This window comes from Dufourea novaeangliae, unplaced genomic scaffold (genome assembly GCF_001272555.1).
Source record: "Dufourea novaeangliae isolate 0120121106 unplaced genomic scaffold, ASM127255v1 scaffold218, whole genome shotgun sequence".
NCBI classification, from domain to species: Eukaryota; Metazoa; Arthropoda; class Insecta; order Hymenoptera; family Halictidae; genus Dufourea; species Dufourea novaeangliae.
The window spans coordinates 225,710-369,888 of record NW_015374101.1 but is presented as its reverse complement, the minus strand read 5'-3'; positions in this window follow the sequence as shown (position 1 = coordinate 369,888).

The window sequence follows — 144,179 nt, the reverse complement described above, 5'->3', positions numbered from 1 at the left end:
CTCAAGGATCGTTGCTAGAATGCGATCGAAGCGAGATTGGTGCGTTACCCATAATGTGAATACGTCTAATCTAAATAACAGAATAATATTTAATAGAACCAAGAGCGGAGCGTGAGCGACCCGAGTCTGAATTGATAGTGTGGATCGGATCTTGCGATCGAACCGAGATTGGAGGGTTACCGATAATGTAAATACGTCCTATCTAAACCATGGAATAATAATTGATCGACCGAGAGCGGAGTGTGAACGAAGCGAGAGCGGATCGATAGTGTGGATCGACCCTAATTTTATGCAATTTTCTTCATTCCTTCCATACTTTTTAACATTTGGCGAGTACTATTTACCCTAGAAGTTATGAACCTCTCCTTTTAATCACCGTGTAAATGTATGTACGTGTGACACATCTTTTGACCTCAAGCGAAACATTGCACGCTTTAGTAATAATTGTTTCCAAGTGAAAGTCACCTAATGCAAAATGGATGTTTCGTCAACTAATATTGTACTGAAGCCATCTTGAATTTACGAGATCAAAGTGCAATCGGTATAAATGTGACTGGCTTATATACCGGCACATGCTTACACGTGCTTTTTATTTATCCGAAGATAATCAGTCGGTGAATACGGCTGGGTAGAGTCGCTGTACGAGGAAACCTTACATAATATACCAGAGTCTTATAACGCTTTCATTGATCGGTCCACGGGACTTACGCCGGGGCTTACAGGGAAATCGCATTAAGTTTAGCCACGACGCGATTCATAATACCATTATTAACACTCACTAAAGCAAGGCGGCCATGGGTCGCTTTGTTCGGCTTTGAGGGAACGGTTTCACGTTCTATCCGCAGCTTCCTAAATTTAAGTCAAGCCGCCCAGAGCAGCAGGAAAAAAATGTGGAGGGCTGATGCTTAAAAGCCAACAGATCGCGAAATCCGCGTTATTTTTCCGTATACTCTTCCGTGCGTTCGCGAACAGAGAATCGTCTCAGCGAATCATAATTGTAGGAGCTTTACAGTAATACGAGAGAACTGAACCGAATACATGGAATTACATAATTTACACACGGAAGGAACCATACCTTAACGTTCTGGAGTCGTATCTCGCATATTTAACATTACTGAATATATACAGGATGGTCCAAAATAACTGGCAATAAGTTCCAAGCTTCTACCTTCACGAATTATGAACATATTTTAACCGATCTTTTTTAAAGTAATTCGTAAGACAAATAGACAACAATTTTTTACAAACCATGTTCAAAATGACCACCTTTACATTTAATAGAAGCGTGAAGGCGCTTTTTAATATTTTCGGTGATGCTCGCACACTCTCCAATGGTAATGTCACGCCAGGTCTTCTCTTTTGAAAAATGTACAATTAAACAAAAAGTGGTGCCAAGAATTGTTAGGTTACGTGCAGAATTATGCAAAGAATCGAATAAAAACATTTTGTCACACAAAACGCGGTAATTTTAAATTACTAGTTATTTTAGACCACGATATAGTATTTGCCCAGATTCACTTCCATTTAAATAATTTTGTAGATTCTTAGGCTACGTTGTCTGGGTTTTTGTAACCGTTCGCCAGTCGTAATAACAGTCAGCTTTTAAATAATTTGTTCTGTGCCACTAAATATTTATTAGGCTTAAGTGCTAAGTATATACAAATATTCTCTCTATCTGCAATACGTTCTCGGATATTGTTACATTGTAAATTATACGTGGCACGCAACCGAAAGGATGTCACAAAAGGACAGGCGGTGATTCTTTATGCGAAGTAAATCCAAAGGGTACAATCAAATTTTTCCATTCAAGGCGCCGTTTCCTATACATATAATTGAATTTGAAAACCTTTTGGATAACATGCACTTAAATAGGACTTGGCTGACGCGTCTATTCATTACATTTCCTTTCTACTTAAAGCCAGCACAAATACACGCAAGAGATCTTATTTTAATCTTTTGATGTATTTTTTGCATGAGCAATCACTTCCTGCCAGCTTGTACCATCTTTCCGGCCGCAGTCTATATTTTGTGATAAATCCATGGTATGAAGATTTCTAGATATTATGACGATAGTATTTTGCATAATAGAATAGAGAGGTAACAATAATGGAAAGGAAACTTAACCTTGAAAGTATTATAATTACTAAAATAAAACGTCCTATATTATTAGCTTCAGGCAAGTGCTGCTCATGTATAATTTAAACAATAAGTTGACTTGAATTGGTACATTTTTAACAATAAGTTATTTCTACACTTTCTCTTCCTGTGTATTTCATGTAATACGTAGGTATACGTTCATATTTTACACTTTATGGATAAACTATTTCCATCAAAGTGTACTACACGTATGTATGCATGTGATTACAACTTCTCAGGAACACTGTATACACATAGGAAATATGATACAACTTATACTAAAATATCACCACATCAATCTATTTTCATTATAACATCATATTTCCTTAATACGAAGAGAAAATTAAATTGTATTTAACGAATGCCGTTTCTCAATATTATATTTTAATTGATTCTTTAAATCAGCATAAGTAATTTACATACACGTCCTTACATTCAGATTATTAATCGGTACGTCATTTCAGTTCATTTGGTTACGCACAAAGTTTTGTTTACATTATACTTTTGCAATAAAGTTTACATGATTTGATGTTACATGAATAAACCATCAAATATTCACCCGAACTTCAACATACGGGAGTAAACATAATATTGTGTTTAATGTTCATAACAGAACCATATTCGCCTACTACCCAACAGTTTAACGTAGCCACTGCTGAGTTTATTAACCTTTCGTTCACTACTTCTACAAATTGAACTGACACGTATCAATTAAATTCGAATAAAAATATTTTCACATATTCTTACGCAAAGTAAGTTTTCAAATTTTATCAAGATTACTACGAATCAAAATGTATTGTGGCTACGTATGGATTACGTACCGAAGGAAGCAATCTTCCTTATTCATAAAAATAACTTAATACAATGTAAACATAAAGAATATTCTACACAACATAAAAGTGGTATCTGTAAATATTTAATTGTTGCTCATTTCTTTTCGTCCGAAACGTATTTCTATTAACGAAATGTTATTTCTTTTTTACAACGTGGCGTATACACTCAGGCGATATTGGGTTGAAATGGATTTTTTCAAATACACGGACGGATGAATTTTTATCTGGTCAAACTCATAGGAACGTTATAAAAGTTTCACCGTTTTCATTTCACGAGTAAGCTTTTTATTCGCTGGGTTGAACTTTTAAGCGACGTATTAGTTTTAAATTTTCGTTGCGCAGGTTCCGCACAAAACACAGAGCCAGAAATTAACAACGTCAGTTGGAACATTTATATCCGCGGGTAATAAAGTAAATACGATGCGCGTGTATTCCACTAGCGTAATTTCGCTTCAACCCTGCTAACTCACAGGAAAAGTGAATTTCAAATGACTCGACGGTGTATAGGTATATAAATATATTATTCGAGGATTTCAGTAGGCCCGTGCACTGTACAGTCAGGACTGAACGCAACTCACATTCGTATTTGTCTAGACATCTCGAAACGGACATCCGTATGCGACCCCCCGTTCATTGAGCCCCACGAGAATTCTGGGCCACGGGAGTCGTTTCGAATACGTGCACCCTAGTCGAAAGTTAGTTCATAGCACATAGTCGTCGTAGTTTCCAAGAGCTCGGAGCGTATACAAAACTGTTTTAAATAGAAGCACAGATAGACTAACGTTCGAATATGTAACCGTTTTTCTCCTTGTTTACCTGTCTTCTCTCATTTTCTCCTCCAATTTTCTCTAGCTTTTGTATCTTTCGTTTCTCTGCCCCCTCCCCTCGGTAAATCCATCAATTTGAAATGCAAACAGGAACCGGGGCTTGACCGACAGAAGGATGGAAGATAGAGAACGCGGGCGGCAACTAGTGTAGTAAAGAAAGGAAAAGAGAGCTAAAGCGTTGGTAGCGGGCACGAAAGAAGGGTACGAGGGCACGGCGGGCATATCCGGGCAACCAGGCAGCCCAAGTCTTCGCTACAGAATGCATTGAATCGCACCGAAATAAAAACAGCCTTTTGAATGTTTTATATACAAGACTGCACCCGACCACAGTACCATCCCTCCATCCCCCGGCCACCACCACCCCTCTTTTTCTGCCGCCCACGTGCGCAATCCCCTTTGCGTTATCAAACTCCCCAACCTTATACCGACGAGGCCTTCCGTTTACCTCCAACTCTCTGCTCGTTACCCTACTCTCTCGCCCTGTCCCTCACCTCCCTCTCGTGCACTCGTCCGCCATCGGCAGCCTTGCCCGCCATCCACACTGTGTGTGCCCTCTTTTCCATTCGTTCCTTTGCCGCACTTTCTTTTTTCCCATCCGCCCCCACCCCGCAACCCCGCCGCCCACACAAGCGCACGCTTTGCAACACTGCATCGTGCCAGATTGAGCACATCTGTGCGTGCTTTTTAGAAACTATAACCAGCAAGACGAAAGAATGCCGACCGCTTGAAATGCTTATAGGTTCTTTCCATTGTGTTTCTTCCCGTTCGCGCTGTATCGAGCAATACACGCGTGCTCGCGATTTCGTTGTCGGTGTAATTTAATTCTCAAGGTTTTGACTGCGTTGTTGCGTGCGCATTAATTTCCGAAGGAAATTGAGTATCTTTGGAAACTTATAAAGTTTTGTGATGTTTTTCAGACAACGGTGTTATCGTGGGTTTAGTTAATTTCGAATGATTCATGGATTCTTTCGGACGTAGATGTTGCGGATGAGCTGTTGCAAGTATTAATTGTGTAGATCAATTTTTAATAAGTATTAGTTAAGCATCAGAGCAAGGTAGCCGTAACTTCGTCCTATCTTTTGCATAAATGGCGTATGCCTAGCTTTACTGATAACTCAACAGTAAATGTTAACTGTATCGTTTCAATATAAATTGATACTGATGTACTGTAAATTGGGGTAACTTTGATTCATTGTCAGTCAGGGGAAACTTTGTACCGAAATCAGAAAATGATCATTTTTAGTTTTGCAGCTCTGCAAATTGTTAAATTAATGGATTATTACGTGGAAACGTAATTCACATAAAAAGTACTTGCAAAAGAGTTGCAAATTCGGAACTGATCATTTTTAGATTTAGGGAAAATAATTACCCCTAACTGGCAATTAGTCAAAGTTACCCCAACTTACGGTGTATTAATATAATTACCTGGACACTCTTAGTATACCCAGTATAGTCATCATACACATTACGATTATACTCATTGTAATTATACATGGTGTCCAAAAATAGCTTCAACTCCCGGAAAAGAAGGGTTCTTGAGATGATTTGGAAAAACTCTTTCCTTAGCGAAAATGTTATTCGAGGCTTTGTTAACGAGATATTAACGAAAAACCCTGACTAATCAGAGCGTGAATCTGCCGGCCGAGTTCTCACGATACCGTTGGCTACCAATCGCAGCGCGTAGTCAACGCTAGCGCGGGAACTCGACCGGTAGACTCGCGCTCTGATTGGTCGTGGTTTCTCGTTAATATCTGATTAACAAAGCCCTGGATAACATTCTTGCTAAGGAAGAAGTTGTTTCAAATCATCTCAAGGACCCCTCATTTCTGGGAGTCGAAGCTATTTTGGGACACCCTGTATAATCAATATCAATTTAGAGGGTTAGGAGGATTTCCCATATCATTTGTATATATTTTACTTAGACGCATTAATACTTTCAAAGACTCGTACAATGAATTAATATTCGTGATTTTAATGATAGAAATTCAATTTGAAATATTTATGCAAGTGACCGTAAACTCTAATATCGCTGTCTTTATCATTATCAGAAGGGTTAGTAGGTACAGAAGTACATAAAAGTTTAGCAACTAGGATCATTTGTCTTCAAACAAAGGGAAGCAAAAATTCTCCATTTGACAAGCGATATATACAGGGTGGCCCACATAACTCTTAACAGCTCAATGTCTCGAAAACTATGCCATCGGTTTTAAAGTTCTTGGTCCTAAATTGCATGAATCTGAAGGGCCTTTCTAACTACATAAACGTGAAGTGGCCCCCCCTTCCCTACCTTTATGTTTTTAAATGGGACCCCCTATAAAACGTTACATACTTAGATTCTACAGGAAAAAACAAGTAAATTTTGTCTGAAACATTTTTTTGTCAGATATTTCCATGATGAGATATAACAGTTTGAAGTTTCGACTTGTAGGTACTTACTTGAAGCGCTCGGAAATTGCGTTATTGAATTATACGCGCTTGAGTCCTTTGCTTATTCGTGAAGAAATAAAATGTTCTTTAAATTAAATGTTCAAAATGTCCACCACGGGCTTGTAAACATTTATTTACTCGAAACATTAAAGTTGTTCTAACATTTGTTAACATTTCGGGAGTCACTGTAGCGCAAGCGTCACGTATTCTTTGTTTCATATTCTCTTTTATCGTCGGCGGTTCGAACATAACTTTGTCCTTTACATATCCCCATAAGAAAAAATCTAATGGTGTTAGATCGGGGAATCGAGGAGGCCATTAATGAGGTCCCCCACGACCTATCCATTTGTTCCCAAATTTTTCATTCAAAAATTGTCTGGTGATGATTGCAAAATGTGGAGGAGCGCTCAAGGATTGTAAATATTATTGTTTTTGTTTCTTCACGAGTAAGCAAAGGATTCAAGCGTGTATAATTCAATAACGCAATTTCCGAGCGCTTCAAGTAAGTACCTACAAGTGGAAACTTCAAACTGTTATATCTCATCATGGAAATATGTGACAAAAAATGTTTCAGACAAAATTTACTTGTTTTTTTCCTGTAGAATCTTAATATGTAACGTTTTATAAGGGGCTCCATTTAAAATTATAAAGGTACCCCAGCTCCCCCTTAAAGGGGAAGGGGGGACCACTTCACGTTTATATATATAATTTAAAATTTGTTCAGTACTTTAAACAAATATTACTTAATAAGTACTGAAGTATTTACTTAAAAGTTTAATACGACTGTTTATTCCCTTACTCCAAGAATTATTTTGACTTCGATAATCGTACGTTTCGAAATATTGAAATGCACTAACTAAATCATGAAAAGTACACATTTTTTTAACCAGGAATTCGTACGAAACGAGTTCATTACCTCGAAAATCTGGAAACATTGACCGCTGACTTTTAACACATCCTGACGAGAAATTTTATTTATTACAGACAAAGTATGAATTATTTCGAGAATATAGTACACTTTGAAGGGCGCGCGAAAAGTTGTACAAATCGAGTCTCTTAATTACTCCGTATACTCGCGGTAGATGAATATGAAAGAATACAACCTTTCTGAACCTCCAAAACGTAACCTCTCCATTGAGACTGAACTAAAGGTGTTGGATGTAGTGAGAAATTGTGGATTACTTTCACAAAGTATCCCACACATATTGGTTCGACTAAAGAACAAGTGATATTCTAATATACGTATGTACAAATAAATCGAAGTAGAATATCTTTGTTTCTCTATAAGGTTTCATTAAAAAACAATTGTCTAATTTGCGTGTACTTGAAAACCATTTTTTTTTGTTTCCATCCAATAGTAATTATGTATTTTCACTTCAATTGGTGTTTATAAACAATAACAGTGGGCTTTCACAGCATTGAAACATAAATTAATTGTTGAGAAATAGTTGTCCGTGTAAAAAATATTGAAGTTTTACTATGTAAAACCCAGTAAAGTTTTGCCACGTGAAATACTGTGAAGAAAGCCAATAAAATTATTTTATTCTATGTAGTTTATTTTAGTTTGATACGTTTATGTTGGCAGCAGATTAAAGGTTGTATCTGACCGAGTGTGTTTTGTTTTTAAATTTTATCCTTTCTATTGTAATTACTAATCAAACGTTTTGAGTTCACACAGTAAGAACTTGAATGTGATATCGTAAAGCTTTTCTTTTGTTTTCAACCATATGAAAAGCTAAACCAAGAGTACATATAATCAATTTGGTTTTTATCATCGATTTCTTGAAAAATAAATACCGACTTCAGTAAAAACTAACATAATTATTCTTCATCATATTTAACCCTTTTGAGAACGGGAACCCTATTTTGAAGTTTAAAACTGTATTTACTTGAAAATATCATGCACAATATTTTTTCGGTTGCCGAATTCAAATTCCATTTGAGAATTAAATTTCGACAGGTCACAGCTGTTAATATTGTTAATATACCTACCTACATACGTAGCTAAAAGAGTATCGCTTCTGTTATGTAGTCTTTAGATATTACTCTCTTACTCTACTTTCGTGTTGGACATATTTGTCCAAAATCAACGTTTATGCGTCGTGAATGTGATACACCACTGTATCTCGTACCTTGCTTCAAATTATATCACACGCAACGACATTACTGAATATGAGCAAGAATACATTAAAAAGAAACATTTTCACGCGAAAATTCCTTCTTATGTATGTATTGGTTATCAGTCTTACGTATGACATTCGATGTATATTCTCATAACATAATTTCTCTTACAAAATGACCATTTTTCTTATAGTAAACTAAAATAAAAGATGAATTCTTTAATATTTATAATTATATGAAGGTCCTGTGCAACTTTTCTGTTTTCGTTACAGTCTTGGACGGGAAGCCTATTTTTAGGCTCCAAAGGGCTTGCTTATTTCTCATAATATAACACTACAAGAAATATATAAATGTCCTAACTTGAAAATATAAGAAGTCGTGAAAAAACCTGCCCGACCTATAAAGGTTAATAATATAACGAAGATGTAAACGCATCTACTTAGTGTTAATTTTCGATTTCTACATAATGGTTTAAACGATCGTAAAGGAGTAGGTACTATTTCTGGAGCGTCGTCTGTGAAACGATGTTTGCACACTTACCGAATAAACCTTCGGAATTTAGTCCGGCGAGTTTCGAATCCTACCCATCTGCGACACAGGAATCTCCCGGGGCCTGTAAGGTTTCACCGTTAATGAGTGAAAGATCTCCCCCCTTTCTGACAGTGTTCGCGGTCATTAGCTGCAAGGACGCCGGAATCAGAGGAGCTTATGTCGTTTTCCACTAATCGCGAGCGAGCCCTGGTCCATACCTAGCCGCTGGCGCACCTGCCAACCTAACCTACTAGGGTTCTGTGACAAACTGCGCGATGTGGAACATTTCACAGGCCGGCTGGTGCGGGATGCACTAACCAAAAGTGGAAGGACAACGCCATGGTTAAGCTGCGTCTACACTATACATATAGGAGAACAGTGTTATGAAACAAATTTTAATATAACTTTGCTGTACAACATGTTTTTATAATTCGTGACAAGATTATACATTTTGGACAAGTCTGTAAGAAGTTTGTATAACTTCTCGCATTTCATTATCAAAAATGGCGTCACACTTGATAGATAACATATAACTTGTTATATAACACAAAAACATGTTATGCAACACCATATTATATGAGATTTTTCGTTCTGTTTTTTTAACAAGTTCTATAACTTTACTATTTAACGTGTTACGCTATACACATACATATTGTAGACGTGGCTTTTCGAGAGAGATGCTCATCAAGGGTGGAACGGGAAAATGAGAACACCGATTCTGAATGAAATTCAAAGTAAATAATGAAAGTTTAAACAGTCTGTGCATTGTTTGTTAGTACTATTTGTAAGGTGTTCCATAATTAGGAGTAGAATCACAAAGAAGGTATTTATTGAATTTCCACGCGCCAAAAAAAAAATGGAAATGGTAGACAAAATTAAATTTTAGGAAGATTCAGTTTCGAGATAATCAAATTTGAAAATTTGAATAGAAATTTTTATATGACTGTGATGTATCTGTATATTACTCGGTATTTTCACTTGTAAGAAACACTTAGGTATAGATTGTGGATCTTTACGCAGGATCAAGTTATTTTTTTTTAGATTAACTTTCATCGACGGTATTTACACACATAGTTATACTGTATGATTGTCGGTGTTTGCAACAAATAAAAATGTTACGTAGGTGAGAAATGAGAAACCAATTACCGTTGCTGTCTTCAATGTTATAGTTCTGTACTTTACTTCTTACTATTAATTGCAGTTATTCACCTTTGATATGTACGTTTAAATAACAAATAATTTTTGTATTTCAGATGTACGTTAAATAAAAAAGAAACCCTGATATATGCAATCCAAAAACAGAAACCCACCTTAAATGTCTTGTATGCTACATATTTGTATGTACACATTATAAATGATTCTTTAAATCACTTATCTTTTTGTGTTAGATTCATGGTTTTAATGATTACTTTGTTTGCATTATCTATCAATACATCGAATGAATAGATAAATTTTCTTCCAAAAAATTACACATAATTATCTAATGAATCTTTCATGTTGTTATAAAATAGGTAAAACTTATTATCAGTAAAAGGCCATAATTCTTCTTTGTAATATGAACTATTATAAAACGCATAACCAATTCAGTCGTGTAGCATATGCAGTATATTAAATTTCCACTCGTTTATGGAAAAACTAATATAAAATATCACTTCAAGTTTAGATATTAATCTGGATATTTAGCTTTATCATCAGAAGTTGAATAATATGTAAACTACCCCGTAATTATTCACTAGAACTGATCTTTAATCATAATATATTGTATTTCACATCAGCGAAACGAAGATTGCTGTTATACGTACGGTGATGCTGTAGGACAGAAATATTATTTAGAATAATATTAACATTACACGTATCGCAGTTCAGAGTAAATTCCGTAGATGCATTTAGACATGAAATACAGATTTTGGTTATCACAGTTATAAGGATTTTCACTGATTCATAGGAATTGAAAGAAAATTGAGAAAATATTCAAATCAATCTCGTCACTGGGAGAGAGATAATAAAATTGGAAAACAAATTTCAGTCGACGACTGTAGGAAATAAACTATTACTGTATGGTTAGAGATTCAAATGTGTACGTCGAACGCCATACACACATTCTCTACGCCAAACTTCATAATACTGTGTATCAGTGGAACAGGGACTCGATAGTGGAGGTATTCAATGGCATACAATGTTGCGGCATGTTACCCAATTATAGACATCCCATGGTTGAATTTCAGGTAGTTACAGAACTAGTTCAATGTAGCTAGACGGTTATGTTATTACGGTGTAACATACAGGGTGTAACAGAAGCAAGAATACGACCGAAAAATTCATAATTTCTTCTGAAAACTAATTCGAGTATATACAATATATAACCTTTATTTAGACTGTGAAATTTACTTTTTTATATTCAGTTATGTTTCATTAGTAATATAATAAAATTTCAACATTCATCGATTGTGAGTGCAACATATTTGGACCTAACCGATGTTATAATTTAAAAACACTGGTAATAAAGGGAATCTTTGATTCTTGCTTTAGTAAAGTTTAACAAAAATTTCATGACTAAAAATTTAATACTATGATTTATTTAAAATGTTTCTTTTAAAGAGATGCTTATTATTCAGAAATTTATTTGAAACTTAGTTTACAACAAAGGGTATTGAAAATAGCTTTTTACCGTCATAATTGATTGAAATTTAAAATCAGCTGTTTTGAGAATGGAACTACGTATGGAACGACTTTATTCTAGAGCATAAAACAATTTTTGAATTCGCATTATTCACGTGAAATTTTTTGCATTGAATGTACGTGTAAACGTGAACTTCATCCTTAATGGCGCTATATCATCTTTTCTTTGGCGAACGATAATATGTTTGTAAGAAAGCTACAAGTTTCCGTGTATACACAATATAATGGTGTGTCTCGATTCACTGTCATTGAAACTTTTCGAATTTCTAGAAACTTTCGAAGCCATTGAACCGTAATTTACACGTCATTGAATATCCACCAAGTTTTCTACGTCTTAAAATATCGATAAGAAATAAAGAATCTTATAATTATACCGAGAATTTTATTTAAAATTCTCTAATTTGGAAGTACAAATCATTAGTAACGTAAATGGCATTTAACATAAAATAAATAGTTCGCATGTTAACGATCAATATATTTCCCAATAACGTGACAATGAAAGCATATAATGCAATACTACTCGGTCGGCAAACTAGAGTACTTTGCTCGAACAAAGGCAAAACTTTTCCCTCTTAACGTGTTCCATCAACGACTCTTCCTCTTTTCCTTCGAACTCGCGCCTCGTTGCCGTCGCCGCTGGTCGGTTTTCGGATATGGGTAATAGTAATTCGTTTCAGTTCCGGTGCGCGCGGCATCTACGTGGGAGCGGGAGGTCTTTAAATCATCAGATAATGCTCCACTAATAAACGAGCCGTCGACGCACCCCCTCACTCTTCTCTCACCGACGTCCAACCCATTTTCCATTATTCTTCCTATTATAAATCACTCATCAACTTTTTTTTAATTTCCCTGTCCAACCCCACCCGACCGTATTCCTCTCGTAGCCACTTTGGGCGCAAGAAACGAGAGGCCGCGCTCGATGTCACTCAAGAAACCGCAGCGTTTCTCAGAAGAAAACGTACACGACCGTTTTCACGCTGGTATCATGATAATGACGCAGTGTAATCAATGGAAGAGGATTTCATAATAGTTCGTTTCTTTTGCTTGTGACGGCATTCTGTGTTATTCCATCGAAATATCTGATGAAATTCTGAACACTTCGTTATGAAATATATCATACGTCTACAGCGATTTATAATTTCTAGTTTCTACTATTGTATTCCATTATGATAATCCTAGTATACTGAAAAATCCTAGTGTGTCGCGATAATGATCGTAGTCTACCTATAGCAGTTGGAAAATTCTATCAGGTATTTTTGAGAAATATATGACAATTTTTTTTTATGGAATAGACACAAATTCAAATTTTCTTGTTGTAAGATGTTCAGGATTAACACAATTTCGTTGCGTATATTAGAGATATATCGCTTTAACCCTCGTGCACTGTTCAATAATAAGTTGTTGCATGATTATTCCTTAAATTAAACTTGGTGTTAGCTAAAGTCGAATTAAGAAACTATAGTTACATGTTGTTTGATCGTTATCATGTAAACTACTGGTGTCAAGTTCGTTTCTAAGTCTCATTGATAAAGAATATAACTAAAAATTAAAGTATGGCTTCGGATCAAACTGACCCAAACAGTGCACGGGGTTCAGACCAACAGAGGTCATATTTAAAAAAATTCGATTACTATTGTGCAATAAAACTATCTATTTACACAACAGACCAAACGAGTCTATGTTATTATAGAAGTTACCGATCTCAACAGTACTAAAACATAACACACACTGTCATGAAGTTTGTATTTCGCTTTGGAAAGTTGCACAATAAATATAAGACTTCATTTGCTTTCTCGTCAAATACTTTGAATAGCTATTTCGGAAGATTCGAACCAGATTATCATACAAGTGTGAAGAACGAAACACTTTGACAATGTGACTTTTTGCACTCAGCCTACCGTACCAGGCAAAGCGCCTTCCCAGGCGTCCACTTTCCATAGACATCCGGAAATCAAGTTTGACGACACAGTAGCCAAAAGTTTTTTGGCAGATCATGAAAACTTAGAGTCATGCGCATGAGGGATGTTTCTAAGATACGACTCAATCCAGGAAGTTGCAGGGATGTCTAGATGCGGAAGCTAGCGTTCCCATAAGTTTCTGGGACGGTCGTCCATTAGTTAATTGTGGTTTCCGGATCAGTATTCTGGCAGGCATCGCGTGTTTCCACGGCGGATTGCTAAGCGAGAACGGCTTAAGAGCGCGCGGCGCAGGAAGTGGGAGTGTAGTGGAGAACGTGGGGGGATGGGCCGAGTGACATCGCACGGGGTCTAAGGGTAAGGGAGTTTGACAAACCCTACGTACTCACCGACTGATCAATGCAAAGCAACGGTCGTGTTTTCGTTCCTGGACACGACGACGCACCCATCTACCCGAATATCGGATTGCTCTTTGTTCTCGGTTTCAACGTCTTCTTATGGATAATCTAACGTTTTCCGTAACGCAAACTTTTCTGATCGTTTCAATTATCGAGCTCGCGGTGAAAAGTGTTCCAGTCCCAACGGGTAAGCTACTCTCTACTGTTCACTGTTATCACCCCAGGTGAGCGGTATGCGACCGCAAATACATTGAGGGACAAAAACAGTCGTACATTTTGTATATTATACGTAACTAATAGCAGTGCAATAGAATTTTCTTCCACGCATTTATTATTATTAATGTATACACGTGTGTAATGCACAGATATAGATATTTAAGTATAATTAACAGGTTGGCTGCCCAAATGTTTACTATTAACAGAATATAGTGTACGTGTTTGCTATTAAAAATACAAATATTTACGAGTTGATACGTACAGTCATCATTTGAAGAATTACTCTACTATTTACAATTAGTATTGTATAGAGTGGGGCAATAACTATGTCCACTTTGAATATTGCCGTTATTTGTAATAATATGAAAAAATGTTATATACAAAACTTACACGGTATAGAGGAGGGCACATTGTGACACAAACATTTTCTGCGTGAGTGAGGCATAGAGGAGATTTCAAAGTCATCTCTATTTTATTTAATCGAATGCTATGGTTTTTTTATCGCGATGTAATAGCCGGTGTTGAGACGACTTCAGCGAGCTATATTGAAGATCATGCAAAGTCAAATGTGGTAGTTAAATAAACTTTCTTACATTACAGGAGATGCTCGAAGTGGTGACCGTATCGACTATCAGTAGAAGCAGCGTGCTACGAATACTAGTACGGCATAAATTTCATCCATACCATATTACTCTTTACGAAGAGTTATACGGTACGGATTTTATGAATCGTGTCGCATTTTGTCAGTGGGCTCTAAACAAAATACAATTCGATGAAACATTTTTTTCTTCAATACTGTTCACCGATGAAGCTACGTTTACTAACCATGGAAATCTCAATTTGCATAATATGCATTATTGGAGTATCGATAATCCACACCGATTACGACAAGTTGAGCATCAACGACAATGGTCAGTTAACGTGTGGTGTGGAATCGTCGGTGATCAACTAATCGGACAGCATTTTATCGATGGAAATCTTACAGGCGAACGATATGCACACTTTACGCGAAGTAGATTGGGGACTTTATTAGAAAATGTACCATTAAACGTTCGCCAAATGATCTGGGTACAGCACGACGGGTGTCCAGCATATTATGCTCGGAGTGTAAGAGATGCACTGAACGAACTTTATCCAAATGAATGGATAGGACGTGGAGAATTAGTTCCTTGGCCACCTGGTCCTCCAGATTTACCCCCATTAGATTTTTTTCTCTGGGGAGCATTGACAAATGCTGTTTATCGAGAAGTACCCACTACACCAGAAAATATGAAATAACGGATAATTGCAGCAGGTGCTAGAATAAGTTGAGAAACGATAAGGCATGCACGTGATGCAGCGATACGAAGATTGCAACTTTGCATTAACGCAAACGGTCACCACTTCGAGCATCTCTTGTAATGACCTTGCATGAACTTCAATGATAGCTCGCTGAAGTCGTCTCAACACCGGCTATCACATCGCGATGATAAAAACATAGCATTCCGTTAAAAAAAATAGAGATGACCTTGAAATCTCCTCTATGCCTTCACTCACGCAGAAAATGTTTCTCATAATATGCCCCCCTCTATACCGTGCAAGTTTTGTACATAACATTTTTTCATATTATTACAAATACAGGCAATATTCAAAGTGGACATAGTTATTGCCCCACCCTGTATAGTGCCCCACCTGAGACCGAACATCTAAATATCTTCTTTACATTTTAATGGCATCCGACATATTTCAAACGCAGTTTGAATGGTTTCAGCGAGGGAGTATTATACATTTTTTACATAAGTACTTTCAAACTTTTTTTGGTCATTGGTAGTTTTTTATCAGACAGAATGCACTTTTTTTAATTATATCATAAAGCTCGTGTTAAGGTGCACTCAGATATGTCTAACTTATGACCTTAAGGTGATCTTGAATATTGAAAAAATAATTAAGTATTTCTAAAATATCTAATGAAAATACGCACAAAAATTCGAAAAAGTGTTCTATGTACGATACCCCCCTTCCGAAGCATATCATGCTATGTTTGAAACACTTCTCATATCATTACAAATAAAGACCATATTTAGTTGCTCATTATCTGGTATAAGTGGACAATAGTGAACGTAATAGACATTTCGAAAATCCATTTTTTAAAGTAAACTCAGGGTCACCTTGTGTTTTTTAAACAAACAATTAATTTTTTTCCTATTAAGACGAAATGAATCAGCACAGAATATGGTACTTGTATTCACACACCACTAAATTTGCGGCAGTCGAAGTAGGAACAGTGCGATGACTCGTGAAACAGCAGAAATTTTTTTATTACATTGTTGGAAACGGCTACAAAGTCATGGATATCGTTAGAGTGAACACCCTCTATACACGCATCAGTCACTGCTGAATTGTGACAGTGACAATGTTAAGGGGTCATTCTACTTTGCCGGCCGAAAAATTAAGCTACCTTTAGGAATTTTTCCTCAGTAAATACAATATGTAATGAAGCAGACCTTTCTAGTAGATATTTATTGAAATACTTACAAATAATATAAAAATCGGCAACAATAAATTTAATATTATTTTAAGTTTGCCTTGGCATGAAAAAGTGATTTCTCAACTCAGACTAATCTGCAACAAAAAATTCAAGAAAATTTTGAAGTAGTATGAGTGTCTTAAATTTTTCGGCCGTCAAAGTAGAATGAGCTTTTAATAACGTAGAGATCGGAGCTATTTTTATTTCCACATTCTTACAGTACAGATACTTTATGCTAGATTGTAAGTACATTTCGGTAATTAGTTAAATGGTAATCTATTTTATTAAAGACTTTTACAATGTCGATACCTTCGATGATCCCTAACAAATTAATCATACATGGTGTAACATAAATGTTGCAGGTCCCTGAAATTGGACACTCACAAGGCGATTTAGAACAAGTTTTTCCTTAGCAACAATGTTATCCGAAACTTTGTTAATGAGATATTAACAAAAAAGCCCCGACTACCAATCGCAGCGAGTAGCCAACGTTATCGCGGGAACTCGACCGGCAGACTCGCGCTCTGATTGGTCGTGGTTTCTCGTTATTATCTGATTAACAAAGCCTCGGATAACATTTTTGCTAAGGAAGAACTTGTTCCAAATCGCCTCACGAATATCTCATTTCAGGAACCTGCAACATATCTATTACACCCTGTATAGTAGTTATTGCGAGTAGATTTTACATCACGTATGAAATGAATATTTTATAGTAAAGACAATACATTGTACACTGTTGAACTCATCCTTCAATTTCCAGACGCGACCGCGTTTGATCCGAAGAAATTTCCAGTTTCTCACGTATCGCGTTTACACAGTATCGAGAAACAATCACGTACATAGGGATATTTCCTTGAAATGCGACGAAATCCGGTGGTTTAAGGTTCGTCTCGGGTGCGAAGTAGTAATGTGCGCCAACAGCAGAATCCATGGCGAAAGGCCATCGCGTCCTGGTATGCCGGGGAACACGTTCTTTCTTTGATATGAGGAATAAACTGGCAATGATTTTCTATTGGTGGGGGGGGGGGGGCTCGTAACCCGACAAAGGCGGGAGAAATTCGAAATCCATTTGAGCGGAGTGGCTAGAGCCCGGATTTCGATACACTGCCACGTGTTAGGGAATTCACGGTGTTGGATATAACGCTCTTTCTAGGGTGATAATGTTGCAAATTTATATTCCGAAGGCGATCGAGCAAAGCTGCTGAATGTGCGCTCTTGGCCGCGACTGGTCTGCCCTTCCCAGAATGCCACTCCCACACCACCGCCGCGTTGAAACCTCCTCCATCCGCGTCTTTTTCTCTGTCTGCTGGCTGCTCCGTCTCGACTTTCGTATCTTTTGTGCACGTCACACGGTTCGACGGTACTCAAGCCTCTTCCGTCAATCATGAATTGACAATCAATTTTTCATACTGCTCTCTCGTCGTTCTGTCTTTACGGGAGGGGAGGGGGGGAGGGTGTCCTCTTTCTTCTCGACCGTTGACGGGACGAAAGAAATGAATCGATGATAAGGGAGACAACTTCATTCTTCTCTTGAATTGAATCTGTTACATCAGCGTCGATTCTTTATTTGTGAGAACTATATTTTGCGAACCCTTCATCTATAACTAATTTTGATTATGTTTGTATATTTTAAATCGATGATGAAGAACTCTCTTCTTGCAAAGAGTTAACAAACAGCGGGCTCTGCAGGCGCAAACTTGCTAAATATAATTTATAAATTAAGTATTTATAAATTTCCTTTATCTTCCGTGTAATTTCTTTCAAATTAACTGATTGAAATTGATCGTGAAAGCGACTTTGGTCAGACGGAAGTAAATTTATCACTGCTTTAAACAGCACATATAAAGATGTAAGTGATGACAATACAAAGTACAATTTAATTCTCACATTTAGAGAAATTATCCCATTACACAGTATGCCCTGTAATTGGTGGTACAGTATGAAAGAGTTATGTAACAAAATCAAGTTTTAAATATCGTTGAGCACGCGCCCATCTGACAGTTATTCACTATTTCTACTTGTACGATAAATTGATACATGTTACGGTATCCTTACTCATTATATTCTAACTATTAATGTACAGTAAGAGTCAAAAGTGAGTATACACCTCGAGAACACGGCGTTTATTTAATAATTATTAGATATATGTTACATTTATGGAAAAGTTATTTGAAAAACATAAAGTGTAGATTGATGGTAATTAAATGTAGAAAATGTAATTTAATCTAATAAATAATATTTGAGATACAACATAAAATAGTTGAGCATCTGTAAAAATATGAATCAAAAGTGAGTATACACAACTAATTACGAATGATTTGTCTTCATTTATTAATAAAATTACGTACATTTAATACTTTGTTGGTCCACCTTTAGCTTTAATTACGGCAGCTAATCGTCTTGGCATGGATTCAACCAACTTACATGTTGTTGAAACAGAAATATCATTCCATACTTTTACTAGTTCGATTTTAAGGTTTTCCTTGTTCGTAATTTTTATTTTGCGTAAGTTCAAATCTAATATTTCCCACAAATTCTCTATTACATTAAGATCTGGGGATTGTGGTGGAGAATTCAGTTGATTTTGAGCATTTTGTTGCAACCATTCCTTAACAATCTTTGCTGTATGTTTAGGATCTCGATCTTGCTGAAAGATCCACGAATCTGGCAACTGAACTCTTCTAACACTTGCAGCTAAATTTGTTCTTAAAATATTTAGGTATTGAAATCTATCCATCGTATTGTTAATTAAAGCTATAAGTGCGAAAACAAAAATCTATACGTGCGAGTACAATTCGTAGATCATTAAATTCTCAAGGTATGCATGGCCGTGTGCCACGCAAGAAACCAGCGATAAGTGCAAAGAATCGCGTTTTGCGATTGCAATTCGCAAAACAATTCATAAACAAACCACTCGAATTTTGGATCACTGTATTATTCACTGATGAAAGTAAATTTGAAATTTTTGGAAGAAAAAGGCAACCAAAAATTTGGAGGAAAAAAAATACGGAATTAGAATCGAAAAATCTTGTTAGTACCGTCAAGCACGGCGGTGGTAATATTATGGTTTCGGGTAGCATGGTAGCCTCTGGAGTCGGGGATTTAGCTTTTATTAACAATACGATGGATAGATTTCAATACCTAAATATTTTAAGGACAAATTTAGCTGCAAGTGTTAGAAGAGTTCAGTTACGAGATTCGTATAATATTTCTGTTTCAACAACATGTAAGTTGGTTGAATCCATGCCAAGACGATTAGCTGCCGTAATTAAAGCTAAAGGTGGACCAACAAAGTATTAAATGTACGTAATTTTATTAAGAAATGAAGACAAATCATTCGTAATTAGTTGTGTATACTCACTTTTGATTCATATTTTTACAGATGCTCAACTATTTTATGTTGTATCTCAAATATTATTTATTAGATTGAATTACATTTTCTATATTTAATTACCATCAATCTACACTTTATGTTTTTCAAATAATTTTTCCATAAATGTAACATATATCTAATAATTGTTAAATAAACACCATGTTCTCGAGGTGTATACTCACTTTTGACTCCCACTGTATATCAAATTGTTGTAGGGAGTAAATGATATCATATCACAGATAATGGTTATAATTATTTCAGTAAAAAAAGTAACCGGTAATAGATAGACTCTTGCGTCATGTGGTATTTAAGTACAGGCTGTACTACTAATTTTCGACATTGATTCAATCGATAACGAAATCCTATATAAAACATGTGTATGTATTTTTGCATACGCAATGATCTCCTTCTCAGTTGTATAATAACATCGCTTACAGGAAAACCTGTGTAAGATAAAAAGTTTGACTTTACAATCTTATTCGTATTATTTATTTATGATTAATTATTAATTACTGTATACATTTTTCAGCGTTTACGCAATGTGGTACAATAGAAGCAATGCAACCTGCTCGTTGTCTTCTTTGAGTATAGCTTATAAAACCAAATTTGACCTGTTCGTTTAAAGTACTTTTGCCTAGTATGACTTTTTGCTGTCATAGTATATAATACAACCTGTTTCCGTCATTTGAAATATTTCCTCTGTATTCAATATTTCAGAAATGTTAATTTTATCAAATTTAGCCAGCCTTGCATGAAACACTAATTAGCAGACCGTGAATGATAATAAAAATGCATGTACTAATTTCTGAAATAAATAATTAAATACAAATTTATTACTACAACAAGTGATTGTATTGGGTAAAGAATAAAATTAAATTTGTAGTAAACTCTATCCAAGTGTCTACTCTAATGTGACTCACTTAGATGCATCTGCTGAAATTGCATAAATGCACAATCTACAAATGAATAAGAACACTTTCACGAATATCTAGAATAAATAAAAGTTACATTGATTCTTCACAGAACTTTAAAATCTCAAGTAATTCTTACAAAATAGTTGAATTACTTTAATTCTATTCAGCATAATGACGCCAATAACAAATTCGTAGAAACATAGCTTCCAAAATATAAAAAATAAATAAGACATTTTAGATGGTAGAATCCCATGAAATATTTTGTACAGGAAACAATGTATGTAAACATTTAAGATTTAATACTATGAAGACCTATAACACCACAGTGGTGTCATGTGAGTGCCAACTGTCGATGACGTGACCCTCGTGTCATGTAAGTATTTACGTGTACTTTCCAGATATTCGAAGTTATTGAACGTTTTCAAATACATAGCAAAACCCATATTTGATCACAAGAACAATCGACCATTGGTAAAAGTTACTCATGAAACTAGCCGTTTGTCATAGTGTTAATATCCCAGAAGAGTTAATACCCCTATAGAATACAATTATTTTCGGCAGCACTGCTTGTGGCTTAATGATTAGCCTAAAGTACCAAGTATACTCACTTTAACATTAGATCATAGTAGTAAGCTGTAGTGTTATGAAATCAGCTTTTCAAATTCTCAATTTAAATATTTTTCTAAATTTTAATCCCCTATGAAGAGTTTTTCATTGAAACATGAAATTTGAATTCCAATGTTAATGTTATGTTTACTGGATATATCTTGTAATCAATTAATGTCATCAATTATTTACTGATTTCTTCTGTTAAATCTTTCGTAGAACTTTATAACATTGTTGATAATATATGAATCAATCATCAGTTTCCTGTTCAAATTCTTATGAAATTCCAATTAATCAAGCAGTCATTTATTATCAAATCTAACATTTACCAGAATGTACAACGAAAGCATTGTTTAAGGACAAGTTAAGTTATTGTAATTGGAATATGCAATTGAAAGAACAAACTGCCCGTAACATGTTTGAATATTTCGAACGCGTTTCATGATAATCATTAATGTCTACCTTTCCAAGCGATTTAAAATATTATTACTCCACTGGACGTGTCTGGCCTGTGTAACTCGTTACCCAACGCTGCCAAAACCTTTTTTTTTAAATTCCATTTCCATTGGGAATGACAGATTTTCAGCGACACATTCAATGAACTACTTTGCCCTGTAACGTGAATACTTTTCGGTATTCGAATTTAAATGAAATATTCAGTCCGGATCTGATCGGAAAATCCACGGTCGACGTAATGTGCCTCCGGAAATGTTGAAACGCTTGTCCCATTACAAAAGTGTGTACCTCATCAATATTGATATTTATAAAAAAATGTTACAACATATTCATAAAAGAAATTGTGTTGACCTTTCAAACCAAATTACTATAATTGCGTATGTTCTTTAATGCCTATATTATCCGGGTCATAGATTATAGGAACGAAACAGAAATACTTTCGAAATTATCGTTTTTACTACATAAAATTATTCTAATTCTCTTTAGTATAGAGTCGGAACAAATGAACAAACATTGAAAATACAATTGAACCTTATTTAGTTACGTTTTTCTTTCGTTTATTTTATATATACGAATAAAATGTAACTTCTGTCCACGAAATAGCGTTCAAATCTTTGCATTTCATGTACTCGTTTAGCAGTTACGATTATTCGAAGTCAACAACTTCTAATATGTTGCTCCATACACCTTCCTCTTCATTTGCTTTTTTTACAACTTCTCCATCACATTGGTCGTAAGTAATTAGGCATTGCTAATTCCTTGAGGCATATACATACATAGAATAAAGTTTCATTAATAGTTTAGGTGTCACATGTAAGTAGTATAAATTTGACCACTTACTACCATCCTCCTTTATTCTTTAATGTTCCAACATTCTGCCATTTTATAGGTGGCATACTGATGATGCACGGAGTACACCCTACTATTGGTTCACTGCTACTTATTAGGAATATATGTGTTAAATTTGTATGTCTAATTCCTGATCTCGTAAGAATTTGTCTTCTGTTGAAAGAAAGCACTGCACACTTTTCAAATAGGTTTGAGCGCATTACGAGGCTATTCGATGAGAATGTATTTTTTAAATGCTCATTTACGGAGTTTCTCAATATTTTTTGAGATAAATTTAAAAACCCCTATAGAAAATCCGAGGTTGTTTGGGTGTATTGTTCAATGGCGTTGAATGGGATGATGTATTGGTGAAAAGAATCTCTTTAGAATTAACGCACTGAACAGAAAACACCGAACAGTACTTTCAATACTACGAATAGGACATACAAGTCTCACTCATGTTCATCTAATTTCAAAAGAAGATCCAAGAAAATGCATACGAAAGTCACAGTGGAACACATACTAGTTGACTACCAAAAATACCAGAATGGAAGAAAATATCACAACCTCCCAAATAATCTGAAAAGAGCCTTAAAAGAAGAAAAAACCCTAAAAAGACTCTTACAGTTCCGAATGGATACAAACCTTCAAATAATCTAACTCTAGTGCAATAATGATTACATAATTACGAACGAAATCAACAGTATAATTAACATATTATAGTACAGTACCTATTACATATGTTATACACATATTTCATAGCATATAACTATAACATAGTACAGTACAATGAAAGTAATGTATTGTAAATAATGTAATGCAGTAGCTGCTAATAACCCAAACAGGTGCATGCGACTTTAAATAAATAAATTTGTAAAAATGGCCACTGTATTTCTACTCGTACTAGTAGGCAATATGAACGAAGAGTCAAAATTCTGTTTTGATTTTTTTCCTAAGTAACAATACGTACAACGCATTTCAAATTTAATTTTTTCCTAAGTAACAATACATATGTATAACGCGAGAATTTAAAGCACCTTGAACAGCTAAATTTTCTGATGAATTTTGTTTTTACGAAATGTTATGTTCCTATCCAATTACATTGATCTCCCTGAATATCTTGATGTTCCACTCTCTTTGCCTCTTATTAATGTAGTCTAGATATTCGTCTTTCACCATGAACATAACTGTATTTTGAAAGTTTTAATTCACATGCAGACAATTATTGTGCAATACGATAATGAAATTCTTGTAGAATGTAACAGATTGATAAACCATACATTTAATATGGAATTATCATGATAGAAAAGAATAAGAACGAAATAAATATGATACAAATACTAACACATACAGGGTGCAACAAAAATGTTGCTCGACCTGGAAGTGGGACACTCGGGGGGTGATTTGGAACAACTTTTTTCGTAACAAAAATGTACTCTGAGGCTTCGTTAACGAGATATTAACGAAAAACCCCGACCAATCAGCGCGCGAGTCTGCCGGCGGAGTACTATGAAGCGCTTGTACTATGAAGCTCCGAACAAGCAAGTCGGCATGCATCGCAGGAAACTGCGTATAATAGCAAACAAAAAAGACGTAACAAATAAAATCATACTTTTACCTTCTGTTATTTGTTATTTAAAGAGATTATGAATGAAGTATAAATGTAAGTAAATTATGAATAACGTAAAAAAACGAATGCACATTTACTTTTTTAAACAGAATGGAAACTAATAATTATTTGAAGGGAGAGACGAAGGAACTTTACGAATTAACGAAAAGATAATGTAACAAAAAATGAAGGAGAAGTGATCGTAGTTCGTTATTGAGATAAAAATCCGTAGCTTAATAATGGGCAACAATGTTACTGATAATGAATAAATTTCTTCAAAAAGTCTGAAGAAAAATTTAGCTACAGGAACTTGCAGAATTATCGCCGGAAATAAGTCATAGCATGCGTTAAATAAAAAAAAAATTGATTAGACCGAACCCTTTTGGAAATTCACCTGGCGTTTGCAAACCTGTGTCACTAGGTCACTGGACCGATCCTGGACATCGACGGACGGAACGGTTTATGGTAGGGTAGCGCCCAATCCGCAGGTGATTGCAGGTGTACGGCACCAGCCGAAGTTGAGGGTTGTAACGTCAAGTGCGTCCTGGTTATTCCACCAAATATGTATTCACTTCAATGCACGACCACCAGAAAGAATCAGCCGACACGATCACTTAATGTATTTTTAATCGAACCTGTTGTTCCTACGTTAGGAAAATTGGTGGCCCGAAAGGGGCCTATTGTTTTCAATTTATCAGATGTTTTACGTAGCCAAACGCTTGCACAGCAGCAGCAGCCGCATATCTGTTATTCTGTGCGTACCACCAGAAGATTGCGTAATATTTTCATTAATGAATATCTCTGTCACCTGATTGCTAACCGACTGACAGAAGTTTTCCAAAAGAGCTTCCTCTACCCCCAAGTAGTTTTCCATCGTTACATTGTGAGTTCACTCCCACCGCGCCCACAAAATTTAGTTAAAAAGAAACCAGCGTTCTAGGAAAACACGTGCTTTGCAGAAGTGCAACGAACGAACCGTCGTGCAGTTCCACCGAAGCGCGAGGTCCGTTAATTTACTGCGAGAATACCCATTGCTTCGAGATAAAAAGCAGAAACTACGTTTTCCTCTAGGAGCAGGAAAGAAGATTTCACTGACACATATTGAGTTGACGCTGCTTCGCCCTGTCCAAGCACCTTAGCAGAGTCCGGAACGGACATTTCGGTTATCTACGGCCTAATTGCTTCGGCCTCGTAGCAGACGTGTACTTACAAAAGAATATCCCGAATTGACAATCGCAGATTTTTATACAACTCAGTGAGATTGTAGTTCTCATAAAAATATATGATACGTATTTCTTTCTAGCTGCTCTCATCCACGTTGAAGGGGTGAAAGCAGCCCTAGACGTACTGCTACCACTCCAGATTATTTCAATGAGGTTAAAAACAATATCAAAGTATCAATGATAATTTATAATTTACACCCATATAAAAAAGTAATAATATAATTACAATTTATAATATAAGTAATAATTAAATAATTAAATATTTTGCATACTTTTTGTTTTTTATATTTATATATTATTTTATGATGATTTACTTTTATGATTTCCCATGGATATTGTTTTTCACCTCGTTGAAATAATTTGCAGTGCCAGCGGTACGGTAGTCGATCGTAATAGTGGAGCGCCAAGTTCTTATAGCTGAACCGGTGCGCACCACTGTCTTTAATAGGTTACTGCGACGTTAAAATGAACCGCATCACCCTACGTTAGGCTTATTTTATGGAAAATACTTAATCGAAAATGGTAGTATTTCTTTCGGATTTTAAAAATCGCAACCTCGAGGTAATTGTGCACAATAAGAATTTGTTTGTAATTTTTAGTATTCCAAAAAATGAATTTTCGACCTCGAAGAAATTTATTCAGGAATATACGATACATAAGTACAATCCATTTTCACGAATATGGCCTGTATTTATAAAACCAATTCGAAACTCAAAAAATGATGACTTAACCCCACACCCTTCACAATTCTACGTGGATTATATCATATCTTTTTGAACAAAATCCCAACACATCGAGGGAAGAAAGTGATAGATTTGGCATGGAATGACCCTATTATGTTTTATGTTTCCTCGTATTTTGTATAAGATGGAGTACTTCAACGCGTATAATTAAACAGATAGTGCACTTTTACGATTTCTTGATATTTCTGTTACGGTATGCGTTGCTTGTTGATCCTCAAACGGTTGAAATTCAGTCCACAGGTATAAAAGTTCCCTGTGTTCTGTAGCGGAATGTCCACTCCGCCTATGCTAAGGTGCTCGGACAAGGCCAAGCAGCGTCGACTTAACATGTGTCCGTGAAATCTTTTTTCCCGCTCCTAGAGGAAAACGTAGTTTCTGCTTTCTATCTCGAAGCAATGGGTATTCTCGCAGTAAATTAACGGACCTCGCGCTTCGGCGAAACTGCACGGCGGTTCGTTCGTTGCACTTCTGCAAAGCACGTATTTTCCTAGAACGCTGGTTTCTTTTTAACTAAATTTTGTGGGCGCGGTGGGAGTGAACTCACAATGTAACGACGGAAAACTACATGGGGGTGGAGGAAGCTCTTTCGGAAAAATTCTGTCAGTCGGTTAGCAATCAGGTGACAGAGATATTCATTAATGGGAGTATTACGCAATCTTCTGGTGGTACGCACAGAATAACGGATATGTAAAACATCTGATAAATTGAAAACAATCAGCCCCTTTCGGGGCCACGAAATTTCCCTAACGTAGGAACAACACGTTTGATTAAAAATACATTAAGTGATTGTGTCGGGTGATCTGTGTTAGTGGTCGTGCAGTGAAGTGAATACGTATTCGGTGGAATAACCCGGACGCACTTGACGTTCCAACCCTTAACTTTGGCTGGTGAGTTACACCTGCGATCACCTGCGGACTGTGCGCTACCGTACCATACACTGTTTCGTCCGTCGATGACCAGGATCAGTCCAGTGACCTAGTGACACAGGTTTGCAAACTTCAGGTGAATTTCTGAAAGGGTGAGTTCTAATCAATTTATTGCTGGTTATTATTTTCTTAATTTAACGCTAACCATGACTTTTCCCCGACAATACTTTTGCAAGTTTCCGTACGTAAATTTTTCTTCGGGCTTCTTCAAGAGAATTACTCATTATTAGTAACATTGTTGCCCCTTATTAAACTACGGATTTTTATGCTAATACCGAACTACGATCATTTCTCGTTCATTCTCTGTTACCATTACCTTTTCGTTCTGTTTAAAAAAGTAACTTTGCATTCGTCTTTTTACGTTACACATAATTTTCCTATATTTATGCTTCATTCATTAATCGTTTTAAACAACAATCGAATGATGATAAAAAGTACGATTTTATTTGTTGCGTCTTTTTTATGTGCTATTATACGCAGTTTCCTGCGATCCATAACGACTTGCTTGTTCGGAGCTTCATAGCACAAGCGCGGCGCGTAGCCAACGCTACCGCGGGAGCTCCGCCGGCAGACTCGCGCGCTGATTGGTCAGGGTTTTTCGTTAATACAGGGACCTCACGATTACTAACTCTTTGTTGATATTCAATTATTGTCCAGGCGTCATCTCTCGGAACTCGGCAACCGCATACTTTGTTGCCGCGGCGCGCCGACATGCCTCTCCCGTTTACCAGCCGACGATTCAACGTTGATAGCCCACAAAAAGGTTACATTCACAGGTGTCGGTGAGACAATACTAATGTAACGATAAAACTTTTTTATTTTTAGTTCTTTATTAATGAAACTTTTATGAACATGTTGGTGAGATAATTCTGATTAAAATGATACCATACACGACACAATTTGGTTCATATTTACTTATGATTTATCAGAAGCGACACTGAACGACTATGAACTATTAACACTTTCTACATGAGTAAATATGATCGAAATTATGAATCAGAAAAATCTGACTAATATACTAATAGAAGATTCAATAACAACGAATCAAAAATAAAAAAGTTTTGTCGTTGCATTAGCGTTGTCTCACCGATACCCGGGAATGTAATCATTTTCGGCTCGTGAATGGGAAGCAGTCTTTGCGCGCCGTGCAACAATATATGCGCTCGATGGACTCGACGGGCGGAGCGGGGGAATGTACGACGATTAGTGGAAGCGTTCAATCGTCAGCGATTGCCCAGAGAGCTGTCGACGAATTAAATGTAGCTGGATCACCTCCAGTCACACCTATTTTTATTATTGGTCGAAACGGTACACACAAAATCGGACTGTGTGGTTAGCTATAATGTAACCATTAGTCGGCGAGAGCGTCGGAGGCGGGCTATGTAGCCGAGTCGAGTGGAAAACGAAACTCTCTCTCTCTGTTCATCACTGGCTTGTCCTTTTCTATGTTCGGAATACTGCAAAGGCGAGTTGCCGAGGCTCGAGCTTCCGGCAAAAAACGTATTCACGAGAGTCAGAAGCGTTTCGCGTAGTCCACGATTATGGTCCCCTCGCGGTCTCGAGTTAGGGACCATAATCGCGAGACCCCTGTATCTCGTTGACAACGCCTCAGATTACATTTTTGCTATGGAAAAAAATGTTCCAAATTACCCCCCAAGTGTCCCATTTCCGGGTCGAGGAACATTTTTGTTGCACATAAGAGAAAGGTGTCTAAAACGATCCCCTTAAGGCGTAATTTATATAAAAAATACAAATGCTCATTTTTTAAATAAAAGTAAAGTAGATTTTGTAATTTAGTCTATCTATCTTATTATTGGCTTATATGAAATTTAGCTACCAAATCAATTATATTTTTTATTCACATTTCTTTGAAGGCATACTTAAGCATCATTTTGTACATGTATGTGTATAAATGATCCCTGGGGATCATTTTATACCTACTGATAGTAAATAAGACGAACATTGAAAAACATTTCATTTATTAAATTTGATTTAAGTAAAAACAGCTTTGACGCGTTGTTTTTGGTTTATACTGACAGGGCATTGTTGTAACTAAAACAAAAAAACAATAATATAGCATATGGGTAAAATGATTCTTGGGATCATTTTATCCTACTAAAGAGGGATCATATGACCCCAAACATCCAACTCACATTCAGTGGTTGAATATAACCTCAACTTACTACATGCGGTAACGAAACATTAATTAACTTATTATTGAATTGTGGTTAAATCCGCGCAAGAAGCAGCTGTCACATTAAACCGTTTATGACAAAAGTTACACAACATTGACAAAGACTTTATCTGAGATAAATTGCAGTAATTTTAAATTGTTCTCGTGGACAACACGCAGAGCACTAATATTGACATGGCAATTCGAGCAACGACTAGTGACGTGCGGAGAGAACGATTGTAGAACGACATTACGATATAGTTACGATCATTTTATCCCGAGGAATCGTTTTAGACGCCTTTCCCCTACACATGTGTATATCTCAGGAAACGTGTGTACATTTTAAACAGAGTTATACGAGACAATTTGTACAGTTAATGCAAATGTCTAGTCTATAAATGTTTATTTGAAGCGTTTAAGCATCGCCTGCCCTCCATGGGAACTATCATCTGTCCAACGAGACGAGTGCGTAAAAATAACTAAAACTTTCGCGTGCTAAGCCCAGCTATTGGCTGGTAACTGTCTCTGTAGTCACCTACCTTTGTTTATAGTTACTGACACGACTGGTTGGATGGGGTATAGAGTACTTGAGCCTTCTTTTGCTGTTTAACCACTTGCGCCACGATGACGTGTAACGCACATCCCGCGTTATCTTTGCCAGGATTGAAAGTTACGTGTGCAGTACATGTAGACGTACACTTATCGATTTACTGTTCGAGGTAATGCAGATTAGCCGTTAACCGGACACGTGGCGTCTAAGGGACTACGCAATGCATACACTACTAGATATTTCTGGTTTGGAACCAGCCACATTTTCTTCAGTTTTGCGTAGTAATAAGAATACTTGCAAATTATTACAATATGACAAACTAATTTTGTAAAAGTTTGTATCCTTTCGTCATTCTTGAAAGAAGTTCTCAAATACCAAGTTAAGGATTAGTAAATAATCCTAATATTACTTTCTAAACATATACTCGATTTAATTCAAGTGTAACTTATATTTTTATGTTTGAGCAGTAATTAAATGTTAGCGTAGTTTGTTGAAGTTAGTAAATTCATAATATGCATCTAGATTTTTTCGAATCATTAGTCTAAGCTTAGCTGTCGTTGTGCTAGAAAGAAACTGTGATATCTGAAATTTGTCTACAGTCACAGTATGTTCCGATGATAAACTTTAATACTAGAACTACAGTATTTACTGTTCTCTAAACCAAACTGCATAATATAATATTATGTGTAATATACATATACTCTGTTTCATAATTATAACTCACCTACAGACCAGCATTCATTTTCGATCAAAACTACTTACGAAAAATTTGTGGAAAAATTCTAGCACATAATATACATATTTGGTTTATTATTCTTGTCAGCTGGAAATAATTCAACATTTCTAGGTGCATTATAAATGAAGAGTCCAAGGGAAAAACGATCATAGTAAAACAAAGTGAAATTTTCAGTATTTGAAAAATACATTTTGTAAACTGCCTCTCATTATACACAATCCAAAATTTACTATTCTTCTTCCTTATAATCTGTTTGTGGATATTTTTAAGAACATTAAACGTTTATAACTTTTGCGGAAATAAAGTTTGTTTTTGTAGTCCAGACTTTAATCTGCCGAGTTAGAGTCCGATCATCCTTCTATTGAAGAAATATGACACTGATCGTTTTTTCTCAAATTTAGCATTCTTGGCCCTAAATTGATGCTAGCCGTTGCTCTTTTTTTCTCAAAGCCCTTCTCGAAGCCCTAACACGTGATGTCAAAAGCTCACTTTCGATTTAGCAAGGACTACCATTATTTTTCCCCTGGACTCTTCAAATATGATACGACGTAGGAATATTGTAGTAATTGTTGTATCAAAAAATCGTATTCTTCCGATGTTATCACGTTGGATTAAATTTATGAGAATACTAAACCACATTTTGCTCTGCCTGGAAATGAATGCTAATTTGTAGGTAGTTTATAAATATGAGACAGAGAGTATAATACAATTTATAATACTATACATAGTACGATATAAAGTGTAGGTATAACAAATTAAAGGTTAACATCAACTCCAACAGAAGCACTTGCATGATTTCAGCAGTTGTGAAGCAAGGGATCTAGAATCTATCATCGACAGGTTTGGTAATTTACGTGTTAACCCTCTAACGCCCAGTGCTGCACCGGTGCAACACTCGTTTTAAAAGTGCGTCACATTTTGTCTTTGGTTATTTATTTAACTTTTGCCAGCAAGGATCCATAATTTGACCGATAATAAAGTAGATCTCAGCATTTTCGGTTGGGAAATTCAAGTATTCCGTCCAAAAATAAATAAAAAATGTACATAATACGAAAATATAGGTCGGTTTAATATCGAGATTTATCGAAATAACAAGACACAACGTACATATCAGTCTCATAATTGTCAAATAACGATTTAAAGGTCTGGCCGTTAAAGAGTTAAACAGTTTTCTGAACTGTGATCAAAGATTCTAGCGTATCGCAACAGGATGAGGGTTATAAGAAGTGAGATCTTAACGCGGGGCGGGACACCGTTTCGCGTATCTGCCAGAGTGTATTTAAAGTCAATTTCTGTCTCATCGTCCTTCCGTTCTATTTGTCCGCTGTTTAAGCCAAGCCTCGACGGTCGCGCGCAAAAAAGCCATTTTTTCGGACGCCCCCCCGTAGACGTCGATGTATCCGTGTGGGCGTCCCGCTAAGCGGCGCCCGCAAAAGCTGTCGTCGGTGGTTTCCAGGAGTTTTTAGATCACCTAGATCGATAGGAACGCCTGGACGAGTGTCGAGGAGGGCGATCGAGAAAACGGTGTGAGGTGGGTGTTGGAAAGTTTGGTTGTGGAGAGGGTGGGGGGGGGGAGGGAGGGTGAATAGGTTGAGAAGTGGTGGACGCCACTTTGTGCTGCATCGACATGAATTTGTATCCCTCCGGAGCTGGTCGGTCACCGTTCTCACTTCTCTTTCTCCCTCTGGTGTGCTGGTCGCCCTCCCTGCTCCATTCCCTCTCTTTTCCCTTCTTTCCGAGCTGCACTCGTTGAAGCTTCACCCTTTTTTCGAGAGAAAAAGGTCCAATCCGTACAGGACTGGTCGCTATGTAAAAATACATCACGTCCGCGCCATCTCGCGAAAGGGCTGACATTTCGAATATCCAGGGAACTCCTTTCGCATCAATCTCCCATTGATTTAACGACCCCCTTGTCTGTTAGGCGAATAACCGATCTTCCAAGTGTCGAAACACGATGTCCTTCGCGTCATTACTATATAGACCGTCCATGAACTGTGGACTGGAACTGAACGGGTCAATCGAACTTATGTGAGGAAAGAAAAATGTCTCAGCGAGTGCAGGTATTTAAATTGTTGTCAAGCCCTTGGATTTTTTATTTGTAGGGGGTGAAACTGAAATTTTTCGGAATCAATCGGGTTTGCGTTAAAAATGTACACAAAGTAGTACTGGATTCCTAAAAAACATAAGGAAGAGCAATTTTCGACAAAATTGAATTTGAATAATCAAAAATGAGATTTGACTAATCGCTCTATTCATTTCCTGTTCCAGTTGTTGTAAGCACAACTACATGTACATCTGCTTCTTTGAAATCGATTTTTCTTTGAAAACGATGCCTTACATATGTGAAGCAATGTGATTTTACATTTACAACTTATTATTACATGAAGAACCACCTCTTTTTCTGTTGCACAATTACGGATACATTCTGTATAAGGGTGAAACAATAACTTTAAGCAATTAGAATATCTCCTTTACATTCGTGGGTATAGGAAAATCTTATTTCCAAAAGTTATTATGATATTCAGGCAGCCATAGCCTGACAATAATCATTTTTTTGTGTGTGAACTGTCTCCTACACTTTTTTGTGCCCAGCAGAATAACAGATCTTTACACAATTTCAACGATGTATGCACAAGGTCATTCGACGTTAAATACGTCATAAGTTATGCTAAAAGTGACGTCTGTCTGTATCGACACAATATTACAATCATCGAATTGTTAAAGCCTTTTACGACGTAAAGCTCGTTGTTTCACTCCATTATTTAACGTCGAATGACCTTGCACTATAAGTCGTTGAAATTGTCTAAATATCCGGTATTGTACTAGGGATCAAGAGAGGTGACCATGAAATTTCCGAAAACGTCATAACCCCAAACAAAATTACTACTGGCGTGTAATGTTCCCCTCGGTTTACATACATCTTTAGTAAATAATGTTTCTCATGTCTCTAAAAATGGCTGAGTTATTCCAACAACGGTCAAACTCATTAATCTATCCAGTGTAATAGTAATTCCAAAGTCATTTCTAATTTGAAAACAGTACAAGGGTGAAAATGGGTTTTCTAAAACGTTAAAAGAAAAGCTGTCCATTCCTAGCATTTTCTGGCAACTACGTTACTTTTCGGACCCCGGAAACTATACGTGAATCTGCGAATTCGATTAGTTTTACAATTGGATCGACCGCGCTTTTGCTTAACGATATTCATATCAGAGAAAACTGCTTGCGGCGCAAAAAATCGACTGCGACGTGACACTCGCTGAACCCTGTAATCGCAATCCTCTTTTCGATCATCGTAAAAAGAGCATCTCCCTTTTCCCGTCTTCTCTATCACTTCCCCCGAATTCCTCGAACTGACAGCTTTCCGCCTACCATTGGCTAAACTCGACCCAAGGGTGGTGGTCAACGCCGTGGTCGATACTTGACATGAGTTTGGTCACTTGCAAACATTTGCCATGTAATCGACCGGACTTCAAGGGGAGTAATGGATCAAGTTTAAGTTAATACATTACAGATATAGCTGTGTTGACTTTGTTAGCTTATTAATTCCGATAGCTCCTTGGACCCCGGCCAAAAACTGGTTTCGATGATAAATAAACGCGTACATTTGATCGTTCCGATGAACGTGCAACGAATGTTTTCCAATTTATATGGATTTTCTAGTTACGTAAAGTAATTGCTACTCAAGTATAAGAACCTAATCTTTATATTAAAACTAGATAATTAAAGCAAAGTATAGCGTGAAAGCACACATTGTTTTTATTAATGTTGACTTTTTGTATTGAAATGTATTGGTTTCGTATAAAACGTTCCAATTAGAAATTGATGCTTTGAAACAAGTAAAATATTATTGATGATATTGTTAATATCTTTGTATAGGGATCTTTACATATTCACACTGTGAATATGTAATTCACAGTAATGCAGATACCGCGAGTATAGTATGGCAATACTCATTGATTTGTCTACATTTACGTTGCTATTGTAATTTACACAAACTATGTGCATAGTTCTAGTGCACTACTTCTATTTGAATGAAATTTATAAGTTTCCAAATTATGGTTCTTCGAGCTAAATAAACGTATGAGCTGCTTAACTTTGATTCTGTCCAATTGTGTGTCGCGGCTTATCCAGGTGTGCTCAGGTCAATATACCATTTCGAAACTTAAGCAATGATTATAACATTTTGTCGTGATATAATTGCGTCAGCTAGAACAGTCTCGTCAGGTTCAAACGTCTCTACTGTTAGCTATCTTTCTAAGTATGCGTATATACATACATAGATACCGCGGTTAATTACGTTTCGTGGAGGTTTCGGTCGGGCAAGGATCGGCCCATTCTATCGGTTTGTCATTCGTCGGCGGTGCCGTTATGCCGCGCTACTTCGCTTCGGATCGCCTCCCCTCTCGGCCCCTGGGGCCGGCCACGGCCTAACGCTTTACAGGGAGTTCTCGCAGCTAGCCCCCACGTCAATGGATGGAACGTATCTATAATGCGGCGAGCTTAGCACGCGCGTGTTAGGATCGTCCCGGTACAACCAGGCAGATTGAGGCTTAGAGCGACGGCAAACAGCATCAATTTGGCATTGCGCCACCACGCATGCTGATGGATACACGATAGGTGTGTATACACTACCGCCCATACGTGTACGGATCCTTACACACACGCACTTCAGACGCAGTCCCGTACAGACCATTTAATTAAGCTGATTCAATGTAAATGGGATTGGGCTATAAGGGCACAGCGAATGGCTAAACGCGTCTAATCGTTGACTTGCTTTCCCCCCGTCACGCTCATCTTTTGATTTTTGAAATCCTACGACGACAGTATCTGGAGTTGATTGTCATCCGTTGGATTTCAGAAACTTCACGCACCATTCCAACTGATAGAAACAACGTGTCTAATCGTTGACTCGCTTTACCCTGTCACACGCATCTTTTAATTTTCAAAAAGCCCCTTCGACGGTGTCTGGGTCCATTATTACCCACGATTTCTGAAACCTCACGCGCCATTGCAACTTACTGGAAGTAACTGAAGAGTACGGTTTTTATATTGGGATTTTATAAGGAATCCAGCATATTCTAAAGAAATTCGTTCCAAAACACATCCAAAGTCAGATGAGTAGGGGTCTACCTGTTCTCAGATACCACCGTCTGTACCACCATAAAAACGTCCGAAATTTTTTTGCTACGATTGGCAGTCAGTACGAATCAAACAGGTTTGCTGACTGACTGCTGGACTGATCACTGAACTGTCAATGTTTATGCATTCTTAGCGTCTTATGATGTGCAAGATGCAGTAAAATAATAAGTTTGAGAAAGTTCGATGTTTTTTGTATGTTTCTATTAACTGACTCAAATCCCTCGATATAAGAAAAATAAACGCTACAGCAGAAACGAAACAGTAATACTTTCCCCAAACAATACAGCAGTCCCAAACTCATATCAAGATCTACTGAACCACATAAAAATCACTACCAAAGTATAATGGAACAAAATATGTATCACAACTAAAAGAATTAAAGGTCCTAACATAGTAAATTATTTTTACTAAACAATACCACACAGTGATATGAATAGGAAAGGGAAAACAATTATGGCCTGATTAAGAACCGTACACTCTAAAATTACACAGGTATACATAATTAAGAAAATAGAACTACTGAAACGATAACATATACATGGACACATGTTCTATTTCACAGAACCTCTCATGGAACACAATCAATTTTGTATACGACACAAACCTTTACTCTAAAATTAAAGTACGTTGAAACATCGTAATATAAACTAAACTTCAGCGCTAAAGAGATATACGGAGTGTTAATAAAAATATGGGACAGTTTCACTGGGTGGATTCCATAATAATATATGCAGAACTTTGTAAGTAGAAAATCAAGAATGACGAAATTAATTTAGGGGCTTTGTCTCTTAGTTATTTTGTTAAAAATATGGGCGAGATGAGAAATGAGAAATTATTGTTAAAATAGAATTTGCAATATTTCATGGAATTCGTCTTGAAATGCTTAATAATAATTCTATTTTAAACAAATGATATTGTTCTGAAAATCTCTGTAAATAACAATTAAACGAAAAATTCGAGTATTCTGTTAGCTTCACTCCTTAGTTAGTTTCACACTTTCATGTGAAACAATTTTTTCACATTTTCAATAGTTAGAGAAATAATAGCGTGTATGCACTTAAACCGGAGACACTGTATTATATTGATCCTAAGTAGGAAAGTAAAGCGATGATCAGACATAGTAGCCTGCCGTAAAACGGGGATACTTCGCACGAAAATGTGATGCGTAATATTTGCGAATAAATTTTCTATATATTAGATTGCTGGAAATAAATGGCTATTCTAATCAATGGCGTTATAATTTTGTGCAATTTTTATAACTGCATTGAAATACTATCAGTGTAATTCAGTTTAATTCTTCAAACTGTACAAACGAATGATGAAATTCTACACGTTTCCCAATTATAAGAGGATTGCAGTAACCTTCACATGTTTAAACAGCCATTTATTCCTCACCGACTTAGTAGAATTACATACTTCCTATGTGTTTAAACCTTTCATTTCGCCCTACCTTATGTTTCAGTAAGATAGTAATGACAATAATGAATATTTCCATCTGTCTATTAAATATAATATAATGTAATGTTTACTAGAATATAACAGTTATTTAAAATTGTATAAATAACGTTACAAAGTATTTTAAAAGATTTTTATTTTTCTAAGCAAAAGAGATTAAAGTTGATATTGTTAAAACCGATTCTAGGCAATTGAACACTTCCATCGATTATCAGTTCTTCTATCTCATTCTACATTTTGTAAATAAACAAAAACATGAGTTTTTCATTGATATCAGTCCATTGGAGAAAATATCTTTCACCCTCGATATACAAACAAAAATTGTTATAAACGTTTAATTTGTGCGAGCAAATCCATGTTCTTAAGAACAGATTGTATTGATCTGACAATTAACATGTTAATATAATTCAGTTTGTTGTTTTATCGTGGATTCAATAGTTTTTTTGATATGTTATCACATTACGTGATATAATAAACAATAATTTATCACGTTGTTTTTCATAATTTATTTTCTTTCAACTATTTATGTTATTAACTTGTATTCTATCATGAAGTACAATATTCACAGCACCAGAGGAAATATTAACTTTTTCCTAGACATGTGACGAATTGTAGAAAGTTAGAGGCAGTGTCAGGGGAAACTTACGTATAATCAAGGGTATTGTGTACAGGTGTCATTCAGTAATCGTGTATGCATCCGAAGTAAGCATTAGCTAACGCGCGGCATTACTGAACTACTTAATTAAGTGGCTTACGCGTATGAATGCACCGTTGCAGAGAATGAAATTTCGCCGTTTACGCAATCGTATCATTCAATGACCAAATGACTCCACTATTTGATGAAGCTTTGTGGTGTGTAACAATACTATTCTATTAACCGTTATTATAATAAACAATATAATTTTAACAAATTCAAATTGAACATCATAGAATGAAGCTAAAAGTTAGAAGAAACGTTTTGATGACCATCAAATTTTTATATAAACCGATTGAAATTGAATAAAAACGTTAACAAACATACGATAATAATATACATATCATATATGCGTATATGTATAAGCACACGTTAATAAGTATAACGATAGTACTATGAATATTTATACAATTTACTAATATCTGTCAAAACAAGTTTCTATTTTTGCTTCATTTATCATATTGTTCCAAACTCTCAAGCGTTATGAGTTTCAAAACAATCACGTTCTTCTGGATACAACTTATTGTCCCTAAACACGAAAGTAGAACAAAATTAAAAGTGTTTAAATAATTACAACTAGACTGCGGATGTTTGCGTAAATTTCTATTTTCATAGAGTGTTACAGGAAAACCTTGAAAACATTGAAGAACAATTTTCTTTGTCTATGAAAAGCTTTATTGAATGGGAAATAAATCATCCATTTTATTGATATTTGTTAGACTATTTATTTGATTGTGCTTTGTATGTTTGTTTATGGTATACGGGCTTAAAATCCGTACTTTAGTTGCAACTAAATGGGACATATAGAACCTGGATAAACCATAATCCCCGAATTACCATCGGAGAATTTCAACAATTATATTTCGTGGTATTTCATTGCACATAGAGAGCAATATGGGAACAGACATTATTTACAGCATTCATTGAAAACAAAACTAACATTATTACTAGCATGTATATATGTATTAGACTTTTATTAATTGAATTTCTGAAGATGTAACAAAGACTTGTTATTTTACAATGTACTACATGTAAGTGAGTAACATTCTTGCAGAAGATTTTCAACGCTTTAGATATCCTTATCTTGCCAAGAATAACTCGATAGGTTTTTTTTTATATCGACAGTTTTGTTTCATTAGAGAAACAGCAAAATCTTATATCATAGCACAGCACATACTTGTGATGTCTACATGCCATTATGAAAACGAAATAAAATTTAAAGAAAAATAAATTTTAATAGATTATTTATACAGTCGACTGGCTGACATGGTTTATACTTTTTCAGTCTTGCTTTGAAGTTATACATATACTATATAAAGTGCAGACTGTATTCCAATTTAATAGACAGCCTCGATAATGGAATGTATAAAGTGATAATATGTATTACTTAATTTATGTAGACTCGAGTGACAAAAATGTTTAACATTTCCAAAATATGTACATGATTCCGTTTTAATGATTTATCACATACCACTCATTGTGAGAACAAATGATGTTGAGTGATACTGTATTCTACATACTAGTTAGCATCTATAGATTTATTTGCAAGGGCTGTTATGTTATAACTAAACGCAGAGAAAAGAAAATAATTTATAATCTGAAAAGAATAACGTAGTGCTAATAAACGTTAAAGATTCATTGAACAACACATAGATATTAATTTGCATTGTACACTTTCTACTCCCATTTGTAATTGTAGTTGTTTATCTGAATTAGAGATCAGTCATATTCGACAGCATATCAAGTTTACGGAAACCTATTCCTAAAATCGAATAGTCGTGCTGGAAATTTGCAGAATACCTGTGCTGTATATGTATGCATAATTCGTGGAAATTGCACAGTGTGAAACTTGCATTAGTCAAACGTAGCTTTGAATGCATTTTGAGCTCTTCCGTTAAACGGATTCTACAGAAACGTTACTAAATAGGAGAAAACTGGATTATGAGAATCGCGGTAATATTTGTTAAGTGAATTTAGGCCAGACTTTCATGCACAACATTTGTCATTTGTTATCTGCCACTGTAAGAGAAATGAAAATTCTAAAAACATTATTTTCCTAAAACAGCACTTACAGCGGGGGACAAAAGCATTCGAACACCCTTTAAAACAGAACAACTTCTTTAAAATTGGTCCAAATGACTTGAGTTGTTTTGTGAAGTTAGGGACATTAATTTACTAAATGATGTGTAACGTAAAAAAAATTGGACAAGTTGCAATTTGTCGGATCGTGAAGAAAATAGTAAAGGTCGCTTTTGACAACTTTTCAATCTGAGGCTATAATGAAAATTTAATAAATACATATCGAAGATTTATGTTAGTTATATACATACTGAAACTTTCATTGAAATCGGTTGATACAGAAACGAGCGACAGGCATCAAAAGATGAAAGAATTGTTAAATTTACCACAGTTGTAGGTTGAATGTCGCGAAAAACTGTGATTTTCAACATTTTTAATCGTTTGTATCTCGTAGCAACGTTAACTGATTTTTATGAAATTTTCAATATGTATATAACTAACATAAATCTTCGATATGTATTTATTAAATTTTCATTACAGTCTCAAATTAAAATGTTGCAGAAAGCAACCTTTACTATTTTCTTTGCGGTTCGGACCAATTGCAATTTTTTTACACATCATTTAGTAAACTAATGTTCCTAACTTCACAAAAGAACTCAAGTCATTTGGACCAATTTTAAAAAAGTCGTTCCGTTTTAAAAGGTATACAAATACTTCTGTCCCCCACTGCAAATATTCCTATTTATGAAACTAAATAGTTTACGAAAGAATAAAATTTCAAATTACTGGAGACTACATTTGCGATAATACTTTCCGTTTTGAAACAATTCATTATAATGAATAGTTAATGTAACCAACAATGATGTCGTATAAAAAAGTGACTACTGTGGTTAATTGCTCATTTTATAATATTATATTTAAATGTTGACATCAGCTTTCGTATTCTGCCATGGAAAATCCATTAGTATCATAATTATCATTTAAAGATACGATCAAAAGAGGCCAAAACAACTAAAAAAACAGGTAATTTACCTTTATTTTAGTATGACGTGTCTAAATATCCTTAAGTAGCTTTTATTTTTGCAGAACTCAATTGTTGGTACATGATTGATAACGATATTTCCGTGAGAATACATTCAACAGCTAACCTTTCAGTGTCTTCTGTTATTATATGATCGCCTGTTTAACGTCCATTGCACGCACCATATAAAGCAGGTGTGGTTTGTTGCTTAAAATGTCCAAACGAGATATTTCAAGTGACGTGTATTAAACGAATATTCGCTAATATCTTTATTACGTTGCAACTCTTCGTGGAAAGTACTGAACACCGTGTATAATTTCAGTGAGATACCGCGTGGTTTTCATTATAAGAAAAAGTTCACTTACTTCTAACAAGTAAGAAAGTACGGATTACATAATGGTTCAGACCTAATTATCATACCATTTTTGCCTACAATAGTTCATGCTATAAAGACACTTCTTCCAAAGGTGTGTGATAAGTTTGTGATAAGGTTCAAATAAATCGATTCGTAACTTTTCGAGTTATCCATAACGACTGGTAAAAGAATGTGGTATACAGAAAAGCAAGTTCAGAGTTGTAACATAAGTTCTAATATAAAAATTCTACACACACCATAAGTCAGGGGAACTTTGTCCCAAGTTGAAAAAATGCTCATTTTCGATTCTGCGGCTCTGCAATTGTTAACTTAAATTGATTGTTACGTGAAAATGCTTCCAACAGAGCTAGAAAATCGAAAATGATCATTTTCTTGGATACCTTTTACGGTACCTACCTTTAATATTTTATTCCAGACCCATACATCGAACCTCTTCTTCTTCACGCAAGACACTTTTGATACCGCAACATGGACAAAAAATTCTTGGATTTCTTTGAACCCGTGAAACCAGTGCGAACCTCTTAACATTCGTCTTCTCGACTAGATTCGGCAGTGCGATACACTATGACTGTATAAACGTAACCAGCAGAGAACCGCCTTCAGAATATCGAGAAAATCCGAGGATGAACGTAGCAACGGCAATTCCGACGCTATCTACGCTCTCGTCTAGGGACAATGCATCATGCATCGCGTTGCCGTTGCTGCCGTCGTAGAAGCCAGACCTGGCAGTATACCATCGAGCATAGCGCAGTTTGAGCTATGCATCGGCCAATATGTCGTTCATCCCCTAAATCACGACGATTTACAGTTGAGCCCCCAGTTGCGATATCAATGCCAGTCCGTGTATACCTAACCTACGCTCTTTCGGTCTGTCACAGAATTGACGAAATAAAAATTGCCACGGGAGAGAACACCACGGGGCACATCTGCGTTCCTGGCCTTTTTACATTGTTGCGTCTACAGCACCGACGAACAGCCTGCTCGTATTTCGTTCGAACAATGACGTATCAATGACGATGCGGCTGACAAAGGAGAGGAACGGAGCTGCGACGTTCGTACACGGCATCTGATGCTTGAACTGTGGAGAAAAGAATGATGGCTGACATTCCCATAGATCGCGATATTTTATTTTTTGAGATTTTTCATTCTAGGCAAGAAGAGATATCAATATGGCAACGCGCAATTCAATGAATTATTATTTAAATTATTCATTTAGATTTATGTAAAAGAGGTATTCTTTTGTGGATTTTCTGCGTGTATCATGAAAATATTCCTGTAACCCTATGTAAGCCTGAAAACATCGATTAGATAAATCAAAAGTGTTGCCTATATCTTTCTTTACCAATTGTATGGTTAATGAAATAATATATTGTAATTAAATAATTATAGTAGGAACGAATTTTACATGCATCTGGATGAATATTGCATGCAATGATATACGTTTAGCAACAGTGATTGTTGGAAACAAAATTATTCTAACTTTGCCTTTTTCAGTCACATATTCTATTAGGGAGAAAATAATGTTTCATCCACATAAGAAGTTTAATAAATGTAGTATATAATTTTTCTTATCTCGAAGTTTAGTAGTCATAAATTGTCTGAAAGAAGAGTACTCTTAAACAGAATTGAGCATAACTTTATTCGAATAACACACAGTGAATAGCAGCAATATCTAAGAGTGTCATCTCGATTCTTAAACAGTTAATGAGATTAAATAATTATTTATTAAGTGTCACACATTATTGTATCATAAACATTGAAATATTTACGTTTAATCAATTAAAAATAGCCAAGTACTTTTCCATCTGTTATTCATTATTCAAAACTCTTTAAATTTACCCATCTCTGTGCTTAAGCTGACGATTGAAATCTTCATCTTAATGTTCAATTCAGAAAGGATTTTCACTTCCGAATACTTATCACTAACGTACTACTAAATAAGACACAGGTATTATAATTTCATAGCAGTTAAACGAAGATACTAACTGTAGAAATACAGTTTCTTTAACGCTATAACTACTACTTCTGTCGTATCGATAATTATGACAACCTTTCAAAAGAAATGATAACTATAAATCAACTAATTTCTTCGTTTTCATACTGCAATACAAGTTGTGGAAAATCTGAGAAAATTAATCTTGTAACATTTTAATCATTGTTATAAGCGTGTTCTAACCAGTCATTTTAACGGCTTTGATAGTTCTAATGTTAACATTTGAAGGAACTAAAAGATTATTCGATGTCAAAGTAGTTACTGATTTTTATGTTTATTTGACAGTGGTTATTACATCGAAGAAATTTATTTACAGGATCAATTAATGTTTTAAAGGAAAACGTATGACCGTTCTTTTACTTTTCGGTAAAAATAGTAGTCAGCAATATTGGCAACGATCGTTCCCGCCAGCCCCGATCGGATGAAATGTACACGTTCAATATTTTAAATTGTTGATTCTTGATAATAGAATTCGAAATATGGCAATTGCCGGCTGACTGCACTGGCGAAGCTCCGCCGCCAATCAATTGGCAGAGACAATTTTTCGACATAGAACAAGCATCGATGGTGTTCATGCGAGGAACGTTCTTGCCAGCAGAACGATCAATTTATCACAAAGTGCTTCTATTATGCGTCCCACAATACACTTTCGATTCCGTGGCATTGTTACGGACGGGCCAGAACGAATCGTGAGACCAGTCACCGGTGACTGAATGCATCATGAAAAGGCGCCCTCCATTTCAAACAAGCAGGTTAATTGAAGTACTGTATCAATCATTAATTCCTTTCGCAGCGTCATTAATTAAGAAGCTGATTGTCGTCGGATATGATTTTTCTCGCGTTATCTATTAACACTCTGATTTCCTGTCTCGAACACGATATCCAATTGTCATTTCAGCCAGGCTTTCCAGCCGACCCTGCTAATCAACTCAATTAAACACCACTTTCTAATTTTAAATAATCGTTACGCGCAGAAATATTTCCGTTTGAAGACAATTTTATTAAAATGAACCATGGAACCGATTTTCCAAGCACCTTTACGCATTATACAGATGCACATGAGTGAAGAAGTTTGTACTAGAGTCAGCAGACCGTTATGACTAACAAGTTGTCAAGTATACTCTGTTCATGATGATACAAAATAAATGACATGGTGGTTCACAGAAAATTGTTCTGACTGAAACAATTCATCGAATAACGGAAATTAATTTATGGACAATAAAAAACGAAAATACAAACGAAGAAGTAAGAATTATGGTAACAAAATACGAAAACTAAACGTGTTACAATGTGGAGCAAATCTAACTTTACTAGCTTTATGACATTATATTTGCGAAAATATATACATATATATATATATATATATATTGAGGTAATATGGTAGGGTGAATTAGATTACAAAATCCGAGAATTCTGCCCAGAATCTGAATTTGACTTGTGGAATCATTTACAGTACAAATGGAACCAAAAATAATAACAGATGCAATACAAAAACTAATAAGACTAATGCAAAAATTGGATAAAACAGTTATCGAGAAACGTGGTGGATATACGAACCAAAGAAAATTTTATATACATAATTCGTGAGATTTTCATTGTAACATAGAATGGATAATAATTGTTAAAATTTTTAATTATTTCCTAATGACTTTTCAGATTTACTTACTCCTCCGTATGTATTCTTATACTTTTGAACGTCTTCGCAGAACATTCTTTTGTCGTCACTTTTCCTTACTTTCAATTAATGCAAAACAATGATTGCATTAATTGAAAGTATCAAGAGCATATAATTCAATAGCTCACATGCTGCGTATAGAACATAAAATGCTGTCTGTAATCCACTGTGATTTATGATGGTAATTGAACCATTACTTCGAACCGAATCAGAAATTATTACAATTCGGTATCAGAACTATTTCCCGTTGATAGATTACGTGCTAACTAGGTTACTATTGGAATGATACATACGTGTCATTCCTCAGTTCATTTCATTAGATTACTCTGAAAATCCATTTAGAAAATTGTGCGTCTAGGGAAGCGAGAGTAGTTTGTAGCGAGCTTCGGATGATAAACACATTCTATCACGAAACACGCAATATTGACCATATTTATGCTCCACCTAATTATCACATATGACACAGCAATTTATAAATTTACATACGTCTGCAATACTACAAATTTAAACTAACATCTCGGTGATGCAACGATGCAAAACAGTGAAAAATTTATAGACACGGAAATTGTTTCATAGCAACTAGTATGCTTTCATACATATAGGCGTCAGTACTTTTCCTCTTAAGCATATTGGTGGTTTTAGCCGTACCAACTAATAGTTTGTTAAACAATTCTCGAAATTGTACATAGAAGTTTTTCAAACAAATGCTTGTCTTTTTAAAGCTATGTAGGATAACTTTTTCTGTATTTGTTCGGTACCTACTATATAAAGACGGAATGTGTCAACGACGTCAACGTAGATCCAATGTATTAAAGCAGGCCTGGCCAACACGCGACCCGCCAGGCGATTTTATATTTCTATTGAAACTTTTGTTTCTCGTTGTATATGTACAAAAAATATTAAATAAATGAAAATTTGCATGTGTCATTGTTATTATGCGCAAGTGCGACTACAAACTCTAGTTCTATATTTGATATCCACGAACGCCAAATGTTACTGAAAGAATCGGTTTTGCACTTAGTAATGTAGAAGAGTGGAATGATGACAATACTTATATTACATCCGAGAGATATTCCAACTTAAAATATTTTGCACAACGAGTTATAAGTGCTTTTGGATTCACATATGTTTGTGAAACATTTTTTTCGAAGATGAAATTTACAAAGAGTTCATCACGTGCTTCATTAACTGATGCCAATTTAGAAAACCAGCTAAGATGTGCAACGTCGAACATAAATATAGATTTACAAAAATTAAGTGAAAGAAAGGATAAACGAATATCTCATTAATTAAGACCCGAGAGTTAATTATATTGAATCATAGTATAACAATAAAGTTTTAGTCATTTTGTATTTGTATTACATTTTTTAAAAACATGTTTACCTAAAGTGCGGCCCGCTGCACAGTGGGATATTTGACCCGAAAAGCTGGTCAAAGCTATTTTAAAATTTACTCAATCTTCAAAATCTCATAACTTTGTTACTATTCATCCGAAGTTGATGAAACAAAAACCATTTTAAAGCTTGAACTTTTCAATTTTTGGTTATTTAAATAAATTTTATCGAAAGGGTTGTCTAGAGGGTAAAATTCACCCTTCAATAGGAGTGTGTAAAACTGTACTTTTCCTTGATGTTCGTGCAAACAATCTTTTTTTGCAATTTTGATACATACCAGCGGAAAGTATGATCGTTTGACTCTAAAATAAACCAAACCTCATCGAAGAAATATGTTGCTGAACAAAGATGCAGCCCTTTAAATGAAACCTATATTTTTCAAATGTTTTGTGTACGGTAAGCTATGTATACATATACATATGGTACAATATATACATATAATAGAAGGTCATCAACGAACCCTAGTCCTAATAAAGTTAATAACATACTAAAAACTTGAATCGTCAGGAATTGACAGACGATATTTACTTAATCGGTTAACAATCAACTGACAGCGATGGATGCACATGGGTCGATTGTATCTATGATCATAAACATTCTGATTTATGGTATAAAATATTGTTATGACGTTTAAAACCACGAAGCTGGTTTCGCGTTATAAATGAAGATGCATGTGACTTCGAGAATCGACTTGTGAGAATCGATCTGACATGACATGAGAGAGAACAGACGTACCATAATTAAGTTGTACATATTTGTATATAATTAACGTTGTACAGTTATACAGTTGTAAATAAACGTTGTGTTGTGTTCTGTTCTACAATAAAACCGTTATGTCGCGTGGCGGAACGTCACGACGTAACAATATATAAAATACTATATATTTTAAGAATATTTTTTATATGAAATATATAATAGAATTAATTTTCTTCAGAAAATGATGTGCAAGATTCTTCATCAGACAGTATTTCTTGCTTACGATATATCTGTCCTTCATCGATCTATCATCCACACCTCAGTTACCCTATCATCATATCAACCATACAATATACGCCTATTGTATGATCCTTTGCCTTCATAACAAGCTAAACTGCATCCAAAACGGATATTTCTTAACGAAGTTATGGCGATTTACAGAAACGCCTGCCTCTTTATGATTTCATGTCTTTCGTGCATGGCACCGTTCAATGGGCTGCGTTTCTGTAAATGACTATAACTTCGATAAAAAACATCCGTTTTGGATGCAGTTTGGCTTCTTTTGAAGGCAAAGAATCATTATCTCTGAAATACATGCAACATTTCTCAAATAATAACCGTTCTCAAATATGAAGAAAATTTTACAATTTGAAGGTCCTCTGTATAAGGGAAGATTTTACTTTCTGGCCACCGAGTGTCGAACAAAAGGGTTAAAATATATAAGGTTCAAGCTTTAATTTGCCTACCATTTAAACAAATTCTAACGAATGTTGATAAAGTTATGAAACATTGAATCTCAATAATTTTTCACTAGTGTACATGTGAGGCGATATTTTTGAACAGAACTGTAGTTTTAGCACCTCTTAGCACCTAATTTTTCAAGAAATATATAAAGCAATGTCCAAGGGTAAAAATACATCAAAAGTAAAGGAGTGCTTTGGGGTGCAAAAAAGTAATTCAATGTTTTATACTTGATTTTACGAAAAAGAAACACTATTTTCAAATTGTTATTTTATCAAAACCACACAAAAAAGAATGAAGGAAACAAGGAGCCAAATTACTCTACATACATTCCTCTATATCCTATGTATGTTGTTATTGCACTTCCTTAACACTACACTTGTAATAAATCACTTTCTTAATATAGGTTTCTTGGCATCTTCTTCGGGCACAAAAATTGTTGACTTTCAAGCTTCAATTTGTTGCTAAATACTGCTGTTTTCGAAAAACCAAGATAGCAGTTTACTTTTATTCATTCTTAGGAACATAGGGACAAAATTTAATTCATTTTAAACACAGATAAAATTTGGGGTTTTGGCCAGCTATTCGGGTCAAATACCCCACTGTGCGCTGTAACGTTTGGATTGGACAGGTCTGCATTAAAGTGTCATTAATAGAACTTTTTGTGAAGAAGGAAAGCTATTTAATTTAAGGTACTCAAACCACGAAGTCGATGTGTCCTATTATCTTCAAATTAATCTACAGTTAGAGTAAGAGCTAACACCCAAAATAATTTTCTTTAATTGATAATAACATCTTAAAGAGGATACTAAACATATAGTATGTACACGAAATACACTGTATAAATATACTTCGGCACAATAAAACTATATAAGAGAGATGATAACAGCAATAATATAAGAAGTTTTCTAAACAGTTATTTACTCCGGCCAGAACTAGAAAATAACCTAATTTTATGCGACTGTCTGTATGAACAAGAAACCTTCGATTATCGAAAAAAGATACGATTCAGCAGTATCGATGTTTCTTTTGAAATTTATTAATTTATTCCTAGGTGAACTTTAACAATATGCTCCATTGTTAAAGAAAACTCAATAAGGAAAATATTTCTCAGTAACTTTTTATTTCATTTGTCAAATTACATTAATGTTTCATTTTTTTTCAGCTTTACTCCATAATTACGATCAAAACGTAACAGTAAGTACCAGGAAATAACTATAGTAAAGGCTCCATGAGAGTTGGATAGAACGAACCCTAATTCCTTGTGAGAGTTTCTACTTCGTCCCCACCACTAGAGGGGTGGGGGGTGGCAGACAAACCTTTCAAACGCATAATCTATTAAATAACAATAGATTTGGGAGGTGTTGAAAAAATTCTCGGTACACCATTAGAGTTTTTAAACGGTCCCGAATTTGAAACTCTCATGGAGCCTTTACTAAGTTATTTAACCTTACGTAAAGTATATCGTAACGCAGTACTCGGATAAACATAAATAAGCTCTACATAAATAAGCTACTCCTTTACATTATTCTTGATAAAATATTACAAAATTTTAAACAAAATTCACAATAGAATGAAAAAAGTTACATATGTTTAGTACTCACCGCAAACATTGTTCAAAAATCGAAAATAATCAGAATACAATTCTACCAGCTGATTTGCTGGTTTGGGTACTGTCTACAGGCTGGGCACACGTTTGTGGACGAATGAGATAGGTTCGAACGTATCGTCTGCAACGGTGTATCCTTACCTGTCCGCGTAAAACTATATGGAGGGGTTTGGTCAACCGGGTCATGTGTACCTAGCTTTACCCTACATGTTCCGATAAAAGGGCAAAAATGAGAAAGCAGTCAATGTCGTCGGATACTTCGCGAGGATCAAACTCCCCTCTAGAGTGCGATGAAAGTCGCGCATGATTGTAAAATCATACGTAAACGAAAGAACTGGTTACAGTACACAAAATGGTCGCGTGTCAGCTGTGTGGTGACCCACATTTCCCATCGTGGAACCTAAGCCAGCGTCAGGCTTATAGGCACCACGTGTGCACCCAATGCACCGGCCGGGGGTCTGGAAGCGACCAACCAAACCGAGATTCGATTCTGTTCACCCCGGTAGATTTTCGTCGTACGAAGAATTAATAGAGGTCTCTATGCTGGTAACCTGACTTCCATCCCCGTGGTCGTGGCGAACGTTTTCCTACGGGTCGAAGCGTGCGCATAAGCCGCACACGTCGTTCCCCCTTCTAAATCAACGTTTTACAGTTGCCTCGCGAAATTAAGAAAATCTCTGATCTACGAGCCATCCGCGCTCGATCGTTGATCTATGGCATTGCCGGGTGACTTTTGTGGGGTCCCTTCTTCGCATTGTCCTGCTTGAATGGATCTGATTTCCGTCCCTGGCGGAATCGCGGTTCCATTCTTACTCTTTCTACGGTCTCCCCTATTGAAATGTCTTGAAATGTCTCCGTAATCAAACCACTGGGTTTGTATTATACGAATTTCTACGATGCATATTACGATAGAGAAAGTCCTGCCTAAAATTGCTAGTTTGTCTTGTGACTTGACGCGACAGTAGTTGTTTGGGGTATTTCATATACATATAGAACAGATTTGTACGCGTTTCATTTTTTTGTGCTTTTGAAGAAGATAGAGTAGTCCATTGTTACATGGTTCAGTCGAGGTGAAAGTGATGGATTCACGAATAAACAAGACGAATGTTTAAAATAAAATTTTCGAAAAACATACTTTCTCTTCGTCCAAAATGACTTTGAATATTTAAGTATACATTTACTATAAATATAGGATGTTCCATTTGAACTTTCACACGCAATTAAACATATACATATTACATTTAAAAAGCAAAGATCACCATAAAATCTCTTAGACACATCCACGTAGATAGAATTTGTGACTGTCATAAAATGTCCTCCTCGAAACAAAGAACGTTCTACTTGAAACATTTTCTGGAATAACGAATAGTTCGGGAGATAATTATATGTAAAGGTTCATATGTGACATCCTGTAATATGGAATACGATTCAGTTAACCTGTCTGTTCATTACTAACTCTTTCTACTTATCGTAAGTACGAATACAAAGTAGCAAGTAAATTTGCAGTAACGATTTTCGCGATAACGACGGTCTACATGACAGAATTATATTTTAAATCCTTGACTTATTTGTGTACGAAGAATCACTCTCTTCCAAGTTGTATCTCTTATTTTTAAAATAAGTAATGTATGCATATAATATTGTAAGTAATTATACTTTTATATTTAATACTTTCCATATTTTCCCTGCAAGTAGAATTGGAAAATATAATAATCTGCGAATGTCTACACGTTAATATTTAATTTTTATTATAAAAATTTCCAAATAAAATAAAACAAGTAAAACGATAATTGCATTTAAAGCAGTCTACGTGCTATGATGTAATCCGATAAAGAATGCTTGGATCAGAGTATTCTTACTATTTTTTACATAATTCTTACACTTTTCTGAATTTGCATATTGCATTCAAATAACGTTTCTCTTCCATGCTTAATTTTACTCGCAATTTTTAATAATACTGACAAATATTCAAGAAATATACACATATATTTTTTGTAATGCAGGAAATAAAGCTAAAATGACTGCAGTACGTTCAACGATTTCGTAGAGGCCCACAGCAATATTTGTTTAGATATCATCCTGTGAAATTGAATCTTAAGGAATTTAATGTTAATTAACAACCAAGTGGGACCCACCGGTTCATATACATATACATATATAATCATTATGTACGCTTGCGTGGGTATCGTTTGCAGCCGGCGCTGTAACGTGGCTTTACTAGCCTTATTTCGTAACGTATTCGATATTTCTATAGGCGATATCCTACGATTATAGCGATCGCCAGTGATAATAATGTCGTTTATACCCACTGTCCGTGCTACCACCACAATGAACATCGATGACGGCGACAACAATAAAGCTTCGCCACAATTTCGCCCTCGAATGAGAATCATTGAGACGCGAGAATACGAGGTAGGTTAGGTAATAGAGGCAGATAAAGGGTGGTCTGGCCAGTAGTAATGAATGATGTTATGGCTTTATTAAAAATTCATTTCTCTACTAAAGCCATTCTGGATGTCCCATGAGGTTTACTGCCGCTGTTGAATTTTGTTCCAGCTACATGACTGTGAAATGTCGGCAGGTTCGTCGGGTTATTGCAATATCTTTACTATTTGTGCCATAAATCGAGTGTCTAAAATGGCCTCTGGCAGGAGATACTGAAGTTAAGTGTTATTCGAAACACAATTTTAAATTGAAGGGCTTATAACGAAAGCGAGCCTTGTCAGTTTATATTACTTTCTTCCGGGAGGGTAAAAAACACTCTGACGTGTTTACGAATCTTAAAATCCATAATTTTTCGTTTCAGAATACACCTGGAATAAGGACGCTTTTTATAGTACTGATTTCACCATGTTGTTAGCTTGTGATTACTAGAATCTGTTGCTATCACAAAAATTGAAACATCTGTGAGCCCTTCTCAATTGACCTTTCTTTTTCGTTAATAATTCAGTATACATTATCTTAGAAATGACTGTCTGTTATCCATCACAGAAATTATATAAATGATTTATTTGAGTGTAGAAAGTAGGTAAATGTAATTACGACGATTAGTTTTGAGATGTATTGGAGTTTAAATATTTGTATGGGCGGTATGTAAATATCTACTTTATATCTGTGCAAAATCGGAATTCTAACATAAAATTTTAGAAACACACGTCTGGAACATTAATCTTTCAGAAAATGTGTTTGAAAAGAATTGAACCATTTTCATGCCCCGAATGAAAGTATCCTCCTAAAGATATCACCCACAGAAAACCAATGATTGCAACAATAGCCGATAACAAAAAGTTAATTTCCAAATAGTCCCAAGAATCCGGCGCAGAGCGATGGTGTCGGTGGCCAGTGGGTGGGGAAGAAGATGACGAGGTTCGCACTAATTCACGGGAATGGCCACTGTGTGTGCCCACCGGAACGTTCGACCAGCGAGGGTAGACCATCAACCGATTGTAATCAGACCACCCTCAGTTCTCAGCGACCCCTTCCCCCTCACACCTTCCTTATCCCGCTATACTTTTCTTCGACGGAATACCCGGTTCATAGTAGCCGACACTCCAGCCCCGGGTAGCCCCCTATAGCTGTAACTCGATTTTCGACTACTCATCCTGACCTATTCGTTCCCGAATATAACCCGCTGAAGGTGATGAAATGAGTGAAAGATAGCGGGTGCAGACGGAACAAAGGAAATAAGATTGGCAAAAAGGAAATGTTTATCGAGGCCGATTTTCCCGTCTACGATTCATCTTCTTCGTGTTAAGAACGCGGAAGACAGTCTCAATGTAGGACGGAAGATTGCCCTCCCCCCGCCCCAACTGATCCAGTCGTATCACGGCGTATGCAGATCGATGTCTGATTCATGACGCAACGCGTGGGACGAGGGGAACGCTCTCCTGCACGGACTCAGCCTTCTCCGAATCAGAGGAATTGAATTGAATTAACCAACTGAATGATCGAGTTAAAACTCGCCGCTTTGACTCAGAACGACGGTAAAGGTCCCGAAATTGGTGGCGGGAAAAAAAATGCAAATGGGGTCAACAAACCGGGCACGTTAATAGTAGAAACGGGGGGAATGTACCTTATAACTGTAGAGCAAAGTGGAGCAATTAGGGATAGAGTAAACGAACCAGATTTTGCGGCGGCAAAATGCATATTCAGCGAACTCTGGGAACAACCGGGCCACTGTACTAAATCGACGGTTTTACTGCGTCTTTCCTGCTTGGCGGCGCAAATATTATTTATTGCCTTGCAAGATTTCCATAACTTCACACTAAAGATTCCTATAACTCGTCGAACGGTGCAGTTTTCAATCCCGACTGAGTCAGCGCTCGGCGCGAAACGTCTTTAACGTGTAGGTGTATACATCTCACTTGTGGTATGAAGATTTAAACATGCCGTTTAACGATAACGTTATCAATGAGGTATCGATAAACATGCGATAACCTACATTCCCAGTAGGTATCTAACGATAAATTGAATTTGAGTCGATGCATTAGACGACTACCATGAGAAAACGAGCTAACTCGTTTGGAAGCATCTGCACGCATTAATGGAAACGAAAATTCATGAATTTTTATTATGTAGTCCAAGAAGTTTGTATCCAAAATTCTTTTTATAAAAACATGAAATTGTCATTTCTTTTTTACATAAACAAATTATGTAAATCTTTGTTATTATATTGTAGGTGGCTAGCAATGTTAAATTATTTTATTCCTTGAGCTGCTACTTTATGTATCAAGCACTTTGTTTACATTCATTTGGGGTTCCGATTTATTTCATCTACAATTATAACTCCTTATATGTAGTTATGTCAGTTATAACGTCATGAGGAGTACTGCCTTTTTTTGATTCGTAAGAAGTTCCTTAAAGTCCATTTCAAATAACTCTGGAACAGACCTTCAAAAATTGTTATTAACTTTATCGATCCATATTTAAATTTATTTGTAATTATTAAATATTTGTCTAGTAACTTCGTATCTTCAAGGAATAGTAGTACGTTAGGAATGTTCCCGATATTCGTGTTGCTTCTCAAATTTCGTTTAATCTGAACCAAATTAAAACTTAGAAATCAAAACTGTAGGACAGTCAAGAATGACATGTTAGCAGTGATAATTATGTTATAGATATCACAAAAGGGTGAATCACGTTCAATTAACAGATGATGATACACAAGCTTAGTATTGTCAAGTTTGAATCTGGTAATTATTGCGTGTTCCTTTCTATTAAGGTATAATAATTATTTATAGAAAAGTTGATTATTCGTGTCTAATGTATGTATATGCAGGTATAATATTTTTCCATTCATTCGTTAAATTAATCTTGAGCTCATGTAAGCAATATTTAAACATGTATGTGCTTAAAAAGTTCTATTTTTGTTATCAATTACAATTAGTTGCTGGTGATAACTGTTTGCTGTTCCCAAAGAATATGAAACTTGCATTACATTATGTGCATATTAATCATTTTTGTCAACGTAAAAGCTTGTTTTCAAAATGAAAGTACTTGCAGCGCGATGTGTGTATATCATCTGATCATCTTAAATGCAACTTTATACAATATAGAATACAACTTTTTACTTCATTTGCATTTTATTTTAAACGTATGGTGTGCCTTCTTCTTATGGCATATAAGATATAAATGTCTTTCTCATAACTGTTCCTGCATTTTCTGTACCAGCTGTATGAGCTTCCCTAATTTTCTCTCGATAATGTATTCCAGCTCATAGACTATTGAATATAGGTTCGATTATTTGTAATACCATTTACGAGAATCAAATTTACTGCCTACTGTGGCTTAATTTTATATCAGCCTCAACCAATTAGTTTCATTTACCGTTGCAACCTATACATATAATCATTCCGATACAATATGCTGGTATGAATACCGAGCATGTTTGGAAATCAATTTTATAGTTCTGGTCGGCTGTAAATTGACTCGAAGAAACATAATATGATTGCGTACGATATACATTTTCCGTTTATAACAATTTCACTTCGGTGGTATGCAGGATGGAATTATTCAATGAAAGAACTCTTCTATGTTTTCACCATACTTTTTTTCTGGCCTGTATGTGCTTTGGAGTTTGCTGCTGTTTAAATGTTTTTCAGTAAACTTATTTATTGCTCTCACACAGTCTAAATAACAAGAATTTTAAAAATAACATTAAGCAAATTTTATATTATCATTAACTTATAGAGAATTTAAGAAATATTCTGATAATTGAGAATTATACACTTTAATATAATTGCATTAGTTACATTAAAATACTTTCCAATAAGCAGAAGCACTTTTCATTGTCCTTACTTTATACACGTTAATTGGTAATACTTGGTTCTATATCGAGATATCACTTTTAAAATTCCTATAATTAAACAAATTAATTATAGATTATTCGTTTTACTTCTTGTAATTAAGAAGGGCAGATACCGGTCCCAATATAATTTAAATTCCCGCGAAAGAGTTAAATATTATCAGTTCTTCAAAGTATTTTAAACTGGTTGCCCCAGTGCCGCAGTATTCCTGCGACGAACATCAATTTTCAATTATCGAAGAGCATCGGACTTGAAAATAATTTTTTACGTCGACCCCCTGCCTTAAATATTTCTCTTCGTGCCTTCTGTTTGCTCAGCCAACTCCGGCAGTTCAAAAGGTAAACATTTGTTAAAGGTTTGATGAAAAAATGTTTTACGTGAATTTTACGCCGCCAAATATCGCGTCACCGTTATCTGTATATTTAGTTTGCTAGTTTGCATAAGGAGAACAGTTTTGGAGAGTCTTATTAGAATACATGGAATATTATCTAATTTATCTGGCTGGAGCTAGACGCGCTAAATTACTTTTGCAATTTTAACAGGTACACTGGAACCGTGTTTGCCCCCGCTTTCAATTTTCCGTTTGCCTACCGCTAACAGGTCCATAACGCAACGACTGAGTTGCATATTTAACGGCGGGTTTAAACAATCATTCATTCTATTATGTAGCCTGAAAATGTTTGTGAAATCGTTTAAATTCGGAGGAACGAAGATACTGTTATGGATATGTGCGCTTCTTTAGATTCGATTAAACGTATTACTCGGCTCTGTGGAATCGGAGAATTAAATTTAATAAATGGCCCTTCCATTATTAAATTTTTTAAATTTACCTGGCGTTTTTAATATTTCTAAACATTCTTGGAGGAAGATATTACCAACATAAAATAAAACATTTTTATAATTTTATAATTGTTTAACGATTTTCACCTTGTTTTGTATACTGACGTCAAGCTTTTTATAGTTATACTGTGTGTTTGGCTGGTCGGACCCTGGGTATTAAATTTTTTGCGATAACGATGTTTTATGGTATTCCTTCTTTTCATCTGATTAATATCAACACGACTACTGAAAATGGTCTTTCGTACTTCTTCGAATGAAATGCAATATTAAATGAAAGTCTATAAGCGTTTCCTTCAAACTTACTCGGAAAGTTTAATTTAGTTTGAGGCCTGTCGATAATCTGACAGAACTTAGACTACATATTGAAGCGAACGCTAAGCAAAATGAAAAATTTCAGAGATTTGAAATTATATGTCCGCTTCGGAATAAATGACGAAGTGTCTGTTACAAATAAAGATGGATTTCTTAGTTATTATTTGTTATTTAAAAAATCTGTAGCTATAAAACGATTAATCTTTAATCGTATTGGGTTGTTCGCAATGTTCGTAGTGTTTTTAAGGGTAGAGCTACAATCTATATTTTTCAATTAACATCATATTCTTGTTTACGACTCTTTTCACAATATTTTTTTATTTTGCGATTAATTGCATGGTTCCAGTAATATACAACTCCAATTGCTTCGGTTGAAAAACAATTCAATTTGCTTCTAGATGGAATTTGGTTTTGACGTTCAGTTTAATCCAGAATATTCTAGCGATCTGAAGGAATAATAATTTGATGGAGCAAACTCTTATTAATTCGGCAGATGCTGTACAATTTTTTAGTCAAAGTAGAGTAATTTTTTTTGCGAATTTGATAGAGAATAATGAAAACAGATTTTGTGTTTGATCACACGTTTCGTCGGTAATTTTTACAGAAAACAACATAACAACGTGTAACTTGTACAACAAATACATTAATCAAGTAATTTTTCCTTCCTCCAGCAAAAAGGTGATGAAGATGTCATGAAGACACTGAGCGTGAAACGTTACGAACTTTCCGAACGACCTAATGTATGGAAAATAACCAGCTAAACTGAAAATAATTTCAATTTATGTTTATTTAAAAAATATAATTATGGTAAAATCATTCGATCAATTGCGAATGGTTATAATATATCTAAAAATGTACAAGTTTCGTGGAAGAACTTAGAGTAGTATTTATTGTAATTGTTAATGTTGCCTCATTCGTTTTTACGGAATATTTTCTAACTCTTTCACGTACGTCTGTTTCAGAACACTACCACATATTCGTAGGAGATCTAAGCCCGGAGATCGAGACACAGACCTTGAGAGAAGCCTTTGCTCCCTTCGGTGAAATCTCGTAAGTCCTCTTAATCTTGCTCATTAAAGACGACTTACCGTCCTCTTTGTGGTATACGAGTGATAATATAGCGATATAATGTGAACAATGATCTTTCCTGCATGCGATGTTAACTAACCGTCCAATGGTTGAAAAGTCTTTCCTTGCTAGTTAAGCCTTCATATTGTTTTGAATTATCGTTTGGATATTTGGTAATTACATATTTACATACCCTAAATTACTATTATGACACACTATATTCTATTTAGGGAAGTGAAGGATCATTGTTTCAAGTTTATTCATTATTTTGAAATGCCACAGTATCGAAATAGCAACTACTGAGAACATGAATAATTAAATTGAGAATTTAATGAATATGGACAATGTGCTTCTAAATATAAATCTTTCATGTGTAAGCACAAGTTGCGAATTTCTTTCTTTCTGTCGTTAATTGAAAATTAAAGTGCCCGTGTGGAAAATTCAAAGTAAAAAGGAAATTACATTATGAAGATATGTAACTGGAAAATATCCGTGGAAATATCAATGTACATTGTCATTCACAAGTCCTATCAAACATACTTTAGTAGTAAAAGAATTCTTTTCTATGAATTTTTGTCGTAATAATTACAACGTCCATTCTAATATGAGATATTCATAAAATTATACGATTAAACGAACTTACCTGTAAGTGAAGTTCTATCATAATTGTATGAACCGCCTCTTCCTCGTGATCAACATGTAGTACCCCTAACTCCTGCCGATGATGCCACATTTTTTTACGCTACTGAGGAAAGAAACGACTACTCGCGCGCCACCGTGTCGTTTCCCGCTCGCTTCCGCGTTACTATCACTCCTTTAAAGCCACGCCGTAACATTTGTTCGAGAGGCTCAAGTTTTGTCAATGGATGGCTTTAAATGGACACTTATGTGAAATAAATAGAAACTTAACGTTCTCTCCAATACCCTTAGTTCTTTGTACATAACATTGTAACGCTGCTACTGGACCAATTTTCTTATTCTTATTAATGTATGGTAACACTAATGCGGGGTGTTTTCTGTTTGGGCCAGAAGTTTTTATACGGTCTGGTATCTTAACCACGACGAATTCTTCCCTTAATTCACTGTTTTCCACTTTTATGAATGAGAATGTTTGCATACTGTGACTCGTAGTTAGGGCTAATAAACAGATTAGTTTCATCGACAAGTTTTGAATCGATACAATTTCGTTCCCAGGAAGGGTAAAAATGTGATCTAAGACTATTTTGGGGTCGAAGGTCAAATCGTACTTCCGTTTTGTTTTCTAGGTCTAAGTTTTCACAACCCTTTGAAGAAACGTTTTACTCTATCGTCTTAACCTATTTCTGGACCCACGAGCATAGATATTGCTGATCTGTGGCAATTTATTGAACTATACGCTGCCCCGTTGTTATATTGGAATTATTAAAAGGACTTATGCTCGTTTCCTTGCAGACGAGGCACCATTTTTTAAAACAGGTTTCGTACTGTTTATACGACGACTCTGTTAACGATGAGAGAATGATCTTGTTTGATGCTTCTGGAATGCCCCTGAAACCAAATGCTCCAAATAATATTTACCAAATAATTATTACGTCTCACCAACGAATGGCAAATTCAGAGTGCAAGGTTGGAGCAAAGACGCGTTTCTCATAAGTTCTTTTTCCAATGGCGTCCAACAGTTCCTTGCTCAAAGATACTTCTTCAACCTCATCATTAGATTCCCCTGCTGTGGAATTATGCGCTGAGGGTTGAACCTGAGGCATTGGGTTTTCTAGCTCATACCGGAAACGAGATCTATGACTCTCAGGGTTTCCATCTGATAATGTGGGTGTACCATTATGACTATCATCTACACGAAAGGACAAAAAAGAACAAGTGAAGAAGGCTGTATACATATGTATACAGAATGCCATATAATTATATATAGTACACAGTTGCGTGTTTGCTATTATATAAACGACCAATTTTCATTATTAATCGTTATAAGTAAAAGAAAGAATAATTACTCGGGTTAAAGCCCGTTTGTCTTTCTTTCTCTCTGTCTCTTTTTTTTCTTTTGAAAGAAAAGGGTCAGTGCCCTCCTTTCATCAATCGGTTTAATCACGCTTGTTGAAACACGCTTATAATCAGAGCGGAAACTTTCACACAGGTTAGAGCCAAAACATAACCAATAATACCCGCTTGTTTATATTTTATTGTCGAGTAAAAACAATTTTCACGTACGTTAGAGCCAAAGAGCGTGGTATTATTTTTACTACATCTTGAGTAACAACTCACACGTAGGTTAGAGCCAACACGTGGTATTCGTTTTACTACGTCTTAAGCAAAAAGTCCAAGCCAAACGTGGTATTAAATTCTAAATGTAACCTGAGTAACAACTTACATGCAATATTACTTACTAGGTCTAGATATTTCAGATAAATCGGATGTATACACATACACTAAAAACCAAATAAGACCATAACTGCGAAATGACAAATTTCGGTGTTGTTTGCGCATATTCCTCTCGGTTACCTTAATTACCAACGTCTTAAACAATTGAGCATCATTATGCCTCGTGTAGCATCATAAATCAAGTGACTGTGAAGTACAAACGTGCCAATTCATAAGTATTCGTGTCATGAGAAATACTTCATTATGTCACCCGGTGTATGACAAATTCTATCGTCTACGTTGCAGACAGACTTCTGGTGATCGTTCCAGCTGCGCGAAACAGTTGTGCTCTTATTTGCCATTCAGTGTACACACGTACACGCTTTTCTCGTGGTGTCTTCTATGACGCCGAGAATTCTCTGCTCTCTTCTGCTTACTTTTTTTAATTAGTTTCTTTAAACGCTTATAACGCATCTTCCAGCGTTCAGAAGACGAATCTTCTTCGCTGGTATCGCTTTCATCCGCATATCTTTTTCGGCCCATGATTATTTCGCCTTAACCTCTAAATATCCGCTTCATCGGCACAAAGAGAACGAATGAAAGCGATGTGGAAGCCAGCGGGAAACGACGCGCTAGCGCGCGAGTAGTCGTTTCTTTCTTCAGTAGCGTAAAAAAATGTGGCATCATCGGCAGGAGTTGGAGGTACTACATGTTGATCATGAGGAAGAGGCGCGTAATACAATATATCTCCTTAATATGCGATATTTTAAGCTAAGTTGTAAAATATAGAGAAAATGTGTGATTTCCAGTCTAAAATGACAATGTATACTTTTAACATCCTAGCACTCAAATTGTGATTCGTATTGCTGAAATGTCGAATGGAGCAGTGTTTCTTATCAATAATTCATTAAAAAGTATATACAGTGAAATGAGAATAATATTCTTTAGAGATATAACTCCTTCTATATTAAAATTTAATTACATGTCATATTTTACCAAGGTCGAATATGAGACACGATTTATTCTTCTCTCAATTTTCAAAGACAGAGTTAGCAGTTACAATTGTATTGAATTGACCTAATTCAGTTTAAAGGCGATTCTCTAGAGGCAGAATCTGAATGTTTCGTTTTATTAACCGCACAGATTTTGCAGGTTTATTGCACCTTTAACGACGCCCAACCAGTCCGCTTTCCGTCGCGATCTTTTACGAGTGCCTCATCATTCGGCGTTTCACGATGCACCGACGCGAAGTATAATAATGTTTATCTTTCCATGATCTATGATCCAGCCAACTTACCTGCAGACCGGAGATACCTTGCGCTCCATTCCACTTACGGGTCGATAGATGCACAACGATAATATTCTGAGCGTCGATTGCTTTCAAAGTCGGCCATCGTAGTCACGGGATGAATTTATGCAAGTATAATATCTTGATGAATCATGTCAATAAGTCTAGAACCTGAGTCAATTCATTTTAACCTTCATATTAAATGCCCAGGTAATTCTTTGAATATTGATAGGTGTAATATTTCTGTGTAACTATCGGTACAGTACTACGAGTTACAAGAGACCCGTTTATTGATATTTAAAACTGCTTGATTTTTCCATACTTATAAATCTTTAGAAGTAAATTAGACACATACCTACTATTAAATCAAACGAATTTTGTTTATCTTCCACTGGAAAATTTGGTAGTACCTTTTATAAAAAAAAGAGTAATAACTGTTTTATGAATTATTATTTTTTCTTTACAGAAAGTATTACAAAGTTTTCATCATTGTATCCACGAATTATTAGTTTTGCTTTTGTTGTCATTTCTGTTGTTATTTTTTTGTTCCTACCTTAATAATAAACTGTCTGAAAGATGATCGACAATGTTATTCCAAATTACCAAATCAATTAAGTCTGAAGAGAAATAAATAGACTGCGAATGTTTATGCAAATATAGATATTTATTGTCTAATGTACAAGAACCGGCAAGAACTAAAGGTTTGATTACTTTATTTACTATTCAGCCAGGTTCCCAACAAAATAAAAACATCCTTAAACGTCAAGCAACTCTCTATAACACTGAATCGTAGACAATCGTATATGCTATATATGCATAAAATCCGCAGTCTAGTACTTAATACAAATTTCCAACAAATTCAATAAATTTTCGACCCCGAGCCTGTACTTCCCACTTCTACGGTATGGAAAAAGAATGTTATTGCAACATACACCTAACTGTCTCAAATAATATATTTCCCAATATTTTTAGTAAATCCACAAGAACCATAAATGGAAGGAAAGTCAGGAAGAAATTGCGCGACAATATCAGAATCACCGTGAAATTGGTGATCACAGAATTAAGGTTACAACAAAGAAATACTGACAGAACGTGATTACGTTGTTTTTCTAATAGACCGTTAGCGTGATATCAAGATGCGATTTCATTATCTTTTATGATCTCTCTAACGGCGCGAACTCGATTCCACGAAGGGATTAATTCATCGAAAGGAAAACGTGTACGCGTTGCGGGAGGATCCCTGAAATTTCAGGAGGGACAATGAAATTCGAGGACCGCAGAGCTTTAAATGCATTATCCCGTAATGGGGAATAAAAAGTTCCTCTTTTATGGATCGAACGAATGCGATTCTACATATATATACAGGGTGTCCGAAAATAGCTTCGACTCCCGGAAATGAGGGCTTCCTGGAATGATTTGAAATAAGTTTTTCCTTAGCAAAAATGTTATCCGAGGCTTTGTTAACGAGATATTAACGAAAAATCCCGACCAATTAGAGCGCGAGTCTGCCAGCCGAGTTCCCGCGGTAACGTTAGCTACGCACTGCGATTGGTAGCGAACGGTAATGCGGAAACTAGGCCGGCAGACTCGCGCTCTGATTGGTCGGGGTTTTTCGTTAATATCTCGTTAACAAAGCCTCGAATAACATTTTTGCTAAGGAAAAACTTGTTTCAAATCACTCCACGAGTTTCCTGTTTCCGGGTCCTCCAACATTTTTCTTAATAAACTCGTGCAATTGAGAATAACACGTATTTAAAGCATAAGTTCATGGAGGCGTCGATGTCACGCATATGTTTAATTTATCATCGCAACGTGAGATATTTTTTTTACGCACGTACGTGCGCCCGTTTAAGTATTCATCGCGCTTTCATTCGTGAACTCACATTTCCCGAAGTGTGTATTTTGTTATCGTGGCTGCATGAAATATTATATTTCACCGCGACACGGAATCCGTACTAGAATCGTAAATGATATTAACTGCTTCCTGATATTTTAACCTTAAAATGACAGCCATATATTGATTTTGTAATGAAACGAGTAAATCATTTCATCGGTCCTTCTTTTGAAGTATTATAGAAAAAGAGGTTGTTATAATTAAAGTAATTGTTTAACCTTGGAACGACCAGTCGTGAGACCATATTTGGGGATGCTCAAAGGAATTCAAATTCGTTAACATATTTATTAAATTTTTTTTTAAGTGATCGTAATCTGCCATCGAAAGCTCTTGTGTTAAAATCAAGTGATATGGATGATATTTTTGCTGTTTCAAAATTCGTTGAATTAAAGAACGACTGATATGTGATATTTATGCAAGTTTACGTTTACTAATTTGAGGATTTAATGTAATTGCAGCAAGAATATTGACAGTATTACTTTCATTAGCGACATGTTTAGGTTTATTGCGAGATTTTTTACATAATCCACCGTGCTCACGAAGTCGCTTTTCTAAATTATAAAATGTTACATGAGATTTTTCGATCCCATAACGTTCAAAAAACATCACTGCCGCACGCCGATAATTTTTTTAGCATTCACCTAGAACTAATAAAATGTTCACTTTTGTAACAAAACTCGTCATAATCGCAATGTTACTGCTTGAATAACAGGTCTAAACTGAGAATGTTTCCATGGATAATTGAGTCAAACTCAAGAATTGTAAATATTATTGTTTTTGTTTCTTCACGTGTAAGCAAAGGACTCAAGCGCGTATAATTCAATAACGCAATTTCCTAGCGTTTCAAGTAAATACCTACAAGTCGAAACTTCAAACTGTTATATCTCATCATGGAAATATCTGACAAAAAAGTGTTTCAGACAAAATGTACTTGTCTTTTTCCCGTAGAATCTAAATATTGCATTTAAAATTATAATCAAAAGTTCCATTTAAAATTATAAAGATACCGCCCCCCCCCCCCTTAAAGGGGAAGCATTCATGCAATTTAAGACCAAGAACTTTAAAATCGAAGGCATAGTTTTCGAGATATAGAGCTGTTCAGAGTTATGTGGGCCACCCTGTATATTGACAATTTAAACACAAAAATCTTGCATTTCCTTATAAAAGACGTTCACTATAAATACAGTTACACCCCCTATTTTATATCTACATAATTTATGTTCATTAGACACGATGATTTTTTCTTCTTAACGTAAGAAAAATTGCATGGAATCGAAAAGAAAATAAAATGCTAGATTCATAATATCACTGATTTTGTTTAGACGACGCTTGAGGACGTTTCCTATTCTCGATGTTCAAAGTAAAAATGCCCGCTCCGCAGCTCGCCGTGGTTCTGTTAACGTGAAACGTATTCCTTCGGATTTTCCCCGATTTTTATCGCCCCTTGATCCAACGAATCTTCTTATAACAAAAATAGAATAGGGATCAGAATTGATTCACCTTCGCAGCGGACTGTTAATTAACTCTTTCGTGACAGACAGAACAATACGTCCCAAGGTAATTTTAACAATGTCTGCTTGGAAATATGCTCGTAAATTCAATTATTTATCTTTATAAATAAAATTTATAAAGTAAAGGCTGTATTACATGTTCAGCAGCCAAGGTGGAGAAACTGACTAGAACTGCATGTTCAAGCTATAGAGTTGGATTCTGTATTAAATGGTTCACATCTTATCATTCGTAACATTATAATTAATTACCTTATTTGATCAACCATGTGGCTTTAGTAACCATTTTGTAGGACATTTCAATGAATATACTTATTTCCCATTTATAATTTTTTCTATCACCATTGTAACCTATTGGGACATAATAATATCATCTCTTTGCGAAGGACTAATAGGACTAAGTATATACTTTATTTTCAAAACTATGCTTAACTAATTGTTTTCTCCCTATTTGATAAAAATAAATCCGTCACGAAAGGGTTAACACTGTTCGAGCAAACAGCACCAAATCAAGAATTTCAAAATGACACATAATCATCTAACATAGCGATTCGCAACTTGAGTTACGCGTACCCTCAGTGGTACGAACTTGGTGTTGTAAGAATTCACGAAAGGAATTAAAATAACAGCAATTATACAAATTACAACCATGTTTCTCACATTAGAGGGTAGGTAAACTTTAGGGAAATTGGTTGCCAAGTGGTACGCAAAGCAAAAATGGTTAGGAACCGCTGATCTAACGAAATTAATTATTCTCACACGTTATATCGTTTCTTACAATTAGCCACATTCTCATTCCGTCGGATACTCACACGAAATACTGAAACTTACCTACAGGGACCAAGTAAAATGATTCCGTTACCTGTACATCGCATAAATCCGCCATGGGGACGAAATAATAAGAGTAGCTTTAAGAGGATTAAAAACACTAGTCTCGAATAATACCTACACGTATATACATATACATATATCTATACGGATATGTGTATCCGGATCGTGAGATAAGGCTTTCATACGCGTTTATCCGTCAAATGGAAAGGTAAAGAAAAATGGTGAAAAAAAAACAAATAGGAAAGAAAAGCGTTGCTCGTTTAGACCCTGACATTTCCCGGCACGCTTAATCTCCGAAATCCCTGCGTATCCCGGGGAAGCATTTGTTTGACAGGAAGATCCAGCGGTAAGTTCTGAGATCGTGGACCTCGATCGAAAATCCGAACTTACTGTGACATTCGTGGTTCGACGGCGAAACAGCTGGGAAGTACGTACAGTTCGCGTCGCTTGGTACAAGGAGACGGCAGAAAAATGGGACCCTCCGGAAAAATCGATTCAAACTCGCTTCACGAGTACCTAAGCCGCGCTTTAAAAAGCTAGTGAAAAATTGCCAGCGGTTTTCCTCCTTTTATTTTGTTTTCCAGCCTCCCAGCGCGCGCCTCGTCCGACCACGCTGCCTACACCCCCGCGCGCCCTGCGACCACAACTCGGCGCTCTCTCTATCTATGCACCTTCTAGACCGAGTTTCTTTTTCTCCACTCCTCTTGGAACGTTCTTTCTCTGACGGGGGCGCGAGCACTACCCGACCAGAACGGTTTTCTTGCTCGGTCTACGTGACAAACGCTTCGGGTTAATTGTATGCCCTTCGTGGGGCCATCGGTTCGACCCTTGATCCGAGAGAAATATCGACATACAGCTTGCGAAGAATTGGAAGATTTGAAAGATTTAAGGGAAGGGAGGAATTGTTACGTTCGATTTACCGGTGTCATCGAAATGAGGGACTCAGTGGAGAAATAGTTCAAGTGCATTTTTTCCCCCGAAAACGAGATAAGTAGGGGAAACAATGTGTAAAATTCGTATTTGTATAGAGCAAAAGTGCTACAAGTGTTTCCTTATGATGGTGCATGTAGTAATGTGTTTTAACACTAGAATTGCCAAAGCAGTCAAGATGACGGTGTTCGTAAACTCTTGTAAAATTTATTTAAATATCATGAGAGCGTGTTTTCTGAAATTCATCGCAACTTTTATTGGCAATTAACAAGGTATCCTCAAAATCGCAGTATAACCGGCCGGAGGGTGATTCTACGTGCAAAAGTAAATCGAAAAACAGAATAATATTTTTTCATTCGAAGCTTCATTTTCGGGATAATCGAATTTAAAAAAGATCGCGTGCAACTGAATCTGACCTAGCTAGTGCGTCTGCTCATTACATTCCGTTTCTGCTTGGTATCATGACGAATACACGCGTTTCAGATTAATTTTCAAATTCTATTTTCTCGAAAGCGAAACCTCAAATGAAAAAAATTCATTTTTTCTAACTTATTTATTATAGTATTTCTACACGGCCTGTTTTACCACCACTTTGGCTACATCCTGTATAATGGAAGCAGTTCGATAGTTTAACGGTTTGCATATTTACAACGACCTGTCCCTTTGAGCAACGCGATGGAAATTTAGACACGTTCGTCTCTGGCAGTTCTCGTGCTAATGTGTGACAGCACAAGTACAAAGTTCACTCTCAAAGTTTAATTTTACCCACAATTAGAAGTACTTATCTCAAATTAAAGATTTTGTTAGTTGTAGCACGTTTTCGTTTTGCCCCTCAAATGTTATAGTTTTCATAACCTTACGATGTATTTGAGGAATCCATATTTAGATTGCGGATGTTTACGTATTTGTAGTACCTTTTAACTTGCGAAACACAATAAAATAAAGGCTTTAATAAAGCTTCATGACATGTTATGTTACAATTTGTATAATGTATCATCTGGTTTAGGACATACATTTTCTGTCTGATTTTCAGTTTTATGAATCAATCTTAGAAATTTAGCGTTTGGAAAATTAACATTTTGTATAAATATTTAAATTAATCATTTAAGAAAACGGTTAATTTCAATGAGAAGGGAACATAGCAAAGTGAAAATCACGAATTTTGACGTACTTTTGTTAGAAAGTTGTTCTGATACAAATATTTGACGCATCTTTTCTTAGCTGCCATGGTCTATGTCTAGGCGATGGAAACTGACGTCAAGTTAGAGGTGTGAAATATACAGGGTGGGGCAGTTAAAAGAGATGACCCAAATAACTCGCTTCTTTTTGGAAATAGAGGAAAATGCATTAGACCAAACTAATTTGGTATCGAGGAGCTCATAATCTGATGTTACTCGTTTTTTGATAGTGTTTCGAGGCGAATATAATGACCTATTATGAAGGTCATTTAAGGTCACTCGAATTCAACTGCAAGAGAAAACAGATTATCTCAAAGCACTCAAGATATTTACGTATTCACTGCTAGTACAAGTGTTGAAAATGGCAACCTTCAGCATGGATACATAGTCTAAAACGTCGCACTACTGATGATACTGTCTGACAAATTTCATTTGTATCTATTATAGAGCAAGCTTTTGTTATACGTTCATGCATGTCAGCATTGGTTGTTGGTTTTTCGCGGTACACTTGTTCCCTTCATTTTCCCCACAAATAAAAACCTAAGGGTGTCAAGTCTGGGGAACGTGACAGCCATTTGTTACTTCTTGATCGAGCAACCCAATAACCTTCAAATTTCTTGCTCAGAAATTCTGTAACATTTCATGCTGAATGAGCAGGACATCCGTCTTGTTGGAACCACATGGATTGTCGTATGTCCAGTGAAATGTTCTCTAACAATTCTGGCAAAACGTCTTTTAAGATTCTCTCATATTTACGACTATTTAGCGTGTCATCAATAAAATATGGACCAATTATTTTATTATGAAGAAGGCCGCACTAGACGTTCACAGACCAAGGTCTCTGTTTGTCTACTTCTCTCAGCCATCGTGAACTATCTACTGATCAGTAGTGCATGTTGTGACGGTTAACTTCTCCGTGGTTTGTGAATGTAGTCTCATTCGTAAACAAAATATTATTTAAGAACATTTCATCGTCTTGTAGTTCTCGTAAGCCCTACTCATTTCACTTAATTGTTGATGAAGTGAAATATGGAACGGGTGAAATTGGTTAATGTGAAGTATTCGCAAAATACTTCGTCGATTGATGCCACTCCCGCGTTCAAGTCGCTTCGTACTAATATGTGGATCTCGTATTACAGCTGCTCCAATGTTTATCGTGTCTCCATCATCAGTTGCTCTTTTGGCTTGATTGCGTTCTTGTTATCCACATTTCCGGTTTCTTGAAACTTTTGTATAATGTTTGCGAAGACAGAAAGTGAAGGTCTATTAGGATCGGGAATTATTTGCACTATAGACACACGTACCGCTTCCCTCATAATTCTATGACATTCACCATAAATCAGAACCATTTCCACTTTCTCTACTATCGTGTAACGCATTTTTGAAAATTGAACACTAGATTGAATATTACGAAACCGTGCTCTAGTCGGTAGTCAGGCTACTAATAATATTCGTAGATACAGATAAACTTACAATGTGATTGAATGTATGTTTACGTCTCGTGATCCCTATTAGCGACTACAAGAGCGAGATGCTAACAATCAGAAAAGACACGAAAGTATATGAAGACTGCTTTGAGATAATCTGTTTTTTCTTGCAGTTGACCTTGAGTCACCTTGAATGACCTTCATAATAGGTCATTGTATTGGTCTTGAAATACTCTATCAGAATGTAAGTAAAAAACTATACTGTTCCATTTAAAAAAACAGAGTTGACCTTCTTATTTCCTTGACGCCGCCACCTATCAATAAATAAGTAACATCATATTGTGAGCCCGTCGATACCAAATAAGTTTGGTCTAATGCATTTTCTTCTATCTCCAAAAACAAGCGAGTTATTCTGGTAACCTCTTTTAAATGCCCCACCCTGTATATGGTCAAATATCTCCGAAACTACCAGAGGTGAAGAAAACTGTCCTTATAAAAAAATACACAATATTGCCATTTAAACAGTTTGATAATTATTACATATGGGTAGGGACTGTATTATAATTTTATATCATTTTTAGTTTATTCTTGCGTGTAAAGAGCAGTTTTTATGTAATATTACCATCTGAATTTCAAACTGTTTAATTACGGAGAACATATTTCGTTAATAAATTTCAGTTTAATCAATTAGTGACTGAATTTCGCGGCACGTTATACTACGTACTTATATTTTATGATGTGAATTTTCAAGAGTTGCAAATTTCAAAACTGCATTATTTTTACTCTTTTTTACTACGACATGTACATATGTGGCAGTACTTTTTATTTCTACTTCAATATTTCAAGAACTGGTTTCCATAAATAATATAAAATCAAAGAATAACTAATAGGATGGCATAGTTTAATGATACGAATGTAACAAGAACATAGAATATGATGTATGTCTAAAACAAACAAAAATTTTATACGAAAACGAAAACAAATTATTAAAATAAACAAAAGTCTTTCAATGTGTAAACATAATTACACGAATGACTAGTAGTTAAGAATCACAGATTATTTACCACAAGATCATGAATCAATTGAAGAAAGGTCACAAGGAAAGAGTAAGAAAAATAATGAGGATAAGGTGTTGTTAAATAAATGGTATTAAATCGTTTACATTCACTTTTTGCTTGAACATTGTGTTATCAACATTCTATACTTGTTAACATCGCAAACGTTAGTTATAAAATACTCAATTTCAATTATCGTGCCACTAACAATACTCAATGCTTATATGGATAAAAAGATTCAATTAAATTAATCTCGTTACGAATTTATGTAACACCTTTCATTTTGTCATCATTTAGAATTAGCTTTTACATTTAGCTCGTTACAATGTTACATGAACCTTCTAAGAAACGTGTAATTTACCGATTGTTGAATATACGTACAGCGTTTTTATTTTGGACGCTGTCTATATCCCAACCTGCCATTTATAGTAACTTTTTACCTAGTGTATTCGAATAGACGTTTTTCAATAAATTACAAATTTGTTCACTTAAATAAGTGTGTATTAATTAAAATTATCCATCCAAAACATCAGTAATAAAGATCAATTAGTTCAATATTACAACACATGAATGCAGGGTGTAACAAAAATGTTGGAGGACCCGGGAATGGGAGACTCGTGAGGTGATTTGAAACCAAATTTTCCTTAGCGATAAAGTTATCGGAGGCTTTGTTAACGAGATATTAACTAAAAACCCCGACCAACTAGAGCGCGAGTCTGTCGACCGAGTTCCAGCGGTACCGTTTGCTACTAATCGAAGCGCGTAGCCAATGCTACGGCGGGAGCTTCGCCGGCAAACTCGTGCTCTGATTGGTCAGAGTTTTTCGTAAATATCTTGTTAACAAAGCCTCAGATAACATTTTTGCTAAGGAAAAACTTGTTTCAAATCACTCCACGAGTCTCCCATTTCCGGGTCCTCCAACATTTTTCTTACACCCTGTATAGAAAACAACTTTTTTTAAAACAGACTTCAATATGACTTGAGTGAAATTGTTTTATTCTTCGAGTTATTTTCGACCCATATTAACGTATTCATTTTTTCAACTTTACTATGGTCCTCCAGTTGTATTTAACAGAAGAGTGTTCTTACGTCTTTAAAAACTTCATTGAATTCGAATAAAATGTAGTGTCAAATATGAAATGTGTTTCTTGTTTCCCGACACAATACTGAATCTAAACATAATTAAGAGTTGTAGCAAGGTTAACACATGGATCGTGCCGAAAGTTTCCGAATTGAAGTTAAACAGCAATTCTTCGTATAACGTTCACGCTTTTTATCAGCAATTACTGGAAGCAGTTTCCTTCAGAAGTTATATATTGTTCATGATAATTATACAAACACTGGAAATAGCCTTGGTAATTGTTCTTCAAAATGGCGAAGAAAGTGGTCGTCGATGTCCTGTGAATGTTAAAATAATTTTACATTACCGTTTTTTTGTCTTCGTTTGCAATGCGGGTAGCAAGAATTAGTTCGGTGTAGCTGAATTAGATGAATACGGTGAATACTCAAACTGTGATACACCTTCTGATACCAAAATCTTGTATAAACTCATGAATCATCAAGCCAAAAGTATCGACCGTCTTCCGTTCCACCATCCTGAAGAAGAATTATTATCAGAGACACTTGCAGAATTTCAATGATATTCGGATCAGTGTACATAACTCTAATACCATAACCCTAATAACTAATGTTTCGATGACTTAACAAGCACAATGATGTTCTAAGCATTACTAAATCTATGTTTCATGAAAACATCAAAATACCATTTTTACTATGAAAAATGCTTCAGTCTGTCGGCATTACTAAAACTGCAGTAACTCAGTGCGACTGCTTAACAGGTAGAGCTACGAGGAAGGCGTGCAGTTAAACCTGTTTCAATTAACACGTACACCCATTAAATATAGAGTAGAAGGACTATAGAACTGACCGCAGGCAAGAGCTCGATACTTCCTGGCAGACCGTGTATTTTGGAGAATCCGGTATAACGTTAGGCCGTTAATATCGCAGCTTGATCTCAGCCGGAGACCAAAGCTCGCTTTCAGGTTTAAATAGCGACTAAGTAATCTCCAAGCTCGCTTCTCTCTCGCTCTTCGCCCATAGCCACTCTCTTCACCGTTACGCGCTACGACTAATACGTGAAACTGTACCTTGCGGTTACTACCACCACAACCTATGCATAGACAAATACTGAAATCGGCCCTCTCATACATCCTCTTTCCGCTACCCTTCAGTCTTTCTTTCTACGTCTCTGTATCTCCATCTCTCTTTCTGTCTGTTGAAGTTACGTTGTACGAATTACGAGTTACAATGTTTGATAACCTTATATGGCTGTTTCCTTTGATTCACGATTAAACTTTGGGCTGCAGTATCATTAGAATAAAGTGATACAGACAAATATAATGTTCGTTCTACTAGACTGTTCTAATTGGCCAAATCAGTGCCAGTATATTGTATTCTCTTACACAGAAGTTGTTTATTCAACCAGCCTGTTTCTTTCCTTATACTTCTATCGTATTGTAGTATTCTGTATTCTACTGCCCTTGGTAAAAGGTATTTAATTGAGCAAACTGAGTCTGATGTAAAACTTATTCGCATACTGAATCCAAACAATTTCTCCCTTGTAGCGAAACGAATAGTCGTCTTTATTTAGATAAAATGTTAATACAAAAATAGATTTTTTTGTTTTTATATTACAAAACACCAAATAACAAGATTAAACTGAGATGGAAGGAAGTGTTGAATCATCTTCAGAAGTTAAAAAAGGTTCCTGATTGCTTGTTTTATTAGTTATTCTGTTTGTTCAGAAATTTAAAATCTTCTAATAGTTAATGACATTATTTTTTATTAAGATTAATAATTTTTCTTTCTGTTAATAAGGACGTAATGCATGGCATTGAAATCCTATGCCTTTTCCTTTTAACCCTTCTTCAGTTTGATCAAGAGTAGTTTCAGCTGAGCATCCTATGGAAACTATTAAATCTGTCATAGATATCTGTAAGAACGTTTGAGATTTATTTTAAGATAGTACACAGTTTAGTCAAATTGTTTGTTTCTGTCATTGACACGTTCCTTCCAAAGTTAAAAATAAAGGTTTACTTCATTTTTTAAAGTAGTATGACATCGACTGTGAAAACAATCATACGATATATGTTTCAATTACAAACTACTTCTTACAAACTTATACATTCTAAAGGATTCATTGTATTCCATACAAAATATAACATTTTCAATACTTGAAGTAGATACTACAACTTTCACCGGATACAAGATAAAAAACATCTATCAGAAGTATCACGTTGGTGTGTACATATTCTGTTTTGTTTAAATGTACTACATGTAGCGTTAATTCTTAAAAGTAATTGGCAATTCGAAAAATAAAACTTTCTCCTTATTTTTCTATTACAAACAAAAATTATATCGAACATAAATAAATACAATTTTTTTTGTTGAATATCCTGTAGATGGTAGAGAAAATGAACCTGGATAATAAAATACAGGTTGTTACAACGACTGTATACTGTAGTTTTGGAAGTCAAAATCGAAAGATAAACTACATACCTATACAATTGCCTCGAAACGCAAGTTAACTCTCCGTCTAGTCTGAATTTAGCTACACTGACGTGCAAACTCGGCTTCCGTTAGGGGAAAAAGTAGCGTAGTTGAAGAGACGCATACCGCCCGGTAAATTTAAAACAAGTACTGAAATAAATGTTAAACTAAATGTTAATTTCACATAAATTTCAGTAACTTCCGAAACCAAGAAACCAAGTGGTAGGAGGGCATTCAAGGCCCCATTCCTTACGCCACTTTTTCCCCTATCGGAAGTCGAGTTTACTCGTGAGATCAGATATTCTTGTCTTTCTTTTGTCATTTATTGGAGATTCACTAGCATGTCTAGTATTTATTTAAGCAGCAATTGGCTAAAATATTACATTAAATATGGTTGACTGTTAAGTTACATTCTGAGAATACTGTGCTTAACTGACGCTATAGCATGAACTAGAACAATCCAAGACGCTGGTTATATGCCAAAGCAGCCCTACAAAGCAAAAAACCCTATTTGCACCCTTCTGGACATTGCTTTCCCTGTTACTTAAGTGTATCCGCAGTGTCCCGCTATATTCATACCCGCGTGAATAGGTTGAACGCGACGAAATGTACGGAAAGAAAAGCGTTAGGTGGATACGTTATCGTGATGCTCAGCGAAAGTATCGTATAACGAGCGTTGGTCGACGTGTTCCTGAGTGGCCCCCGGAACACACGGTCGTATCCGAGATTTCGTTATTAATATTTAACTGCACTAGAAAGATTAAAAAGTTTCAGCAATTTTAATATAGCCACTCCCATGAGAGTCGTTTGCATGCGGAGACCGCTGCCAGACGCATATGGCCGAGTTTTCCCGCGGCGCTACTAATAAATGTATGCGTGCATGTCCCGCGCATACAAACACATACGAGCGGGTTACGTGAGCACTGGCGCGCAATTTTTAGAAACTGTGTGTTCGCTACATTTTGCCTGTGATCGTCCAGGGAGTGATTCCGCGTAAAAAATAGAAATTGAATGGAATACATTGGATACATTGTCCAACGATTCAATAATTATCATCTGACTCGCGTGAAAATTTTTTGGTGTGGATCTTCGTTTTCCAGACGATAATATTCGGAAATTTGCCGCCTATGTCTAGGCGTGAATATTATTTTGCCACTGTGTTATTCCAGTACTGATTGCTTCTATAATTTATAATTAATAATTTGATATATACTAAGTTGAAAGATACAGGATAAATAATATGTATCATACCATCACCGTGTATTATTAGGTCGTTGCACGTGAAATGACCGATTTTAGTGATAGATGTATTTGGAGCTACTTTTACGAATGAAAATTATTAACATCGCTCCTTTTTTATTGGAAAATTACTCAGTAGTAGGTACCTACTTTATTCGTTTCAAACTACTATCTAACACAGCAGTAAAACCAATTATTTGAATATTGAAGTTAATTAAATATAAAGAATTAATCTCAGTTAAACCACCCAGCTAACGTCGAATTAACCCTTTACTGATGTATATCTTGTATCTTGTAATTTGGAAGTCAACAATATCGATATTAAAAACCGACCTCTTTTATTATTTTTTGCACTGTTTGTTTGTTTTTGGAAGGTATACTTGAATTTCCCTACCGAAAACGCTGAGATCTACTTACTCTCGATGAAATTACGGATCCTTGCTGACAAAAGTTAGATATTAACCGACGACAGAATTTGATGCACTTTTAAAATCAGTGTTGCGCCGGTACCATACTTACCAAGGGTTAAGTATAATGTTTCCTATTTTCTATCATGTTTCGATGGCACTTCTCTATACATCGTTCACACATGTAAAGATTGAAATTTATGCGGTTGCGTTATTCAGATCACGAACATTACAGTCTTAACGACCCCCGTTATCAATCTCACGCTAGTCAAGCTTCAGGTGATGCACAGATCGTCAGTGGACGGCTCCGATGGTGTAGCTTGCTCGTTGTTCGTTAACGCTCGATTGAACGCGACCACGTTTTGCACATGGACAAGTATATCGTCGCGAAACTTCGTGAGCCGATCGCAAGGTCGGACCAGACATCCGGCCACTAAAGTTACCCCCCACCCCTCCCATTTCTGCCTTACACTCGCTTCCGTGCATTACGAGCTGTTGCCGAAAATGCACGGTCTGTTTCCATGCGCCGTCGTTACGAACCGGCAGTTTCCGATGGGACTTTTCCTTCGTTTTATTGCCATTTGCATTCGACTTGCCTGTTTGGCTTAGCCGGTTATATTTGCCGGGCTCTCATTTATACGAGATTAGTTGACGCTGATAACGTGGTAACGATCTCCGCTGCAAAGAGTTATACCTACCATACATAAACGTTTAATACCGCTCGTATAAAATGCCTTCCATGACACTATAAAGTACCGAAAAAATTCGTTTACATTCGCGTAAGTCCGTTTCACATCGAGACTGCAACAGTATTTCCGAACATACGTTCTATCTTCGTTATCTTTTTAATATACGAAGGCTGTGTTTCTTTTCGTTTCTTTTACAAGTGAATATGTATTGGCTCGGTGCAAAAATTTCGATAGATGGTCTGTAAATGATGTGATCGCCACAGTTTTGTGAAGATAATAAACAATTATGCTAATATATTATACGACGATGCCAATGTACCACAGTGAATTGTTTAGAACAAAAATTCACGAGATTGAGTGTGTGTTTATTGTTTCAGCTTCTGAGAAGAAATTAATAAATGAAAGGAATAAAAGTTACGAACACCGTGAAATAACATTTATGATCTGTTTGGAGAAATTGTTGTGTCAGTCCCACTCTGTGCTTAACTATAAATATATGAACACAATTTAAGTATATAAATCAACTGAATAATAATATTCAAGGAATTTGATTCATTAGGAGAAAAATTTCAATCATTATGTGTGTCATTAAATTATTATTAAAGTATAATTTCATTTATTAGTAATCTATTCTATTGGAGCAAAACCCGTACAAACTTTTGCATTGACCTAATACAATCGGTCTTTGAGGCTTTGAACCCTTTAGGTTTCAAATTGTCATTTCTATCATGGGAAGTTATTAGAATCTATAAATACGATGTGTATCAAATATTCGAATTATAAGTATATATTTTGGAGAAAATTATTTATACACAATCACTGTAAAAACATTATCTTATAGCTGCCTACATAGTTTATATAATAAAGATTTAATTTACTTTACTACATTACCTTAATTGTAATAAGCTTCCTGGTAATATGTATTACAAAATTGAATATTGCCTCCTTTTTTAATAATGTAATTTATTATAAACGTTTTAACCGTACAAATACGTTTTTTATTCACTATATTAAGTAGCCGATAAGCAATTGTACGTATTATATTATAGCGATATATGAAGAAAAACCGAACTAAAATAACATCTCTAAATAAATTAGTTTTATATTTGTTGGAAATAATATTCGAAATGCCCGCTTAAATGCGTGTGTGAGAGTTGGGTGGGTGTGCACATGTGCGAACACGTCCCCTTTGCTCGAGTTTGAGCTTGTTCAGTTCGGTTTGATTGAACGGCGTGTGAGACTGATTAAGAGTGCGTGCGATAAAGTTATAGTATAGAAGTAAAAAGCTATTAGAGTTTATTTGGAAATTAACCACTGCGAATCAATTACAAATAATATTTTTATGAACAAAAGGTCACTGTTATCACTAATTAAATAAAAGAATCACTATTGACTTTTCGTTACTATGTGCAAACAGCAATACTTAAATAAAATAATTATTTAGCAACATGGTCACAGGCAGCTAAGCGCGTTAAATTAACTGAATTTCTATTAGTTGAGTCATTTGAAATGCAATACATTCTAACGTACTGTTAACGTGAGTACATTAGCAGTATTGAAACACATTACCATTGAATGGAACAAATGAAATGTATTATATAGACTTGCACTAACATTCAAAATTGAAAACAAACGTTTATTCTTTTCAAGTATTAAATAACCTCAATGTAGCTTCCACATAATGCATTATACTCACTTTCAATCAGCTATCACAATGCATGTGAACTTATTATTTTGTCTGAATCGCGAAAAATGCATAAAGACATAACGCAAATATATTTAGAAACGAATGCATTCACCTTCCCTTATCACTTAGTAATATTTTAAAAACTTATTCAAACGGCGGACTTATCTGCTAATAATAATCAATGTCGTACCTACACCTTCAATGTGTATAAACCAGATCTGATAGGTGCTTCTAGAGCTTCTGACATGGTCTTTACATCAAGCCATTTTGCCAGACAACAAGGAACGCGTAATATTTTTACTCGAATCGATTTCTCAGTTCGGAGCATGCTCTTCAAATGTTCTCCTTAAAATCGTCCCGGTTACAGCTGCTATTTCTTAGCGGGCATAAAGGAGTGGCGGCATACATCGAAAAGATAAAAAAAAAGAAACCACGATTGGTTTACTTCACAGATTGTCGGCGTTCCAAGGAGGGCGTGTAAAGAGGCGTAGGAGATGGTGGGGAAGGTTTGAGAACGAAGAAGCAAGGGTGGTTGGAAAAGTTGACAGCCTCCGAAAGTTTCGACACCCTGTAGGGAAAGCGACGGCTCTATTAGTTTGCAAACGACCGTACTTCTGCTCGAGATCTTTATCCGTGAAAGTACGAACAACTTTCGCGTGTTATCGGCTAGATAGAACCAAGAGATAGACTGGTTCAATTGTAATGTCCGGACATAATAATTTAGCTTTCACTGTCCCCTCGCATTATTCTTTTTACTTCTTTCTCCAATTCCGTCGCGCAATTGATGAGCATCGTCCGACAGTTTCTCGTCGTCGAAGTTTTTTAATTGCACCGATACAACGGGAACTTTTTCAATTCTAACATTTTTACTTAAAAGTCTAGGAACGAGTATATATGTCTTAGCATTTTAATTGAATCGTGCTGTCGTTCCTATATAAAAGAAAATTACATGGAATTGAATTTTCTTTAGCTGTTACGTTATACTGTGTAGATAGTGTAAATGTGAATGTTTGAGCGTTGTCAGGCACATTCTACCCACTGCTATTCGTTGTTACGTTGTATGGGACATAACGTAAGGTTAGATTGGGGACCAAAGACGTTTACCGAGGAGGTATCAGGTATGACGGAAGAACTGGAGAACAGTTCCGATAGTCAGACCGACTACAAACTCCTGTATAATAAACTCTTCAATAAAATATATAGGATTCTCTTTCTATAAGCATACCCATCATGGTATTATAAGGCTATTGGATGATGCAAAGACTGTGTCTTTGTTTTGGCAACGCCGAGAAGAAAAAGGATACGAGGTAAGTCATAGTGATAGTGAAAGTAGTAATGATAAGAGAGGAAATACAGAATCGAGCCATAAGCCACTGAAACAATGCAAAATCATATCTACTGCTCTGTATAATAACATTGTGAATCCAAAGCAGTGGAACACTATATTGTTTCTTGTCGTGTCTGAAACATTGTTTTGTATATATTGTTTTGCAGAGTATAAATGAAAGTTTTATACAATTTTGTATTACATTTTCACATTTAGAAACATGGTATCACACCTAAAGAGTAAGAGAGGATATTACCTACGTTTTGATATATATTAATTTCTGTTACATTAATTCTCGATTCTAAAGATTTCTAAAGTTTCAACTGTTAATACCTAGTGTCATAATTATAAACCTTTGAGTTCGCGGTGTTTCAATAATAGTAAATCATAACAGAATATGGATGAGATTTTTAACACAAATATTTAACAATTATGTGTATAACCGTATAAGAACTATAATAAGCATCCAACAACTATAGTACTTTAATCGCGCACAAATGTTAATTAACGTACAATACAATGCAACAGAGTATTATGTTGTAATAATATTGATCTTGTGACATTAGTATTGCATACCGTCAAGTGCCCGAATTAATATGTAGACATAATGGAGAACCGAGGTTAATATATATCATAAAACAAAGACTAATGTTTGTTGCATAGAAAATCGCATAACGACACAAATAAATGGTTGAACGTCACCTAGCCACCATTTCTTCACCTTTGTCATTATTTTCTTCCGTAAGAATAGATAAAACAATGTCGTCATTGTCTAGAATTTTATATCCTCGATTTTCTTTACGCATATCAAATCCAGTATACATATTGAATAATCAAGTAAAGCGTAACATAATTTACTTGAAGTTCGTTTAAGAGTAATAAATTGTACGTTTCACTATGCTTGTTTTGTTTATGTTTACTTAAATTGTATAATATAATAGTATACATAATATATAGTCAGTTTAGAATAATATAGCACAATATAGAATGTATAATACCTTGAATATAAATATAAATATAAATATAATATAATATAATATAAATATAAATATAATAGAATATAAATATAAATTCCGCCAAAAGCACTATTATAATTTAAGTAATCGTAAAATGAGGCATCTGCAATCCGTCGTTTCGTTGGGTTTGGTAGTTTTACTGTTAAATGGAAATCTTTCAGAAAATAATCGTGACTAATTCGGTGTTTCGATAATCGATATTTGGAATAATCAGCGTTTCCGATAATCAACATTCGAATAATCGACGTTCTGTTGTACTGTTGCGTGACTCACATGTTTACATTTCGTATATTCTTTACTTTGATTCATCTGTTCTCAACATTATTGTTTTATCTTAACCCGTGGTATGCACACTTTATTCCAGCACCAACAGTAAGCACACAGGTGCGAATTGAGACTTTCAAACTTTGATGTCTTATAACTTTTAGAAATAAATAGCAATGTTTACATAAAACGTACCTTTTTGATAGAACATTTTCTCAGTAATCGATTGGAGATACCCACATTTCGTGGAATGTTTTATGTTTCTTAAAAATATTAATTGAAATGAGTAAGATATTGAAGATACTTAAGACTTGAAAATTTTGCTAGTGCGAAATTGCACCAATGTGCTTACTGTGGGTTAATCACACAATCATACCAAAGGGCCATAGCAATTTTAATATATTATTATATGTATGCATTTTTACAACAAACTTATGAATTATTTATGGCCAGTGCAGTTGATGGTTAACCGAAGTCGGTTCTGACCGTTCTAAATTCCAGTTCTCTTCTAAATTTCCTATAATTTCCCTTGAAATCCGGTGGCCGCGACTTTTTCGTTCGCCAGCGCACATGTCCGCTGCTGTACCAGAAGCAAACCCTAAAGTGGACGAAGGATCAAAGCAAAATCCGACGAAATAGCTTACCTCGCGGGATATCGAGTTTCTCGGGGGGGGGGGGGGGGGGAGAGAATTATTACTTACGGAGCTCTCGCTGGCTGCGTACTTACTTACCCTCTTATTGGCTATCCCATAGCATTCAAGTATTTCTCATGCTGATCAAACTCCTATTTACTTGTCAACACATTTTATTCTGTTCTACGAATTCGGCACAACAACTGCAACAAATCATAATTCACAGTAACAAATCAAAAATTACAGTAACTAATATCGACTTTAAAGTTCATTTGCCGCAACTCTTATTCGATACAGTTTTCACGTACAGACAACAATAACCAAAAATTGTCTAATACTCTTTGAGACATTCCTCAAATCACTCCCCTATGAAGAAGTTACAAACATCACGCAACCTGAGTGTTAATTCAATCATTCGTCCGTGTATACAGTAAAAATTTGTGCAAACTTTTCTAACCGTTTTTCCCGAAATTCAAACAAAAATAGAAAAATTGGAGAAACATTGGTTTTCCCCCAATCGTTATCAAATTTCCTGCTGGATGTAAAAAAGCTGAAAATCTGACGAAAAGAGAAATGAACAGCTAGAATTTCATGTTTATTTACATACATACATACAATAGATCTGCAATATAAAACATAGTGTTTTAGTATACACGGTACAATCGAAAGAATAGTAACAGGTGAACCAAAGCTTGTTCTGCATGCACAAATAAGTCGGAAATGTGAAATAAAATTTTTCGTACGATTCTGCGGTTTCAAGATAATTGAATTTGAAAATTTCGTGGAATCTCGTGCAATTGAATAAGACTTGACTAACCTGAAATTCGATTTTCTCGAAAACTAAGCCTCGGATAAGAAAATTTTATTCTACACTTTTAATGTATTTTCGCATAAAGGATCACCTTTTGCATGTTTATACCATCCTTTCGGACACACCCAGTATAATTTAATTGTAAATTTTCTATACAACATGAGTAAAATCTTGAGATCAACAATTACTTATTTATTTTCTGATACCAGTAATATGTAAATAAGTTGTAACAAAATTCTTGAATACTCCCTGTCAGAATAATGACACTATGTAAACAGCGCTACAGCCAATTAAATTGTTTTTAGACGAAGGAATGTTACGTAAAAATTTCACGTTTGTATCTGCGTAGTTAAAAAATCAGCGTGTTCAATTGAAATTCCTTTGCCATAAAACAGGATGAAAATCACATTTGGTCAAATTTATAAATTGCAAACTGTTTAAGGGTATATACTCATGTAAACGCTATAACAGGAACGGCTTCTTTAGGACTTGTGTAAAAGAATACTATGTATAATACATAGAGTAAACAATCAGTGGGGGGTTTATTAATATACATTTTAAGATATGAAAACAAATTTTTTTATGATATTTCGTTTAATGTATACAGTGGGCCCTTACGATATTGTCGTCGCCACGAAGGGGATTCTCGACGCATTGCCATTTCCGAGAATTTTACTCTTCTACAGTCCCGGCTGCGGCAACATTATAACAGTCTACTGTATTGAAAAAAACAATAATGACTGCAACGATAAAAAAGCGGATGGCCAAATGGTGTACTTAAAATCACCCAATCATCTGAAATCAAAAAACCAACATTTTTCTTAAAACTTATAAAGATGGTTATCATATCAACCAGATTGACAGACATTTAACAGTTCTTATGAAAAGATTACTTATTTTTGGAACACATTCACAAAAACAGGTACCGATTAGCGAATTTTAATTATTTTTCAATGAAGATTATTGACACGAGAACCATGGTTACATATAAGTTTTAACAAAAACTTTAGTTTTTTGATTTCAGGTTAGTGGATCTTGAGACTTTATGTACACCGTTTGGGTATCCGTTTTTTTAACGTCAGAGTCATTGGTGACTGTTTCAGAATATATTAAATAAAATAACACAAGAAAAACTTTTTTCACACCTTAATATGTATATTAATAAACGCAAAACTGATTGTTTGTTCAATGTGTTATAGTTTTCTTTTACAACAATCCTATAGAAGCCGTTTTTTTACAGAGTTTACATGACAATGTAACCCTAAGATTCAAATTGTGTAGAAAGTAAGTTGGTCGAAGTTTCGATGTTCCAAAGCGAAAAATTCATGTCAAAGCAATTAGTATTTCGCAAGAGGATTACTAACAGATGCAGCTACGTTTACGCGAGCAAATACAGACCCGGCTGAATCCACACAAATCTGTATACTCAGGAGCGTTGCGAATGTGCGGTCACTTGATTTATATCCCCTTAAGATTATCACTCCTTCCGTTACCAAAACGTATCCCCCGTCTTCACCCTCCCCCCCCCTCTCGTAGAGCGTCTGTTACTTCTCTGAGTGGTTTGCGACTTCCTGCTACGGTTTACGAAGTGAATCTAGAGTCTAGGGTTCTCGCTATAGCGGTTGAAATCTATAGATCAGTCCCGCTCGCGGGGAAATCTTGGAGACTCCATCCACTTGAGGATAGACGGTCGCTTCATAAGTAAAATGTTCTAAAAAGAATCATGTGTCTGTATCTTATTTAAAATCCTCGTTGAGTACGTATACTCATATATCTTGGAGGGTATTACGATACCTAATAACTCGTCTGTGAGATCAGTGAGACTCCTTTACCCATGGGAAACCGGAGCAAAGCGAAATGGCGAGGCAAAGTAAAATATTCTTTGTATGTACACTACCGGTCAAAAGTTTGGAATCACTAGCTGAATTAGCAATGTTCTTTTAAATACGATCTTCTAAGAAAAATATGAACGACTTCAAAGTAACTGAGTAAGTTTAATTTATCAAAAAGCATAATAAACATCATATTTCACATTTTATCCCATTTTTGGCACAGCGGTAAGTATCTCTTTACATCGCCGTTTCGTCGAGAAAACCTGACATTTGGGAATTAGGATCTGGTACCGTAGCACTGGACTTTCACTGGATGAACGAAAGAATCATGTGTTCCTATGTAACGCGAGAACAGAATGTATTTTCAGTCAGCAGGAGAGGTTAGACCAAACGTTGTCTTAAATTTGGATTATGACTTATATAAGAGTATTTTGGATATAAAAAAATGTTAAAATCTTTTAACATCAAGTACATTCTTGTTAAGATCTGGTATAACGATGGATCGGTACAAAATTTGTCAGGGCATTCAATTTTGGTAGAAATCACAAAGTGGTTACAAACTTTTAAAAAAATACCGAGTGGTAACCTTGTCGTTGTAGGTGTGTTGCATCCAAGCGAAGGACAGAAAAATGGAAGGGGTTCCTTGCTTGTTCTTACTCATAGTTGGAAAAGTAATAGTAGGTCCATATATTACCCTAAACGCATACGGTCACCAGCTGTTCAGAAATCCGGGTTCACGGGGTTTGACGGCATGAAAACAATTTAGACTCTTCGAGGCTCTAAAGCCGCGACGCGACAATCAGCTATAAAAAGAAAATTTATTCAAATGGTATCCACATCCGTTGATAGGACTACTCCTAGTTGGTAGAACGATGATTCCATTTTTCTCGTAACATTCATAGAATTGCGACACGGTACTGGCGCGCCGGTAATAGAAGCCAGTCGTAGAGGGTGATACTCCGTGAAATGATTCAAGGAAGTTGCCGAATAATGCGCCTCGCTGGTTCGGCGGTAGGCACTTAAAATCCGGAGACGGAGTCTTTTGCCTCCGTCTGATCGTCCGGGGGAATCCCTTCAGATCCCGGTGCCGGGTTATAGTAGTAATAGTAGCCGGTCGCCAGTGCCCGAATCTACCGAACGAGCGGTGCACTCGGACTTGAGACGTTGTCAGGGTTTAAATCTTACCTCTCCTGCCTTCCAGCTCCCTGCATCACCACTGCCACCCTCTCGTCGTTGCTCCCCTCCTGAGTTCGGTACGCCCGACCACCCCGTTGCTCTTTGCTTCCGCCTCTACCCCTCGGCCACCTCTCGACAAACTGACCCCGTAAACTTAGCCTCACCCCGGCCATCTCTTCTGTTCAAGCTCTTACTCTGTTCCTCCAGTCCCTCTGGCTTCCTTGCTCCGACAAACCTTCCCGAACCACGACCATCGTTTCGTTTCTCTAGCGAATAGTCGACGAGAATTCGGTCCAGCGAAGCGGTGACATAGTTATAACCGCTTTTAATGCACCCTATCTGCCGTATTCGTACTTGCCCCGCTCATTTCGAGAAGGCGATTTCAGGCTGGAGCGTGTTGACAGGCGAAAAGGCGATTCTTTAAGGAGAAATCGATTTCCACTGTTCTTGGTCAGTTTGCTTTTGTAAGGGGTACAAGCATCGATTTGTTTATCACATTTCTTTGGTTTTCCCATTGACATTGCCTATGCCTATAAAATAGTTTTGTTTCTGGAAAAAAATACAGATATACATAACGGACAACATAACCGAATGGCATTCGTTGTTTTCGATACTATTGGATCAATTGGAGTTTTTGTTTTACGATGCGGTGATGTGTAAGCACGTATGTACAAGGTGTATACATGGCCCGACTGTAAAGTTTCTACATGCCAATAATAAAAACTGTACAAACATCTCAGTAAACAAATTGTTATATTCTATCTTTCAAAGTAGTCCCCCATGACATTGATACACTTGACACGTCTGTAATGTTAGGTCATAAAACTCCTTTGAAAGTCCATAACTCTTCTGAATATCATGGATACTTTATTGACCAATAAAAGGGTTGTTGAGTTTAGCTACCCACCGTATTCGGTAGTTCTGATTTTCGGATTTCATGTTGTTCCCAAAGTTCAAAAATATCATTAAAAGGCTGAAAAAAGCATCGTTTTCATGATTTCGAGGACATTCAGAAGAATGTGAAGAGTGCTCTGAGCAACATTCCTAATGCAGTCCTTAAAAAAATGTATAACCGTTAGTATTACACGTGTCTCAACTGTATTGATGCCATTATGGACTACTTTCGAAGATAAAATATAACAGCTTTTTTTCGAACATAAAATATAACTGAATTTCTTTGCTCGTTTACAACGCATAAAACGCGAAAGTGATAACAATGAAATTGTTTTTCCATGAACGCTTCTGAAAATTTACTAAAGAGAATATTGACGGAAGAAACATGAGAGGGCGGCGTGTAATCGTTTGACTCTTCCGGTAGGAAGTTTTCAGGATGTTTGACGGGGGGTGAACTGGCCGAGTATGTCTGAGGTAGGGTTTGGTAGGTAGGTCAACGAGTATGAAATTTCAATGAGGCAGCTACTCTCCGTCACCACGGAAGAATCCCTCGGCGCGCGTATAGTCCACCGGGGCTGAAATTATGCTTAGAGTCTGAAATATCGAGCGACCAAGGAAAGGCGTAGGAGCACGAGGGTAGAAGATAGAAACATAGGCGGTACCAAAAGAAAGACGAGGACGGAAAAATTCAGTAAGAGGCCGCATCTTGCATTCTCTTTGTAAACCTTGCTAAGGATCTTCGGCCACTCCTTACCCTGCGCAGATAGAGAGAAGAAGATAGGACCGGGGAACATCCAAAAACAGCCCACGTACGAGTCCCGCTTTGAAGCTCAATATCTTGTTTGCCAGAAGTTGAACTCGGTGAAATCAATGTTACGCGCGAGTCTTGTCTCGGAGCTTTTAGTTCTCCCATTCTTTACCTTCTTAATTTAATTTCTACTCGCGTGATCCCAGTCGGATGAATAACTTGCAATTTTAATAAGAGTGAACACATTCTTTTCTTCGTAATTGGACATTCATTGGAAATATAATTTGATATTGAAAATAACGTTCATTATATTCAATCCTATTGAATATCGTTTCTAGTATGTGATAATTTTAGATGGGTTTAGAAATAGTTTGTCGAGGTCAATGGATTGTGGTTCTCTGTGCGGTTTGAATACTTCCCCTACATTCCGTCGTATATATTTAGTTAATCGAAAGGAGATAAAAAGTACGCTGCAAAGTTAAGGAGTTACTCTGGTGTTTCAAACCGAGCAGTGGGAGTATTCGAGAGTAAGATACGTGGCTTACTAAAATAAAGCAATTTAATACCTACCAATATATTAGTGTAGACAAAATCTGAATTACATCTCGAATTAAATATAAGTTGTTAATACGTGATTTATTCAGCAGTCTAAAATTGAAAAACTGGACAGGTTCTTATTCTAGTTCAATATTTAAATAAATTAGTCGTATTAAAACTGAGAATGATAAAATATTGAAATTTCGAAAGGTGTATGGAATTACATGAAAACGAAAATGAGTATTTCCATTTTATATTCTGTGCTATCCCTTTAAATTATCAACGCCGAGTGTAAGACAGCAAAACATAGTTTCTATACCAACAGTTTTGTTATTAATGTGTATGAAGGATAGTACCTACCATACGATTTTCTTTCAGAACGTCGTCATCTTTGTAGCACTATATAAAGAAATTTAAAATAAGAGCAACGCAACACTTTTAGAAGCGGAGGCTGTGGTGTAGATGTAAAGTTGAATGAATGTTTGATAACAAAAAAGGAATCTCGTAAAAGCAGCGAACAGAGCAAGCTTGAAATTAGGAATAGCGGTATAGGAGAGTACTTTGCTCATTAGGTTGCAAGAGTATACGCTTATAATGTAGATTCTTCCGCGAGTAAGCTTTTCAAGCACTTTGTCTCTCTTTAACCCCTCTCCTCACTTTTGCCGTAACGGTTCTACTTGAAACCCTCCTGCGACTTCTTCTCTTGTTCCTGCAAAGTCCTCTTGTCCCAGTATGTTATCTCTGGGTTGTTCGTGTTACAGCCGGTCTACGGTCGAAGTACAGTCGAAAGAAAACGAAGGGAAAGTACAATAAAAATAAAAAGGTAGGATAGGTCGGTAGCCAGGTCGTCTACCATGTCAACTTACCATTCCGTGTCTCCCAGAGAAGACGAAGTAGGGAGAGAACTACCCTTGAAGTGGAAGCGTGTCGACGTTGGGTCCAGGCACTTGTTGTCCGACTAAATTATTCAAGCCACTCGACGGCACAATGATATGTGTCCACCCTTTTCCCTGCTTGGCTCTCTGCCCCCCTCGGTCCACCGAGTCCGATGGTTTCTGGGTTCCTCAAGCCACTTCCAATTCGGCTCAGTTTGCTGGATATCCTACGACTTTGAAAAGCATTCCGTTCGTTGTCCGTGGGTACTTTCGTAGATTTCGAATACTGGCTGCCTCGTGTCTATCCAGTGTTAACGTTCGGGCGATCAGTGTGGATCGAGGCAGCCGGTGATCACGGGCCGCGCATTACTCGCAGATGCAATCAGAAACAGCTCACTAATTCCACACGATGTATCGGGACCGATTTGTTGAATCTAGAAACTCGGTAATCAGCATCAGTTCCTTGAATAACATCGTTCAATCTGCCACAATCCTGTTGCAGCATTGTGCGCTGCCCTGGGGCGGGTTCTTTGTCCAGAGGGATGAGGATTGATCTCTTCCCGTTACGCTCGATTACTTACAGGAATTTGCGAAATTCGCGGAGGACCACGAAAAATTGATGCACTTAATGTCACGGGAGAAACTGCCGGGCACGGTGTACAGTTATTTATTCTGCAAGTGAGTTAGGAATACACGAATAGGGACTATATGCTCAAGCAAAAGGAAGTTATTTGCATCGGAAGGTAAATAAAATCAAGCCTTAACTGCAGACGACCCGTCTCAGAGAAAAATAGTCCGGCTACGACTATTTCGCAACACTTTTACCGTTATGGACATAGGGGGATATTTACTATCAAATAAAGGTGCTAAAACTATAGCTTCTAAAATTCTCCACTAGGTTGAAATAATGGCATAAAAATTCAAATGCATCGTTTGTAATTAAGGATTAAACGAAGTAAGTTCTATGAATAAAAGTAGTGAAGACTTCTTGTTATGCATAATTAAACACAGATGGTTTTATTTTGAATTTTTAATAACTCAATCCTTGAAACAAAAAATTCATTGAATGTATCTCCAAGTTAGCTTGGTAATATACAAAGGCTACCGATGCTGCAAAGGGACACATTAAGCTCCATACGCGATCGGAAATGATGTTTCGCAAGCTCGGAAAATTCAAAAATACATAAAAGGAGCCGTCTTTTATACAGAACTGTGCAATAAGCCACCGTTCGTCTAGGACACATCCAACACACGTTCATACGCATAAAAGGAAACGCAGTAAACAGATGTTCTCTCCATATATACATACTTCCAATCGTAATTACAACACGCTTGGTAAAAGGAGAAAGACAGGTAGAGAAAATGAGAGCAAGGTGGCCGAAGCCAAGCAGAAGGCGATGTCGAATTGGCAACTTTTTTCATTAGTGCATCGAAATCGAAGCGGGACGAATGGTGGAGATGCGCGGCGGGGCGAGGCGGGTCGCGTCGAGCGCGCCACATCCAGAAAGAAGTAGGAACGAGCTCTTGCCGGACGTTAGCGACGGCAGTGCTTGGCCAGCCGCTCGAACAAAGAGGGCCTCGAAAGGGATGCGGAATGAGCGCACGAGTCGAGATAGAGATAAAGGCACCGACGGCGGGTCGGGTATTCACGATTGAACGCAACACGTAAAACGATACAGCACCCCCCCCCCACCCTTCCCCCGCCACAGAGCAGCGGTCTTTCTATGAAAGTGCCTTTCCCCGCTTCGCCAATAACGCACACCGGCCTGACGGAACTGTAGCCGCGACTACTATACGGTAGATCGAGCCGAGCCATCAGCAAAGGGACAGAGAGAAACCTGTGCCGAGGTGACTGAAGCTGCATGTACATCCACGCTGGAGACGAGAGATGGAAGAAGAAGCGATGGTGGGAACACGAGCGAAAGCTCTTTGAATACAACCGCGATTCGTGTCGGTTCGTTGGTCGACCGAGGGTAGCTCGAGGGGGCCGAGAAAGCTCGAAGCTTCGCGGTGGAAGGAGTTAGGTGGGGGGGGGGAGGAGGGATTGGTACGAATATTTAAATGCTGAGAGATTTGAAAAGACTTCTTGGACGTTACCCCACCTCCCTTCCTTCGTCCACCTATCGCCAGGAAGAGTCTTCAACGTAGAATGGTTGCAACTCGGACCTCGAAAAAAAAGAGATCGTCCAAAAGAAGGAGGTCGAGAATCTAGGAGGGACCGTCGCAAGCGAAGGAAGGACGAGAGGATGGAAGGAAGATACCGCGCACTGGCTGGGATTTCGAAGTGTGCGGGCTTCCCAGTACATGCTTGTGAATGAGTCTGTGAACGTGAGCGTCTGCAGTCAAAGTTGCGGAAACCGGAAGGAGCCAGGATATTAAGGACTGACCTATTCGCGTGAATTTCTAGGTTTCCTGTGGCTCTCGGCAAGAATGATCCGCAAATTTTTCTATTAAGATACTTACTCTCTTTCTTGTTGCTTTCGGGGTTTGGTAAACTAATTACGTTATACTTGACTATATTCTCCTCAGTTGACGAATGTTGGAATATATACGTGTACATGGCTTGCTGATTTTGCATAATTTTTGTATACTTACATAGGAGCATTTACAATTTAGTAACTTTTCTATGTCCTATCACAGGTGATCATCACTAGAAGCACACCACGTACTGTGTGAATGCAGAAGAAAAACAGTATGCATAAACCTTTCAGTAGCTGATTCAATAGTGCCACTCCTTGTAGTTCCTTATATGTAGGATTTAATTCATTGCATATGAAAGCACTTATACATATAAATCTATTCGAAATTTTGACGTTATGGGAAAGGTAGTAACTCTTCATGCATCAATAGGTTTATAATCAAGAATAGAATTGTATCATATAAGGCTCTATTTTAAAGGAAATCGATTGTAAATATATATCTAATGCGTGTAAGTTCTTGCTTTCAATAAGTAGTATGGGTCAGTAGTAAACCGATACGTTCGCCAAGTCTTATCCTACATTACGAGTTTCTGACGAATATTCAAATTCGGTTTGCATTATACGTATGAAACATACATTTTACTTCCTTCTCGTTTCTACCACAATTACGAACAAACGATACATGCCAAATGTTTAGAAAAATAGATTTACAGGAAAAAAATCATGTGGCTTAATTCTAAAGTAGGTGTAGTTCCACTTACTAAAAGAATATCATAGGTGATTACGATATAGTGATATCAGTGGTATTGCAACCAGTAACGCATTTGGGATTTGATTTGTCTTGGGATATTGAGTGGTTAACAAAGAAATACGATGGATGTAACGAAACGACAATGTGTCCATGTCTGGAAAAACTGTCTCAATGATAGTGTTATTTTTCGTAGTTCTAAAATGATATGTTGTCCAGCGAAATTTAAAAATCATTGCTCAAATGTAATCTCAAAAAGTACTTCTGATTATTGACTTACTGGCCTAACCTGATTTACTACCTCACTATACCATTACTATTCGCTATGATTTATGAATAATGTACTTTGTTATAGTAATCAGTCTTTTCCTATTTTTAATGAAGCAGGAACTATCACTGTTGGTAATCGAATAACTTACAATGTATGGTGAACTATATCTCCAGAACATGCAGCTAATTCATAGTTTTAAAAGGTGAATAATTATATTTTTAATTTTATTTGCTTTTTACAACATAATATGTATTTTATATAACTATAACATATGACAACATTTTATAAATTACATGTTTAATTGTTCGGTGACAATTCTGTATATAAACTGTGGATGTTTATGCAAAATTACAGCCTTAGAAGGAAATATCGAAGAATGATCGTTAAAGGGAAACTTAAACTTAAAAGAGAATAATATTCAATTTAGTTCATTTTACCCGCTCCCAACAATCTGTAAATGCATGAAATCCACAGTCTAGTTATTAGTAACGTAAAGTTATAGAAACATAATTTATTGAAACTATAATTCATCTTTTTTACTAGTTTACAAAACCCACTATTTGTATTAGCATATCATTTCCATGTGTTTGGTTCAATAAACAGTCCAGCTCATGACTATTTATAATTTTTAACGGTAACGTAGAAATAATTTATGTTTAAGTAGATACGTTTACATATTTTCATTTGACAAGGTTCTTCTACGTGTATTCGTACAATGTGAGTCACGTAACCAGTTTCAAATCAATATTTTAATAATTAAAAAAGACGCTAAACACAATCTTAATGATAGTTAAATAGAAAGCCTGAATGCAGTATTCGTGAGATGTTTCTTTTAGAGCAGTGATAGACTTTTAAATTACAAAGTCCCCTTGACTTATTTTTTGGTTAAACAACATAACCGTTTTTTTACAGTGTACATCAAGAGGAAGTAATCAGTTTCATAGTTGCACTGTGTGTAAAAGGAATTGATTACTTTCGAACTTCCTTGAACATTGTTTTAAAACTAACGTAAAAATCACTAAATCTTTATTGTATGGTTAAACACTTTTGAAAAAATGAATCAATGCTCGTAAAATATAGAGAAAGTAAGCATTATAGAAGAGTATCAGAAAGCATTGTTTGTTGTTGTATTTAAGTACTTTTGAATTCGCAATTTGCCTTTCGCCAATTTTCCGGAAAACAGAATCTAATTAATTTCATGTTTATCATCAAGTTCTGGCAATAATAAATCTTTCGCGCCGTATTCTTGCGAACAACAGATAACTTGACGAAATATGTAAATTAACACTATTTACAAATCGACGTACTATACATATAGGTGAATCGTTCAACAGTTTTATGTTGGATGTTTGAGACCTGGTTTTTCAAACTAAAACACACAATCGATCAAAAATCAATAGCCTCTGGAGTACCATTCGTTTACTCAGTTGTTTAACTATATGTAACGCTTTTATAAATCCCTAGGGGTCCATAGAAATATGGTTTATTATCGGAAAGTGTGGTTGAGCGCATGAATGCGCCAGATAATGGTATGAAGGAACAGTTTTGCGAAGAATATCAATTTTATTATTATTTTTTAAGGCGCATTACTTATCTATTTCAATTTACACCTTTATATATTATAATTATATCACAAAATTGTTACTTCCATTTTATTTAGTTGCGGAAATATAATTTAGGTACCCAAGTAATTTTGGTCTGCATACCTTAATTTCAGTTATACATATACACAGCATGAGATTTCAACTTATGGGACTATTTTATATTATGTGACTATTTTTCACAAACAATACACCTGGATATACTGTTGTAACTGATTACGTTGTAACCACAGTTGCGCTTATCGATAATTAATGTAAAACGTATATCCTTTTGCTGTTTCACCTTGCTAATTGGTTTTTTAACCCTATTGTTTTCCTATGAAATTATTTCAAATTTGAAATGATTTGTTCCTAAGAAATGGAAAATACATAGAAATAAGACGTAAAATTTAAATACGTTGGGTACTAGAAACAAATATTTAAAAATATAATACATATCGAAATATAAGCTGCTTCATTTCTGGTCATATAGACCCGAGAAGAACAGCAGGGTTAAGTAACTTCGACATACACTACCGTCCAGAAGTGTCCGGACGTACATATATGATGGTGCTTTGTGAAATATTCTAGGAATATTTGTAAGTATCTTCTACACGAACTGTCTTGATTAATTTCAATAATGTTATATTATCGGAAGTAAATATATTAAATCGTTATAAAAGAACGTAGAGTGATATTTATTAATAAATATTATCGATAGAAGTATTACAACTAAGGTTGAATGAAAAAGTCTACGTAGAACACACCTATACAAAAGGAAAAAGTTTTAGTTACCTTTTTCTAACTTCTATTCTCCTTTTATGCAACTAGACGAATGTCATTGAAGTAAAACAAAAAAGCACGCCCGTAAGACGATGTAAGCGTTTGGTTAGAATTACTTTAGGTGTAACTACGCGAAAGATTGTGAACTCGAGTTCTAAAGAAGAATTAATAATAACAGAGCCTGGTTCTACTGTAAAAACAGTTCAAGAAAGCTATACAATTCGGTAAATGATAGCCTTACTTATTGAAGAATAGCAAGACTCTAATATCGACAATATACTGTGTCCGGGCACTTATGGGCAGTAGTGTAGGAAACGCATGAACAGTCCGATCAGTCAGAGGTGGCCAAGTGGTTAACGAAGAACCGAAGCAAATAAATCCCGGCACCCCATTCGTCCGTTAATCGTGGCTGTGAATGTCTACTCCCTGGCCAGAAATTCATTTCACGAAACGCTAACGGTCGTTATATCATCAATTTACCTTCATTCTTCAGCGCTTACTTCGAACGCCGAGCGGAGCGAATAATAACGGTATACGCGGAGAGCATAGCAAGCCCTCGTTCGTCTTTTCCCTCCCTCATCGGGTAAGATCACGTAGTGTCATTAGAAGGGTAAAGCGGGCGGAAGGGTCGAGGTTGATATAAACTCATATTTTGGTCACTCCGGCGAGCTTTAATAAAGAAAGCCCTCCTCCCAGGACGCAACCGGGGCCCGATGAGAGTCGGTGTACCGTGAATCGTGGCCGCTATATAGATACACCACCATCCCCCACCCCCACCGCTGGTACCTGTCAGCAGGCTCCGCATTATACATCCCTTTGGTATATGCGCGTATGGGTACAGACATACGTACACGTGCACGACAACATAAAAGCGTGGCATGGGTGAGCGAGCGGATCAGGACCGTGAAGTAGAAGCGGATAGGATAAAGTAAAGAAAGAAGGCTAGGTCAAAAGGGGATACCCAGGGCTCGCCATACCGGCGAGTCGGCGAGTCGGCGAGTGCACCAGGCAGAGGTTGGAAGGTTGTACAGTTTGAGACGCCTCCACCTGGTTCAAGAAACCCGCGATGCTCGTGATATTAGTTTCCACATTTTGGAAAATTCCGTCAGCTAACAGAACACTGTCGTCTGCCAGGTCTTCTCTTCTTTTTATCCGAACTCTTGCCACCCGTAGTCATCCGACGCGGTAGCCGGTTCAACCTATACTGTTATTTGCATACAAGCCACCAGCCCCCCGGTCAGCATGAATATGGATGCGGACCTGGCTGTGGATGGTGGTGGTGCCGCTGCTGCTGCTGCTGGCCGTGCAGCAGCCTTGCCACGCCGAAATTTCGGCAAGGTCTTCGTCGGAATTTCGGGTCGTAAACCGTTCCACGTATTATACGCGCACCACTACAACGATCATATAGGATAGCGACGCAGTGAGCTCGATTCGCGATTCATCAGATGGACGCATCTTTTCGCGATTTAACGACCGCTCGCGGCCTTGCGTTTGCTTTTGCGGTTGCTGCAATATTCCTGCGGTTCATTGTTCGATAAATTGCTTGATAACATCGTAATGTGAGGTCCACTCGGTTTTGTTTATTAATATTTACGGACATTCGAACTGAAGGAAATCACAATGTTTCATTTTATTATGTGGCCATTTTTATAAATATTTACAATTTCTCCGTCAATATTTTTCTGTCTTGTTGGAACTGCGTCTTCTAGATATTGTGTTGAAGCATCTTATAAGTCATTGTTACAAAGAGACTTAAACCATTGAAAAATAAAACATTTATGCAATTCCATTTAACAGCCGAAATTCTTTTGACTAATGAGAATATTGTAATGTATTGACTTTCTTATTATAAAAGTTTAAAAAAAGATATCTATCTGTAGTTGAACCATGCTTCAACTGATTTTTTTCAAATTTCGAGTTACAGTACTTCCGAAAAAAAACGGTTTAAACATGAACGAATTGTAAATCTGGCGAATGGAAATATTCTGAATCCATTGCATGTGAAGCATCGACCTTACAGTCGAATCGGTCATAAATTGCATGGCCGTTTCAGTGCAAACGAAAGCGTCACACGTACTCCACAGTGTTAACCGACGTGCGCGATATGCAACTTTCTATTCATATGTGATCTTATTGGAAATGTTGAAGGAATTATAAGATTATCTCCGGCTCGGTGCAGTTTAACGTACGATATGTACGCCCGTAAAAGCATTCCTCCGTGCGTATGGTACATACATATGCATCGCAATACCTTATATCTCGATGTCGTTTCGATGTCATCCTAGTAGCGACGCGAATGCATACAAGGACGACGGCATGGGTGCATGGAGTTTCGCTCGTTTCACTTGCGATCGTACATTCTATCGAGAAATATTTGTTTTATAAAATTTATTGGTGCGTGAATTTGCGTCTAATTGTATTGTACATACACGTGTATCTATTAGTTACACTTACCGTTTAATCCGATTTCTGTATAAACTGTTGCGTTTGTTGGAAAAGACGGCGAGTTCAGTGTACTTCTACTCTTCTCGGGTAACAATAATATATCATTACACTGAAATATAATATATGTAAGTGAAATAATCGTGCATTATATTATATAGACGCGCTATGTCCACTCACTATAATCATGTAACCTATTCTTATAATACATCGTTGACAATATCAGTGTCACGAACTGCATACTAAAGGTAGTACCAAGAATACAATGGAAAGTAATTATACGTTATTTATAAATACTTTTATTTATCAATATTATAAGTAGGTATATTCTTCAATAAATCAGATAGTTTTCATGAAATATTTATATGGTCACACTGGACTTTCTATATTAACTCATTTGTGTTTTATATTAGGAACTTCACTGAATATACAAAGAACGTTAATACTGTTCAGGCTACATTATGTAGTTTGTTATAAAACAACAAATAGGTTAATAGATATATCTTTTCTTAGTTCATTGCGACATAGCTTGTCGTAACTGAAGGGTTTTTAGTTAACAATGTAACAAACAGTAAAGTACATTCCCTAACGCGTGACTTCATAGTCACAATCAATCGAAGTCGAGCGGACCAGTTCAGTCTTGTAGCCTCACCTCGCTAGAGTGGGTTTAGTAAAAAGTTCCAAATGCGAATGTCAAGAAGAAGATTTTACCATCGTTATATGTATAATGCTCAGCGGACAGATTTGATCAATAAATTGTTAGGTATAAAATTGCATTTACCACAAAAAATTGAAAATCTTATTGCTGAGCCACATATTTAAACTTGTACTTATATATACTTATAATATATGCATATTCAACTACTTAAAACAATGTCACAAATCTGTATGAAACGATACATACCATGTCGCAATAATGTGTAATACATAATGTGTAATAAATGTAAAGCAGAAATAAGCTTCTGTAAATAACAAACAAAAATTTACTTCCCTTTAAGAGCGTGATACACGGTAGTAAAAAAATAAAGCATAACCATCAGTAAGATTCTCGTCAATTTCTATATATGCACATACCAACCGTAAAACGTAGAATGTCCTCCACTTTATTCTACCATTAATTTTCTAAACGACGACAGATTTCATACTAGGAGTATATTTGAAAGTTTCACAACATTATTACATTACAAATGAAAATCCACCACATCAATCTACAGTGTTTTCCTACATCTGTCCACTACGAGTCACACAAATGAAATAAACGTTTCTTCACGATTACTATATTTAATACCAAAATTCAATCTGTATTTGAATCCAGTTATTTAAAGTATTATTTACTTACTGACCAATTACATTCCTTCCACATTTTCACGATTTCTTTTACACGTTTCTCTTACCTTTACACAATTGTCTTAACACGCACATTAATTAGTTCACAGAAAATGTCAAGAAAATCATGCGTATCCCATACAAATATTTCAAATTATTCTGTTAGATATCTGTAATTAATTAATTACCTGTCTAGGTATCTATTACATGCTTCGTTATCGCTATAATATGAACAAGTAATCATTTTAGACTTATAAAAAGTTATTAATAAAAAAGAAGAGGACGGTTATCATCAGAATTCATACAAAATTATAACAAATACAATAATTCGAACGATGAAAGTGACTTTATTTCCGTAGTAAATAAACCAGTGCGTCGTACAATAGAAAGCGACTGTGGCTAAATGCCAATTTTCTTTAAAGATATTAGCCATTGCATGTTCGTAGTGAATATGGTTCTACATTTTAAGTTGCTTTTTTTGTATAATTTTTAGTTTTATGTTTTCTACTTCGTTACAATGCATTTTTGAATACTTTTTTTACACAGTTCCCTTATTTTATACATTCCTTTTTTACATGATTCCCTCCTTTTGTACATGGTCCCTTTTCACGTTTTTTTTTACATGACCGGGTATACTAGACTACAGTCATATGAGTCAACGAATTGTTCATATTACATATATTGTAACTAAATATTATTGAACTTATGTAGCTATAAAACCATCGAAAATTGTTCAAATGAGCATTGCCCTCCCCCTCCAAAAAAATGATATACACGAAAGAACAGATCTAAAATTGTGTATAGTAAGGAAAATGATGCAGCGAAAGATGGAATGAGGGTGTCGTGACTGTGGTTGCTAGATTACTCCGCAAACGTAATGTCGAATACTAAGTTCGAACCGGTTGCATAAATAAGAGAATCCACGCTGATTCATAATTCATTCCAGTACGGATCTACAGAAACGTAACAACGCCTTCAGCAAGGATCACGGAGTAACGTAGGACAAATAAATCTTACTGGATGCAAGTTTTAATACAGTTGCCGGCGTTAACGTTCGATTGTCTGCGGCCGTCGATGAAAAATGAACGGAACGGCGAGAAATTTCGACGTGGCGTGCTATTCCGTCATATTCAACTGTATTCTAAATAGGGTAACCCCCTTCTCACGTGTTCCTCTCGCCCTGCGAAAGTCCTTAAAATGCAAAGTAATTAAAATTAAAATTTTTTCCGACGCCCTGGAAACGAACTCCGAAGGTAACAGAGCGGCAAGCGGCTCCTACGGAATTACGCTTACCGTAGGTCAACAGAAAAAACTGATAGAAATACATTTCTATTTTGCTGTATGAAAAAGGGTGAAACTGTCTCGCGTGTGAAAAATGTCGACAACTCAACGATATCGTGGTCGTAAACTCCGTCAAAGTTTCCGTGAAGTGAATGATCGCAACTTTCTCATTAATTCATGCCATTAAAATTAATTTCACGTGAAGAAGACATGAATCGTCGGGGATAGTAATTTTGAGTAACTACGTTTTGATATTTACGTGAAAATACGAACTTCATCGATCGAATATTATTTCTAGACCATGAATGTTCTTACATTTATATTTATAGTGTCCCATCACGTGCAAAACGTAGGAAAATAAGAACTTTAAGAAAATTTAGTAATATGCATTATTATTAACATATTGAAACCCCTAACATAGGGAACAAAATTCTGTGCAATTATGTTTTTTATACAGTAGTGCCCAAAATTGTAAATTTGCATAAACATCCGCAGTCTAATTATGTAATTTTTTATTGCATTATAAATATTATTATTCAAAAGAAGCATACATGAATTGTAACCAATCGATTTTCATTGTCTTGTATATATCAAAGACCATACAAATGGGTTTTATTCAATTTTATTCGCTACGAGTAAATCATGGTTACAGATTCCGTGGATTGCTTTATGGGGAGGACAAAGCACACTACGCTGCATGTATATAAAATTAGATGAAACGGAAACCTGATGAGCTAGCCTTCGGTTGATAAGTCGTAGTTAACCGAGCTGAGAAAGGGTGAGATATATTCATCCCTTCCCGCGTTGAAAATAAATTTCACGGGTGGATTAAATACACCCTGGAAAGGGTGGAAAAGAAAAAGGGGAAAAGAGTGAGAGATTAATTTATTATGCTCTCGTAGAAATTAAACATGCCGTACAGACAGCGGCGCTGATACACGGCCTCGGGCCATATATTTTTATAAATAGAAGATTCATTGGTTCGGTAAAGTGTCACAGTTTTCCCAACAACAGCAACTTTAAGAAGAATATACTTGCTACATCGTGAGGAGCATTCGTTATTGTTCATCCAAGATACATCCATAGAATAAAAAGGAAAATATAGAGCAGTATTATGATATTTAAATTATGTGCGTTTGGTGTTATTTAATGAGTTAATTGTCCAATATGTCAAATTTACTTACCACCTCGGAAACTACTCTCTCACTTTCGCTATATCTACAAATGATTAAAAGAAAGAATTAAAAGTAATTGTTTAAATATGAATACTGAACGTCTAAACAATTTGATGGAAAATGTACAAAAACGTATTAAAAAATGTTTAGAATGTAACGGTAAACTGTTTTAGTACTTACTGTATATTTTCAAAAAAATGAAATATCTTGTAAAATACCTATTGTGTTTTCACTGACCTTACATTATACACTAGGGTGGCTCTTATTTAATTTTGATACAAAATTTTTTTTTTTAATTTTTCTCGCCACACCCCGCAGAATAGTTCCAATTAATAAAAAAAAATAATGTATGCAAAATTTGAGCTCGATAGGGTAACGGGAAAACGTGCCCCCAGGCTCTTAAACATTAAAATAATGAATTAAATTCTCATAAAATCGGTTTCTTTCGATTGTCTTCGAAACTATTGATTATGTCAGAAAATTTATGAGACCCAACCTGTAAATCTAGACAGGACGCATTTTTTATATTCTATTACATTTTTTCCTACGACGAGCGGTTTTCGAAAAAAAATGAAAAAAAGTTTGAAAAAAACAAACTTTTTTCTCAATTTTGTAAGTTATAGTGTGTTTTGATTATTCTTTATCAATGAAGACTAAAAGAAATGTGTATTATTTATTTTCGACCGTAAAGGACTATTCCTGGAAAATTAAAAAACTTTTTAGTAACACGGAATAAGGTTAAATGGACAATAAATGGTTCATTATCATTTTAATTTCAGTTTATTTAGAAACGGTGGTTAAAAATGTAAAACGTGATCTTAATGTACTTCATTCTTTGTAAATAATTTATTGTATTCGTCCATTAATTTAATCCCTAAAAGAAATTATGAATAGAAAAATAGTTAAATTTGCAAATTCTTTAAAATGAAAGTCACGGAGTCTCAGTTAAATTTACCTACACATAACAGAATAGCATCACTTTTTAAGAGAAAAATGTGTCACATTGACGCAAGGAACGTATGAGGGTTAAGATTGGCAAATAATGCTTATAATTTCTAAAAGTCTCATAAGTGTTGTCGTAATTATTAAGAATAATTGCAGAAACGATGATAATGTGTAGCTATCCTTATTGTATGAATATAACTTGTTAAAGAAACATAAATATTAACGTACAGCATAGAAATACAAAGCTCAAGGATTATCCTATGGAAAGCATATTAAGGAGACCAAAGCTTCTGTGTATGATTACTGTTCACAGTATCGCCATCTGTATCTCTTTCCCATCTGTAGCATTCTACCTATGATATCTATTTTATATATAAACTAAGATACTTTTGTATAGGCATATGTCATAACTGGGAAGCAACTTGTTATTATAAAAAGGGAATGGTATTCGTGTTCACTGTTGAAGACGCAATAAAATTAAAAATGCATGCAGATAATCATAAAATTTGGACTCGTTGTGAAGAGTGTACTGCATAGGTGGGAATTTTCTTGAAAAACTAATATTATCGCGATCGATCATCGTTCAGTACGTTACACATATAGAACAAGCTAAATATATTCTCACTTTCATCGCATAATATCAGAAGAATTTCGAATATTTCATTGAAGCTGCGCTACGTAGAAAGAACATTATTCTATAAACTGTAAAAGCGAGCCATAGTTAATGTTACAACTTCGATTCTAATTCTTTATTTACAAATGAAATATTAGAATCTAATAATTCCTGCCTTCACCATAATTAAAAATGGTAGAGTGAAGGTGTTCGGTATAAAAAATAATTCGAGTTTCACAAAATCGATTACAAAATTCCTCAGATACACGTGTATTAAAATACAATTTTTCATTAGTTTATTCAATCATGACAATTGCTATTTGTTTAATTTATTTTATGCTTCAAAACTGTGATTACAGTGCAATTTACTTTCATTAAAGTGGGCAGGTTTCCTAAACTTTATGTATTTAATTTTTGCACTATGCAGCGTTAACAGTGGATTTATGAATATTTCTCACGAAGGGTACTGTCTACAATCTTTTATCATCTACAATTATACAAAAACTTTTAGAACAACTTACAATTTTTTTAAATAATAAAATCTGCAGCAATGAAGAATTCATAAATAGTAATATTATTTTTGTTTCTTCCTACATTATTCCATTTTAATATAGAATTACATTTTAGTTTTACTGTAGACGTTTCACTCTGCATAGTAACTTTTGCAATAAATAATCATATGTGTTCTCATATGAAAAATTGTATGTTAAATTGTATTTTATCAAATGCATCAAATATATCGATCTGTTATTAATACCGAAATACTGAAATACTGAAATACTGGTCAATTATTACTAATAAAATCACTGCTGATCGGAAAGCATTTCGATAACATGCTCATTCAGTATAAGTTCAACTTCACTTCGCTCTTGGCTAATTTAAGACGAAATTCCATTGTTAAATATTCGAGTCAAATCGTTATTGCGGTAAGCAAAAGCATCGAATGAAACTTATCAGACTTATTGGTCATATATTACCTGAATCTGCACTGTGCTTTCGTGGGAAATAGCGGTTCATCAAAAATAAGACGTGAGATTGGTATGTAGCGTATACAGCATTTCTGAATGAATATGTCCTAGATCTGTGAAATTAGTGCACGTTTATCCGATCGAGCGAGATCTACTCCTTGTTTTCACGCCAACTCGTGTATACTTACTAATTTCTTGAAACAAGTATATACTTTGAGTACCGCAACGAAAAACGTATGCCTACATTCTTTGCGTTTTATACAACTGACACGACGAGAAGTTTGTATATTTTTGACATTACTTAAAATTACATTTTCTTGAAAATATATTTCTCGACTATGTTGAAATATTAGTCGTCCTTTACAATCAAATGTAATCACTGAGTATCTCTCGAATGCAAGATTAGAAGGATACGTTTTTAATTTGTGATAGGATGGAATTATAATCCATATAAGGTTGAAAGTTCTGAGCACCCTAAACGTTGAAAAGAATGACTTTTCTAGAAAGTGATTCATTATTCAATAAGAAGATGTTATTTTTACTTTGACTGAGATAATAATACAACCGATAAATGAAACATTTTTTTACAGTAGCAAATAGAATTCGAATCATTTCTTTATAAAAGCTTTTCAAGATATGAATGTAATCTGCATTCACAGATTTTGTTCCGACTTATATACCGATCCTAAGTTTATGAAATTTAATATTCATCAAAATATTAAATTTTAAATCTATTGCAGGGAATAATTTTATAGCTTCTTAAATTTAATGTAACAATGATATAAATACTTAAGGATAATGAAGACACTTAAATAAGTGTAACGAATTGTTTAAATTAGTTGTTCGATTTTTTCATATTTCAGGACATCAATTACTCTGTCACTTCACTTTCATGGAAGTGTACTTAAAACATACTTTACGTATTCCATTTTTACGCTATGCATTATTAACAGTAAGTTTGTACATATCTCTCAAAGAAAGTACTGAAAGAATTATTTTAATTAAAAATGGAAAATAAGAATGAGCTATTTTCTTTCATTTCATCTAACAAAATGAAGTTTTCCTCAGCAGAGAACAAATATTCACTACAGATTACGAACATTTCCATACGCGAATTATGATTCTAAGTAAATCAAAAAGTGAATATCCATTTTCTATATATTAAACAATTGGTATCTATCAGTTCAAATAGACAGAATATTTTCCGCCCCTTTTATTCCGCTTGCTCGCCAGAACTAATTCACTCGATTCTAATCAACGGCGAACGAAACTAAAAATGATGGGACAAAGGAAAAAAGCGTTACAGCTATTCGTAGAAACGTTAAATCATTACGCAATAAACGTTTTCATTTCGCTCCTCCATCCACCAGCCCTCTCGCCCCTCTGCCACCCTTTAAAATGGGAAATAACGAAGAAATCGGAGCACCGGAATTTATAGTCGCGCTGCAGTTACGGTTAACGAGGTGACCATCGCGATTGCGATCGCGAAACGTTCGGTTATCCCCCCGCGAATCGTTCTTTCTCGCCACGGGGTACCGGACATATAGCCGAGGCGTCCGATACCCATGTAACAATTAGAATTGCGGGTGAGTTTGGGGTTGACCGCGACAAAGCGTTCACCAGCGAAGTATTGAGCCGTGTATTTCACGGTTCCCCCGGCCCTCCTGTCTCACAGCTTCTCTTGCCATTCAGTCACACACGCACGACTAACCATCCCACCCACCTACACATACACGTGCCAACGAGACACAGGCGCAATTGTAAGGCCAGCGCCCCTTGCCTGCTCTTTCCAGAACAGAGAGTTTGCACGGGGCATAGTTATATCTATGGTACGTCAATCGTACGTTCAGGCTGATCTACACCTACATACCCTGAAACCAATTCCCCCCCCCCCCCCCCGTCTAGAGTGGGAATGGGCAGATTGGCCTCGGTTCTGTTTCGCGCTTCGAATACATGAAAACACTCGAACGCTTTGGGACTGAAAGGTCCGTGCGCGGCTCGGCAAACGCCACTCTACGTGATTGTTGATTGAATCATTTCGAATGAGTTTATGCCCGTTAAAACGCTGCCGGAAAGCTGCGAAAGGGTTTAGTTGCCGCTGGCCGGTCAAGAGGTGCGTACGACGCGACGTTCCGATGTTTCCCGTCCATTATAGGTTTCTAATTGTGTCGAGTTTGATGACGAGAAAGCTTGTCTCGCGAGTTGTATGGTAACACGGTTCAATGTTTGTTTTAAGAAAATTCTTTTGTATCATTCTAAACTCAGGAAGCTGTATACATATAAGTCTTATGCATACACTACCGTTCAAAAGTTTGGAGCAATGAGTACAATCTTAAAAAAATCAAATTACGGATTTTTTATGACAAAGGCTCATATTGTATACTGTAAAGGCTTATATGTATATGTACATTTATTATACACAACAAAGCCAGCATAAAAATAGCGAAAAATATTTATTTCTATCAAATTTTAGTCTCATCATAACGACTACCTTTATTTGAAATAACTTCCAATCAAATTCTGGGCATTCTATTTATTCATTTCTTAAAATATTCTTTATCTAAATTTTTCCACTGTGCTTTAAAATATTCCCAAAATTATGTGGCGCGCGCACACACGCACACACACACGCACACATAAATAATAGAATACGCATACCAGCAGAATATGACAACAGTATTAAAATACAAACTCTATCACATAATGAAAAATAATAAATTCCACTTTTGTTTGATACAGAAAAAAAGGGTTGCTGCAACAAACCACAATTTTTTACGTGCTTATGGTAGATTAATAGATAACTATTTCATACAACACTTTGTTGTAAAAAATGTCGAAAAATGAGATTGTTGTTAACACTGGCGCCTCTTGATGTTTCGTTATTGTACTTTAATTTATAATTTCGTGGCAAAATTCCTGCCTATACTATGATATTACATTACTTTTCATAAAAGCCTCAATATCTTACAACGCTACTGTTGTGGAACAACAAATCCCTCTTGCACTGGACCACTCAATTGTATTTTAGTTTATCTCAAGCCAGTTTACTGTCCTACATTCGGAGAAAAAATACATTAGCAATCAAATGGGGACATAATTAATTTACTGAAGTAACAAACAAAAACGGGTAATAGTGCCGAGAATATAATATCAATTTTCAAAAAATCTCAAATACGGTCTCTACGCGCTTCTTTTGACCCACGGTAATCATATAAATCGGCATCCGACCATATATAAAAAATTATCTTATACATATACGTGTGACTACCTATGTGTACGGGGAAAACGTTCTGCATGAAACCGCACTCCATGCCACTTAACTTATAACCCATTCCAGCAGGACGCTCGATTTGCCCACGTTCCTTCCAGAGCAGTCGACATTGATTTTTGATAAGTCAATCGCTTCGTTTCCCATTTCGCCAAAGCCGCGCCATTTCTCACACAAGAATATTTTTACTAACCCGGTACAATCTTGAGGGTACGAATCGAGTTTCGAAGAAAAGTAACGAAACTTGAGAATCGTGGCTGTGTTAGTTATCAGTTCCTGGCAAATTTGTCACGAAGCACCCCTTTTTTTCGGTCGACATCCTCTCCATGTAAGACAACGACCACTGTGATACGAGTTTGAGAACGAGGGTTCGCGAGAGATGTACGAATGACATCGAATGAACGAGGAATCTCCTGAGAGCGAAACTATCGTCGGCGCACGGTACCCTCTCAGGACCCTCGATTCCGGTTTGTTTCAATAAACCGTACCTTTTTTCCGTTAAGAGTTACCCTCTGCCTTTGTGCTCTGGATACATAGAGACGCCTTCTCCCTTGGCGACATTTCCAATCTGCCTCGCGACATTTATGTCTTTTCAAAATGAATAGGGGTGCGACTTGTATGTACACGTGTGTGACTTGCCAAAAAAATGTATTATCCTGCCTGTGGTGGGATTCTGGATATTAATATTCAAAATATCCTCTTTGTTGTTTAATAACATTAAAGGAATAATTCTTATTATTATTTCCTCACTTATGGATTCTAGCACAAACTTCTAACTATATAATTCCTAACTATGGTTCAAAAATTAAATATTTCCTCTCTTTATTCTAATGTGAATAAGGAAACGAAAGTGAAATAAGAATAATTAAAGTACAAGTCCTAGTGTCCAGATATGTCGCTACACTGACGTTATTTACTTCTGTTTGATCCCTAGCGAGAAATCGCCAGCTCTGACAAACACAATGATAATACATATTTTATCGTACTAAGCTACAAAATTTGAAATAGCAAATGTGAAGAATAGGTATAGACAAAAATGGAAATCAAGTAAAATAAACGATTCTAATTGCTGGACCAAAGGATGAGATTTCTAACAACTGAAATGTACATTTGTCAATAAAATCAAGAAAGTAACATTCAAATAACACTCAAGTTCATTCAATTGATAATTTCCAAACAGAAAAAATGCAATCGCGTAACAGAAATTTAAGCCTGTATAACCAAAACTAATTTTTATTGCTTAAAAAAATGTTTTATCTGAATATACTGTTCAGTATGGACCAGTTGAACACTCGGAACTCAATTATCAATTGTGAAGGTTCCAGTTTCAGTCAGAATAGGTTTCATTCTCATATTCGAATTATATTCATCAAGAATTGAACAACTGAAATATTCGAAAACAGACAAATTCGAACAAGAAGTCTATCGTCATGGTAGTAAGCAGAAACGAAATGCAATAAACAGACACGCTAGCGAAGTCCTATTCAATTGCAGGTTTATCCAGCAGATCTTAAACTTCGATTATCTCGAAAACGAAACCCCAAATGCTATTTCGTTATTCCTGATTTTCCTCTCATTTTAAGTCGTACTATCTCCCTGACCTCATTTGTACCACGAATTTTGGGTCACCATGTATATACATGTTAAGCATAATCTCTAATATACGTATAAAATATATAGCATGAAAATGGATACTATAACATTTAATTATATTCTGCTTTACATAAAGGTAACTGATGATATCCATCGAAATTTCTCTACTTTCTTCATCGATCCTCTTTTATGACGGAATTCAATCGTTACTGCTGCCATTACGATTCAATAGATGCTCGGGCGTTAGAGAAGCACAGCGAGGTATAACTGAAATCTTAATCTTCCGTACGTCCTCCGAAAAAGAAATCAGCAGATTCCCTTCTCCTACGCGGCCCGATCCCTCTGGAGGTCTCATATAAAGAAGAATGAATTGAGAGTCTGTTCGGCTCCGGGTACATTTTTCCTTGCAGACTTGGATTAAAAATCTATTATTTATGCACTTCCCGTTTGGTAACTTCTTCACCTTCGGATAGGTTCATTCCTAAATTGTTGTAAACCAGGACGGGCTCGCATATTTATAGCCCGCTACAAAACCTTGTACCAAGCGTTTTAACATGTCTTCCTGTTATAAAAGGTAAGCACCTTCCTAACTTACGTTACAGCCAGACATCTCGCGCATCCGGTCGAAAGAAATTCACCCTTTCATTATTACCGGCACTTTGGCCAAGGAAACGGACTTCGCCTTGCCCCGAAAGACACGAACGTTTAACGAGGAACTAGCACGAAGTATTCGAATGGAATTAGGAAGCGCACTGTTGAAACATTGCGGAAGCATATTTGTCACTGGAACCCGTTGAAACGATGAAGGTAGCTCGAACTAATTCTCCGTGATTTTCTTAGTACTAACCGTTTCCAGTGGATAACAAGTAGTAGTGTAATAATAAAGTACTGGGAAACATGTATTTTCTGATAGACAAAGAAGATTTATAGTTCGAGGCTTCAAACATTCAGACTGCTATGAATAGGTTATTTTGATAGGTTACTTTATAGCATTCAAATGTAAGCGAAAATTTACTTCAAATGTTAAGAGGTTTATTGCTTTGAATATAATAATACATCTTAATTAATGGTGCGTTTTATATTTTTAATCTGTGTTATTTTGGAGGTTTTCGTATCCCGCAAATACATAAAAGTCACAGTCCATGACAGTAAAATAATTGTAACAATAAAATCTCCCCCTTAGTGGTTATTTTTTAAGGTAATTGAAGTGAAATCAACTAATGCAATTTATACATTTTAATGTCAGATATTTTACTAAAAGGAAATGTGTTTAGAAAGTTCATTTGAGCAATTGCTCGGAGTAATGATTTTTTGTTCAGAAACGAAATATATTAACTTCTACTAAAGAATACATTAAATGCACCACTTGGTGAAGCTCAGAATCTGCAATAATTAATATTTACACAGGATACATTTAGAAATTAATTTAAGGATAAGGAGAAAGTATGAAGAATATAAACATTATGAAGGTGGTTAATGATTTTTGTATACATCTAGACAAACATCTAACGCATCCTAAAAATATCTGAACTGAAACAGCGACAACTACTTTGACAATTTCGAAATTTCGAAATCCAATCGTGGTCATTGACATCTGACCAAGCGAACAGTTATTGGCGTTCACTAATGCCAGTACCACTAAGGCCAAGAGTTCACTAAATTCAAGTTATCAACTCCGTCGTGTAACGGTCGCGAAACTCAACGGACCCTATAGGTTGCCAGACTAGATGTAGGTTGAAGTGCAAATCAGCCACGGTTGAGTGATGGTTTCTATTCCCTTCCTTCTTACGTCCTATCATTTTCCATCTCTCGAGGCTTCCCTGCATCCCCTATCGACTCATACACCGCGTGCATCCCCTTGTACTATCCCCCCCCCCTCCCGCGGCCCCATGCTGCCAACTATTTTGACGATGTCGAAACAACCTGACGAAATTCCCTCCTTCACCCCCTCGCTCCACTGTTCATCCCTCTTATACCTTGTTCGAGGCATGATAGCTCTCAAGTAACCGGTTCCACCTCATGTTGAGGCAGGAACAATGGCAACAAAAGAGCAATGGAGAACGAAAATAACGGGGCGACAAGAGGAACGAACAGAGAGAAAAATAAAAGGTACGTAGGAGTAGGATGGGCGAACCAAGGGGTAGGAGGGGGGGGGGCAGACGATAGAGCGCATCCAGCGGGATAGAACTAGCCGTGCTCACCCCAACACCCAGCTATGGCCCTCCGCGGTTCGAATGAGTTCCGCTCTTCTTCCTTCCGGTCGACAAATTGAAATCGTCAGACCGGGAAAACTCCACCGAAATCCACGTTCGTGAGGAAGGCGCCAGGCGGCAAGAGTGGAAGAAGAATCGTGTGAACGAGCGAAGAATACGGGAAGAAGACACGAGCACGAACAGCGAGACAGAGAGGGGCCGAGCGATAGAGCAAGTCCGAGACAGTAAAGACAAACGAACGGGAAAAGGGGGGAAGAGATAAATTTCGATGATCGAGAGAAGGAGGTGGAGGAGGAGGAGGAGTAGGAGGAAGAGGATGGGAAAGGAATGAGTGGAAGGAAGGGGGGAAATTTAGTCCCAACGTGATCGTAACAGGGGACGTAGCCTTACCGGACGATATTTCACCCCGTAATTATCTTAGCGTGCAACGCGATAGTGCGAAACGGCTGTGCCGGTATTAATGTCCACTGATAATGTACCAATAGTGTCCTAATGTCCCGTACCAGGGAGACCCGAGTAATAGACAGCTCGAATGCACTGTACCCACCGTCCATACCTAAGATATTCGACAGAGTGGATTACGACCTTCTATTGCGTCTCTAGTCACTCGGACCTTCGACTGATGGTGGGAAATACGTTTGGCGGATCTTTGGTTGGGTTTACGGTAAGCTAATGTTTCGTTTAATTGACGAACCGTTTATCACGCCTGCTAATTGAATAGTTTAGTTAGTGGCATCGCGTCGTTGCATTAGACACGGTTGTTGGGTACACATAAACACGAGGATGAGTCAATAAAGAAGTTACAACCCTCTTTAAACAAAATACGAAAAAGTTTTAAAAAATACCCTTTTATTACTAATGTAAACTGGCAGCCATCTGTAAACACTTGTCGGTCTTCATTGGTGATACTCATGAGTAACCACTGCACGCCCACTTTCAAATGCTTCGCACCATTTAATCACTGACTGACGACTGAGACCATTTTGTGCATACACAGACACTAATTCTGGATGAATTGCACTCCAGTTATTATATTAGTGCGATATAGTATGTTAGTGTACGCTATGTGTAATTAAGTAAATTATTATAGCGTCAGATAAATGGCAAGCAAGTTGATTCTAATATTTTTAAACAATAGCATCTCGTTTATCCGAACATGTCGGGGTCAAGGTCGTTTGGATAATCGACTAATTCTGAAAATCAAGATTCACACAACCACCAGCTGTTATTAGTTTCGATGATATGTGCCGGCGTTCGAAAAACGAAAGGAACTTGCAAGTTTAAAGATTTCGAATGAAAATTAATTATTTTTAGTATTATTAATTTTATATTTATTAGTTACATCATTTATTAATTTCCTTAACGTGAAATAATTTTATTATTATTAGGAAGTAATTATTTTCTGTTTTGGAATGGAAGATATTATGTATTCATAAAAGTATTCAAATAAATTACGTACAAGACATATCAGTGCCCTACAACTTTCTTAATTGCGTTAAACTATATGTCAGCTTAGACAAAACGTACGGACGTGTAACTACGCTGGACCGTAGTTCGGATGATAGAGGCTCAGTTATGAGTTTATACATCTAACGTGGTTTTATTGTATATGCAAACAAATGTGAATTATGCATGAAAATATTACTGGAAAGTGAAATTTGAGAAATACAATGAATAATACGTGTGATAAGTTTAAAAGACACACTTTTTCGTGTGAGAATTGAAATTGTCATTTCATCTATAGATCATAAAGCAATGAGCTAATGAGTACACAATTTCTGCGTGTAATATAAATACAAGATACAAGGTACACACGCTATGAGAGGGATGCAAATAGAAGATGAAAGAAGAAAAACAGACAGAAGCGGGAACTAAAGAGAAATACGAATAAAGTAAATAATGCAAATTGTAAATAGTCACATGAAGTTCAACGGTACATCTCACTTGTACTTCGCACACTGAACATTTATATTTATTTTTGTATCGTGCTATTCTTTAAATATGTCCTACTAAATGTTAACAGATGTGTGATATTAAATTGTGTAACAAGTTTACGTCAAATATAAACATTTTGGTACCATAATTCTTAGTTTATCATATTATATAAAAAAAATTAAAAATTCTTACTTCCTAAAAAGCGGTTATAGGAATTGAAGGAATTATAGGGTTAGAAATTGAATTAAAGTTGGTAACAGATTGTGTTCAAATACATATATCGTACATACAGTCTTCTATTGTACAATGACTTAAATTATATCCAATCATCCAACTATGTACAGAGCAATACATTTGCAGATAAGAACTTAAAGAAATATACGAACAGATGAGACATTGTATTTTTCAAATTATTTGTGAGCACTAAAGTTTTGTAACTCCAAAGAAATACAACCATGGTATTTCAGAAAACCAAATGAAATCTCAGGACGTAATACTTTCAGGCAAACATTCAATCAGAGTAATACAGTAACTCATGATTTAAAGTGTTAAGAACAGCGACAAGGAGCGGATTTATAGTACGAACGTGACTTGTACGCTACTTCTGAGATTTAGAATTTTTATGCATTATTCTGTTTAGTTTACTCGTTTGTGGCCAGAAAATGTTGAAGAATATGCGCAAGATGTAAACAGCTAAGAATTTCTTCTTACTTCGCAATAAAGGGTACAGAATTTCAATTTTATAAAATTCAAATTACAATATATCTCAATTCTACTGTACCTCAAATCAGAATATATATTTCAATTGAACAAAAAGGGGAGATTTCAAAAGCCGTATACTAGGTATTATTGTAGAATCAAGCCAGGAAAGAAGTGACAATAACTATTCAAAATTGAAATAATATGGATTAAACCTGTGAAAACCGTTTTCAGGTTCTAAGAAAAAAAGGTGAATGTATCACTTTGTACATTGATAAAATTCAAGCTGGGGATAAGTAAATTAAGGAACAAGAAACTAACACCAACATATACAGGGTGTAACAAAAATGTTGTCCGACCCGGAAATGGGGTACTCGGGGGGTGAATTGGAACAACTTTTACCTTAGCGAAAATGTTATCCGACGCATTGTTGACGAGAAATTAACGAAAACCCCCGACCAATCAGAGCGCGAGTTGCCAGCCGAGTTCCCGCGCTAGTGGTGGCTACTTGCTACGCTTGTACTATGAAGCTTCGAACAAGCAAGTCGGCATGCATCCCAGAAAACCGCGTATAATAGCAAATAAGAAAAAAATCGAACTTTTTATAATCTTTCGTTTGTCATTTAATGTGATGAATGAATGAAATATAAATGTAAGAAAATCATGTGTAACGTAAAAAGACGAATACACAGAATTTCTTTAAACAGAATTTTTAAAAAGCCTGAAGAAACATGTAGGTACGAGAACTTGCAGAATTATTGCCAGGAAGAAGTCATATGTAGCTTGCGTTAAATTAAAAAAACAATGATCAACAATAAATTGAATAGAACTCACATTTTCGGAAATTCACCTGCAGCTTGCAGACCTGTGTCAGTAGGTCACTGCACCGATCCTGGTCATCGATGACCGAGACGGTTTATGGCGGGGTATCGCCCAGTCTGCAGGTGATCGCAGGTATAGCTCACCAGCCGAAGTTAAGGGTTGTAACGTCAATTGCGTCCAGGTTATTCTACCGAATATGTATTCACTTCACTGCACGACCACTAACACTGATCAGCCGACACAATCGCTTAATGTATTTTCAATCGAACGTGTTGTTCCTACGTTAGGAAAATTGGTGGCCTCGAAACGGGCCGATTGATTTCAATTTATCACATGTTTTACGTAGCCAAACGCATGCACAGCAGCAGCCGCATATCCGTTATTCTGTGCGTACCACCAGAACATTGCGTAATCCTCCCGTGAACTGAACATCTCTGTCGCCCGATTGCTAATCGACTGACAGAATTTTTCCGGAAGGGCTTTCTCTACCCCCAAGTAGTTTCTCATCGTTACATTGTGAGTTCACTCCCACCGTGGCAACAAGATTTAGGTAAAAAGAAACTAGTGTTCTAGGGAAACACGTGCTTTGCAGAAGTGCAACGAACACACCGTCGTGCAGTTTCACTGAAGCGGGGGCTCCGTTAGTTTACTGCGAGGATACCCATTGCTAAGAGATTGAAAGCTGAAACTACGTTTTCCTCGAGGTGCAGGAAACAAAATTTCACGGACACATGTTGACTTGACGCTGCTTGGCCCTGTCCGAGCACCTTAGCAGAGGCCTTCTGGCTTTACGCACAGAATAACGGATATGCGGCTACTGCTGTGCAAGCGTTTGGCTACGTAATACATGTGATAAATTGAAATCAATCGGCCCGTTTCGAGGTCACCAATTTTCCCAACGTAAGAACAACACGTTCGATTAAACATACATTAAGCGATTGTGTCGGCTGATCGGTGTTAGTGGTCGTGCAGTGAAGTGAATACATATTCGGTGGAATAACCTGGACACAGTTGGCGTTACAACCCTTTACTTCGGCTGGTGAGCTATACCTGCGATCACCTGCAGACTGGGCGATACGCCGCCATAAACCGTCTCGGTCATCGATGACCAGGATCGGTACAGTGACCTACTGACACAGGTCTGCAAGCTGCAGGTGAATTTCCGAAAGGGTGAGCTCTATTCAATTTATTGTTGATCATTGTTTTTTTAATTTAACGCAAGCTACATATGACTTCTTCCTGGCAATAATTCTGCAAGTTTCCGTACCTACATGTTTCTGCAGGCTTCTTGAAGATTGTGTTTAAAGAAATTCTGTGTATTCGTCTTTTTACGTTACACATGATTTTCTTACATATATATTTCATTTGTACATCACTTAAAATGACAAACGAAAGATGATAGAAAGTTCGATTTTTTTCTTATTTGCTATTATACGCGGTTTTCTAGAATGCATGCCGACTTGCTTGTTCGGAGCTTCATAGTACAAGCGTAGCGCGTAGCCACCGGTAGCGCGGGAACTCGGCTGGCAAACTCGCGCTCTGATTAGTCGGGGTTTTTCGTTAATATCTCGTTAACAAAGCCGCAGATAACATTTTTGCTAAAGATGGACTTGTTCCAAATCGTCTCACGATTGTCCCATTTTAGGTACCTCCAACATTTTTGTTACACCCTGTATACAACCAGACCTTATTCACCTACAGATCACTGCCTCAAAAGTCCGAGCAACGCCGTGCACACGCAGCTAGTTCGTTACAAAATTCTCCGATCGACCAATCGTATGCGGGCGAATTACTTGTACCCATACACAAAAAGTGGCGGTCTTTGGTGTTGAGGAAGCTGAACGAGCATTAAATTCTGGTCCGTGTTCATGGAATCTGCAATAGTGGTAGTCGCGTACCTACCGGTCGGACCGAGTGACCAGCCGAGTTGTCGGTGTTGACCAAGGAGAAGTTGTGCCATTATTTAGCGTTTGAATGCGCGATAAGAGAAATCGCGGCTGTTTCGGACAGACATTGTTTGGCCACGGACAGTCCGCGTACAAGCATGCCCGGCACCCTTCGTTCGGATTTACGCGACGGTGCATGCTGGTAGTTCTCTCTCGCCTCGCTCCCCCCATTCTCTCCTTTCTCCACTTCGCCATTCACAACTACCCCGTGTGCCTCGTGTGACGGTCTACTTAACGCGCTCGTCAGCTTTCGCCTTATGAACGCCGGGTGAATGGTTTTTGGACGATGACCGTGCCAAAAAGTATTTTAACATCTGTTTGGGTTTCTTTGGGACTATCATCGATCCTCCTATTGTCCTCGGATCTGTAGGATTCCAAGCGAAGTTTGAACTTCAGAAAATATACACGTGCAAATGAAAATGATCAAATATAAATTACGGTGGTCATTACAACACTTTGTACGATTTTTTTTGTGTATTTACGATAGAGTGATTGAGAAATAAAGATTTCTTCAAAACTAACTGATCACATGTTTGAAGAGAAATGAACTTCGCTTCGTTTAGTGAAAAATGTTTCAGCATTTATTTAATACATGTAACTAAAGAGAAATATTGAGACAATAAATTACATTGTCTTTCTTATTCTTCTATTCCTTGAACTGTGAATATTGTACGTGATCAAATACTATTGGGCAGCAGTGTACGTATTGCTGATAAAAAGTCATTAAATCTTTGTGAGACATCGTTGCAGCAATCGATTAAGAATACAAGTGCCGCAATCAATAAGAAGTTCCTCATGCAATTTGTAATTATGAAAATAATGCATCTTTCAATCTTAAATTGTGCTTTAATTATCAAAACTGATAGGGAGACTAAAGTACTCGGATAACAGAATTTTTGGATAATAGATAGAACGGCAAGTTTGATTGCGTGAAACTTCGTAGGTATATGTAAAGCATAATAATAAAAATGGACAAAAAAAAAGGACTCGCATAAAAGATATCTTGTCTTCGCTAGTTTTAATCCCACTGATCGTAGCTTTTCGAACACTACATTACTGCTTACTTTATCACACAGTCGTGACTTTTTAATCTCTTAATGAATTCATGATTTGTTATCATTTGATGACACTACACGTTTCCGTTTTAAGGACATTATAACGACACCATGAAGAGCTTTAAACATAATAATTCATAAAATTGGACGAAACTGGATATGATCTTTGCATTATTATAGGGGAAAGTGTACTGAAAATATTCAAATTGGTTAGAATGTGGGACTCGTTGGGGCGTTAAAGATATCCCTTATCAGTTTTAAAGAATTTTGAGAATTTGCTTCATTTCATTCAGCGTTACTTTTTTAATATATTCTGTACGGTAAGTATTAATGTACATAAGTATCATTTTTTACCGCAAAGTAATTTTGTTTATTTAATGAAAAAAAAACAGAACAATGATATTACATAAGATCATTAGAACACCTCGAAGGAAGGTAGGAATTTTAGCAGATGAAGAACACCATGCTTAAAACATTCTGCTTTAAGTGCGATTCTATAACAATTTTTATTAAACTTTATTATTATTTTTATTTTAGAGACTGATATTCATTTAGGAAGTAGTATACATATTCATTAGATATCTGCGCGATTATATTGATTAGATCACTGCGCGGCACTCTGATCGCGCAGACTTTAACTTTCGGAAAGCTCGAACAATGCTGTTCATATACCACCAAACAGACAATGTTAAGTCCCAAAGACTGAATTAAAGGACACATGTTGCCTCGAGAATCTCACTTTGTAAAAACGTGACATCACATTCAATCGTTCAGTGTAATACAATTCATTCTCAGCTTCAGTTTACTAATTCATTAAATCTCAATTATATCGACATCATCCTGAACACTTCAACTAGACTTCTTCACAAATTGACGAAGCTATTGTTCCCGTAATACCTTGACGAAGAAGCGTAACGGGATTTACAACCCCGCGGACTTACTTGGATGTAATTTAGGTTTTGGAAAATGTCTAAATGGTTCGTTAAGGTCCAACCACTGCCCAGATCTTTTCCAATTATCATAAAGTACCCACTTTTTATCATACGCAACAATTCCGTCAAGAAAAGTGTCTTAAACATTTTATCTTACCACTTCTTTCACAACTGCGATCGTCAGAGTTACTTTGTTGCTAACCACTTTCCGGAAGCAATACAAGTTCCATGTTCATTGTACATATACATTTAAATTAAATATTACATATTAACACCAGAAAAATAGTATTTTCACTGGAACTTAAACAAACTGAATAGCATTCGTATTCTGTAATTTCAGTTTGAAATCATCATCACAAGTCTAATTCGATATTGTAAGGCAAGGGCTTAATGTTCCACACGATATGGGAAGAGCAAATGGAGGCACGAAGTATTCGTTGATTATTCACCACCTCGTGCAGACCCACTTATCCATTTTCTTTGTCTTGCCCATGTTTCATTGATGCCTATGAACAGCACCAATGGATGCACTCACTTTCACTATCATTTCCCGCACTGTGAACCTTACGTTTTGATCAGCCACCCCTTTCAAAACATCATTATGAAGAATAATTGGCCAGCCAAAGCATTCGTCATCTTCAAAGTTCACATTTCCTACAGGAAATTTTTTGTAACCAACGCAATTATTTTAACCAACGCTGAACAGTCCGACTCTAGTCCATGCACTAATCAACACAACTTCAAATACTGCATTAACTTTTTGAGCTGTTTCAGCAGCAGATAATCCATTTTTAATTCGAAAAATATTCGTAGATGAATCACTTGATGAAAATAGGAATTAAATAATGGCCGATGAAAAGAAAAGTTGCGAGGTACAAAACAATTGAATAACGAAAGCAATGCGATTTCTTTATCGTTTGATCATTATATTCATTCTTGGAAGCGAGGAAGTCAAAATCCGACATAACTTTCCAGATGTGGCAAGATGTAAACATTGCGTGTAATATACTCGAAATCTGTGTCGCGTCGCGATCTAGCGGCTACAGGACCTCGACAGTCTAAATTGTTTTATTACCATCAAACCCTGCGAACCTATTTACCTAAACAGATGCAAGCCGTATGGGATTAGGTCATTACAGAAACTTTTCACTAATTTTTAGCAGAGGCAGATTTCATGAATCCAGGAACAAAGCGTAAGGACAAGCAAGGAAACTTCCTTTTCCACGTTTCTGTCGCGCTTGGTTATGACTAGACTGCGGATTTTATGCATTCATAGCATACACAATTATTTGTAAATCAGCATACTAAGATACGTAACAAAAATATACTAACATTTTTACATTACTCAGTATATTATGGAACCATTAATAACGGGTACAAATTCCACTCGTAGTACAATTTTCTTAAAGTGATACATAAAAAACGATATGTGCATAAACATCCACGGTCTAGTTATGACACACCTACAACGGCGAGAAAAGATTTAGCCAATAGAAAAGAGTCTCTCCATCTCTGCAGTTTTCCTGACTGTCACATACAGCTAGAATCGTCAGTCGAAAGAACAAACACCCTCTGTAAATAGATCCATGTTATTTCCGTTATCTTTGTTGTTACATTACTCTCTTTAATAAATCGTTATTTGTTCTCACGAACTATTTCTCTGTATTAATTTAACTGCTCACACAAGGTTAATTCAGCGTGTGAGGTCGCGAAGGTCTAAGGTAATCGCGCTGAGATCTTTGTCACGCAACAGTCTGAAGTACATTATCTGGATTATAGAACCTTCCGTTGAAAGAATGTTCCGTTAACAGAGCATTCTGGCAATGGACGTTTCGATAATCACAACCCTGTGTAAGTACTATAAAGATGGACTACCTAATTCTATACGAAAAAGAGGTATTTGTACATTTATGAACTTTTGTACAGGTTCATACGGTAATCTGCAATGCATACAATTGCTGAATATGGTACACCAGAAGTCATTTTCACATCATATAATACGATGGTATAGAATGGTAATCAGAATAGTAGGCATGGAAAGTGAGGCGGTGATAGGTAGTGATAGTGGTTAGCGGACGTCCGTTGAACACATATTTGGTCAGGGATCAGAGAGAATAATCCCCAGGATTACCCCTGGTTTTCACCTCCAATCGTACCCCCATCATTGCCTACGCTCGCACCATCCGCTCATCCGATTGGAATATCGATCACGGATTTAAACGCCTTTCTGTCGAATTTCCAAATCTGGGGATCAACTTTGGTTTCTGTTCGGAAACCGACAGCAATAAGTATGACTACTTTTGCCGGCGAAAAATGTTACAAACTGCGTCAGATCAGACAATGTTGAAATTGTCAGATCTGTGTCTCCCAATTGGTTTCTGTGAAGTATTACATGATTTTGTAAATCGTATGAAAAATGGCCATATCACTATTTAGATATTTGCTCTGCAATGGCGCATTAACTATTCGTTAAATAAATTGTTCACTAGAGAATGTCAATATCGTTATTGATGTTCACCTAATACTATCTGTTTCACTTCCTTCTTTTTATAGAGTGTATTCACGAATTAACTGATTTCTCTTCTAAAGATGGATTATCCGTATGTTAATTAGATAAATTAATATTTTTTGACGAGGTGTATTTGTTATTCTTTACAAAAGAAGTAAGAGTCAGTTGTTTTGAATAAAACCACTGGCTAAATTGTATTCAATACTATTTGAACTCAAATAGTTCAAAGACAAATTTTACAAAATGAAGACCTTGTACAAAAAATGCAGTGTTTTAACTTTTATTCGAGATAGTGACCATGTATATACGCTACACGTTTTTCAAAGCACGTGAAAAGAGTCAGAAAAATAATTTTCAATTAAATTATAAATCATAGAAATAAAAAATACATATAGGAAAGAAACAAAGAATTTATGAATTGCAATTGGTTCAGATTGGCTGAAAAACTTCAACAAAGGCGAATCACATTTTACATCTATTACCTTCAGTATCCTATGTATAATATACTAACGATGAGCGTTAATTTTTCAATACGTAAGATAGCCTAATTTTATCGCACACAGTATACATGGATTTCGAGAAGTGTCAAATGCAGAATTTCACGTGGTAGCAAATATGCTACAAAGGTTTATGCGACTTTACATTTCTACAGAAAGTTACTTCTTCCGATGCGAATTTCAGTCTACTCAAAATAAATGATAATTACTTTTAAATATCTATACATTTATTTTACTTGATTATGTTCTCCAAATTCATCTATACTATAAGTGTATAAAATCCAAAAACTGTTAAGACATCATTTGCGTGTTCCCTAAAACTCGACCGGTCTTGCCGACCTCTCACGGGTGAATCGTAGTACCTACATATTTGTAAACAACCAGGTAATATACAATTACCAAGTATGTAGTTCTTTTGAATGAAAATATTCATTAGCCGTCCGGAAGGTCAATCATCATTTGTCAAACGCCTACCAAAGATTCCATAGGAATAATCAGTTTCTTACAAATATTCGCACAAATCGCATTGCTGCAATTGTTTTAAATACAGTATTTACATTTGCGGAATAGTTTTACATATTTTGTTTGAATATTCACAATGTGTTCCACCTTATTGTTAGTTCTTTATGTGCCATTTCCGTTTGCGTTTTTCGTTTCTCGTATATGTGTGTGTTTTGTGTACGAACTTATCTGGACATATGTATTACAAGAAGAAAAAGAATTATTTCAAACAGCAATTGCATTGGTCAACATGTTTTACCTTTTTTTTCGATCTCATAACCTTCAATAGGCGCTTCTAATAGATTTTTTGGGTTGAATACGCGCGTACAGTTTTTTAAAAAGTCAATTGTAAAAAAAGCTGCTAGCTTTCAACTGTGGAGGTGTATTGTGCTTTTACAGTAACAGTTATGCAGTTGCTTTTGACGCGAAATAATTCTCTGGACTTTCCTGAACAAAATGATGTAAATCGTTATTATATAATAGACATCTAAATATATTTAAATAATGATCAAAGTGAAAAGGACACCGAGAACGCACCAATTTTTTGCTAATATTCTTCAATTTATTTAAAAAACGGAGGTTCTAAGAGAAAATACATAGCATGCGATAGAGTAGACCTTTCTGTTACGCGAGGTTGTCAAGGAAAGATACAAAATCTGTTTTGTTGTTAATTGAGAAGCGAAGTAGTTCAGCTAAACACGCGGCGGCTGCAGTAGCACTCAATGACGGCGGTCACATCACCTAACGCTCAGCGTAACGGAAGCGTTAAAGTCGATTTACACTTTATACTATACAACACGGTCTGTCGTGTACCGGCACTGCATTGACCGTCACCGGCACGACAAAATATTGAAACATGCATTTGAAACGTGACTGTTTACACTTTACATTCAGTAAAAATTAACTTAACTAAAATTGAAATTCTCTATTGAAAACAAAACAGATTTTGTAACTATCCTTGAAACCTTCGATAGCAAGCTTTATCGCATGCTATGGATTTTCACATAGAGATTTTAGTTTTTTAAATAAATTGAAGAATATCACCAAAAAAATGGGGCGTTTTCGGTGTCCTTATCACTTTGGTCATTATTTAAACATATTTAGATGTTTATAATATAATAACAATTTGCATCATTCTGTTCGGGAGTACTCAGAGAATTATTTCGTATCAAAAGTTGGGACGAATCGGATATGTCTCACTTTTTCGTTTTCTGTTTGCAAAAGATTTTTAAGTTTCTTTAATCTTTTCATCATTAATGTTCAAGTTAAGTGTGTACTAATTACGAATTTATAATAAACAATTAGCTTTCTAAGCTTTGACTATTATTTTTTCACTAGTACACACAGAAAATGATCCGATTCGCCTCGGTCTACCCTATAGCAATTTTTATACTCTACTGATGCCTTACTACTTATCTTCATTGTAAATGTGTAAAATAGTCACTTGCTTTTTGCATTCCTTTTTACATAGAGTTACTCATTTCCTAGAAAATTTTTCACAATAAAAGAATTTATTAAGCGTTGTGTATTAATAATTCTGTAGAATGAATGAAGATAGCTCAATTTAACATTTAGCATTACTGGAATGTAAAAATGGTTAGAATTTAAGAACAAGGTCAGACTGGATACAGGTTGATAGAAGTTGTTATATTATTTTTGTATTTCTCATTTATCACTGAAGTTGATCGCGTATGTTATGAAACACTCCGTATTATTTTATGTCATATCTATAGTATAGGAACATACTGACGTAATAAAGCAGAGTAAAGTAAAATAGAACACAGAACAAACATTGAAGCTTAAACTTAGCCGTCCCAATCTCAATAACTTCAGAACATCCCATGCTCAGCTGTTTTCAGAAGATCTCACTAAAAGGAAACAAGGTCTTTCCATGAGAATTTACTGCACGTATCCACGTTCTGTTAGATTACTTTCCACTCAATCCAGCGAATTTGTCTTTTTTAAAAAAGTAATAAGCACATAATTTCTTAAATAATTTCCAAAAAATGTACAGCTTACACCGGAGTCTCTTTTTTTTTCAAAATATTATTCATCAACTCCTAATATTTCATCAAACTATCAGAATTTTCATATATATATTGTATAAATAATATCTTCGAAACAGCTGGAAACAGAAGATGAAGGTATTAGTTAAAATTAAATAATTTATTAACGAATGAAATACAATACGATGTTAATTTATTTTGGGTAGTCTATATTTCTGTTGTATTAACATACGCGTATGAGCATACAGAAAATTATATCTTCTTTTTTTTATGAAGCCATATGTGTGTTTTCCAATGTATTATGTAGTTGGTATCACTACCTTTGGTTGTCGAAAAATATTGAGATCGTTTTAAAAAAATATATTACATTTTCACAGTTGTACATTATATGTTTAACTATTTATAATTGTTTCCATAATTGAAATTTGATTTGCACACGAAACATGAAATTATGAAATAATATTGATACAATAACGTCGAACATGCACAATCATTCAATTTTTTTTGCTTCCTGTTCATTCTATGATCAATCGATACAAACATACAGACTGTTTCAATTTTGTAATACGTTTTGCAAATGTAAACAAAAAGTAGACGTTATTTCGATTTTATACCATTAATATGAAAATTAAATAATACTTTGTAAATATTCGGGTCTCACTTTTCGTGTCTTTTATTCATACAGAGGCGTTGCATATACGTAGAAAAATATGTGAACTATTTGGTGTAATTAGAAAAAAACGCGGAAGAATTTCGTTTATACCTATTATTTAGTAAAAGTTTAAATGTACAACATATTGTTGATCTAATCCGTAAAACTGAAACCTATAAAGTTTAAGAAAAAATATTCATATACTGTACACCTTATTGTTGAAAGCGACACTGAAAAATAAACTGTTCAGCAAAATAAAGAATTCCCCTCTTGCGTTAAGTATTCGACAAGTGTTCTATTGTACTTGTATTTTATATCAAGTATATCAAATTATTAAGAGTACTTTTCAATCTAAAATAAGAAACATTTCTCTAGCAGCAGCAACAAATTGAATATATTTATAACTTTTCCTAATTCCTTAAGTACTGTATTCTATAACTCAGGGTCAAATCGAATAGAAGTTAATTATTTATTTATCTCTCTTTAACAAAAGTAAATTATTCTTAGCACTGATGGGATCAGCAAGCAACATGTGATATTGCATTAGGCAAGGTAAGCTTATCTTCGATACTCAAAAAGACATAAGTACTCCTAATATTATTATGAAAAACATGAATTCTTAAAAGTAAATTTGATAATTTGAGATTAATTCTTGGAAGACTGTGTTAATTATATTATATACAATCTAGAAGCAAATTAAACAATTAGGATTGACTTATACCACTACGTTTCTAAACATTTTAGTTAGTAAAAATAATGGGTGGACTGGTATTTTTAAGAAACGAAGCTTTTTTATTAATTTCTTTTCCACGAATGTATGTCATATATGTTGATATTGGAAAACAATAGAAAACAGCATTAATGTTTAAATTTTTATGTACCATCACAGCAGAACTATTTATATTTACATACAACCAAAGAACAATAAACAAAAGTACAAATTATATAAAACATACAAGTTTATTTTTATATGTATAAGATAGACTTACATCTCTATGATTCTAAACGGTTTATTCTCCTTGATTAATGACAAAAAAAAGTACTGCCATTTTTCAGTAAAGAATGAAGTTATATTTTTAACTGTGAAGGTATACAGATGCTGCCTTTAAGATTTTAAAAATAGTATTCATAAAAATTTTCTAAATTTGGACTTACACCACTATGATTATTAATACATTAGCAGCCGACGGTTTTTAGGCGAGACCCTTAGCTGAATATTGCATACAATTTACGAAAATTTATAGCTGAATACTGTAGGGTTCTGCCATTTAAAAGTATAACGGGTAAAAATTCACATTTTCAAATTTGTTAACAGCTCTAGTTAGTTATTATACAAAGAGAATATCTAACGTAACAAACATTTAAAATCAAGGTAATGATGATGTTGCTAAACAGATGATGAATGCTACAGATTTTCAAATAACATAGAACTACGTCATCGGCACTCAGCCAAAGATTTCAAAATGAAGTTACTAACTACATTATCTCTACTCATCTAAAAACTTTAAAATGACGCAGGATTATGTTACCGATTACGAATCTGTTCACCTGCCATATAATCCTCTAATTTTTACAGAGCAGCGTAGTTGCGCTCAAAACGAAATGCCTCATTCCGTTATTCGATGCAACGATCGGTCGAGTAACCGTGTTCTAATTTCTAAGAAGTCCGATTTCGAAGCACCATGGGCGATATCCATAGAACGGCTTTTGACTGTTGATCGCGGAAAATAACCGGTATCCGATTTGGTTAGACTTTAGACGGTCGGAAGGACGAGAGAGGGACGATGGTATCGGGAACACGGCAGGAAGGTTCGAGTTGCCCGATACATACTATAGAGGAAGAACCCGCCTCGGGTCGATACCTGTTGATACTTCGTTCAAATAAAAGTCAACTTGTACGGCGAGTGGTTTAAAAGTCGCATACACACACACATACACACCTATACACGCGGTAGCTTCGACCCTGGGCTGACGTGTTTCCTACGGACGTCCTCTTTCACGGAGTTTCTTCCAGAACGCGCGAGGGGTGGTGTATAGCTCAAGAGGACGGGAAAGAGGGGAGGGTTAGTCGGAGGATGGCTCTCGAGTACATGGAAAAGTTCGAACAACTTTCGTGGATACTGCCGATGGGAACGTCTGTTCCTTCTGGCGTTTTATTATTTTAACGCTTCTGATACGGGAGGGGGGGGGCGAGCTTTTTTCCCTCATCCGGCGTCGGGGCCGACTTTTGCGGTTTTGTTTCTCAAATAAGGTTCTACCCTCTTTTCCTCCACCTCCTGGTCGTTCTCGTTGATCCGGGGCAAACGCCACGATTCCCGGGGTATCAGCTTGCACGGAACACTGTTTCTCTTAGTTTGGGATTCCAGTTTTCGGAACGGTCGCAGCTTCCTAATTAAAGTAACGAACGTAATCCGAGACTTGATTTTTTTTTTTAATATCACGCGTATGAGAAGAAATCTATTTGATAAAAGAAATTATAATATCCACGGTGGGAAGCGGAGTCAAGGAGTCCGTCGTTAGTGCCGGATCCTGTATCTATAATTCAGTTTTCCTCTTTGTGGTTGTTATCCACGCTCCCGCGGTATAACAGGCGGTTCGTTTGCAAATATTGAAAAGCTGGAAAATTCGTTACGCTATGAAAGGTGTACGTAAATTGTTCTAGATTTTTTTATCGGTATTGCGTGTATACGTGCAATAACAGCACTATGATTGCATTTCTTCTTTATCTCATTTAAATTAAATTAATTGTTATCTATGTAGGTGAAGTATAGCTTCTGTGCATAAAAACAAATAATAGTATTCATATTTCCAGGGCGTGTTTCCGGTCACTATACCTATTAGAACTGCTGAAAGAATGGTAATAGGCCTCTACATGCACTATTTTAGGTCATATTCATGCTCCTTTTAGCATTCGAGGAAGACTTACCAAACAATTTACATGCAATTACTGCATTTGTCGTTTCTATTCACTTTTACTTCCTTCCATTTATACTTTCACTTGAGTATTATTATTTCTAATTGTGTTATATAGATAATCATTTGAACACACAACAATATTCATCTATATGACACTGCCTTCGTTATTCCATTACTTTTCTTATTCCCATACTAAGAATTTTTTGATCCCTTATAAAACCAGCGTTATGCCAATAGTCATTGAATTATTTTAATTAATTTTCGAATATTTTTAGACTGATGCATACATACAGTGGCTGCCAAAAGTTTCCGACCAAATTGTAATGTCATCATACGTTTGTCATCATTTGTAACAGGCTCATATCTATTGGAAACAGTGGAACAGGTTATTTTTATGCAAGAAAATCTGTAATATTACCACATCTGGTAATATAGATATGGTATATTAAGAGTTTATTTGTGCATTATATATTTTTTAAAAGATATGTTGAAATTATTGTTTGGCCGGAAACTGTTGGCAGCCACTGTATAGATATAGTTTATCATGCATAAAATGATTGACTTCTACTATTAATATCCTGCAAGTGTAATTCGGTAATTATAGTTTTTGATGAAACAATCGTAGTAACAAGAAACTTCAAAGTAAATACGACCATTTAAGTCTATGTAAAAGTCAGAGAATGTGAAAACTATTTGTGTAGTTATTTTAAAATAATTAACCAAATAATAACTTATCTTATTTCCTTAGAAACGAATTTATAACACTTATATATTAGCTGATTATAGAAGATAAATAGCTTTTTTAAAATTGTTTTATCACTTTGCTTCCCATCGAATGGTTTCGAATTTAATTTTTTTTTCTTTCTTTTCCTTTATTAATTTTCCTCTTCGCAATACCTGTAATGTCCTCAGTTAAAATTGTATATCACAATTTTGAGAACATTTTCCGCTGAATGGATTTTTTTTAAATGAAAAAAAAGTAAATTTTCAGCATAATATAACATCTTGTCAGTAGGTTGAATCGTGGAATTGGTTTTTGAATTATTTTATTTTCTCTTCTTTAACAGTAAACTATGTTATACTCAATAATTAATCCATAATAAGACTTAATAAACACTGAATGTTCACTAAATATTCGCCAGAGACTAAATGTTCTCGCAACCGATTAATCGCATGCTTTTATACTCTTTGTTTCGGAATGAAAATGTAAGAGACGCGTTTGTCCAAAGTAAATAGGACAGGGCGCTCTCGCACTATACTGCGAGCCTGTCAACGATTGCGTGCGCCCAACGCCGATTTACTAGTTTCGTCCCTGAATATCGCGACCGTGGTGCGTTAGAGCGCGTGCGTTAACGTATTTACGGAATCTGCGCAACTCTGTTCCACCTATCGATTATCTATCGATATTTCGCGGTGGTCGATATTCTTGGAACCAATCCGGCGCTTCTCTGAAAAATCCTAACGAATTTGAAAAAAAAAACCAGTAATCGCAGATCTTAACAAACTTCTCATTTTTCAACTCATACGTCAATTATCGCAACACCACAAGTGTTATATTTATCGTTCTCGACGCTCGAGTACAATTGAGGCGAAAATCGGCGATTAGTGTAAACGGTTTTCGTGATCGCCTAAATTTTTCGTGTACGGCACTCTTGATCATCACTTCGCGGTTCTCCAGTGCCCACCGAGTGTAATCGTGTTTTCGTGAGACATTGTTAAGACTCTCAACAATAAACTGTTCCGGCCAAACTCCGGTATGTTTTTTCGCTGCAACACCACCTTCACTCCGTATCTTTTTCAGGATAGAACTAACTATCCTAGGGCGGTCGTTTCAATCCAATGATCGACTCGGCCCGCGATAAACTCGCAACATAAACACTCTTCGTATGGTGTCAGTTGGTCAGACATATTAATCGTTTACTCTATGTTTCCATGTTCAATTAGTCGATCTGTTGAAATGTTAATACAAGTTACAACCTGTAATATACAGTGCGCCACCTGAGGACGAACACCTAAATATTTTTTTTATTTTTGATGATATGAGAAATGTTTCAAACACCGTTTGAATGATTTCAGAAGGGGAGTGTCGTACAAGGAACACTTTTTAGGACTATTTTTTTACGAATTTTTTTAGGTCACTGACATTCTTTTGCCAACTAGCATGTATTTTTTCTATTGCATCATCTAGAATGTGTTAAGGTGCATTCAAGTATGGGTAACTTATGACTTTCAGAGAAACTTGTACATTAAAAAAATAATGAAATTCTGAAATAATATTAGGATGGTAGACATGTAAACTCACTTTCTATGTTACCAATGCTCAAAGTGACGTCCATCGGTGGCGATACACTGATAGAAGATATGTACACTGATAGATAGAAACAGCATCACAATCGGTGATTTCTCATTTCACACTAGTATGTAATAAACTAATTTTGAGAACTAAATTAATTTAGTAATCAAAATTATTTGCAATGTATTTAGTCACGGTTTGTTAACATTCACTCGGATCGTATATGCCTCCTACTGTGAATTCTTATAAATTTTCAATCGAATAATAAAATTTCTCTATGCATGTGTTTGGAATGTAATATTTTTTTTTTCACAAACGGGAAATACGTACGCTGTTCGATAACTACGTGTTTTGTCTGTGATATACATATTTCGATCTGCATTTGTTGCTTGACGATTGAATTGGAAATCATAAAGCAATGTAGTACGAATTTTCGCTTATATCATACATCATAGAATTCGCTTTATACGTATAGTACCTAAAACTTTCTGAACTTTAAGACTGAAATCATTTTAAAGCTGGATAAATGATGGAACCATATAATATATCACTTATAACTTACACTAACACTGGAACTTCTAACAAGATCTAATATACAATTTAGTATATATATATCCGAAATCATAGTACCACCGAAAATGTACTGCTAATTTCTCATGTAAAAATAAGTTAAAAATATAAAATGAAGCTTCTTCATCGAAGTCGTGGTTTTCGAAAAAATCAAATTTCGATAAAACTATGATATACACGTGTGCATATTAAATAAGGCTCTCTGAAAACGTTAACTGCAACAGTTTTTACTACTGGGACAATGTCATAATAAAATATGATACATTTGTTCTCGTCTTTGCTATTAACGAACTATTTACGTGTTGATTTGAATACTCATTACTTTTATCATTAGTAGCAAATATTGTACTTTTTGCCTTTCGGCCTCAAAATGGGGTTACACATGTTGTGTGTATAAGTGTGTTTGCGTGGGCTAAACTCATAATTGTATTTCCATTTTATCTTCTTCTTCAGCTTTGCCTTGCTTACTCCTCCCTTCTTCCAGATTCAAACGTATCCATTCAGCTCTTTCTTCCTCTCATTTTGATATGCTTCTTATCGTTAAATTTTCCTTCTTCAACTCTTTACATTCTTTTAACATATGTTCCAGCGTCTCTTCTGCCCCTTTATTTGTATAATCTGCAGACTGTATCTTTTTCTTCCTTCCAATACTTATTTGCCCATTCTTTGTTCCCACACCTAAACGTGGTGATCATGCTTTGGTCTCTGCCTCTGTTGTTTCAATTTACGTATTTTGCTTTTTGGTACTTCCATTATTATTTTACTACTAATTATATGCACGAGATGTTAAATGTTCCTGTTTAAAAATGAGGTACTTCTTTTCATCTAATTTAATGGCTCTGGTCACAGGTGACCACCATTGCAAACAACGTACTAACGTATCTAAATCTTGTTTACGGTTCATGCTTATTCTAATCGCAACTACATTTTCAAAATTCCCTTTTTATATTGTACCACGTTTTCTAATACTGTGTACCACAAATTACAGTTCACTCTGGACCTTTCTTTTTCTTTAATTTTGTCTAAAAATTCTTGAATTCTTCGTTTTGGCTACTTTGCAATACGACATGCAGTATTTATCGTATGAAAAGATTAATACACGTTGCGATTGAAACACCAGAATTGTGTACTTCTATCGTTATCGTGGAGTCTCCGTTGATATAATACATTCATCTTACAAAATTAATAACGTGATTCATTCGCGCGAATGCAACATCGAAGAAGAATTCAGAAGAAGCTTCAACCGTCCTCATAGTTTTCCTTTCCCCGAGCAGCAGAGCAACCTGACCGCCAGGTTCGAGTTAAATACTTTACATTTCTTTTAACATCCACCGTGAAATTTACTTATCTCAATTTACCGGTGCCCTGCAAAACTCTCATTATGCGTTGTAGCTCCTTCCACGACGATGGAGGAGACAAGGGCCACGAGTTCAGGGCAAGTAAACCGAGCGAAATTCGTATTCAATATTCTTTGATCGTTCCATGATAGAGATACGAAACTCGCCTGATGTGATATATATATATATATATATATATATATATATCACATCAGAGCACAGACTGATATAGGAGGAATTAAAATGCAACCAACCTCCCTTTTCAGTGTCGTCTTTCACCACTATTTCCGCGGCATTCACCATCTTGGATATTAAAACTGCAAAACAATCGCGAAGCCGGAATGAATAGACTGCGTTCAAGCAGCAGACTTGATGGTCTGGATATTGTCGAATACATGCGCTCTCATAACCGTGGAATCGTTTGTCCTGTGGATGGTGTTCCTTGGTAGAATTGTGTCGAAAAAAAAGATAACGGCGTTGAAGGCGTGTGACAGATGATTTTTGTGTGTTCGTCGCGTGCATATCTTAGAAACAATAACATCTAGATATTGAAATGGAAATAGTAATCTGTAGCGAATATTAAAGTTTTCCAAGGATATATTCTTCTTTCGGTGTGTTAATGTGCCGATACATTTTTGTATTACTATACGTGCATAGACGGTAGTAGTTTAAGCAACTTTTGTTCCTGTATATTTGTTCTTAGGTAGTTGCATGTAAAATGTTTATTTCGTAGTAATACTTCATATTTTATTGAACTTCACAGAATTCTATTAAGTATGACCACTTACGTTACGGAATAAAATATGCGTGTGTTCATACAATTACTATTGAGAACCTGGGTTTTTGGGAGGACAATTTTTTACCTGAAAGTAATTTTTAAAAAACATTATACTAATTCTAGCCGTTTTGTTCAATGTATTCTTTATTAAAAGATAATCAGTACGAGAACCGTAAATAAAGTTCCATGTTTGATTTAACATTTCTAAGCGTAAATAGACAGAAAATATTTTATTCGAATTTTATCTAAACCTATCATGTGTTTACCTTTATTTTGCATATTTGTAAATAGTTTTTGTAAAACAAGTAGTTAGCAGTTTAGTTTATAGTATAGCCCAGTAAAACGTACAGATGAAGCTCCAACTTAACATGGAAATAATAACCACAGTTAATAATTTTAATTCATAGAAAAGACAAAAATATTCGTAGTATTTATTCTATATTATATTACTAACCTTTCTAATATCTGTGCATACATGTAATATTCAAATATATACACCTAGTAACAATTAATAGTATGTAAAATATAATTCGTTTTATTTCTAAATTATCAATGCACGAATACTTTATTTGTTATTATGTAACTTTTATAGTACCAGTTTTGTCTTTACACGTCAAACATACGGTACCAGCCATACCATGTAATTTCTCGAAATCTACGTAATTAAGACTAGTACCTACATTTGTCCGTCGTGTTTTTCCTGGATATTGAATAAAATATGAAAGCAAAGTTTCCGTAAAATAATATTTTTATGTTTGCATCCGGAAAGATTTTGCCATCGGTGACGTTTGCAAAAGTTTTAGGATAGAGATGGAAATAAATTTTGCATAGAAATAACAAACCGAACTCACAACCATTGCAAAACATGAATACGTATGTTCCGATTTTCATGTTGAATGCTGCAATGCGGGGACTTTGAAATTTTGTCCATACGATCCGTGTAGGATGGTGGATATCTTGTCGACCGTGATTTATAGAAGTTTTACTAGAAATTGTAGGTGCACACCTCTGAATCCTAATGATTGAAGTTTGTTTAAAATGATTTCGTGAAGAAAGATTGTTCGTCTAAGTGGCTAAGCTGCAGTGATTTGTGACATGAAAATCCGCATTTTGTTGTTTAACCCTCTGAAGACCGACCCGCGGAAGACGAAGAGCCGAGTCATATTTGACACATACTAGAATATCGTATAAACGTTTCATCAAAACTATCAGCGTAGGCTTAAAGTCTAGATATCGGGTGACTCACGTTCGTCAGCCGCGGATTAAAAAGGTGACACCCAATCAAGGCAAGGAAAGAGTAAACGATTATACATGAAAATCATTTTATAATAAATCCTAAATATATAATTTGTGTGACGAAACTATTCTACTAATTCTACTAGTAGAAGTAAATCAGTCATAGAAATTATAATAATTTTTATTTGTAGTGGGTACTCATTATATCTACTTAGGAAGGGTAAAGTATAAGAATATCGGGTACACCTATACTGAACCTTTGCCTTTGCACTTACTCCGTTCACTGCGTTGTAACTGTAAGAATACTGTCTCTTTTTTATTTTCATCATCTTCTTTTTTTGGTATGATGTGTAACAAGGACGCATTATTATTAGTACTGTTATTCATTATCGTATGATAGAATTTGTTTTTCGTCGATCAAACTGTCGTGAAACCTTAATACACGGCTGAAATTCTTTGTAGAGATTAACCCTTTAACGCCCAGGCCCTGAAATCATTACTTACAAAATTATGAGGCTAGTATATGTATATGTATGTTGTATCTTGTTTTTGAAGTGAAAAATATCGATACCAAACCGACCTATCTTTTTTATCCTTCTATTTTTTATTCATTTTTGGAGGGAACACTTGAATTTCTCCACCAAAAACGTAACACTTTACGATCAGTGAAATTACGGATCCTTGCTAACAAAGGTTCGATATTAACTGGGCAACAGAATTCAACCCACTTTTAAAATGAGTATTGCATCGGTGCAAGGGTTAATGTAAAACAAACAATTGGACTATATCGTTAAAAATTGCAATTCTATCAAATATTGTTCTATATACAGAAAAATCAAATTTACATTTACTTTATTTATAGTGTTCTCGAACAGTATTATTTCCTCATTTGTAATTTCAGAGAATTTGCAGCAGTGCCTATTCTGCTACTCGTTGTACTTATTAAACAGCTCCCATATGTAACATTGCAATGGCACAAACATATTCTAAATGTTATATCAATAATACCTATAACACGTAAGGGAAAATTTCTTTACTTCTTCCTGTTAGTTCAGTTAACTTATTGAACAGACCAAGTTTTCCATTAACTTATTGCGAGAAATAATGTGTAGGTATTCGTCAGTTGATTGGAGAATTCAATATTCTTGGCTTCATTTCGATTGATTGTGCTGTCGTGTGATATAATAAGAAACCATAAGGCAGACTTTTGTTTTGTTATTCGGAGATATCGGTACACGACATTCAAGAATCGTGGAAAGCACGCGTAAATGTAGTCTTCATAGAAATAAAAAGGAACGTGGTTCGATGGTGTCTCTTGTCATAACAGAGGAGACACACTATTGAATCGATGGGTCGCTTTGCAGCATCCTCATTAAAAATAATCAATATCGCAATGTTAACAAATACCCTTGCGGCTTTACCATTGCCCACCATCGTCGAACTTCATCAAAATCTTCTGTGGTCCCTGTTCAAAATCAATACATTCGTCCAACCAGCTCCACATCATTGAATAAAAGAATACTATTAAGCTCTTTCTTGCACCACAAAAGAAATAAATATAGGTACACCAATAGAGAAGGAATAATAAAAGTAACTGTAAGATATTATTAAATGATGTAAAGGACAGACTTAGCCTAGCTGTATTTAACCTTAACCTAAATTATACAGAAGAACTAGAATATATTTTTAATGTAGAATTTATTTATGGATACGTATCACTCCATATCTGATGTCAGTTTTATTCGCCATGCCTAAAATATTACAGGTTATGTCTATCTACGTAGAGTAATACCTCGATGAATGCGACACGGAAAACGGTGTTATTCTCAGCAATACGGGGGTTCCCCTCTGGAACTAATCAAAACAGAGTAAACAAAAGATGAGCATAGGCTTGGCGTCGTGAAAAAAAAAACAAATTTATAAAGAGCTGAAAAGGTTCTCGTCTTGCCACGAATGCTCCGAACCAGACACGAGTTCATCGTATTCATCGAGACATTACTGTATATTAGTATATTAAAGTATCCACTATTTTATTAGTTATTTCGTACGAAATTACATCCTAGTCGTAGTTGGATTATATTCAAACAATTTAAATAATTTTAGTTATCTTAATCTAATTTTAGTGAATCTTATTCAAAAAGTAGTGCCGCGTATAAAGCATTGCAGATTTGTAGAAAAATTCTTATTTTTAAGTCGCGTACTGACTTGAGCACTTTTGCGCGCACGAACGGTTTATGCGTGTACGCTAGCTCTAAACACGTACGAACGCGATCCGCGATCGTCGGTTTATTAAACAATTTCCGTGCGTGGCATCGTTCAGTTAGGACGCGTTCCTCGTAATATAAACGTCTTGTGCGTATAAAAAAGTAATATGGAATGGACAAACGAAATGGCATTCAATTTAATTAACGAATATGAAAAATTTTCCAGATCATGGGACTCCAAACAAGAATTTCATTTCTTCCGCAATGAAAAACTTGATGCATGGGAAGCGATTGCCCTTAATTTAAAATTAGACGTAAATCATGTGAAACAGAAAATGAACAGTTTGCTGGGATCGTTCTTTGACAGTAACAACTTTTCTCATTCGAGTGTAGTTTTTCTGTATTTTGGCACCAATAGCGTTAATTAAAAATTCAAAGTGTTCCGATGACATTCGAATGAAATTTCTAAAATATCCACTATTTTCTTGCAGTTTCAAATCGGCAAGTCCGTTTCAACCAGTATAGATTGCTCTACCTCTATATGTATAACTGCGTAATCCACCATCGCTTATCCCGGTTTTTCTTTATTTTTTTTAATGATTGTGTGTATTACAATATACGCTGCACTGGTAACAACGATGTCTTTCTTTGATGACACTCTGATTTCAATTAGCTCAATACGGTTTTTGCGAATACCTCGAGCGCAATTATGCGCGCACGAATATAATGTTTCATGAACGAAAAGTGTGTTCTTCTAAAAAAGAACTATCGCCTTACTGTTTCAATAATTTGCAGCTACTTTACTGGAAAATAGTTCCATGAATGGAGACACTTGTACGTTTGAAAATTTACTACATAGTTTTCACAGACCATTGAAACATACATAGTTTCTCTTCCTTATGTTTTCGGTGTTATTGGTTTGTACACGGATTTTCAGTAAAGATGTATAGAATGAAAATTACTCCGGCATTAAAGATCCAATTAAACCTACGGTTACACATCGAAAAAAAATTCATGGTCGAAGAAAAGCCACGAAATCCAATTTCCGGGGGGGGGGGGGGGGGGGGGGGGGAGTCGTGGAACCTGGGCGTCTGCGGCAATCGTTTCCTAAAATATACTTCACGCTCACCGTAAAAACCGGAACAGGAAAATCCCTCCCATCCCCCTGGCGAACTTTCGAAGTCGCGTTTCCCTTTCGGATTTCATCGCCATACTTTCGGATCCACTTCGCGAAAACTGAATTTCATGCGGAACTTCGAGTTGAACAAAGAACGATCAGCTTTTCAGCTTATATTTCACAAATCTCGAGGAAACGTACGGTATTACAGATGCAAACAGAGACAATAACGAAATCATGCAAACAGTGAAAAAGACAGTACGTATTCCACACACACTTGATTTCGTTTTTTAAAGCCTAAATCGTCTAAAACATATGCGTTTAGTTAATAAAGGCTGTTGGTCTTATTGTAAATTATATTATGATATTAATGTTATGCAAACATTTTGCAATGTTATTTAAATAATTGTGTTAAATAGATAATGTGACATAAAACATACCCAAACTAGGTGTAGTAAAATGTTCTTCTAACCATTCTTTATCGGTCTCATTCCGTGAAAGAAAAACAGAAAAGAAGCCTCCACGGATTATTTCACTAAACAATATTCTCTTTGTCGACGGCTGCAACGTCTCTCGCTAATTTGAAACTTCGGTGGAATTCATAGAGCTCTTCATTAGCTCGCTCATTTATCGTCATTACTCTTCGCCTGAAGGACGTCTCGAATTCGGGCACAGAGAGCTTCAGTGTGAGACACGTTGGTGTGGAATCTTTACTGTGTCGGGGTGGCACCGCCTATTTCAAGTGGAAATTGTCGGCCCGTGTGATTCGACCCAAATAAAAAGAAATCGCGCATAAATTAATTCGCTGACTCGGACGGCCAGTCCTTTTTCTTCCGACACGTTGGAAGAGGAGACACATTAACTGGCGAACTCGAAGGAAGGGTGGCCGACGCCCCCAAACCGGTCAGTGGCGGTTCCTGTGCAGGGGGAGATAGGGGTGGACGCGGATCCTAGAGGCGGGAGGTCGGTCGGTAGTGGTAGGTTGGATGTCGAAAATGGTTTAGGTCAAAGTGGAAAGAGGATGCGGTGAGCTGGCGGCAGGCCATAAACCTTTCCCGCGTAATCTGGATGGCTTTATAGATTTCTAATAAAATAATGCATTAAATCAGGCGCGACTTGACTGATTGGTCTACCGACGAAATCGGTTTCTACCACCAGTCACGCTCACGTATTGCAATTGAACCGACATTTATTATTCGAGTCAACGACCACTAAACCTTAGATGATCTTCCGCGCAACAAAGGGAACACTTTGAATGTTGCAGTGGCACGCTGATTTGGTATTTTCAGTGTTTATTGTCGGATACATGGATCATAACCCCGATACATTGAAGCGAATTTTTTTTATTCAGGAAATATGAATTTCTACGAAATAACGTTAAACGGAATTCAAGTCGTGGAATTTGAATGAATACCAATTATGGAGGAGTAATAATAAAATTTCTTAAGTTCAATAAAAATCGTTATGAAAATTACTGTTCATCATCTTTGATGGTAATAGATATTAATTTAAAATTAAGAATTAAATGGATATGAAGAAATAATTATTGTCTTATTGATTTGCAATTTGATGATTGCATAAATTTAAAAGCAGGTATTCTGAATACTTTCTTCATTTTCTTTTGATCGAAAGATAGTTTATGTTAAAATAAATTGTGAATCTAGAGTACAGTTTATTCTTATAATACCCCCTTGTTTTAGGTAAACGATTTGAAATATTTATCTGATGCACTGAAAATACAAAATAAAGTTTCTCTGACTTGTCTGTTACGATTTTTTATGAAATTTAACTTTTGCATCTAAAAAGTATAATAAATTTAATAATAGTGTTCATAAGTAACAAAAAGTACATTAAAATACAAATGACAGGAGAGAAATTGAATTGTAATAATATTTTTCAAGAGTTTTACACATTCAAGAGGCCAGAGATCACGCTTTAACAAAATTACAGCTTCATAATACAATAATTACAACGGTCTACATTGTACTAATGTTCTCAAATTCCTTGAAATTTATAAGAGTCTATTTTATTTAACATATCACTATAATTATTCATTTTTATCCATAAGCGAGTGTTTCGACAGTTTAAGCATTAGAAGGCAGTTCAGTTAACTATGCTTAAGATTACGTAGCTTAAAATTTCACTCATCTTGTAATCAAAACATTTATTCACTAAACTGTTACGCTATTTCACTTATAACGTTTAATACGTTCAATTTAATAACGTAAAGAATATAAGCCTAATGATATTATTTGCGAAATAGACATTTATAAACGTGAATTAAGTATTCTTAAAAGTTGTTGGTTCACAAAGTTATATTATAATAATATTTCAATGTTAAATAAATGTGTTAACAAATCATAGTATGTCAAAAAGAAAATTGTATCCTTATTCTTAAAAAAAAAATAAGTTTCAATGGTTGGTAGTATTCCTTAATGTTTAACTGGAAAAAATTGTTAAATACCATATCATATGCTGACAAGAAGGAACACTCTAATAGGGTGCCCCGTAAAAAAATACAAGATAATTTTTTGATTAAATACGCACCACCTTACTACCTTCATAATAAACATAAAGATAAATGTTTCCATTTAACAGTAGGTAATTAATGCATTATTTCGTGGCGTATTTGTCGAAAATATGTTATGAAAATGCGTACATGACATAATTGTATGATCTGTGGAACATCCAAGTTATATTGTTCTTAAACTTGAGAATGAGCTATTGCACGTAGATATGTATGTAATTCACTTCCATTATAACCATTAATTGCAGCATCAACCCCGTTACATACTGAATTTCCTGATGAATTCCTTTTGAAATATAAGTTATTATTATTTTTCACGACAATCCGCTCATTTCGTACGCAACAAAGAATAGGGAACTCGTTCGGAATTACGCCGATGTTTACAGATTAGACGACGACAAAACATGTCACCAAATAGAAGCCGAATAAGGCAAGCTGTGCGGCTGAGTGAGCGAACGAGCGGAATACATTCTTGCATCAAGATTCGAATAAATGCATTCCAAGCCGCGAGCAAACTTCTATCCCACGCGGGACGCGGTTCGCAATACCACGACCTGTTCTCCCAGTTTCCCGTAGGATCTTACTCGCTTCGAGTCGTCCCTCGACGCGTTCTTGTTTCTGATCCCGAATAAAATACCTTAAAGGAATTTCAAGCGAATATGTTACACGCGCGAGACGTTTCTTACAAATATCGACCATTGCTACACGTCGATAGTGGGTGTTCGATGAATTACACTTTTTGCACAATACACGTGTTATTGTGATGTTCAAATATACGAATACCTACTTACGTACCAGATTGATGCTTAACTAAACTTTCGAGACTTCATATGCTTTGTAATGCTCAATATTATCTGGAGCATCCTAAGAAGTTTCATTCATAAAACTACAAGCAGAAACAATAATCAGTAAAACCGATAATTGATCATGTATTAGAGTAATACTTTATGAAATATTACTGTATTTGATTACAGCTTTACGAATGAAAATCATTAGGATGTTCCATATAATATTGTGCATTACAAAACTTATGCAATCACGAAAGTTTACTTATTGTAAGTTATGAGTTTTAAGATCCTTTTCTGTTTTTTTTGATAGGGGAAAAACCTTGAAAAGGCGTTACCGTCTCCGCTGGGGGCGGCCTGTGTGGGATTTCACCACGCTAAAAACCCCCCGGTGACCCTCTTGGGCATGAGGGCTGGTCACGGGATCGTCAGAGACATGCACCGCGACCACGACCCGCCCTTGCCCTCCCTCTAAGTGAGGGGTGGCTCTGCTCTGGGGAGGGGGGAGCAGACGCTCGGACGGCTAGTATTCCGTCCCTCCACCTCCTACCTACAGCGTCGTGGGGTCGCCTCTCGACGCTATCTTCTCGTGGGCCGACCACGAAGGGAGGTGGTACCTCCAGTACCACCCCCTTGGCCCTGGTTGCCCCGCGGGCGGCACAAGGGGTCAGCGCGACGATGATCCCATGAACTCGTGCGCCCGCGGGGCAATGAGTTTTAAGTTACATCAACCTGCTCTATACGGTTTAACCCTTTGATTCCCAATGTTGCACCGGTACTGCAATCATTTTAAAAGTATGTTTTAAAATTCTGTCACCCGTTAATAATCCAATCTTTGTTAAAACAAAGATCCGTAGTTTCACTGGTGTGAAGTATGATAGATCTCCACGTTTTCAGTTGAGAAATTCAAGTATGCCCTCCAAAAATAAAGAAAATAAGAAACAAATGAGAAAAAATAGGTCTGTTTAATATCAATATTTTCGACTTCAAAATAACAAAATACAACATATATATATATATATCAGAATTTTGAAATAACGATTTCAGGGTGTGAGCATTAACGGGTGAAACGAAATTCAGATTATATGGCAAAAAGTTTTAAACTAAATTTGTATTATGTACCTCGGTAAGTACTGGTTTATCAACCTATATATGTACATCATGTACCTTAATAATTTTTTACTCTGCTTTCAATAATGTTTCTAATTGTAGGATCAAATGTTACACATTGTCTGTATTTAAAAACTCTCAAGGTCACCTTCAATTGAAAGCGTAGCGAACAATTAAATATCTATCATGTAATGGTCGATTCAATAATTTATAATCTTAAAATAATCATTTCACTAAAATTTATTAGATTCATATGTAGACTCGAAGGAATTGTAGATATTATGAGCTTCGATTCTTTCGGCAGATCTTGATGTTAGCAAGGGAATTTTGAAATTTTTAAGACGAATAAATACAAAGTTTCAAGTTCCTCTATTCTGCAAATATTTGTAGGACTTTGAAACTTTTCTGCTTCATAAACTCGACCTACCTTTTTATTTTCGTGCTTCAATTGATTTCCTTTGCTGCTATGCCTTCTTTAGGGAACTCGCCAAATTCCCCTTCAAACAGGACGCAAAGATTTGTGAATTCGTTGAACTAAATAATTGATTTCATCGAAATAATATTCTTGATTTTTCAATAATTCTTATGTTACACGCATCCGATGAAACAATTTTTTAACAATACAAAACATTTGCGAAAGCTTATAAGACTTAATTTTTTAATTACGAGTACAAAATACTTAATAGTAACTCCATTAAATAGTTACGGAAAATTTTAAGCTGTTTTTTTTATTAATACTGATATTATAAGTAAGGTAAATGTAATGAATTTCGTTTTGATAAGCACCTCACCTAATGTTTTTATATTAATGTTTTACTGACTCAAAATTATTTCATAATATAGCAATTAACTCCATTTCATACGTAGGTACGCATTAAAACTCGAACATACCTACTATTGTACAGACCTAAACAAAAAAAATGTAATAAAATGGTTAATCATAGTTGGAGAAAATATTGATAATTTAATAAGTGAAATTATCTGTTTACCAAATAGAATAATTCCAAATATAATAGTATCCATTAGAATTGTTTGTTAAGAAAATTTCAGGAGCCTGTGTTAATAATATTTATAAACATCTTTTAAAGTATTCCAGTTTTATCATACATCTTTTATCATCAGTGAAAACGTTTTTTACCATCAGTATGCGAATAATTTTTCTACAAACATTTGCCGTTTTCGACCGAGTATACCTAATACATTTTACCAGTGATGGTATAGTACTAATAAAGTAATATTTTTTCCTGTAACATTATTATTGTTATTACATTTACGGTGCATCAAAGTGCACGTCGTTAAAGTATCTTTCGTTGAATTATTCAAACATTAGCTCGCCCTTTTGGTATCGTATTTCCAAATCCTCTTCAGTTGTTAATTTCGATGGGAGTTCTCGATTGAACCGAACGCCTTCTCGCTCGATCTAGCACAATTTCAGATGACGTAACTTCAAAGCCGTTTAATCCTCTTAACGAAGCCATATAGAGGAACAAGCTACAGTCTCTACCCCTGTGTTCAGCATCTTAACCCTTCGTTATTTTGGCTCTTCCCGAAGTTAACCCCAAGAAAGGAGATTGTAAGTTCACGTGCATGGACCATCAACTGCACCTCGATAGATGCAAACTTTCTCGAACTATGGCCGATTCGTCGTTAACTCATCTCTAGCTCCTGGTAAGGAACCGCAGTCTTCAAAGAAATAACGAGCTCTGCTTTCCGGGTCACCGATAAAAGCTGTAATGTAGTAACTAATAAATACTTCTCATAATAATTTGTTAATACGAAACTGTCAATGCTGTTTTAATTAACAATAGCTACACCGCTGACTGTGTGTCCCTGGTGGGAGAGCACAAGGTGTATAAGTCTGCATTACATACATATTAATATTAATTACACGCACTTATAGTATACAGTTTTGACTTATACTCTGTTGCCCGCCACATGCTGTTTCGCGTTCATTAGTCAGAATTGCAATTGAGAACGTAAATCAGAATTACAATTAAGTAAAACTAACATATTCAATCCTCAACTGAAAAATACTACCTGTTCATCAGACAAACGATTTTGTCTTAAATAGTCATTATCTTGAAATATTTGTTAAGCATTTCCACAAGAAAGTGATTCTTATAAAAATTATTTTGTTATCCTGATTTGAAATCAAAAGATTTCTTATTTAATTTTTAATTTGAATGTACGAATCGTAAATGATTCGTATGAATTAGATATATATGTATGTATAAAAAAATATTGTTTCCTATGTTTACATAAGAATGAAAATATATTAAGAACGCTTCATAATTACCGAAACATGAACAGTTTTCCTTAATTGCACCACCGTTCTACCGTTATTAGCTTTTTTAAAAAGAGTCGTTTTTCCTTATAAATCAGGCTGCTATTATATTAATGCTTATTTCGATTATTTAATTCAATTATTTGTATAATGACAAAAAATGAACACCATTACAACTAAGTGCCTACACTAAAATACTAATACTAAAACTGTAATTTATCGTATAACGGTTAGAAACCATTAAAAGCCGATGCAAAGAACACGAGGCTATTTGCGTTTCAGCGACAGTCACTTCTCTCTTCGTGCATTATTCTCGCGTTCACACGTGACCAGTCAAAAACCTCTCATGAACGGTGTCGTGCACCCTGTATCTTCATAATAGACAAACGACAAAGCAAATTAGAAACACGCGTGTTACAAGGTAAACAGACGGGCAACACACGCGGAATCGCATATTCCGTCTAGTGTGTAATTTAAAATTGGAAAAACACAACGGCCGTCGCACGTTTCAACAGCGAGAGACCAACTGAAACGCGAGCAAAGGGTCACCTCGAATGTCGGGAGGGCAGAATTACACAGCACGTCCAGGGGCGTTGAGTAATCAGATAATGTCGCTGTTTAACGGTTAGGATATCCGGTTGCATCTTGATGCAATCGAACAGGGGAACACCGTTTGAAAGTCGTAAAACCACGGGTGCAATTACAGCCGGAAAATCTAGAGAAAATAGGGGTTCTTTCTGTGCTTTAAAACAAAGGTACTACACCGGCTAATAGCCTTTTTCGAGTGCCGGCGATTCGACAACGTGTAGAATACTGCCGGCGAGTTACGGCTCGTACGTCACCCGTTGATAGCGATACATTCGTAAAACGAGCGACAGTGAAACCCATCACTAACTCGCATGACACACATCTAGACCGGCTATCTCGGTTTTCGGAGCTGACTCTTCTGTGGCCGATAGAACGCCAACAAGCTGAATGGGCAAATATCGTCGAAATAAAATCGAGTTCAACGTTTCGCACGCGGCACCCTTGTAAATGTTTCTTATCGACTTGGATCTTCCATTCGAGCTAATTGGAATGCGATGTGGTAGTTTTGAGTTAAGGGGTCATTCGTGATTAGAAATTTTTTAAAATTCGGTAGCATCAAATTGATTTTCTGAAGGCGGCCAATGCAGCAGAAAGTCTACTATACATGTACAGTGGGTCCAAAAAGTATTCGTACACCCTTTAAAACAGAACAACTCTTTCAAAATTGGACCAAGTGACTTGAGTTTCTTTGTAAAGTTAGAAGGATTAGTGTTCTAAATGATGTGTTTTGTCATGTCACTGTAGTAAATGTCACTTTTTACCATTTTTTTTGTCTGAGACTGTAATGAAAATTTAATAAATACATTTCGAAGATTTATGTCAGTTATACACATGCTGCAACTTTTATTGAAATCGGTTAATACAGAAACGAATAACTGGCATCGAAAGATGTAAGAATCTTTAGATATACTACAGTCGTAGGTCAAAAATCGCGAAAAACTGCGATTTCTACATTTTTGATGATTTGTTTATGTTTCCATTTACGTATATTCAGCTACGTATTTTCAATTAATGATATCTCATTCGAAAGTTTAGTTATTACCC